Source organism: Myotis yumanensis, unplaced genomic scaffold (genome assembly GCF_028538775.1).
Source record: "Myotis yumanensis isolate MYYU_CA2020_CCGP unplaced genomic scaffold, mMyoYum1.0.hap1 SCAF_5, whole genome shotgun sequence".
NCBI lineage: Eukaryota > Metazoa > Chordata > Mammalia > Chiroptera > Vespertilionidae > Myotis > Myotis yumanensis.
In genome coordinates, this window is record NW_027223756.1 from 3319518 (window position 1) to 3463696 (window position 144179).

The 144179-nt window shown below is 47.6% G+C and overlaps 2 protein-coding genes and 1 non-coding gene across 4 annotated transcripts; 2 read left to right on the top strand and 1 right to left on the bottom strand.

Annotated features, from left to right (window-relative positions):
* Window positions 1–8486: 8486 nt before the first annotated feature.
* BRI3 (brain protein I3) lies at window positions 8487–15494 on the top strand. Its single transcript, XM_070414353.1, has 3 exons — window positions 8487–8794; window positions 9351–9453; window positions 15082–15494. Exons 1-3 carry the CDS (start codon window positions 8653–8655, stop codon window positions 15212–15214), a joined length of 378 nt encoding a protein of 125 aa, XP_070270454.1. The 5' UTR covers window positions 8487–8652; the 3' UTR covers window positions 15215–15494.
* Window positions 15495–17007: 1513 nt separating this feature from the next.
* On the bottom strand, window positions 17008–93079 carry BAIAP2L1 (BAR/IMD domain containing adaptor protein 2 like 1). 2 transcript variants are annotated; one of them, XM_070414352.1, is made up of 14 exons: window positions 92808–93079; window positions 65930–66005; window positions 58427–58513; window positions 39768–39829; window positions 39589–39660; window positions 37745–37882; window positions 36984–37136; window positions 34312–34479; window positions 32598–32724; window positions 30833–31034; window positions 30136–30213; window positions 29009–29195; window positions 18096–18133; window positions 17008–17351 (listed from the first exon to the last, which is right to left on the bottom strand). In XM_070414352.1, the coding sequence occupies exons 1-14, from the start codon at window positions 92856–92858 to the stop codon at window positions 17276–17278; spliced, it is 1515 nt and encodes a 504-aa protein (XP_070270453.1). In that variant the 5' UTR covers window positions 92859–93079; the 3' UTR covers window positions 17008–17275. The 2 variants fall into 2 exon arrangements, with proteins under 2 accessions (XP_070270453.1, XP_070270451.1); XM_070414350.1 differs by lacking the exon at window positions 92808–93079 and adding an exon at window positions 92167–92235.
* On the top strand, window positions 76376–76482 carry LOC139011983 (U6 spliceosomal RNA). Its single transcript, XR_011471772.1, has one exon. It is a non-coding gene; the product is annotated as a U6 spliceosomal RNA (small nuclear RNA).
* Window positions 93080–144179: the final 51100 nt, after the last annotated feature.

The following is a 144179-nucleotide window of genomic DNA, read 5'->3' on the forward strand; positions in this document are numbered from 1 at the left end:
AAAAGTCAAGTGAATAAATAACCTGATGAACAGAATAAACTGGTGAATATAATAGAATCAGGGGCATAGAAAGGGAGTGGACTGACTATTGTGGGGGGGGGGGGAGGGGTGTGGGGAGTGCGGGAAGAGACTGGACAAAAATCGTACACCTATGGATGAGGACAGTGGTGGGGGGTAAGGGCAGAAGGTGGGGTGGGAACCGGGTGGAGGGGAGTTATGGGGGGAAAAAAGAGGAACAACAATTGTAATAATCTGAACAATAAAGATTTAGTTAAAAAAAAAAAAAGAATTATTCTTCAGGTCCTGGCTGGGTAGCTCATTTATTTGGAATGTTGTCCCGATCAGCCAAGATTTCGGGTTTGATCCCACGTCTTTTCTCTCTCTCTCTCTCCCTCTCTCTCTCTCTCTCTCTCTCTCTCTCTATCCATTTCACATCTGTTCCACTTTTTAGCCTGCAGCAGCCAGCCTGAAGTATTGCTAGTCAGTGAACATAGGGAATGGCCTGGACAGAGTGGGCCTTGCTGGGCTCCTCCCAAAAGCCCTTGCTTTTCTGGACCTGGATACCTGTAGGCACAGCACCTGGTACACCCTTTCTCCTGGCAGAGGTATAGAACTGCATTTCCCTTTCTGTTAGGTCTACTTTGGAACTGCAGAAGGAACTTGTCCTAGGAAAGTAAGGAAAATGACCCATAAAAACGGACGAATGAATGATGGTCTCATTTGGGGAGGGCTTGGTTCCTGGAATTAAGGGGGCCATTCTTGCCTAGTCATGGACATAGGAAAAAGCCTTACTGCGGGACTTTGTCTTTGGTGCCTGCCACATTTTATCCTTACTCACTGGCCCTATGGTCCCTCTCATGGTTATGGTTGTTATCAGGAGTTGCCTTGGCAGTGGAATTAAACAGGCAATTTCCTGAACCTCTCCAGCTCCCAGAGTGAAATGTGGTAAGTGGCACTGTGAGCCTCTTCCTCGTGGCAGGACTCCAGGCTCAGAACCTGAGAATCTTCGTGGTAGGGAAGGATTGTGAGCCTGCATTCTGAACTGGCCCTGCCCAGTTCCTCCCCGGTCACCCCATCTGAGATGGCTCATCCCCCGTGGCTTTCTCCTCCACCACTCATTCATGTTGTTGGTCACAGCCGGTCTTCTGCTGGAGCATAAGGGGTCTTTTCCCAACCCAGTCCTCAGGCTCCCTCTCACCACCCAGGGGCAGCTCACTGAAGTTAGCCATGACCACAGTGCAAGCAGCAGGTAAGAGCCAACACACAGCCAAGGAGGGAGGGCAGGGTGGGCCTGGCCAGAGGAGAGGAGGACGACCTGAGAGGAGGAGAGGGACAGGGAGAAGAGAAGAGGGGCCCTTGTGGCAGAGATGGCTTCTCTTCTTCCTGAGGACCCTGGCCACTGCAGTCCTCCACGCCCCAGGCTTCATGAAGCACCACCTCACAGCCTTGGTTCCCTGCTTCCCTCTGCACCTGCAGGAGAGCTGAGTTCTGGGTGTTGATGCAAAATAAAATAATGGCCTAGAGAAGGAGACCAAGACTCCATGGGCCTGCAAGGGTCCTGTAAAAATCACCATCTGGGGGTGGTTCACACAAGTCCCTTACCCTAGGACCGTGATGGCGAACCTTTTGAGCTCAGCGTGTCAGCATTTTGAAAAACCCTAACTTAACTCTGGTGCCGTGTCACATATAGAAATTTTTTGATATTTGCAACCATAGTAAAACAAAGACTTATATTTTTGATATTTATTTTATATATTTAAATGCCATTTAACAAAAATCAACCAAAAAAATGAGTTTACGTGTCACCTCTGACACGTGTGTCATAGGTTCGCCATCACTGCCCTAGGAGGTGACCTCTCCATCTCAACTTGGCAGTGGTCATTTGCTTGCCCCAACCAAAGAAGATGCCCGGTTGTCACCAAATTCAGTACTCCGTGAATGGTAACAAGTTCAAGTTTACCTTGGTTTCTCTCTGTCATCATAAACACTGGTGACAGATTTCATAGGGAAATACCTCCTGTAAATCTGAGTAACTCCCCTTGACAGAGGGTAGAAAAGTTTCAGTTATGTTGTGTCCCCTGAGTGATACTCTAATCTCAAAAAGCCACCGAATGAAATCCCAAAGAGTATTAGTCATCTTCATGGGCATCTTCCCTATATGCTGGGCACTCGAGATTTTTCAAAACTAGGAATGGCCTTATGAAATGATCCAGACCTGTTGCTAGCCTGAGTGGGGGATGTACTTCACGGTCTATGGGCCAGAGCTCAGTTCTGGAGGTGGGAGACCTAGGTTTGACTCCTCACTTACTAGCTTCTTCCTTGAAGTCCCATTTAGAAATGGGATTCTGTCGTTCCTGGAAGGCAATGAAGTAAAATTGCCTCCACATAGGAGACATTGTTACAATTTTGAAAGGGTATGGAAATCCTGGTGTAAGAAAGTGGGCTCATAGAGGTGAAGCTCAAGTCACACAAGGAGTTTGTAGAACAACTCAGATGGGAACCAGGTCATTCCAACCACAACCCACTTCCTCCTCGTGTCTTCTTCAACATCCAAATTTGGCTGAAATCTTCTTGCATTCCTCCTGCCTCCAACCTCAAAGTCTCAGAAGAGCACCTGTACTGTTACTCTGAATATGACAGATAAAAGGTGCTAAACTAAATTTGTGTGTGGTTGCCACAAACGTGTTGATGATCATGTTTGAGCCTCTTACTAATCTGCATGTTAGTACATCTGCGAATACTGCAAGGCTTTTCAGGGCTTTTGAGTACAGCTGTTTGGAAACTTATTCAGCTAGAAACTTGCCTGTTCTAAATTTACTCTGTTCTTGTAAGAATTGCTAGAAAAAGTTGACTTACAGAGATGCTTTCTAGGTTTCATTGCACAAGTAAGTGTGGTCTATGGGGCAGAATTATAGTGAGGAATACCTCTTAGAGCAGGGGTGGGGAACGTCCAGCCCGTGGATTGTAGAGGCCTGTGAAATCATTTGGTCTGGCCCTGCAAAGGCATTAGGAGTGAGTTAATTAAATGTTTGACCAAATATAGTAGGCTAATTTTAAGTTGATAATTTTGTATGACCCGAGAATGATGTTCTAAATATCCAAATGGCCCTTGGCAGAAAAAAGGTTCCCCACCCATGTCTTAGAGAATGGAGGGTGTAGTATGAATTTTAAAAAAAATATTTTTATTGATTTTTTACAGAGAGGAAGGGAGAGGGATAGAGAGTTAGAAACATCGATGAGAAAGAAACATCAATCAGCTGCCTCCTGCACCACCCCCCACCAGGGATGTGCCCACAAACAAGGTACATGCCCTTGACCGGAATCGAACCTGGAACCCTTCAGTCCTCAGGCTGACACTCTATCCACTGAGCCAAACCAGTTAGGGCTGTAGTATGGATTTTAATACAGTAATATATATATCACTTGTGATAAGATTTACCACGTGACTTGGCATGAAGTTGTATGTCATGTAAAAATGTTTGCACTTAATTTACAAAATATTTAGAAATACTTGCTTAGTAGAATTGTAAGGCTTACCATAGGCTTACTATAAAACTTAAAACTCAGTGTTGCCAAAACCGGTTTGGCTCAGTGGATAGAGCGTCGGCCTGGGGACTGAAGGGTCCCGGGTTCGATTCCGGTCAAGGGCATGTACCTGGGTTGCGGGCACATCTCCAGTGGGAGATGTGCAGGAGGCAGCTGGTCGATGTTTCTCTCTCATCGATGTTTCTGACTCTCTATCTCTCTCCCTTCCTCTCTGTAAAAATCAATAAAAAAATATATTTAAAAAACTCAGTGTTTATCTAAGATAAACATTTAGCAAACATTCACCAAATATTTGTTGAGGGCCTTCTGTGAGCTGGGCACTTGTAATTGGTTATAGCCTTGGATTTTGAAATGAATTTGCTTCCCTTTTTTTGTTCGTTTCTTGCCACAGTCCCAACCATGTGAGATCCTAGCTTAAATGTGCAGGAAGCTCATGTGATGCGTTATCAGTACTTCCCGAAGCATGCCGGGAAGGTCTCACTTACTGTTTTGGTTTCCTCTGGCTCCACTGCCCTACCAGTTCCCCTGCTGAACATGGTTTTGCTCCCAGCAAAAACATGTACACACAGCAATTAAAACCATACGTACTCACTTTTATGGAAATGGCAATACTAAAATTTGTTTTAATGTAGGCATAGTATAAAAGTAGATTCAGAGCAGAATTTCAGCTAACTGAAAAATATGCATGGAGGAAGGTATGTTCCAAATCTTCTTCAATAGGAACAGATTTCTGTTAAAATTGGCAAACAGTGACTGGGGCTTTTCTTGTGCACTTTGTACGGAGGCAGTGCGCTGTGATTGTTAGGGTCCCGTGTGCTGATTCTGGGATCTGAAGAGCCATCTTTCCTGGCTCCGAGTCCTCCAAAAGGTTAGGAAGCCTCTCTGTGCCTCGGTTTCCTCATCAAGCATTGGGGGCCGTTGATGCCTCCTTACTTCATGGGATGGCCGGATGGGGAATTGAGATAGAAAGTATGTTGCAGGAAAGGTTGCTCCTAGTCTCCGCAGTGTCACTGACCTCAGTCAGCTCTTACACTACAGATCATGGCTCTCTAGCCTGGTCAAGCACCCATCCTCCACGGTGGCTTCACACCTTTCTCCTCTCTCCTCAAACCCCAACACTCCCTCTCTGTCCTAGGTTTCAGCTGCCGACCTGCTTCCTGTTTCATATAGAAAACAACCAATCAGATGAAAGCAGCCCTCCTTCCAGCTGCCCACCTGCACGAGTGCCCACGTGCTCTACCTTCTCCCCCAGTCCTGTGGGTGACTGCCCCCTGGGGCACTAGATTCCATCCCCTTATGCCACCTCCTTCCCTCTTCCAGATCAGATTGTTCCCACTAACTTATCAACATACTGTTACTTTCCCTCCCATTAAAACAAACTAGCAAACACACAAAAGTTCGTCCTCCTGGCCTCCTCATGGCTCTGCCCACCTCGACTCTGACACCCTGTAAAATCACAGGCCTCTGCATCTCCTTGTCCACCTCACATTGCCCATGACTCTGCTCATTTTACGCCCCCCCCTCCCAGCGCTTACCACTTTCCAACACTACCCCTCCCCCATTAGAGTGTGGACTCCACAAGGTACTCTAGCACCCGTTTTATTGCATCCTGGGCAAAGTATGTGCTCCAAAATATTTGTCAAGTGGGTGGACAGCTGTTAGCCACTGAGATAGTCTCAGACCTTTTATCATAGGATAATGCTTCACAGACACCTTCCTGCATGTGCCCTCCTTTGGTTAGGCATCACTTCAGGATTTGCATGCACCAAGTAACCGGGTGCCAATGTGAGCTGGCCTCCTTACCCCTCCCTGTGCAGTCTGCTGCTTCTGATCCACATCCAGACTCTAGCACCACTGTCACCTGAGCTGGAAACCTGAGCATCCTGTCTTCCACATCCACCCAGGAGGTCATCAAGTCTTAATAGGCTCTTAATCTCTTTCACACCTCTCTCCTCCTCTCCTCTCCACTGCTGCCCCTTCCTTCTTGACCCCCCTGCTCCTTTACACTTTACACTGCTGCCAAAGTCATTGTTCTAATATGCAGATCTGATGCTCCCTCTCGCTGTTTAAACGGTGCAGTTCCGCTATAAGCTCTTACAGGATGCCATCCCACCTCCAATATCTGGGCCCGCCTTCCCTCCCCCAGCCCCACCCTTGCCTCCTGGAGATCCTCCCTGGACTCCAGCCACACCAAGTGACTCAGTCATGGTAGGTAGTGGGCTGTGGCCCGCTCTTTGGGACTGCAGTTCACTCTGCCTGGAATGCTTGTCCCCCGGTCCTGCCAAATCACCGCTGGCCTTCCAGGTGGGGCTTCCTCCTCACTCTCAGGCACCCAGGGCTCCCGGGCACCGGTAACCCTCTCACTGCACTGCTGTTGTGAATTTATTGTCTGGCTCCTTACCAGGCTGTTCCTTTTTTGTGTTCCCGGTCAGTCCACCTTGCAGGTGGAACCTGGGATAACGTGCCACACTCAGTTTGTTGGATGAATGAAGGAGAGGGACCTGCTTTGAGTCTGGGCAGCCTTCGTCAAAATGATGTGGGGAAATCTCCAAGCCACACTAATGGGGTGCCCCCAGGATTTCCAAGTTGGGGCACTTCTGAGAGGAAGTCAATTTTTGGAAGAGAAGGGAGCCAGAAGCTACATATTTTGTGGAGTTTGATTAGCAAACATAGGCCTGTGAGGAAAGGACAATTAACCATGAAATTGAAGGGACAGCCGCCAACTTACATTTAGTCCAACAGGGAAGGACATCACTGAGCTAGCTGACGCTGCTCATTAGCAATTTGCAAGGCAGGGATGGACAGGGGCCCCATTGGGTGTCCACAGCTGTCCAGGTGTTAGGATGTCTGAATTGAGCCCACTTCTCCTCAATGGTTGATGAGACATGACATGGGGTTGCACCCCAGTTTTTGCCAGCAGGGGCTTTCACTTTCAGCTGTTTTAATCCTATGGTTCATTTCTTACAGCTGCTCTGAGGAGCCCAGGGCCATGCCACTCCAGGACAGGACCTTGCCTGACCCACTCAGCCAGTCTCCATTCTTGACCTGGCTCTCCCCCTAATGCTAGCCCAGGCCCTTACCTGGCCTGCCCCTCATTCCAACCCCACAGGATTGGCAGGATGATGGGAATGGGCTTTGAGAAGCTATACCTGTGATAAAGAAATATGATGATGTTGATCCTGAGAAGAATATACCTGCCGAAAAGGACTCCTCATGGTTAATTAGGCTCAAATTAATAACCAGAGTCTAGGGGCCATTGTTTATATAGGTCCCTCATGTACACTACTTTTCAGGGAAAACCTATAGACTAAGCTGTCAGGCTTTCTGCAGTGTCTTCTAGCTGAGCTGACTTATGAGAGCTCCCAGGATCAAAATTGGACCAGTGGGACTGAGACTTTCCCCATCCAATCAGGCTGCACAACTATATCCTCATTAGCATTTTCACTGAACCATTAGAACAACTCCATTCCAACTAATCAGGACAGTGGTCTTTAGACCAACCGGTGAGAATTTGGAGTCCTTATTTGCATGAAAGTGGGCCAATCAGGGATCAGCGGTGGATACCTCTTGCTATATAAGTCTGCTTTGAGACTGCACACTTTCAATTTACACCAAAGACATACTTGGGTGGCTGGAGTTACCGCAACAGTGGAGCTGTAACATCCCGTTAGGGTTGCTTACTGTTGAGTTGAATTGGCTATAACAAGCGACCTTCAGTTGACATTGGTGCGTTATGAGCAATTGAAGATCAGACAGGGAACTGCAGTTGTCCCTGACCTAAGTCAAAATTCAGGCCACATGAAAAAGTATGGGAGGTTCTGAGGAGCTACAAATGTGAGGGGCCTCAGGCTTGCAGAGCTTTCTTTTCTTTTTTTTGTTAATCCTTACCTGAGGATATTTCCCCCCCTTGATTTTTAAAGAGAGTGGAAGTGAGGGAGGGGAGGGGGGTGAGGTGAGGGGGGGGGGGAGAGAGAGAGAGAGAGAGAGAGAGATGGAGATGGATGAGAGAGGCACATGGATTGGTTGCCTCCTGCACTGACCAGGGCTGGGAATGGAACTGAGACCCTTCACTGTGGTGGTGGTGGGGGCAATCTAACCACTGAGCACACTGGTCAGGGCTGCAGATCTTTCTTTTTGAAGTGTTGTTACAAACCCATTAAGCATTAGGTTTGACAACAAAAATGCTTCACTGAGGGAGCCTGACAGAGTGATCTCAGTCAAGTGTAGGTCACTTCCTCTTTACTGAGCCTCAGTCTCTGGTCTGTAAATTAGGAATAAATGCCTCCTGAGTTACTGTGAAAGTTAGCAAAACCGAGGAACAATGATTGGACAGTGCCTGTCACACAGTAGGTGCTAGTATTTTTGTCCTCATGGGGGAGGTATTTGTAATCAGTGCTATAAATCACATGATTTGATTAGTCAAGAAAACCCCAGCTGAGGCCGGGTTCACACACACTCCCTGCTTTTTCCTGTAGGAGTTGACGCTTCTACTGACCCTGACTACATCCTGATGGGGATCCAGAGTCGCTCAGAATGTGGAGCCCTGGTGGTGACATCCAGGGGGTGGCCCGGGAACTCGCGCTGCCAGGCCCTCCTCTAGGCCATCCCAGCCCCGTGGTGGGTGGTCTTGGGCCCTAGGACTCCCCGCCGGCAAGGAGTCTCCGTGTCCTTGGAGATGGGTGACCGGCCCTAACGCTGGCCTGGGGGTCCAAGGGCCACGACTCTCAGTGGCGTCTGCGGCTGGGGGTGGGGGTGTATGTGTGCCCGCGCGCGCTCTCCTTGAGATGGGAGATCTGGGAGCCGCGGATGCCAGGCAGGAAGACCAGGCAGAAAGGCGCCGAGGGTTACCGCCAACAGGTGGCTAGCGGGGCGGCCCCTTTAAGACGCCGTTCAGCTCCGCCCCGCGCCGCACCCCCGCCGGGAGCCGTGCCACGTGACCCGAGTCTTGTGACTGGCGGGAGGGGGGGCGCGGAGGGGAAGCCCGCCCGCCGCCCGCCGGGAGCGGGACTCGCCGCTACGCCGTCCGGGTGTCCCCACGAGTCAGCGCCTGAGCCAGAGCGGGAGTCAGAGCGGGAGCCGAGCCGGGCGCGGTGGGCGCCGCCCGCCATGGACCACAAGCCGCTGCTGCAGGACCGGCCGCCCACCTACAACCTGGAGGCCGGCCAGGGCGACTTCGCGTGCGGCCCGCATGGCTACGGCGCCATCCCCGCCGCGCCCCCGCCGCCGCCCTACCCCTACCTCGTCACAGGTGGGCCCGGCGGGCGGGCCTGGGGTGCGGGGTCTGCGGGGCTGGGGAAGGGAGCTGGGGGAACGGGCTTCGGGGGCGGGGCCGGGGGCGGGCCAAGCGGGCGGGGCGCCCCGGGAGCAAACTTGAGACCGAGTCCTCCCGCGACCTTTAACCCCCAAACCAACTTTCCTCCGGGCGCTGCCAGGGACCGGCGCGCAGTTTCGGGAACGCGGGGCCCTCGTGCCAGGCAGCCCGTGAGGAAGGGTTCGGGGGGATCTCCCGCACCAGGAAGCTGCTGTGGGGCCCTGGCGTCTGGGCGCTGCCCGAGCGCCCTCAGCACACCTGGGGGGTTGCGCGCCCGAGGCCCGCCCTTCTCAGGAAGGAAGCATCACAACCCAGTTTCAAATTAACTTTATTAACGAGGCTCTGTCTGCACTTTAGCACCTAATAAAGCCCCTCGGAGGCACTTAGTGAAGGCAGCTGTTGTCTTGAGTTTGGAAAGGAGAGTGTTTGTGGCGGGGAGGAAGGGCAGGAGCAGCTCTCCCTGCCCTCTTCTGATGTGCCTTCCCGTCCACAGGGATTCCCACCCACCACCCCAGGGTCTACAACATCCACAGTCGAAATGTCACCCGCTACCCTGCCAATTCCATCGTTGTCGTTGGCGGCTGCCCAGTCTGCAGGTATGTCACAGGTCGGGGGCTGGCCCCCAGAAGCCTCGGGACACACATAGCCAGAACCTCAGAAAGGCAGGCTGGTTGAGGTGGGTCGGTCTGGATTTGGGACAAGCTGTGGTGGGCAAGCATGGGCTCAGTTATCCTGGGTGGAACTTGTTTTGTAGGGCAACTGGGGTGGGTTCTGTTTCTTGGAGAGTTGAGCCCTAAGTGAATGGGATGCAGCAATATTAACAGTTGGACTGTCAGTCTCACATCCCTGGTTCTCCTGACGGTGGTGGGAGACTTCCTTTTCAGGGAAGGGGCTGTTTGAAGAGTGTGGGCAGGGGGGCCCTGACTCAGATGGTCCATGTGTTCAGGAAGCTGGAGGTCCTAGAAGCCAGGAGAGCTACAGCTGTGAGCCGGTTCGTGGAAACCCATGGTTCTCCCAGCAGGAGCAATTTTTCGTATCCTTGAACTGGAGCCTCCACAAGTCTTCTAATGACAGTTTGTTTCTGTGGCCCCAGATGCTTGTTCTGTGTGGGTCCTCAGGATTCAAATTCAGATCAAGACTTGGTCCCTGCCCTTGGTGGATTCAAGTGCTTGGACAGTTTAGAAAACACGGACTTGGCACGGACCATTTTTCCTGTCTGGGAGGAGGAAGTTCAAATTTCTGAGATGGGATTGAGAAACCCTGGTTTACACTTACACTTAATTTCAAAAGTGCATCTAGAAGGCCCGGAGTGGAGTCAAAGGGAAGTTAATGAGTTCAGAGTCACAGGGGGCAGCTAGGGCTCAGGAAGAGGGAGGGCATGACAGAGATGGGGGCCAAAGACTGGCCGACCAGAGCCAACCATGTGCCTAAAAAGGAGGCTGTGGGCAGGGGAGAGCCCCTGGAGCTGTGTGCCAGGATACCCCATTTGCAAACCCCGAAAGGATGTCTCTTCTGACACAGCTGGTGAAAGTTAGGCCTGAGGGCCTGTCTCTCCGTGTGGCACCCTAGGGGGCGTCAGAGCTGTTGGGGTTTGTGGGGTGTCAGGCTGGCAAATTCAAGGAGGATCAGGAAGGCGCCTGCAGCAGAGGAATCTGGCTGGGATTTCAGTGTCTCCCTGCCATGTCTGCCACTTCCTAGGAGTGCCCAGCCTGCCAAAGGAGCTGGGTTCAGATCCTGGCCCTGGCAGCTACCCCCTGGGCCTATTTCCCCATCTGCAAAGTGGGGATATCTAATGGGATGGTCTGTGAGGCTCTTGTAGGCCCAAGTCCCTGAGTTCAGAGGAGTGGACACCAGCACCAAGGCCCCTGTGGCCAGTGGAGGCTGGGAGCCAAGGCTGAGTTGTCTCCAGGGCTGTGAAGCTTCCGGCCACTGGCTGGGCTGCTGCCAGGTGGGGAGCATTTCCCAATACCCACCTTTCCCTAGAGTGGGAGCTGTGTCATTTCGGAGGCCTGTGGCTTCTGCCCCGTGGCCCCCAGTCATTCGGAATCTGGGCTAAGGTTGGGCTGTGTTCTCTGCTCTCTTGGGAGAGTCTTCCATGGGGCTGAGGGCAGGGGCGCCTGCATTGGGAGCCAGGCTTCTTCCTTGGGATCACTGTCTTCCCGCCTCTGGGTGGTGGGTGGCAGGCAGCGAGGAGGAATGGGTGCTCTGAGAACAAGTTTGGGGGATCGAGTTGGGACCAAACACTGACTCCCCCCAAGGCATGTCCTCCTGTGGGCCCTCCCGTCTGTGGGGTGAGAAGAACAGATGCCAGCAGTAAGGGTTCTTCCCTGAACTTGGGTGTCCCTGCCCTTCCTGCTAGAGAGCGGGAGGCCCCTTAGTCCTCTGCCTTTGCAGTGGTGTGTGGTGTGGGCGTGGCTGGCCAGTGGACTGAGGCTGGGCAAGAGAGCTGGGCAGCACTGAGGAGGGAGAGGCCCAGGCACTTTGTGGGGAAGCGCCACTATGGTTTGGGGGGTGGGTGTAGGGGCCCTGGGGCGGGTCCTCTCTGGGGAGAGGAGAGGTTTCCTCTGGGCACAGTCCAGTGCAGCCACCGTGTGTCTGGAGTCATGGGCTTGGGAGACAGGCCACTTCTCAGTGACCGCACTGCTGCCTCCCTTTCCATCCAGCCCGCCAAGCTCCGTCCCTGTCCCTCCCTGGCAGCTTGGCAGGAATTCGCTGAAGTCACACGGCTGCGATTCCCTCTGAGTGAGGTCTGGTGTAAGAGGTCTGTCACTTGTCATTTTGTCATCGTCCAGCCTTCCCTTAAGCAGCCTGACTCCACCCTCCCTTTTTAGCCGACTGCATGAGTATTTCTTTTGACTTCAGCACATACTCCTCATTTCACCCCTGCTGTGGCCTCTGAACTAGTCTTCCCGTGGGGATACAGCTGCCCCTAGATGCAGGACGAGGCGGCAGCATGTGGTCTGGGATCTGGGCCTGGCTGAGTTCACTTTGGCTGTGGTGGGGGAGCCTGTTGAGAAGGCCCTGAGCAGCAGGGGTCAAAGCCTGGAATGGGACGCAAGCGGTAGGCACAAGCAGTCGGCGCAGGGCCTGGCTGGCACTGGGCCCCCCACTGACACTGGATAGGTATCATTGGGTATTTAGCTTTGAGGGTGCCCAGAGGGGTAGGAGGAAATCCAGGAACAAGTGGGGTCATGGAAGCCAAGACAGGCTCAAGGAATAGTGTCAGTCCAGGATGTGGCATGGGTGGTCAGCATGGGCACTACTGGTGACCCTGGGAGAGTTCTGGGAGGTAGAGGCAGGGCTTGAGTGTGTGACACGGCACGGGGTGACAAGGTGGAGTGTGGGCAGCTCATGAGAGGAGGGGGCCTGTGACAGAACCTTGAGGAGGTGACTGTGCCTGGACATCCTCGGGTTGGGGGTTGGGGATGGTGGAAGACTCCCAGACCCCTGTTCTGGCCTACACTTTGCTCAGAGGCCTGGTCATCAGGCTTGTGCACAACTGCCCTGGAGTGGCCGGTAGCTCTGCCCCTGAGAGGCAGATGTGCCTCCTACTGCTGAGCGTAGAGATGGGACCTGGTCTCTGAAGGGAGCTGACTGGGTGCTTTGGGGCATCTGCCCCCTACCCCCCAGGCTCCAGGCCTTGGATGACCTGGAGGAAGTCCTCCTGAGGCTGTCCTGTGAGGGCTGGTTGGGGGTTGCTCCCAGGGCTGGATGCTCTCTTGAGCTACCCTGTGCTATGCAGTCAGTGAGGGGGGATGAGGAGGAAGGGCTGCCGGAGTCGGGGCACTAACTGCCCAGGGCACAGAAGTGGGGAGGCCCTGGATGGTGGAGCTGGTTTGGTGCCAGAGCTCCGAGTGGTCCGAGGCCCGAAGGCCACCTCTGCTGCCCTGGAAGTGGCTTGATGAGCACCAGTAGTTGTAGGAACTGTTGGCCATGACTGTGGACAGAGCAGGTGTGTTCCCAGGCTGGAGCAGCCTATACATCCACCTACGTTAGGGAAACAGCTGGTGGCCCAGGGCCTTCCTGAAGCCCCCACTCCCTACTTTGGTAGCAGGGCCTCAGGTGCTCTTCAGCTGGATCTTACGCCACCTGTCCTGACGTTCTCTGAGAGGGCCCTGAACAGCCCCGGGGAGGGCTGAGGACTGACCTTTGTAGCACTGAGAATGCCAGAAGTGGTGCCTGCCACACATGTTCGGGCCTGCTGGTCGCTGTCCCTTAGACCTGGCCTTGCCTGTGCTCTAGTCCAGCTGGTCAGCACACACAGAAAGGGTGGTACCCATGAGTCTGGGAAACTGAGTGAAACGAAGGTAAATGGGTCTCTTTCCTGTGGGAATTCTCAGATCCTTTACTAAACTAATGCACGTTGTGACTCAAGGTGGGGAAAATGGGCAGTTTGACCAAACACGCCACCCCTCCCTCCCCCCTTCCTTTTCTGTAGAGCTTACAGGGGAACTAGTGTTTCAGGATGAGTGCATTTGGGAACTTCTAGAATGTATTGTGTCCCTTGTAGATGTTTTAGGCCCTTCCCTCCTGAGTGGGTGGGAGGGCATTGAGTGTGACTTTTTCTTTAAGCTGTTGAAAACCAGACTTCCTCTTAGTCTGGTATATTTTTTCATGACTCCTAATGGAGCAGGGAGCCTGCTCTGCTGGGCTGGTGGGGGCGGGGGTGCTGCTGCATGGTCCTCCTGCAGCTGTGATGGGTAGCAGCCGTCACATGGGCTCGTGACTTCCTGAGAAGGGGCTGCAGCAGTAGCAGCAGCTCTGGCATTTTGAGGAGGAAGCCCTCTGTTTTGGCACATTTCGCTTTGACACTTTACTCTTTTATTAAGCTGAACCTCTCTCCTCCTTCATGCAAAAGGTGGCAAAATAAGGAGCGGAATGTTGTGGGCATAGGGATCCTCAGCAATATTTGCTGACGATGGGGCTAGAAGTGGATAGACAGTGGCTTCAGAAAGACCAAGGAAGCTGGGATGGACATGCAGCGGCATGGGAGAATGGGTACAAAGGTATCAAAGCAGTGGGAGGAGGGTCAGGCCCTCCCCGCGCGCAGTTGCCCTCAGCTCACAGTAAGGTGGTCAGGGCTGCAGGCACCTTGGCCTCCAGGGAGCAGCTGGTCCCTGTTGGCTTTCTCTGGCTCCCAGGTCTGTCTGGTGGGAGTGAAACATTTCTCATTTGGGCTGAGCTGGCTGTTGTAGTTCTCATTTTAATTTCAACTGTGTTCAGAACTTTCCAGAAGTAGCCTAAGGACTAAAGGTGGAGCTGAACACACAGCTCTTGCTTCCCACTTTGGGGGCCTTTGAAAAGGACCCTTCAATCTGGGTGGTGAGTCCAGGTCTCTGACCTGTACTCACTGGCACCTGATCTCGGTGATGTCCCCAGGTGTCTTAGGTATTATAGATTGTGCACTAAAAGGTAAATGTGACTTTTTTCCCCCTGAAACTTTGAAATTTCTCAAGTGACCTTTCAGACATTGTGTGAACATGGCTGATTTCAGTCTTTCACTGAAAATCTGCTGCCTGTCCTCCCCCCCGAAAATAGAAAAATCAAACAAAATTCTGAACTCTGTCCCTATTTGTGGCATTTCCCTCTAGGGCAGCGGTTCTCAACCTGTGGGTTGAGACCCCTTTGGGGGTCAAAGGACCCTTTCACAGGGGTCGCCTAAGACCATCGGAAAACATATAATTACATATTTATTTTGTGATTAATCACTATGCTTTAATTATGTTCAATTTGTAACAATGAAAATGGGGGTCACCGCAACATGAGGAACTATATTAAAGGGTCATGGCATTAGGAAGGTTGAGGACCACTGCTCTAGGGAATAGAAAAACTTTTCAATACTGGGAAAAAGTACTCAAATGATTGGGTTTTCTTGGTCTTGTGTTTTCAGAGATGTAAGAAATTTTATAGAAACTAGCATTTGTTTCTTGTTCTTCTGTAAAAGGAAATATGGCAGATTACATGGCAACTGAATGTTGCCTTTATAAGTAAGCGATGATAGCTTTCAAGTAATTTCCCTTCTTCACATGGTCTGGGTAGTGGCTGACAGCAGCAGTTTGCCTTCCCTCCGAACATGGCAGACGTGTTGGCGGATCTCCAGGCTGATATGGCTGGTTGCTGAAGGCAGGCCTTTGCAGACCGTCACTAACACGCCAAAGGTCTGGTGGAACATCAGGCCGAGGGCCCTAACTCGAGCCCCCTTCCCCCCTTCTCTCTCTCCACAGAGTCGGGGTTCTGGAGGACTCCTTCACCTTCCTGGGCATCTTATTGGCCATCGTCTTTTTCCCCTTTGGGTTCATCTGCTGTTTTGCCTTGAGGAAGCGAAGATGTCCCAACTGTGGAGCAAACTTTACCTAAAGGGAACAGCACACCTGGCTTTCCTTCATCCAGCTGTCTTTTTCTAATGTATATGTCGTGTACAGTAGCTTTATTTGATTAAGCTTCAGGACTGTTTTGTAAGGGAGGTGGGATAGATTGGGCATGTGCGAGCTGGGTTCAGGGCACAGGTCACAGAGTGTGGGCACGCGGCAACACTGCTCCCAGGGTTAACGACAATTCAGAAAAGCACTTTTATTTTTTGCAGTCTTCAATTTGAGAAGGTGAGAAATTGTTTTAAATAAATGAGATTCATACCATTGTTTACCTGGTTCTGCTTATTCAGTGTTTGCTTTTGTTTGGAAAACTTCAAACATGAAATAGAGACTAGAATTATGTAGCCACCACCCAGCTTCAGCACTGTTCAATCCTGTTATTTTTCTTGATAGGCATTTACAGCTCAAGAAAATGTTCTTGTTTTCACGTTTTTATTTTATAATGAAACAGAATACCTTGACATTTCCAGAGCATGCCCCTCAGTGCCGAGGACAAGGCAAGCCCTCCCATCCTGTGTGAGGCAGGTGACACTGTTGTCCACTCTATGAAGGTGGATACGGGCCGGGTGAGTCCAGCAGGCCTGCAAATTGCACCTGGTAACCCCAGGCCTATGTATCGCTGAAACAAAGCCAGAGGACCCCAGAGTGGAGGGTGATGTCCCCACTCCTTCTCGCATCTCTAAAAATAATGGGCTTCTGTGGACCCTACTCTTACCTAAGTGGTGAGAGGAGAGTGGGCCACTTCACTGACTGGTTTCTTGGCTGGCGCGTCTTCTTTCAGGACAGGTGCTGCTTGACACCTGCACTTCGCCTGACTCAGTCCTGGGGAGCCCTCACGTTCCCGTGTCATTAGCTCCCCACTGGCTGACCGAGGAGGAGGAGGAGGAGGATAGGACTATGAACCTGAAGTGTCACGCACTCACACTGGTTTTACCTGCAGTTGACTTTGGCCAATTTCAAGCTTATAGAAAAATGATAATATTTATGGTAAGATCAAAGGAGCTGTATGAGCAACAAGCCCCCCTTCCCTGCCCACACAGTGAATGGCCTGGGTGTGACATTTAACCACGATTCTCCACTCCTCCAACACAGGGCCTAATCCCTGACAGCCAGCGACGAACTCCCTCCCGGAGCAGCCCAGATTCTTAGCGCATGACAGTGGGTCTCAGCTAGAGGGCAGCTCCTCCCAGCCCCCACTCCCAGAGGTCCTCCTGGCTCTGTGAGCACTGTTTGTGCGTCAGTACCTGATGGGAAAGTGTCAGAGGAAATTAGTGACAGAAGCGCTTTGGTCAACTAGCTTATTAGCAAGAGTCCCCTGGTTGGTGCATGTGGTCCCCTCTGGCCAGGCCCACATGCAGCCTGGCCTGGTGGGTTTTCATTGGTGCCTCAGAGCCCAAATCCAGAAGTTCTGGGGCATTCAAGTACTAAGTACCATGGCTGTGATGGGGACAGGCAAAACACCTCAGCACTCTACAGCTGGGCCTAATCATGGGAAGGTTGGGGTTTCTCCATCTTGGGTAGCTCTGCATTTGACTAAACAAAAATTTAAAAATTTTAAGTTAAAAGTTAAAATTTATATAATATTTTCATAATTTATATTGCTTAAGATTCTCCTTTGAGTAAACATTACAATGCTACGTAAGAGCAGGTATTTTATAAAATACAAATGTGGTCTCAGCTGCATGCAGGTACAGAAAGCCAGTCCTGAAAGCACAGACTATCCCTTATTCTGGCTATTTCAAAAATAATCATAGAATATTTAAAAAATGATACAGTAAGGATTAGAACCAAATTTACTGCTCTTTGAACAAAATAGGAAGAAAATACTTTCAGTGATTGAGTTGGTCACTCAACTAATTTATCTTCTTTAAGACAGAAATGTGCAAACCCAACTGTGAAATTGAGAAAATGCATTGATTTGCTAAAGTAGAATACGTTTAAAATCAGGCACCTCCGGTGAAGCATCATGACAGTACAGGATGCACCACACCTATGACTTCACATGTGAGAACATAAGAAGATCCAGGAGAAGTCTTTAGCCATCTTTTCATCGAATGATTGGTGCTGACCGATCGTTTGTCACTGTTGGTCGGAGTTTCACAGTAGCGAAGGGGTTTTCTCCACTGTGGGGGAAGGAAAAAAAGTGCAGAAATACCTCAAGATGGGAATTTTATTTTTTTGGTTAATGCTCACCTGATGATCCCCCCCAATTGATTTTTAGAGAGAGTGGGAGGGAGAGAAGTATCGATATGAGAGAGACACATTGATTAGTTGCCTCTGCACACACCCCCGAACAGGCCAGGATTGAGCCTGCAACCCAGGTATGTGCCCTTAACCAGAAATTGAACCCGAGACCCTTCAGTGTAGCAGCCGATGCTGTAAGTACTCGGCAACACCAGGCAGGGAACATGGTTTTAAATGAACTAAATACAAACGGTTGCTCTGCTCTGTAAAGTTATATGCTGGATGGAAATCCCGGGCAGCATTTTCTGATATGAAAAGTTTACTGTGGCAGCTCCCCAGTCCACCTCATCCAGAACTACCTGGAGTTACAGGAGAGCCCAGCGCTCTGCAGTCCTCTGGAAGGGGGTCGGGTGAGACAGCCACCTAAGACTAGGCCTGGATTACTGTGTTGCCAAGCACAGCAGGTCATCAGGAGACCACCCTTCTGCATCTGGGCAGATGCCTCCCAGGACTGTGATGAGAGCAAGGTGGCTGCATTCTCTTGACCCCACAGGCCTGAGGCTGTTTTCAGGATCGGGCCTCCTGGGCTGTGCACAGGGCAAGGCCCACTCGGGGACACTACAGGCCACTCGCCAACAGGGAAGGCAGCGTGCCGCTCAGGGCTTTTGGAGGAGTTCACGTACCTGAGGAAAGGAAGCTTGGCAGTCCCGTTTGTGTTATTCTGTGGGAAGATAGAGAAGTTTATGGAAGGCTCATGAAACGAGACATTTTAAACAAGACCTGAAGGTAAAGGCATCTAAAACACAAGTGACTGTTGAAAGCTACGAATATTTAAAGGTGCCCTGGAGTCTCAATTCATTTGGGACTGTCTAGCTATGTAAATTCACTTCAAAGACTAACAGGAAGAACAGAACATTTTAAAAGATAGTGAGGGACCTGCACCGTGTTGGGCCATCTCACACTCAGGGAGAATAGGCCTGCGGCTCCTTGCCCACAGCCTGTTTCAGGTGCAAAACTTGTGAGTGCAGGTGGCTTTTGGGGAGCCCAGTCCTGAATGAAGCCACGGGAAAACTGCGTGAAAATGAAACGGGTTTTGGTGCCCACAGACTGGTGCCCAGTGCTCCCCAGAGATCTTGCAGGAAGTTGCACAAAGGAAAGAGGAGAGAAGGACGTGTAAACACTGTCTTTGTCTTCAGGAACCACCAGAGCCTGCAGGTCCCAGGGACTTGGGGTCTCCCAGTGGGGCCAGGGGCCTCCTTTCTTTCTTTCCCTAAAGCTTACAGGCTAAGAATCCCCTTTGAACCTGCTCCGCCTGTTCTAGGAAAGCACTGCTCTGAGCGCCTGTTACTCAGATGCCGCCCAGGAGAGGGCAGTGTGCCACTGTCTGACGGGCTGGCAGACCAGACCTGACTGAAAGCTCCCAGGCTCCCCGTGGTCAGGGCACAGGCCTCTGAACACTGACTACAGCTCCTCGCAGGTCACGTCCGGCTGCCCGCCAGCTGGGGTTTGCCCAAGCCCACACCAGGGCTCCTTGGGAGGCCTCTACTGGGTTTTGGACCTACTGACTCTCAAGGCAGAGGGTTAGGGACACTGGGGTTCAGACCTGCACCTGCTGTCTCTGGGCCTCTGAGGACCCACATCTTGACCTTGAACCTCGGGACCAGCCAGCTCATCCTGATGGCGGCCCCAGCACCAGGAGGCAGAGTCCTGGCTCTCTTCTCACTGAAGCACATCCTAGCAGGGCTTACATGGGCTCTTCCCACAGGGCACGCAGGCCCCAGAGCAAGCACTCCTGGTGCCGTGCTCACATTCTGTGATTTAGAGATAAAAATACACCAGGACGCGTATCTCGAGAGTGCTCCAACACTGCCAAACAGGAAGCCCAGAACAGAGGTACAGGGTCCCACGTGAAAAGGTCCCTGGGGTCAGGAGGAAGGGCAGCCGAGTCCTCTTGGCCTGCGAAGTGCACTTCCTGCTTAACCAGAATCCCCAGGCTCGGCCTCCAGGTGACACACGAAACCACAGCCTCCTGCCTTTCCTCAGGGTGGGACAGTGTCGCTCTCCCTTGGGTATCACGTCTGAGGAGGGTTCTGCCCTGAACCGGAAACACCCCACCTGGGAGCAGCCCAAGGGTCCTCAAGGCAAACCCTCAGGGCTTGTTCAGAGGGCCTCCACCCCCGGGAGCTTCGGACGAGTTCAGCGCCTTGTGTCACCTGGTGCCACAACATCGGAGAGAAACAAAAGTGGAAGAAAAGTAGCACAGTCCATCCTGGGAAGAAAGGTGACAGCTTGTGCTAAGGAGGAGGGCACGATGACCTAAGACAACAGCTGGAAACCATCGAGCGCCGGGTCATGGTCTGGTTCTGGTGCTGCCTACACCTGCTGCTTTGTGAAGTCACTGTGCACTTGTCTTCATATGGTATTCCTCAATATCTGCCATAAAAATAGGACCGTTTCAAAGGTTTCCCCTTTAACATCTACCAAGTCTACACTGTCCCAGACCTGCCCCTCCCCCTTCCCCCCTGCAGTGGAAAGGCACCTCCAGGCTGGCCATGGCACTGCCCTCACTCCTCCAGTGAGGAGAGCTCGCGCTAGATCCCCAGGGTCTGCAGAACCTCCCCACCTCACCTGAGCACAACCCATCCCTCTTACTGGTTGACGCTGGAGCCCCAGAGGGATGTCTGTCCTGCCTGCTGCCCCAAAGCGCCCATCTGAGCGTGTCCCTCCACTGGCTCGCTGAGGCCGAGCAGTGGGGTTTGGGGTCTCCTGGCCTCTGCACCCCCCGCCCCGCCCCCGTGTCACCAGGCAAATGCGCCTTGTCCTGAGCAACACCGAGGTCTCTGCAGGCCTCTCCTGGTGCCCCTGCCCTGGACCTGAGCGGTCCTGCATGGCGCCTGCAAGCCTAGGTGCTGCCTCCTTGTCCCTGTCCCCTCAGGTCATGCACAGTGCAGACATGGCGTGAGCTCAGACCAGCTCTGTGGACCTAAACCGTTCGAGGTCCCACAGTCAATGGGCAGAACTGCTCCTGTGCAGAGCGTGTCCTCTGAGGTGGTGGTGTGCGTCCTGTCTCATGCTTCCCCTCGGACTTCCAAAGCAAGGCTCTGCGCACCGGTCCCTCGGGCTGGGCCGGCTCCTCTGGCCTTGTAGGCGCAGCCTGTTGCGTGTTCTGTGTCCCCTCTTGGCAACCAGCATGGTGCTGGTCCAGAGTGCACTCGACAGGAGATTACCAAGGCACGAAACCAGATGCCGACAGGTCAGGTATGTCATGAGGGGGTGGAGTGGCTGCCCAGGGGACACAAGGACAGGCAAGGCCTTGTGACTGCACAGCAAGACAACCCCCACCAGCTGACCATGGCCAAGCAGGAATCAGCAGAGTGGGGCACATCCTGATTTCCCAAACCCAAGTCCACCTGGAGTGGGCACTTGCTGACTCACATGGCATCCATTCCACCCAGATTTCTGCTGGAATGTCCCTCACAGGCCCACCTGCCTTGAAGGGGACCAGTTGGTCCAAGCTTACAAGTGATCCTGGTCAGCTCAGGCCACCAGCACAGCCCGTTTCCCAGATGGAAGGCAGAACTCCAGGCAAGGGATCTGTGGCCCCCCAGGCAGGGTGAGGCAGGCCCCACATGGTGGAAGGCAGGGCTGGTGGTGAGAGACGCCCTGAGGGCATCTTTGGAGCCTGCCCTCTCTGTCCTGCTCCCTGGCAACAGCCTCCCTTCATCTCTGAGGCCAGCGGGAGGTGAGCTGTCACCTGCCACACCTGACCCTGTGTTAAATGTTACAGCACATGCCAGTCCTTGGCTGTGGCCGCACTTACTTCCCAGTTCACAACCTCCAACCTAGTTCAACCCCTCTATTCCTTTTTTTTTTTTTAATATATTTTATTGATTTTTTACAGAGAGGAAGGGAGAGGGATAGAGAGTTAGAAACATCGATGGGAGAGAAACATCGATCAGTTGCCTCCTGCACATCTCCCACTGGGGATGTGCCCGCAACCCAGGTACATGCCCTTGACCGGAATCGAACCTGGGACCTTTCAGTCCCCAGGCCGACGCTCTATCCACTGAGCCAAACCGGCCTTGGCAACCCCTCTATTCCTAAACTGGGGACCCGGAAGCCTGGCCAGGGGAAAAGGCAACTACCTGGAGTCACAGGCTCTTTCTGAAACCAAGGTGCCCACTTCGTGGAGTGGAAGGTGGATGCAAACAAGGCGGCTGGCAGGGCCTGCACAGGCCCTTTTGGGTCAGCAAACATGCGCGGTGAAGAGAAGGCAGGCCTAGTTGTTCAACAGCCTTTTAGAGTCTCGTTATCTGATTATTTAAAACGGCTGCCACTACAGTAGGGAACACACACTTGCTTGAGCCCCACAGCCATGCCCTTGCCCCTCATCACAGGGCAGCCTCGCAGCTGTTCGTGGTGCAGGACCGTCCCACCCACGGTATCGGGTGTGCAGTGGACTCAGCCTACATGTCCTGGTGTTTAAACAAAACTCGACAGTAACTGACAGTAACGATGGCTGCCTCTACAGAAACTACGTAGAGCACTGTTTTGCCTGCTCCCATGGACCCAGCCTTTGGCTGACAGAGAACATACTTTCCCAATCAGCAGCAGGTGGATACGCATCTGGTTTAGGAAAGATAAACAACCAGTCCAGTTGGGCGCAAGAAGTTTTCATACAAAATTCCAGGACCATGTCCCCGCCACCCTCAAGGGCCCCGGGCAGGGGTCAACCATGGTACTTCTCGAGCACCATACTCTTAGGTTTTTAACTGGAACACGGTCTGTTCTGTGCGGTCTGTGCCTGACTGCCCAGCATGGTGGCCACGAGCCATATATGACCAGATTAAAAGTGAACAAATTTAAAGTAGGAAATCCCGTTCCTTAGCTGCACCACCCATTCTCCGGGGCTCGGCTGCCCCAGGCCCTATGGCTATTCTGGGCAGTGCAGTTCTGGAATGTTTGTCTGCTCTGTAAGTCTCCAGTTTAATGTACTGAAGAAGCACTTCTTGTCTTTTCTGCTCGGACACACGGAAGATTGGAGCCTGTGCCTCCTGCTGTTGCCAAGAGGCTGTTAAAGCCAGGTGTTCCCACCTCTCCCGAGGTCACAAGGTCACGGTGGAGCAGAACCGGTTCTCTGCCCGCCCCCAGCTGAGTTCCTGGCACTCCCGCCCCCTGGGGGAGGCGGTCTAACTGGCTGAAGGGTATGGCAGAGGCAACCTGAGGGTGTGTTGGAGACAGAGTTTCGTTTTTACTCTTCTGCAGTTTGCACAGGATCATCGAGTATCACTTCCGAGACGCTAGTGACGGACACATGAGCCAGTCCTTTAACTTCGCTGTGCACCTGTGACACGCCCTCTGCTTGCTTCTGGACCATTGCCCTCTCCAATGGTCTGACATTAGGAACAGTGACCGTCCTGGAATCACGGCCAGCAGTGCCTCAAGCCCTCCAGCTTTGGCTGACTTTCTCTAAAGTCGACTCCTCTTTTCTTGTGACTGCTATTAAATGGAGTTTCCAACACCCCCCAGATAAGAAAAATAATACAGCAGCTTGTCAGCACCTCATAAACAGTACATGGTACTTGTCTCACCAACAGTGTTCTGATGGGAGATACTGGTCAGAGTATCTGCTCTGGGACCTCAGAAAGCTGCTCTCACCTTTCTGGGCCTGAACAAGGCCCCACAATGCCTCCTGGGACGTTAGAAAGTGGGCCCACGCCCAGGAGGCACTGAGGGCAGGAGGGGTGTGGAGGCGCCATCCACAGGCCGGCACTGGGGCACCATTTGGGTCCCAGGCCAGCAGCTCGCCGGGGCCAGGGCAGTGCTAGGATCCCACTGTGTGTGGACGCTGGGGAGAAACAGCTACTCTATCTAAACATACTTACCTATGTCCATCTCACAGGAAACAGAATGAAACGTTAACAGTAGTTATCTGATTATAGATAACTAAAATTTTCTTTTCAATACTTAGTGTATGTTTCCCAAAATTTCTACCCAAACAGAAATTCTCTGGGTTATTTTTATAAGCAGAAAAAGTGTTACTTTTAAAAGTATTTTAAATACAGTATAATGATTAAACATTTTAATTTTTACAAACTTGGCCTTGGCTCTTCAGCCATAACCTGCAGCTGTGACTGGCAGGCAGGTGTAAAAAATATTCAAACATAGGTTTGCTGACTTAGAGTAGCAGGGGATGGATAAAGGTTAATGCAGGAGTTCATCTTTATCTGTCTCAAGAGTGGCATCATCCATCCGTTTATCTGTAGTAGACTTTTTTTACACAGAACTGCACCATAAAGCCATTTCTTTCTATGTTTAACAGTGTGACAAATCATAAACTATATAAATACCCCCATGAAAGATAACTTTCAATCTGTTGAGCAAATGTGGGAAGAGGGTCTCTAAAATTGTAGGTACTTAAAAAAACCACAGATAGCTTTGTTTTTCCTGAATACAGTCATGCTTGCAGGGCCCTGATTATTTTTTAATTATTCAGAACCTTGGTCCAAAACAATTTTTTTTCTAGTAGTTAAATGAGTACCTTAATTTCAGATAAGAACGTTTTTCCTTTATAATGTTAGCATGTTAAAGATCTGGAGCTCAAAATTACATGTTATTTTTTTTAAAAGCCTCCAAAATATGTAAACATGAGTAAATCAGACCTGCTCCCAGAGTTCCAACAGAACTGGTTTCTCTGTGTAGGCCACACGAGTTAGTCACTAGGCCTGTCAGTTCTCACCTGTCAATCCCCCTCCCATCTGCATGGAACCTCCTCTTCCCATGACCGCATGCCTCCGGCCCACCTCCGGCTCCAGCGCACACCCTCGGGTGGAGGGAGGACAGTGGCAGCCCATGCTCCCGGCTCAGCGCTCCACTCCTGGCCTGTCTATCCTACCGCTTCTCGGACCACCGCCCCAGACAGCACCCAGCCACCCAAGTTCCCAGAACGCACGCCTGCAGGCCTCGTGTGTTTGGTCAGAGCTCTTCCTTTGAATGTGGCTCAACCGCCTGCCCCCCAGCTGCTGCCTTTGATGCTTCCCAGGAGCGGAGTCCTGCCACCTCCTGTCACCTCTTCACCCTGCACCTCTATACACACAATAAACACCTGTTCACTGGGCTCAACTGCTGGGCTGGCCTCACTCCTATTCATCTCCCCAGAGCCCAGCCCAGGGCCTGGACCACCCTAAGCCATCAGTGATGCCCAGTGGATGAGCTCCAGGGCAAAGGTCTCCGCACGTGACCCAGAGCCCTCTCTTCAGGGCGCCTTCCTTCACAAACTGTTTTGATGTTTAGAAAGAAGTCTGGTTGGGCACAGTAGTCGGATGCTGTAGTAATTTTTGTTGCCTAAGTTGTAAATGTGACCTCACTGTTGGTATCGACTATACTGACTTGCGTGATAAACTCGCTTTTTATGGAAGGTTTCCGTAATCATTAAGAGTCCAACAACATTCACTGTTCTAACAGCTGTAAAGTCAGTGACAACTGAGGTCGCCATTGGAACTCACACAAGCAGGGCTTTTTCATGAGATATCTGGGGCTCTTAAATGTTCTTTTTAAATGAAACCAAAGACTACAGGCTGTGAAATGAAAGACTGAAAAGGCCTCTAGCCTGCAAGACAGAGTCGGCCTGCCCGAGGGATCAGGGAGTGCTGGCCTCACGGCACCAGGTCGGGGCAGTGCTTCCTCTTCGATTCACGGGAAAGTGCAAAGGACCGCTGCTAGTTCTTCCTCAAATGTGGGGTGGACCTCACCGCCACGCCATCGGGTGTGGGACTGTGGTGGGAGACTTCCAATTACTGATGGCGTGGAGATGGCGTGTGGAAGGGAGAGGCGGTTTCGGGAGACAGAAGGCTGGGAGCAGGCAGGGAGTGTGAACTGAGGACCCCTGCACGGGTCCAGGTGGGAAGGGCAGAGGCTTCCACGTGGAACTGACCCAGAGGAGGCTTGGTGAGCGCACAGCACCAGGTCGCCTCCGGAGCAGCCCCACCCGGTCCTCAGGAGGAAGCTGTGAGCCTCCAGCTCTGCAGCTCCAGGGTGGGCACTGTTCGCAGGCCTCAGCTTACTGGGCAGTCTCAGCCCTTCCAAGGCAGCATTCCTTATGGACAGTCTGTTCGGATGAGCCAACAAAAAGGTTTAAAAATAAAATTAGACCTCATTTGAAGTCCAAATGCTAAATAATGAATGTTATCATTGACTCTATTGGTATTTAAAAATGTGATCTTTCAATTTATCTAATTCAGTGTAGTAAGAACTACATCAATGCTTTCTTCATCCACATGGTAAAAATGCTGAGAAGTAAAACATGCTATCATTTTCTAAAATTGGCAACTGTCTGCATTGGCTAAAATGCCAGTGTTTTTATTTGTAATTCCAGCAATATGATTTTGGGGCAAGATTCTTTTTACCTTAAAAGGCATCATACGAGCCCTAACCGGTTTGGCTCAGTAGATAGAGCGTCGGCCTGTGGACTGAAAGGTCCCAGGTTCGATTCCGGTCAAGGGCATGTACCTTGGTTGCGGGCACATCCCCAGTAGGGGGTGTGCAGAAGGCAGCTGATCGATGTTTCTAACTGTCTATCCCTCTTCCTTCCTCTCTGTAAAAAAAAAAAAAAAAATCAATAAAATATATTTTTTAAAAAAAGGCATCATACGACCTTAAAGTAATGGAGTAGGTGATCATCAATGGCTGCTAATGGCACAAGAAGAGGGACAATGGGACACATGTGCCTCCGGACGGACTAGCCATGGCCAATGAAATGGTCTAGCAAAACAAAACAGGCTAACAAAACAACACAGGCTCTGATCAAGGCTGGAAATACAGGAGGAAGGGGAACGTGGACAAGGACACGATGAGCTACAGTTGGGAAAACCCAGGTTGGGACAGACACCTGCAGGATTACAACTTGCTTCTACCCATAAGTTACAGGAACAACAGACGGGAGATTTGTAGATAGACAAACACTTGTCATGAGACTCAGCGACCAACCGTGATTCAGATTCAAACAAATATATTGTCAAATTTTTCATGAGACAATCAGAAACTGGAAGTGAATTACTGTCAGTTTTTAAAGATATGATCATTGGTACTGTGGTCATATTTTTTAAAAAAGGACCTTTAAGATACTTATAGGTGAAATGATAGGGGGTTTGGCATTAGCTTCAAATTGATCTGGGAGTGAGTGGGGGAGAGCTGAATACAAGATAGGTAGATGGAGTGGCTACTGGAATTAGATTACTAGGTCACTGGGTTATTCTTTTCACTTTCATGTTGCTTGAATTTTCCTATAAGGAAGATGAAAATCAAACACAACCGGAAGGCGCTAGAGACCCACAGGTCACACTGGACCAACCTGGACCCTGAGTTTGGGACGTGCAGCTGTAAAAGTTTTTTTCTCTAAGCAAAAGGAACTTTTATATTTTTAGGAATGCCTTAAGGTCATTTCCAAATAGTTTGAATATTATTTTAAAACATACGAGGGCCTTTCATAAAATAGCATTTGATATCTTTGCCCTTTCAAGCAATAGCTCCCTCCATGCTGACAGAATGGAATAGCTCCATTTTCAACAGCCACTTTTTTTTTTTTTAAATATATTTTATTGATTTTTTTACAGAGAGGAAGGGAGAGAGATAGAGAGTTAGAAACACCGATGAGAGAAAAACATCGATCAGCTGCCTCCTGCACACCCCCCACTGGGGATGTGTCCGCAACCCAGGTACATGCCCTTGACCGGAATCGAACCTGGGACCCTTCAGTCCGCAGGCCGACGCTCTATCCACTGAGCCAAACCGGTTCTGGCAACAGCCACTTTTGAACAGTTTTTGGAATTAGCTATTTGGGGTAATTTGGAAAGAAAAAGCTGCAAACAATATACCGTGCAGTGAGCTTATCAAAGAAGGGAAGCTAGAAAAGATGTAGTTGAATGAGCTTTCAAAGCCTTGCATTTCCTGGACCAGAACAGGGCACTGCAGCCTGGGAAAAGGCAGGCATGTTCCAGACATCTGAAGGCTCACACAAAACACGGCCATTTTTAGGAGGAATCCCAGTTCAGAGAGCCCACCTGTGCACCATTCACAGGTGAACAAGACCACCAGTAGTGGTGGTCATGGGGACTGACTGAGACCCCCTCTCCCCCGCCCCCCGGCCATGAGAAGCAGGGAAATGGCTTCCACACGCATCACAGAAAGGACCACACACTGACTGGAAGAGAACTAAAAAGCACCCACTGTGTGCATTACCAGCAGCACCTTGCGGGTGTTCCTGGGAGGAAGGCTGGGTGCCAGGCCACCTGCAACCTTGGGCACGCCTTCCCCGGGCTCCTTCCGCTTCTCTGGACTTTAGCAGAGCAGCTGCATGTTGCTGGAGAAACAGCCACACTGACTGCTTTCAAGTTAAATCTTGACCCCAAATTGTCACTGAGCCTATGGCATTGGCCCTGCATGCCTACTGCTCTTCTAAAGCATGTTCCCGTTCTTACTCTTCAGAACAGATTTTCTTTTTCCAAACTTGCCCACTCCGACCCGAGATGATGGTACTTCACTGAGCGCACGTGGGCGCTCCCAGCTGCCCCCCCAGTTGCACCTTCCCAGCCACCTCCCGTTCTCCATCCCTCCTCCTCCTCCCCCTCTTCCTCCTCCTCCTCCTCTGCTATATAATTTACACTGAAAAAAGTGAGGGGAACAAGAAACCCTGGAATCGTCGCCTTCCTTCTCTGCTGCTCGAAGATGCCGAGCATGTGCCCTCCTCAGGGTTTTAAACTTTCTACTCCTGCCTGGGAAGCTCCTCCTCTTGACCCCTGTATGGTGGGCTCCTTGCAATTCAGGTGTTGGCTTAGATGTCACCCTCTCAGAAGTCCTCTGCTGTTGGTATTCACGTGCCACCCAGATCCCCCCTTCATGACCAAGGGACAGACTCCAGGCTGCAGGGATGCTGCTGGCACATGGTCCTCTGTTCATGACCTCCAGAGCCCACCCCGGCCTGTCACTCAGAAGACACCATTGCCAAAGGTATAACAGCTGTCTGCTGACTTTCTTACAAGTGGCTCAGCATTAAAGATAATGCATATACGATTTCTGCACAACACTTCCTGAAGACGTAGGGATTAGGTTGCCACTTTTAACCTTAAACCTTCCTTCAGAAAACAATGTGAAAATGGAAGAAAATGCAGAAAACAGTGATTAAGAGACCCAGGGACTGCAGCCATGACCAAAAGCAAGGAGAGACTAAAACCTGAGATAGTCTGGCAAACTAGGGACTTTGTGTATAAATGGTCACTTACAGGTACATAAAAATGAAGGGACTGGAGTTAGCAGGTTGGAAAGGCTATGTGACAGAGAAGGGAACCAAGAGGAGCGAGGAGAAGGTCCTGCCCCCACACCCCAGAGACTCGCCCCACACCCCAGAGACTGTCCCCCACACCCCAGAGACTCGCCCCACACCCCAGGCTGTCCCCCACACCCCAGAGACTCGCCCCACACCCCAGAGACTGTCCCCCACACCCCAGAGACTCACCCCCACACCTCAGAGACTGTCTCCCACACCCCAGAGACTGCCACTTAGGATTTGGGTACACAGGACATTATATACAGCTCTACTCACGAGAGACGTGGTTTCTGGTCCGGACGCCGGGGCTTTAAAGGTAGACGTGGGCTTGGGAACATCTGCTCTCTTGTCTGTGGCCGCTCGCATGGACAAGCACTCCAGGTAATCGGGAGGGGGGATGGGGACGGCAGCACAGCTCTTCTCCGACAAGTCCACGGTGCTCATGCTCCTCACGGGTGCTGGGCTAATGGCCCGAGTTAGAGAACAAGTTAGAGAAGGTCCTGCCACCAGATCCCAGCACTTAAAATAGCCACGATCAGAACGACAGCAGAATCGTCATAAAAAAGGACTGGGTAGGAGGAGGTCTCTCTCTCTCTCTCACACACACACACACACACACAATATCGTAGATATTATCGGGATTGGAGTGCAGATTCAGGGGTTACTGGGATAGAGGTGCCAAAGGAAGACCATCGGTGTAATAGGAACCATGGTAGTAGACACAGCACAGGAAGGAGAGAAGGAAAAAGGACTGAGGAACACCTATGTTTAAACAGGGGGTGGGGGAGTGGCCTGTGAGGAGAGGGAGGATGCCGGTGAGGTGCCAGGACAATAGAGGGCCAGGTCCGGAAACCAGCAGGGAGCGTTACAGAGGTGTCCCCCAGTGTTGCAGGCTGCTCAGGAAGGTCAAGAGGGAAAGGTGACCCTAGTTGGTTTGGCTCAGTGGATAAGGCATCCGCCCTCAGACTGAAGGGTCCTGGGTTCTATTCCAGCTAAGGGCGCATACCTCAGTTGCAGGCCCTTGATCCCTGGCTCCTGGTCAGGGCTTGTGTGGGAGGCAACCAATTGATGTTTCTCTTTGTCTCTCCCACTCCCTTTCACTCTCTACAAATCAATGGAAAAATACCCTTGGATGAGGATTAACAAAAAAAAGGAGGGAAAAGAGGGATGCAGCCAGTGTGGGTGGGACGTTGGGAGTGGCCCTAGAGGGCTGAGGGGTGGGCCTGGGCTGGGAAACTTCATGGCAGATAGTCAGTAAAGCCTGTGGACACAGAAACCACTAGGAAAGCGTGTGAGCAGCAGTCTCCTGCTCAGTCCCCACAAATCAGACAGAATTCTGACCCGCCTGGAAACAGCAGGTCGAGTTCCCTGTCACTGGGCCCTGTGAGCACAGCCGGTCCTACCTCGGCGAGGGCACACTCACTGCCTCCTGCGCGCTGTCTTCCAGCAGCCTCGTGTACGATGACGGGAACCAGCCCCTCCTGCTCGGGCGGAGGAGAGAAAGGCCTGGCTGTGGGTTGGCAGTGGACACGTGAACAATAAACACACTGAGGACCTCTCACCCCATCACACAATGTGTGCTTCACATACAGTGTTCCTTTTATTTGGATTCCCTTTAATGCCCCCTGCCCCTTCCTGGTTTTGTTTAATAGATGAGTAATCTACACAGAAAACCATTTATGTGCTAAGTCTCAAAGTACATCTGATATGCAGATTATCCTTGAGAAATCCAAAGTCACGTGTTTTGTTCTCAAAAAACAAGAGAATACTTAAAACCTATTTCAGAGGTGACGCATAGGATCTAATGCTCTATTCTTGTGTCAAACTGATCTATCCATGCACACATGCAGAAAACAGCCTGGGACACAACAGCTCCAGTTAACTAAACCAGCGGTCGCCAACCGAGGACCACTGGTGGTCTGTGAGGTCCAAAAGGTTGGCGACCGCTGAACTAAACCACAACTACAGCTAAACTAGGACCATGAGGCTCGCTAAAATGCTAGTATGTCCACAAGGACCATGTGCCGCTCACAGGAGAGACGGCAGTTCTCTGCAGCGCTGGGCTCTGGCTCCTGAGGGGACCACCCACCCGAGACTTACGCTTTGGAGGTGTCGTGCTCTCCGTAGAGCCAGCCGTCTCTCTCCTCAGCAACAAGCAGCGTGATGACATCTCCCTGCTCGAAGCCAAGCTGGTTGGTGCCAGCCGTGTGCGGGAAGATGGTTTTCACTTTCTGCCTTTTCATCATGTTCAGTCCCGTTGCAACAGACACCGATCGCTGTAAACTGGGATCCTCCGAAGAAGCTGAAGACAACACAGTGGTGATGGCTTTTCCAAGAACGACAATCGGGCCACTTCCAGCACAAAGCCCAGGCGGTTCTACTGCCACACCCTTACCGTTTCGGGAGGGACAGGGACTACAGGGGACTGCAAGGAGGCCCCTTCTGCAGACGGAGGGGATAAAGCAGGGCCTGCCGGGCTTCCCCGAACTCCTGCCTCAATTGGGGCGGCTCTCAGAGGCAGGCAAGCCGCCCACCACCAAACGATGCTTCCCTTCCCTGCTCTCAATACGAACCACAGGCCGAGAGAGGCCTCAACTCTAACCCAACTGCCCATGATCTGGGCCAAAGACTGGAAATGCTGCCGTGAGGACAAGCACCTTAACTGAGCCCTTCACAGCCTCTGAGGTTGGCCCGGGCAGAGCCAGGAACCAGCTGCAGGCAGCCTGGCTCCACAGCCCAAACCGCACTCCGTGGAGCAGCATGCTGTGCACTTCGTGTCTCAATTCAAATACCGCCTGTTATTTACACTCAAAACCAAAATTGGAAAGGAGATTTTTTTCTTTTTAGGTATTTTTTCCAGTCAGATTTTGCTAGCCCACTATTTAAAACAATGTAAGATCTCTCTCTGCTTTCCTCTTTAGTCTTACTAATTACTCTGTAAACTCTGCTAACTTCTCACCACGCGCTCTCTGATTACGTCAGCAGTGCTGAATCCATTAGCAATGTTATTTCCTTTTACCAAAAAGAATCAAAGAATCATTTGAATGCCTGGGATGCACACAGCATTATGTATTTTAACTACATGGTATATAACTTGCAGTCCTTCCTTCAAAGGCAAATGCTTGCAGACCATTATCTCCCCAGCTGCCATTCGGAAAATCTCATCTCTTCCCCAATAGCTGCATGTGCGCTAACCCGGGGTCTCTCTAGCACACGGCTCAGCGGCCACGACTTTCACCCTGCGAGTCACCCAGAGACAGGGGCTCGCCGCCGCAACAGTCTCCAGGGTCCTGGGTGCCAGACTACTTTAGGCAGAGCTGAGTCTAACCAAAGCCTCCTGAAATGTCCGCAAACAACTGGTCCCAATTTACTGCAATACAGTCAACAGAGCTAAGGACTTTCAGCAGCAGAACTACATACCCAGGAGGCCTGGGTGCTGCTTGATGATGAAAATCACCGATTATAACTCAAACTGAGCCTATTGGTAAGATCAACAACCACAATTTTGTTACGTGAACCTTTATAGTTTTATTGAAAAAAAATTATTACAATTACCACCAAATACAGGACACAGTGGGAGGCTCTCTGTACATCATATCCTATTTCAAAAACAACCTTTCAATAGCACATTTACTCCTGTAAACAGCAATCGGTATACAGAATTAGTATGTGTCAGAAAAGGTGTCACGTATAACACGTCTCCTGGTTTTTCCACAAACCCAGACCTGTGTTTGTTCTGAGGTGTAAGCTCCTCAGTGTTGGACATGTGCCATATACATGCTTAGTCACCGCTACCTCAAGATGCATTTATCCAAAATATTGATTTTAAAGTTTTAGACAGGAATTTTACAGAAAAATGCCTTACCCGAGTTCTGTGCAGCTGTCGCCGGGTTATTGAACATATCAATCAAAGGGCTGGTGACCACTCTGCCTGAAGGAGCCGGGGGCACCTTGGGTGGGTACTTAGAAAGGGTGTCGTAGTCTTTCCCAGCCTGTGAAAAAGTCTTCATTAGTTTACTATTAGTCTAACATAGCAATGGAAGTACAGTTTTCCAGGCTGCTCCACATTACATGCTCTAAGTCCCACAGTTCCCCAAGTTCCCTTAGTTGAAGGGCAATACCCCATCTTGAATTATTTAAATAATATATTTTTTCCATTTTTTGTCTTTAAAAAAACAAAACCATTATCTTTAAAAACAAAACAAAAACAAAGCAGGCACTCCCGATACTCTCGCCCCCTGGTGACCAGTAATCTGCTTTCCTTCTGTGGATTTCAGGCTCCCTCGTCAGTGCTACTCGGCCAGAGGATTCTACATCTGAAATAATTTTTCCACAGAACTTTGAGTGCTTTGCTTCATTAATTTTTTTTAAAAAAATGTTTTTATTGATTTTTTTTTGAAAGAGAGGAATGAAGAGAGAGACATTGAGAGAAACATCATGGACTAGCTGTCTCCTGCACACCCCCTACTGGGAATCGAGCCCGAAACCCAGGCATGTGCCCTGATCGGGAATCGAACCAGCTATCTCTTGGCTCATGGGTCTCAACCACTGAGCTACACCGGCTGGCTGTTCCATTAATTTCTAACATCTTGCTTTGTTAACAAGAAATCTGGTCTGCATAGGTTTCTTTACTTTGTAAATAATCTGTTTTTTCCCTCCCTAGAGGTTTTCCAAATTTTCTCTTTATCCCTAACATTCTGCAATCTTATCGAGGTTTTGGTCATTTCTGCGCGTCCGGGATCGGCCTGGCTGCCACATGAGAGACTAGGCGGGAGGCTGCTGCGGTCTCTCTGAGGGGCTGCAGTCAGAGCAGCGCAGGGCTGAGGGGCTGGACTGGGACATGCTCTGACGATGGAAACGTTAGGGTTGGCCTATGGACTGACAGTGGCATAAGCGAACAAGAGAGAGGAGCTGCCGCATTGTGTCTGAGCTACTGGAAGGACGACACTGCCGTTCACTGGTTCTGGACCAGGTGAATGTGAGATCCCCATTAGACATCGGTGGTGATGCTGGGCAGGCAGTGGAGTGTACCTCCCATGTCTCAGCTGGCCTAACATGTTTCTCCTCTTTCCCATTAAAAAAAAAGTCCTCGTTCTGTGTTTGCACTGTGTTTTGGAAGTGTTTCGGTTTAATTTTCCAAGCAGTTCCATTCTTCTAATGAGCCCATCAGTTGTTATTGTTTTGAGGGCAGAAAAAGAAATGGGAAAAAAATTATTTTAGAAAGATTTCAAACGGATGAGAGAATAGCACCATAAATCTCCATGCACCCAACACCTAGCTCCAGTAGTTATCACTTCCTGCACAGAAAGGTGGATTGTTTGGCCCTGGCCAGTGTGGGTCAGTGGGCTGGACATTGTCCCTTGCACTAAGGTCACCAGTTCGATTCCTGGTCAGGGCACATGCCTGGGTTTTGGGCTCAATCCCCATTAGGGGGAGTACAGAAGGCAATTGACAATGGTTCTCTCTCATCATTGATTTTTCTATCGCTCCCTCTCCCTTCCTCTCTCTAAAATCAATAAAAACATATCTTTTAAATATGCAAATACACAATTGAGATCTTGGAGGTAGTGGGTTCCTACCACACTGCTTCTCTGGACCATTGGCGAAGGCTGAGGCGTCCAGGACGTGGGGGTGGAGCTAGGGGTCTTTATTTCTTCTATCATGTTGATGACTTCCTCTGGCACTTTGGTGGCATCACCGCAGGTTTTCTGCCACCTGGGCAGTTTGGAATTCAGTAATTCTGCCGACTGTAAATCCAAAGGAAACACAATGGCAGATAAATGTGTATTGTCGGAAGAGCTGACAAAAATTACATCAAATGATTATCACTGACAATGCATTGCCGGCTTATCACCAGAAGTATGGGAGCTCTGAGTGAAATTCAGGGAGTAGTTTGAGCCTTTGTGAGTATCTGCTGTCTTATTTGCTGAGAGGGTTGTAGGCTTCTGTTCTAAAAGAATTTATCTTCTCCCTCCCTGTGAATAATTAAGACTAATATAAGGACTGTAAATGATTAAGAACAAGTTCTAAAGCTAAAAGGGAAGGGTTGAGCAATCCGTATTAATCACCAAGAAATGCCAACCACCGCTTTCTCTCCTATGGAAAACACCGCCAAGACGGGTGGGGGACCCAGTGGACTCAGCTTAGGGAAACCGGATTTACAAGTCAGAGGAGTCAGAACTGTGCACAGACGAGGGGCTACAGGCAAAGTGCGGTGGGCCCTGCAGTCAGCGCCAGCGCTGAGGGGCGCTCTGGCCCTTGGGCTGGCAGACCATGGGGCTGAACTGTGCAGCAGAGTCACAGATGGACAGAGAGAAGTCCCACAACCCCAGAGGCTCCCACAAGCCTGGCTTTGCTTCTTACAGCTGGAGGTTCCCTGAAGGTCTTTTCCAGGGCAGCAATCTGCTTGGAAAAGGGAAGCAGGGGGCCTTCCTTGGAACTGGTTTCATAGCAGACACACTATTTTTACTTAGAGTCTCTGCTCATCAGGTATGGGCTGGGGGTGTTGGTGGAAATCCTGAGAGGGCAAAGCCTGTCTCCCAAACCACCTCTGTGCTGTCACCCCGACACACTAACTGCATAGCCTGCTTCACCCAGGAGCCACTGACAGGACTGGGTGCCTTAGCTGGGGTATGAGACAGCACAGAGGGATGTTCAGAAAGTTGAAGAGATGCATATAGAAAAGCAGATTTGGTCTGTGTCCCTCTAAAAAGCTTAACTGGGCCTGGCTGGCATGGCTCACTGGTTGAGCTTTGACCTATGAACTAGGAGGTCACAGATTGATTCCCGGTCAGGGCACATACATGGGTTGTGGGCTTGATCCCCAGTAGGGGTTGTGCAGGAGGCAACTGATCAATGATTCTCTCTAATTGTTGATGTTTCTCTCTCTCTCTGAAATCATTAAAAATATATTTTAAAAATAATGATAAAAAGCCTAACTGGGACCCAAGGTTAAGTGTAAGAAAGATTGCTAACAACTAGAGCTCTCAGAAGTTGGCCAGGTTACCTCACGACACTGAGTGCCCCATCGCCCACAGGACGTCGCCAAAGAACTTCACGGTTGCTTCTGTCCTCTCCAGCCTACGACCCTGCCCCAGGGCACCCTCCCATGTGGAACTAGTAGATGCACTGGTGACAAAAGTGATCACCTAAGGGAGCAGTTCATGCTTGTAACAAGTTTAGAACTTCGCTATTTATTTTTCAAATAAATATTTATTTCAGAGAGGATGGAGAGAGAGAATCATTGATCGGCTGCCTTCTGCATGCCCCACACTGGGGATCGAGCCCGCAACCCGGGCATGTGCCCAGACCAGACCAGACCGGGAATCAAACCCTGATCTCCTGGTTCATACGTCGACGCTCAACCACTGAGCCGTGCCGGCTGGGCAGATCTTTGCTATTTAGATTTGGTGGCTAAATATTTCTTAAAGACTTTATAGAACACATAACATGATATACGCATACATACAAGGCCAAGTTTTGTTTTGTTTTTTTTCACCTGAAAAAAAGGGGAAGTTGCCTTATAACCATGCTCTTAGTGCCTCATATCATGCAGCACTCTCCAAATTACTTTATTATGAATAACAATGAATAACTGATGTCAATCAATGCTACTTTTGGATGCTTACATAAACCCAACACAATTCATAATTTAACAAAGAGGAAAGGCCATTGAGTGCATGTTTTGTAATGTTTTCTGGGGATATAAGCTCACAGCTGCTGTGAAGGAGGGCAGGAAAGCTGACGAGATTGCCAACACTTTAAAGAAGAATGAAAAGGAGCTCCGACCACGGGCCCTGATGCTGCAAATGGGGTCTGCGGCCTGGGTACAATTTCCAGGGACACATACACATGGACCCTCGAGGTGAGCATCTTAGACCATGTGGGGAGTGGACCTGGGCCCAGGCCTCATTCTGTGGCTCTGATGAAGGCACTGAGGCCGAAGATGCGGCCCTGGGAGTTGGACAGGCGAGAAAAGGAAAAACATACCATTTTTCAATTACTGAACACTACTTTATCAATGGTTTTAAATATGGACGGATAACTACACTAATGAAAATTATAAACATCTATATGTCTATAAATGTCTAAAAGTTAAATATTCAAATTGGCCAAAAACTGTTTGAAATCTCATTGGCAAAATAGGTCCGCTGCTCTGTGTTGGGGTTTGTGTGGAACTGCCTTTAAAAGCATCTCAAGGGCATTTAAAGACGACATAAAACCAATCCACGGGACACAGCGGCCGCCGCACCTGCAGGTGGTAGTGCTGCGTGCGGCTGGCGAAGCTGCAGTGCTTGTCCACCAGGAAGCAGAAGCGCCTCTTCTCCTCCAGGAGCGCCTCTCTGCAGCCCTCCGCGATGAACCTCTGGATCTCGCTCTGGCGAGAGGTGACGGTTTCTATGTACTAGGAAAGCAAGGAGCAGTTATGCAGTATGACAGGAGGAATCAAGCAGCTGCTCAGCCCAGCATTTATCTTCCGCCATCTTTATACTCGGTTTATTTGGATAAAGGAGTAACTACTAAACACAGATAAACGTTACACAAAATAACTAAGTTGTAACCTGGCCCGAGCAGATAGCATCACTTTTATCAAGATCCCAGACTCCTCTGTGAGAGAAGCTGCCAAAGGCCTTACATTCCAGGGGGCTGTTGGCACAAAGTATCGCTTTGTACTCCAGGGAGAAGAGCCTGTTGCTTTAGAATCAGAAAGTCTGAGTTCAAATCAAAGTGTCAACCATATGACTTGACTTAAGCCCCCTCCCCATCTGTAAAATGGGGGTAACAATGCTCACCCTCCCTGAGTGGGCAGGAAACGCTCATGTTGTTAAGAGGCCACTGACTAAGCATGCTTCACCCTGGAAAAGTCTGCAGCAGCTCACAATGCGAAGTCAGATGCTCACTTTTAACTTCAACAGCAGCTCAGCCATAAGTGGATGAAGGGCTAACTGCAGTAAACTCTTCCCGAAAACTATAAATCATCACCAACAAACAAAGTCATGCTGAAGAGCTTACCTCAATTTCTTTGTGTTCGTATTTGACTGCATTTCGTCCTCCTTGACTTTTCCTTCTGATCTTCTTCAATTCAGCTTGAGATTTCTCCAAAGAATCTAATTTATTCCGGTGTTCTGTTTGGTATCTTTTGAGAGTGGCCTGCAAGTTAAACGTTGCACTTATTTGACTATAGCAGCACCATACAAACCCGAAGGCAGCTATTTTGCCAGCATTTTCACGGGTGTGGCCGGTCTGCCTCTCACTTCACACCACCCTCCCTGGGCCGTGGTCCTGCACACCCTCACTTCACACCACCCTCCCTGGACCGTGGTCCTGCACACCCTCACTTCACACCACCCTCCCTGGGCCGTGGTCCTGCACACCCTCACTTCACACCACCCTCCCTGGACCGTGGTCCTGCACACCCTCACTTCACACCACCCTCCCTGGGCTGTGGTCCTGCACACCCTCACTTCACACCACCCTCCCTGGGCCGTGGTCCTGCACACCTTCACTTCACACCACCCTCCCTGGGCTGTGGTCCTGCACACCCTCACTTCACACCACCCTCCCTGGACTGTGGTCCTGCACACCCCCACTTCACACCACCCTCCCTGGGCTGTGGTCCTGCACACCCCCACTTCACACCACCCTCCCTGGGCCGTGGTCCTGCACACCCTCACTTCACACCACCCTCCCTGGGCCGTGGTCCTGCACACCCCCACTTCACACCACCCTCCCTGGGCCGTGGTCCTGCACACCCTCACTTCACACCACCCTCCCTGGGCTGTGGTCCTGCACACCCTCACTTCACACTTCCCCTCCCGTCAACTTTAAGGTTTGATGCTTTGTCCTAAAGTTCTGTTTATATGAGGGGCTCTTGACCAGAGGGCAGCTCTCAGGAGACAACATCTTTTCTTTCTCTTATTCCTTCTTTCCTCCAGGGTGTTTGGACACTGGGTGGTCAGTACTTTGGTGAGAATAAGTCAACAATATTAGATCCCAGGTTCCTGTTTTATGACTTATGATTTCAAGAAAAAGACTGAAGAAGTACAATCAACTCCGGTCATTTGGGAGCTGTGCAACAGTTTTTTATTGGAGCCTGACAGACCTAGGTTAAAATTCTGGGTTCCTCCCTCATTTCTTGTGCGACTTCAGCAACTACTTAATTTCTCTAAGGTCCACTTCTGCCCTCTAATCTGTACAGTGAGGATAATATGAGTTCGTTCCCACATTTCGGAATTTCTGTAGGGATGCAAAGTGCTTAGCATCACACCCCGCTCCGCAGCCTCAGCTGGTCCTGCGCCTTCCTCTGAGCACGGCTTATTGCCGCACGGGGTCTTGGTGAGAAGAAAGGGGACTCTGGGTGGCAGTCGGGGGAAATGGGAAGAGCCCTGTGTGCCGGGCAGGACCAGGAAGGAGGAAACTGCTGGAACCGACAACACCAGGTGGCGGTAAGAGGTCAACGCAGGAGCGGCCTCTGCCATCAGACCTGGCACCCAGACGGTGCTCTCCCACACCCCCCGTCCCACGGAGCCGGCTGTGAGGGCCACAGCTGCTCCAACACAGATGCAGCTGTCGCCAGCACGTGTGTGGGCTTGGGGGCAAGGCTTCCAGAAGCAGCAGGATTCCTCGCAGTATTTTTTCTATGCTTTTCAATAAGAATCCTGAGTGTTAGAAGAAACAAGCCCACTCAGCCTCAAGGGACCTGTCTGTCTGTGCATCGTGCACACCCTCAACACGAGCTCCCTCCATATCTGCTGCTGAGTCAGGCTCAGAGTCAAGTGAGTGCAGCCTCCTGGACAGCCAGGCCCCGTGCCCGCGCCTGCCTCCACCACGGAGGCAGAGCAACGCCGAATACTCACGGTCATGTATTTTACGTCAAGTTCTGTCTTCTTCTCCAGCTCATGTATAATCTCTTTGTGGAATGCTTTGAACTGTTAACAAAAGGAAATAAAAATATTCGTATCAGATTTGAGATGTTAAGCAAAATAAAATTTAAAAAGAAATACATGTTGTAAAAATAGAAAAAGAGTTCACATACATTTTCTCTAAAACTCTCATCAAGTTTCTGGTGGGTACTTGAAATCTCTATGAGAACGTGGCCTGAGAACAAAACCAGACAAGTTAGGGGGGGAAGCCATTGTGTGGTATTGTAAAGAGGCAAGTAAAAAAGTGCCTCACAGTCCATTGCTGCCCCCAGAACCCGTGGGCGTCCGTTCCAGACACTCAGACAGCTGACCGTGCCCCATGATGGGGTGGGCACAGGGGACGCAGCTGGTCACAAACTCACTCTAAAATACCCTTCCCTTAAAAGAATGCCAAGTCTGTCTTAAAACTCACCTGTTCTTTCTATATTTGTTCATTCCCTGCGCTCAACTTATCTGGTTTAATTTTAAATTCTCTTAAAAAGGATTCTCTTGGTCATTATAGTGACTAACTATAGGAACAAATGCTTTATTTTTATCTACTCCCTAGAGCAGTCTGAGTTTCTATCAGTCAGAAAAGATAAAAGCTTTTTTTGTTTCTCACATTAGTTCTCGTTTCATCTGGAAGATACGATGCTGTGGAACCCACGGCGGGCGGGACGGCGCTCTGCCTCGCATCTCCTGGGACGCTGTCCATTCTAAGGACCATCGCACGTGACAGACAGGATGTCCCAGGACAAGGGGGGCTTACTCCAAAGAGCAGCGGGACAAGCACCTGCTTGGAAAGCACATCTCCCGCCGTTCATGGCCGCTCACGGCTTCGTGCACATCTCTGCTCCTAACTCTGATGAAGATGAATGAGTGCTTCTCTCTGCCAACTTATCTACAGGAACCAAATAGTCTGGTAGCTAAGAGCTGGTAAAACCAAAAAACCACATGGACAAACCCCAGACTAGACCAAGAGATTAAATGTGCTGGCAGGTCACCCACAGTTCTCTGGGGGAAATGACAGGCTATGGATGAGGTAGTATGTGGAGAGAGAAAAGAACACCGACTGGACTAGGACTTCGGCCACACCTCCACACGATGACTCCACCAGGCCCTGTTCTCAAAACGTTGCAAGACATCGACTTTCAAAGGGCTAGCCCAGCCTTTCCTACATCTTCAGACTCAGAAATGAACATGTCCACTCGAATGTCCTGTTAGGCACCGCACATTCAACATGTCTAAAAGTGAACTCACCCGCTCTCTAACCCCAGATCGTGGCTGCCAGCCAGCCGGGCACACCTGTGTGATACCCAGTGCCAAAGACGCATTCCCTTGTGCATGGGGTGCCATCACTTGGGCCACTTCTAGGGTGAAACCATGGCCCCTACTCGTCCTGCTACCTTGGGTAACATGTGTGCCAGCCCTTCCCTGCCCAGGAGAGAAGGCACATGGGAGCAGCACGTGTTCCACCAGAGGAGGAAGAGGAGTCCCCCAGTCCAACCTGCCAGGTGGCCCTCTAAGGGTGCCCTCCCCCCCCCCCCCCCCCCCCCCCGCCCGCCACGCTCTTATCATTACTCTGGCCTCCCAGCTTATTCTCTTTGATCTTCTTCCTCACAGGTGCCAGGGGTCTTTCCAAATGCAAAGGTCACAGGTCCCTCCCCATGGCGTCCCAGATGAACCAACTCCTCAGCAGGAAGTCCGCCTGCACAGCTCTGCTTACAATGACAGTGGTCCGACCATGGGGGTGGGTGGGGGGCAGAGAACCTCCTGTAAGACAGGACTTGATGAGGTTACAGGTGCAGAGCCTGTAGTCCCTAAGGAGCCCCTAACAGAACAGCCTGCTGGAGAGTGAGGGCAGACTCATCCCCAGCGCCCACGGGTCCACCACGCCAAGTAATCAAAGTGCCCGCTCTACACCCCTCATTTACCCCATAATTAAGTTCTCCTGAAGCTCAACACGGAACAGAGTTCTTCACAAAGGAAGCCCTCACGTGACCAAGAATATAATTACATCCATGTCACTTTATATCATTTGGTCATTTCAGATAGTGCAACAACCCACGTAACTTTCACATCTATGTTAAACACATAAGTAACTCCTGGCGGCAGATAAAGAAAACAATGGCAAAAGCCCACCTCCGTTACTTGAAAATCAAACACTCTACTCTTGGCAAATCAGATCTACTTAAAAAAATAAAAAAAGTCTAAAAACAACTTTGCTTAAATCAGTCAGAGTGATTTAAGCTAGAATCAAGGCATTTGTATTTGTTCGTACTGTCAGGAACTTTATTTCTATAACCTTATTTATATAATGTAGATCTCTGAGAAGCGAGCTGCCAAAACAGAAGTCTGTGCCAGTGTGGGCACTGCTGCACTGCGCTCTGGCGGAGGCCCCGCTCCCTGCACCCCCCTTGCTCCCCGCACCCACCTCAGCACTCTCGGCCTCCTGCCCACAGTCCTCCCAGCAGGCAGCGGGTGGGAGGTGGGGGGCGGGGGAAGGAAGGCTCAAAAGGTTTAGTGAAAAGCCCATTCACTCTGTGGGCAGGAACCAAACACCTGCCCCTACCCTTGTTATTCCTGTCCCTTGCAGCTTGTGGAATTTAAATGCCAGCCTCATAGCAGCAGCCATGGAGTGCTCGGTCATAAAAAGGATCAGAAAACATCTTTATTGTGACCATGCAAGCTGCCAACAGTGTATTTTGAAACAGAACATGAAAACGGCCTTTATGTTTAATCTACAGAAGTTTATTCTTAGGTACTACGTGTTGCTTTATGTCTGAACGTGGTATCACACACGTTTGTTTACTCTTAGCCCTGTAATCTACTTTTTCATAAATTACATTTAAGAAAAATATTTTTTGAAAAAAGAGGGTGGAGTTGAGAAAGCACAGCCCAGATTCTAATGGAACAGAACTAAACACACACACCCAAACAGGAATTAACGTGTTGATCCCAGAAATCACAGCACAGCGTGTAACAAATCAACCATTTACTTTTTTTCCCTTTTATGTTTTGAGTCAACATTTTGGGAAGAAACTGATAGTAGGTACAGTCATGTGACTAAGTCGGAGTATATTATGTTCTTAAATGGCAATATTAAAGGAATTTAAGTTAATATAGCTATTTTAAAATCATGAACTTGACATAATTAAAAGTCAATGTCTACCACTCATTTTTCCCTAAAATTCATATAATGGCGAATTTTAGGTACTATGAACAAATATGTCCAACATTTTGGGGACAATATTGTCTAAAGGTATATATTTAGACAATAGGAAGTATGAACTTAAAATAAAGTTACATAAAAATTTTTAAAAAGTATTGGTATTGGCCCTGGCCGGGTACTCAGTTGGTTAGAGCGACATCCCAATACACCAAGGTTGCAGGTTCGATCCCCAGTCAGGGCACATATAAGAATCAACCAATGAATGCATAAATAAGTGGAACAACAAATCGAAGTCTCTCTCCCCTATAATAATAATAATAATAATAATAATAATAATAAAAGAGTATTGGTATAAACACATAGTTTTCATCTGAAATACAGACTAGTCATTGGACTATTAATATATCTTCAACTAGATAATTCTTCATCAAGTCACAGTAGAAATTTAGAGGAACGGAATGGGGACACTAATGGACCAGAATAGCACAGAACATGTGAATATAAAGCCATACATGTTATTTTCCGTTTATATTTGGCCACGGGTAATCAGAGCACATTTATTATTTTAAGAAAGCACAGAGCAATGACCGACTCACACACTACGGCCTCCATGTTACTTCAAGTGGAAGCAGACAATGAAACGACAGCGTAGAAGCCAGCCTGGCCTAAAGTTACACTGCATGGATTAACGTAGAATGACCAAAAATGTTACTGAAGAAAGGATCCACTTTTCCTGACTATTTTCCAAATCTCAAATGAGAGGAGAAAATACAATGGAAGTAAAAGTAAACTACACAAGTAGGTAGTGCAAGGATTAGTCACCCACCCAGGCTGAGAGGCCAATTATGTCATGAACCTGTGACCTCACTTGAAAGGCTTTGCCACCTAAGAATAGCTCCAGGGGCTATGTAAACCCAGTCCCTGGGTGCAATGGGCGGCGCTCTCCTCTGGTCGGTGCTGACACGTCCCAGTGAACAATGTGCATGGAGGGGTAATGCCAAGAGTAGGGGAGCATCACTGAACGTTCCTCCAAAAGTCGGGCCTCTGACTTACCCACTGCAGCACCACAGTCCTCACTGACCCCTTGCACAGAGACTATACTTATTCTGCCATTCATCACCGTGTATCCCATCTGATGAAGACAAATGGGACACACAGGGCCTACACAATAGGGTTACGTAGTGTCCTAAAGTTCCCTCATTGTCTGAGGTGAAAGTGCAGTGCCACTAACATCTGACTTTGATAAGAAAGGACACGTGCTAACACCTCCAGGGTACACCTGAAAGGATCAAATGCCTAATTACCAAGCTAGTTTCTTCTTGCCCTTAAAAAAGAGGATGCACTCTAACCGGTTTGGCTCAGTGGATAGAGCGTTGGCCTGAGGACTGAAGGGTCCCAGGTTTGATTCCCGTCAAGGGCATATACCTTGGTTGCGGGCACATCCCAGTGGGGAGTGTGCAGGAGGCAGCTGATCGATGTTTCTAACTCTCTATCCCTCTCCCTTCCTCTCTGTGAAAAATCAATAAAATATGTTAAAAAAAAAAAAAAAAAGAGGATGAGAAGAAATGAACGTAGGACAGAGAGTAGAAAGCAAAAAATGTAAGTAAATAGACAATATATGCCCTAGCCGGCTTGGCTCAGTGGATAGAGCATCAGCCTACAGACTGAAGGGTCCAAGGTTCGATTCCGGCCAAGGGCACATGCCTGGGTTGCGGGCTCCATCCCCAGTGTGGGGTGTGCAGGAGGCAGCCAATCAATGATTCTCTCTCATCATTGATGTTTCTATCTCTCTCCTTCTCCCCTCCTCTCTGAAATCAATAAAGAAATATATTTAAAAAAAAAATAGACAATATAGTCCAAATAAAAGACGATGATTGTTAGGATTTTAAAAAAAGCAACAACACCCAACTCTATCCTGCTTAGATGAGGCCTTAAATATAGGGGCCCAGAAAGGCTGAAAGAGAAAGAATAAGACAGTATGGCAGGCAAGTCACAGATTGGGGGAAAATAGAGTACACAACTGATAAAAGACTTGTATCTATGCCGAAACCGGTTTGGCTCAGTGGAAAGAGCGTTGGCCTGCGGACTGAAAGGTCCCAGGTTCGATTCCGGTCAAGGGCATGTACCTGGGTTGCAGGCACATCCCCAGTGGGAGATGTGCAGGAGGCAGCTGATCGATGTTTCTCTCCCATCGATGTTTCTAACTCTCTATCTCTCTCCCTTCCTCTCTGTAAAAAATCAATAAAATATATTAAAAAAAAAAAGACTTGTATCTAAAACACGTAAAGAACCCTTAAAACTCAACAATAAGGAAGCAAGCAACTCAGTTAAAAAAGAGCAAAAGATCTGAACAGATATCTCACCAAAACAAGACATACAGATGGCAAATAAACATTTGAAAAGATACTCTGCATCATACGCCAATGGGAACCGGAAATGAAAACAACAATGAAATGCCCCCACTCACCTACCAGAATGGCTAAAATCCAGAAAACAGGCAACACCAAATGCTGGTGAGGATGTGGAGTAATAGAACTTACGTTCATTGCTAGCAGGAATGCAAAACAGTGCAGCCACTAGACAAGGCAGACCTGCAGGTTCTTAGGAAGGTAAATAGTCTTACCATTATCTAAGTTACCTGAAATCTTATGTTCACAGAAAAACCTGTATATGAATGTTTATAGCATCTTTATTCATACTGCCAAAAACTGAAAGCAACCAAGATGAATGGATAACCAAACCATGGTACATCTGTACTATTGAATATTATTCAGGAGTGAAAAAGAAACTATTAAGTCACAAAAAGACATGGAGGAAGCTGAAGTGCACATTGCTTAGTGAAAGAAGCCAGTCTGAAAAGGCTACATCCTACATAATAAAAGCCTAATATGCTAAATGTCTGGTCAACCGGTTGGCTGTTCAACCAATCAAAGTGTAATATGCTAATGATATGCTAAGGCCACTCAACCGCTCGCTATGACATGCACTGACCACCAGGGAGCAGATGCTCCAACCAGTAGGTTAGCTTGCTGCTGGGGTCCAGCAGATTGGGACTGAGCGAGACAACGAGCCAGACACGCCCTGGAGCCCTCCTGCAGTCCTTCCCCTGCTGGCCAACCTCCTGCATCCCTCCCTAGCCCCCATCATGCACTGGTGGGGTCCCTCGGCCTGGACTGTGCCCTTTCGCAATCTGGGACCCCTTGGGGGAGGTCAGAGAGCCAGTTTTGGCCCGATCCTGCAGTTCAGGCTGAGGGACCCCACTGGTGCATGAATTCGTGCACTGGGCCTCTAGTATTACATATGACATTATTCTGGAAAAGGCAAAACTAGAGACAGTAAAAAGATCAGTAGTTGACAAGGGTGGGAGGGGGGAGTGAGGAGTAGACATTGTAATGGTAGATATATCATTAAACATTTGTCAAAATTCATAGAACACAGCCCTGGCTGGTGTGGCTCAGCTGGTTGAGCATCATCCCATGCACCAAAAGTTGTAGGCTTGATCCCAGGAGGGGGACATGCAGGAGGCAGCCGATCCATGTTCTGCTCTCACATCGATGTTTCTCTCTCTCTCAAAATCAATAAACTATTTAAAAAACAAACAAACAACAAAAAAATAAAAAAACCCCAACAACTCATAGAACACAAAGAGTAAACTCTAATGTAAATTATGGATTTTAGTTGCTGATGTATCAAGATTGGTTCTTATCTATAACAAATGTAACAGCAATGCAAGATGTTACAAACAGGGGAAACTGAGTGGGGAGAGAGCAGAGTGTGTGGAAACTCTGGGTAAGATCTGTTCAATTTTCTATAAATCTATGACTGCCCTAAAAAAATAAAGTCTATTAATTAACAACAATAACAAAAGAAACATCGCAGCAGCCATCTGCAACTGCAGTGAGCAGGAGCCAGCACCTGCTTGGGGGACAGCACATGCGTGTCTGAATGTTTCTGGAAGGTGCAATGGATAAGAACTCCATCTGATTCTTAGCGATCTTGTGCCCCTGTCTGGCCTACACAGGCCTTAAAAGTCCAGTCAATAAGTAAGTATATTGAACAAACGAATGAAGGGGTCATTGCAGTGAAAAGGGACGTAAAGAACAGTGACAGAGAGCAGGACAAGAGACTCCAGCAAAGGCCTGACCCATCCGAAGGTGGCGCCTGTCATACTGGATTTTATTTCATAACAAATATCGCACTTTTATTATTTCTATAATAAATACTATATTTGTTGCAGAAATTCCTATGGGAAAATTAGTTTTGTTGAACCTGAATGCCTGGCCGTCACCTTGCCATCCTTTTCTCCGCCACTGAAACAACTACTTTCAGATGAAGAGAGAGGCTTTGGTGAGGCAGCTCCTGGAGTGCGGGTGCCCAGCACCCCGCAAAGTGAGCCCCTCAGGCAGGACTGGCACCCACACCGAGCTGCATCCAACTCAGAGTTTTCAGGAGCAAATTCCTGGCAGCTTTCAGTTAACCAAGGTTTACTAACACAGAGGTCCGGTCTCAGAGGATCCTGAACCACAAACAAGATTTTTTTTTTAAACAAGGGACATTTTTGTTTACAAAATTTTCCTTTTGCCAAACAAGAAGCTACAATCCCAGACTATGTGGGCTCAGTGCTGGACACTTGGCAACCCAAGGTGAGAGGATTAAGTGTCCTAACACGGGAAAGGCGCCAAGAGCAAGGCACACACAAGACTCAGTGTTAGATTCCTTCCAGCTTCCTGGTTTCTGGTAGAAAGTGGGCCGGAATGGAGGGATGGTGCAGAGCGGATAAAGTTGGGACGAACCACTTATTGAGGAAGTTTAGCAATAAGAGAAAAGTGACACAAGGTAGCTAGAGATGGCAACACGAAGCACTCTTCCTTTTTCTTTTAAGAAAGGGATGACTTAAGGTGTGAGGGAAGAATGCATGGAAACCAATACGCCTTGTATGACGGACATGTGAGTTAATTCCTAACCTGCATGAAAGAAATGCTTTACAAATAAAATATCCTGGCTATTTTAAGCTCAAGTCTTTTCAGTGAGGCAGAGAGGTAAAGCAAGCAGAGGGTATCAGTGACCCAGTCCTCAGTGCGCAGGGTGATGCCGAGCAGAGGTGTTCTCTGAAAATGGTAACTAAATAACTAAACGTCATGTCAGGGTGCCATGCAGACTGATCAATCGACTCGGAGAGCAAATGGGATGTTTCTTACCGTTTCATTTTGATTAGCGATTAAACTAAGCCAGCCTGCCTGCTGCACACTAGGAACATCAAGTTAAACGAAGGACAGGATTTGGATGAAGAGCCACTGTTTCCCGAGTTGGATTTTAATGTGCTGCTCTTATTTAGCTAAAGGACAACGGCAGTTTCTTCAAGGCTATCAATTATATATCACACAGGGATAACTGATCAATTTCACATCCATATACAGATCACAAGTGATTGTTTTATTTACACCCAAATGTAAAATACAGCATTAAAAAGATTAAAAGTTTTCTACAAGCTATTATATCAGGTGAGGTAAGTTTGACATTAATTATTCATCTTCCTTTTTCATTGATTAGTAGATTAAGGCTAAAATGCAACCATTTTGATTACTAGTGAAAATGAAAGCAGAGTATTATCAATAATAAATGAAGCTCACAACTAGTTATTCCTTATGGTATCACTAATTAACTGTAGGCATTTCCATTCAAGTTAAAAAAAATGCCAAAATGTTTTAAAGTTTTTTTTTTTTTTTTTTATGTTAAAAAGGACCGGTTTTGCTCAGTGGTCAAAGTGTCAGCCTTCAGACCAAAGAGTCTTGGGTTCAATTCCCAGTCAAGGGCACATACCTGGGTTGCAGGTTTGATCCCCAGCCCCCCGTAGGGGTGTGTGCGGGAGGCAACCAAACGACGTGTCTCACATTGATTTTTTTCTCTCTCTCTCCCCCACCTCCTCCCTCCCTTCCACTCTAAAAATCAAGGGAAAAAATATCCTCTCGTGAGGATAAACAAACAAACCTGGACCCTGAATCACAAAGATGTGGACAATGCCGAGGTAAAAAAGGTGCTAAGAGACAGTTTTTAGTTCAGTATTACTGAGTAAAACCATCTTACATATTTTAAGTGAAGAATTTTTCAACAAGTTTAAAAACACAAAATAAAACAGACTACAGATCCCAACGTTCAGTCGGAAAGCCATTTTTCCTTTGACCTACAACCACACACCCCTCGGAGATTTTGGGTGGTCCTACTATGATTGAATTTAAGGAAGATTCCACAAAACTTAGTATCCGTTTTATTATCTCTTCCTCCACACTGACCACTGAACCACAGAAGGAGAGCAAACAATGACCCCGTGCCATCCCGGTTCAAACGTCCCCCTCCCCCTCCTCTACCTTAGGGGAAGGTGACAGACAGGGCACACCACTGCAGGACCCTCCAAGACAGCCATGGCTTCATGGCTTCAGTCCTTCCCTGTGCCAAGCGCTGTGCTAACAACCCCTACAGCGATGGCCTCACTGAGTCCTCCCAACCGAAGGGAGGACTGCCATTACCCTCATCACACAGGCGGCCACCGAGAGGCTCTTAGGTGGTTTCCCCAAGGCCACACAAGGACAGGGGGAGGGGCCGGAATCTGAACACGTCTGATCCTGGGCCTCACTTGTAAGTACTCTGCACCCTCCTCCCATGTGCGGAGAGAAATCTTGTCCAAGAGGAATTCGGTGTCTCTACTGTGTACCTGAGGGGGGAACAACGCCCGTCACCTGGGAGTTCCAGGAAAGGGATGTCTGCTTGCCATCGGCCGGAACACCTGAATGATTAGTGCTGTGGGAAATGGACCAGGCTACCTGTGTGTGTGTGCGCAGGGGCAGCCTCACAGAGGTATAAACGTACCGGCTGAGGGCTGGCCCAGTCACCAAGCCAGTTCAGTGTAGATGTTTGGGTCAGGCAGGAAGTAGAACCAAAGTGGTGGGACTGACTCCCCACAGTGCCAGCCCCATGAAGACCAGCCCCCCTGGCCCACCTGTCATGACCTCATGACACACAGAGAGAGGAACCAACTCCAAGACAAACAGTAGCCTAAGGCCAGATGAACCAGAAATTTGGAAACCCTAAGGGAACTAAGGAGGCATGAAAACATGATCATCCATGACCAATGGCAGGGAACACCACTGCCTGCCACACAGACAACTTGCACTGGAGAAGGGGCGCAGGGAAAAGGGCTGGGTGCGGGAGGCCGGGTGCCATTCATGCATCTGTAAGATGTCCTGTAAACCATCAGCTCCTCCCAGGGGCAGGTGAGAACCAAATGAGAACACAGAAGTGGAGCATCTGACAGCTGTGAGCCTCAGTAATTGTTAGTTTGGGGCTGAGGGAAGCCACAGGGCAGGAGGCTTAAGTATCACTGTTGCTGGGCAAACAAAACAGGGCCTGTCTTGTTCACAGGGATATAGAACTACACACTCACACAATGAACTCCGGACTCACATTCCCAGCTGCCCCGTCGACATTTCCACTTAGTCTGACAAACATCCCAAACCTAACACATTTGAACTTTTGAAATATAAGTCAAACCACAACACTCCTGAGTTCAAAACCTTCTGAGGCATCCCACCCCCACCTCAGGCAACATTCTTACCATGACCCACAAGGCCCTACCTGACCTGGCCCCATCCTCGAGCCCGCTCCATCTCAAGACCCCCACCCCTCCTACTCCTCCATTCTTAACTGCACCTCAACCAGACTGGCTTCCACACTGTGGCCCAAACTGAGGCTGCCTCAGGGCCTTTGCACTGCCAGCACCCATTGGAATGGTCTCCCCAGACATCGCTCCCTCCCCATTGTGTGCCCCTGAGCACTCTACCTAACCGGGTCACTCCCCCCTTTAGGAGCAGGGACTGGATGCACTGATTTATCCTCAGGGACTAGATCAATGCCTCTCAGGTAGAGATGCTCACTGGAATGCGCACAGTGTCATCTCAATGAGGAAAGAAAAACTACTATAATCCCTTGATCACTAATATTTGGTTTTATGTGCTTTTCAGTATACCATAGAATGCCTCCAGCCCCCTCCCCGCTTAATTTTTCAAAATAGCAAATCAGAAACAAACCCCGTATTGGTCCTGGCACCATAGTGCCACCCTCTTCACAGAGCTGGGACTCCACCGCAGCACCAACAGAGGAAAATGTAAAGAAGGGAAATGTAGGCAGTGATAAAACATGATGAGTAAATGAATGACATATGAAGTCAAAGAAATATGAATGGGATGCTAAACTTTAAAAAGCAGTGCACAAAAGTTTTTATATAGCCACAGATTTTAATTATGTAAAAAAGAGATATTTTAAAATAATATAGAAACTGTTTATTAGTTTTATTTTTAGTAAGGTAAGTTTTAAAAAATGAAGTACATTTTTATACTCATTATAAAATCAAAGTATAGTTCTAAACTTCTTAAAGGACTCATAAGCTACTTTAATAGATTTATATGTGTGCCCTGGCTGTTGTTACCTAATGGTTAGAGTGTTAGCCCATGCACCAAAGGGTCTTGAGTTCAATTCCTGGTCAAGGGCACGCACCTGGGTTGCAGGTTGATCCACAGCCCCATGGAAGGCAAACAACTGATGTGTCTCTCTCACATCGATATCTCTTTGTCTCTCCCTTCCCTCAAATTACTGGAAAAAATATCCTCGGGTGAAGACTAGGTAGAGAATACAAGTGAGATGAGATTAAAATATTCAATATCTATGCAGAGAACAGACCTCATTCAGTCACACATTTCTTTTGTTGCAACAATGGAAGCTGCTGCTGCTAGCTGAGGCCTGAGTCATGAGCACTTGCCTCACATGTACATCAGCTTCACAGCCTTCGAGTTACAGGAAGAGGCTCATTCTGGACAGAGTCCAGGTCTTAGTTGTAAAGAGCTTGCCACGTAATTTGCCTCTGTGGTCACCTTGTAATTTTTATTTTATCTGTGAACCCATGCTCCTAAAATATATTTTTAAATATATTTTTTTATTGATTTAAGAGAGGAAGGGAGAGGGAGAGGGAGAGAGAGAAACAATGATGAGAATCATTGATTGGCTGCCTCTTGTACACCCCACACTAGGGATCGAGCCTGTAACCTGGGCATGTGCCCTGACCGGGAATTAAACCTGCAACCTTGTTCTATCGGGACAATGCTCCATCCAACTGATAAACCTGGTCAGGGCTGGACCAAGTTTATTAATGCTGTAAATGACAGCCATGGTTTCAAGAGGGCCCAGAGAAACCTGGTTCACAGAGTCTGAATGGAAGAGCCCAACCCCCGGGTCTGACACACTCTTTTAGTTGCTCAACAAACATTTTAAGCTCATCCTAGAGCAGCGGTCACCAACCAGTAGTCCGAGGACCACTGATGGTCTGCGAGGTCCGAAAGGTTGGCGACCGCTGTCCTAGAGCATATCTAGCTCTCACATCCTTGCCTCACCAATTTTGCTGAGCAGGGCAAGGGCTGGCACATTCGTTATAAGTGCCACCTCCCCTCTAGAATGTCCCTACAACAGACGCTGCTAAAGGACCATACCCCCACCCCCGAGGACTGCTGCATTTCCAGTCATGCCAACAAAACCCACTTGCTGTGTTATGCACACTGTGCGGGGCCAACGACGGCTCTCACGGGGTTACGTAGTGGCTACGAGGCAGCACACGGGGACGTGCTGCAAAGCACAGAGCGAGCTGAACTGTCTGAAAGATTTCTGACCATGCCAGAACCGGTTTGGGTCAGTGGATAGAGCGTCAGCCTGTGGACTGAAGGGTCCCAGGTTCGATTCCGGTCAAGGGCATGTACCTGGGTTGTGGGCACGTCCCCAGTAGGAGGTGTGCAGGAGGCAGCTGATCGATGTTTCTCATCGATGTTTCTAACTCTCTATCTCACTCCTTTCCTCTCTGTAAAAAATCAATAAAATATTAAAAAAAAAAAAAGATTTCTGACCGACCTGGGTTCTACTTCAGGTTTTCCATTTCTCTGGTGAAAAGCTGAGGAGAATGAGGCCATGACTGGAGGTCAGTAACAGTGCCGCTGGGCTGCCTGCATATTCCAGGGGGCTGGGGAATGGGTGCCACAGCCTTTTGAGTCATTACCGTCTATTACATTAGTGTGAATTAACTAAGACACCCCACACTGGGAACTTCTCAGAAGCGGCAGTTATGCTTTTTGGTTGTTTCTTCTCTTTCCTTCTTTTTTATTTTTGGTGACAGGATACACATAATTTACCAATAGTGACATTCAGCATATTCACAATATTGTACAACCATCACCATCATCCAGTTCAAAGCCATTCCACTGCCTGAGAAGAAAAACCTGCACCCGCTAAGCCTTTCCCAACCTCTCCGCCCCGCAGCCCTGGCAGCCGCCACCTGCTTCCCATCTCGTAAGGGTCTGCTGGTTGGACATTTCACATGCATGGAATCATGCACACGTGACCGTTCAGCCTGCCTGCTTTTATTGAGCATGCTGGAGTGTGGATCTGTACGTCATTTTTGTATTACTGAATATATTCCCACGTGTGGCTATGCTATATGTTGTTTATCCACCAGCTGCTGGACGTGTGAGGTGTTTCCACCTCTGGCTGTTGTGAATAGTGCTGCCTAGATTCTGTGTGGGCACAGTGTCATATCTCTGGAATAGTATCTAAGAAATGGCATTGCTGGCCCTAACAGGTTTGGCTCAGTGGATAGAGCGTCAGCCTGCGGACTGAAGGTTCGATTCTGGTCAAGGGCACATGCCTGAGTTGCAACCAATCAATGATTCTCTCTCATCATTGATGTTTCTATTACTCTCTCCCTCTCCCTTCCTTTCTGAAATCAATAAAAAATAAGGTTAAAAAAAGAAAAGAAAAAGAAATGGCATTGCTGGGTCCTGTGGCAATTGTTTAAACTGAGGCACTGGCAGGCTCTTTTCTGAGGCAGCTGCTCCATTTTACGTGCCTGCCAGCAATGTGTGAGGACTCGACTTATCTCTGCCAACACTGTTATCATCTGCCTCTTTAATGACAGTCACTGTGTCGGATGTGAACTGGTATCTCATTGTGGTTGCGATTTGCATTTCCCTAGTGGCTGATGATGTTGAGCATCTTTTCATGGGCTTGTTGGCGTCCTTACTTTTTAATACTTTATAGGAAAGAGCACCAGAGGAAGTGCAGTCGTCCCCAAACTTCCAGAATGTCACTTTCAGAATGTAACCCAGCCATGGCTGTCCCTCTCCACTGTTACATCACCATGGGCTTGGGAACGTGCACCAGGCCAGGCCTCACTCATGTCATGATTCTATCCATACCCGTCTTCCGGGTCCTCCTTCCTCAGCCTGTCACAGGGGCCACCTCCCTTTGCAGTTTCCTGTGCATCAGACCTGAGTCACCCTTTCTTGCCTTCCTTGGTTTGTGTGTCAGAACTCAGTGGTTTTGTTTCCGACACATACTTCAAGGCCCAGCACAGTGCCACAGAGTAGGAACCGCCCATCTGTAAGAGGATGCGAGTGAGTGGCTCTCATGAACATTAACAGCGGCAGTGGGGAGGCGGCGCCCCCTGGGCCTGAGCTACCACCTTTCCTGCGGCCGGTATGGCTGCTAGGAACCCTGAGCGGCTGTTCCTGGCTATGGGCAGAGAGCATGAGAACAAGGGCCACTACATTCTCCCCATCCTGAGTTGATAGGACACACGATATCCTTCAAGAAGAAAAAGACCAATTTGAATCATTGTGAAAATTGGGTTTAAACAAGACAATTATCTCTGCACACACTTCAAAATTCAAAGCGTTACGAGAATGGACAGGTACAATCAAGTGTATTGAAACATGGGCAGCGATGTAGCAAGTTACACTCAGGAGGCACTAGATGTGAAACGGAGGCACCTTGATTCGACAGCTTAGCTTTTACATCTGTAGTTCCTTTTACTAAGTGTAGAACATCATTTCCACATTGAGTTACTTCAAAGCTGGGAGAAGGAATGCTTTTCGTAGAACTCCGATTATGTCGTAAGGAGACACAAAATACAGACTTACACAGCCTTTTACCTGCTGAGCCACACTGGGCAGGGTCAGCTTCACTGCCTCAAAATAAAGCCCGTCAGAAAAAGCACATCTTTGGACATATACACAATTAAGTTGACGCGCTAGGCACAGAGCTGGCAGACTGCCTGCGTCGAATTAACTGGCCATTAACCGGCTGGGTGACCTCAGCAGTTACTCCCTTTGAGCCCCTGTCTCCCCACCTGTAAAATGGAGACAATGGCAGGTGCTTCAGAGGGCTGTGTGATGAGGAGAGGAGTCAGTATCTGCAAGGCGCTCAGAACAGTGCCTGGCACTCAGCAGGTGCTATGTTCACCAAATAAAATAAATTCCCTATTTATTGTTTTCTGTTTTTGTGGGATGGATTTTAATCTCTTTAAAGTGAGTCAAACTTGCAATGAAAAGATAAGTGGTTTGGGTCAATAATAACTGCTCTGGCTCAACTTAGCTCTCTCATCAACTCGGGTATGAATTCCTTTATCTAAACCTTAGGATTATATTAATATTTTTGTGATTTCATAACACTTCTTTTAAAATATTTCAAATTTTCTCCTGCTCTTTTTTTTTTTTTAAGACCTAAGACCATCAAGTTGAATTCTGAGTATCAATGGGGCAAAACTGTAATAAATATATATTTTTTAAATTGCAAGACCTATAAACATTCTATTAATAACAAAAGAAAACCTATGATTTTTTAATGTTCCCTAGTGGACATTAATATTCTGAGGGGACAAAAAACTTCCGTTTTGTGCCCAATTTAAGAAACTGGCCCAAACAATTTAATAAGCAATTCAAATTCAAAATAATGTAATAGCTGACTAAATGGGAACAAAATAACAGTCTAAATTTATGTAATGGTGAGCTGTAAGGATCTCAAAGCAAACTCATCAACTCCCCAAAGAAAGTCTCCTGTTATTCCTTGAGAAATAAATGAGAACAAGTTTTATTTTTGTATGCTTTAAGGATGCTAAAACAGGTTCAAAGTTTCTTTTAAATATTTTGCCAAAACATTTCCCACTGACCATGTGTTTTTCCTTTCTACCTTTTCAATATTTTCTAAGTTTTTAAAAATAAGTGTTGTTTGATTTAGGGACAAAACTGGAAGTTTTGCATGCATTTCAGTTTCCTCTTTTTTTTTTTATTATTATTATTATTATTATTATTATTATTTTATTTTTTGTTAATCCTCACCCGAGGATATTTTTCCATTAACTTTTAGAGAGAGTGGAGGAGGAGAAATAGAGAGAAACATAGATGTGAGAAAGACACATCATTTGGTTGCCTCCCACACGAGTCCTGACCTGGGCCAGGGATCAAGCCTGTAACCGAGGTATGTGCCCCTTGACCAGAATCGAACACGGGACCCTTCAGTCCAAGGGCTGACGCTCTATCCACTGAGCCAAACAGGCTAGGGCTCAGTTTCCCCTTTTAAATGAGTCCAGTTCTTTGACTTATGTATGTGACCGCAGGCACACACCCTGACAACCTGAGTCACATGACTTACTACATACCAATTAAACACAGGGGATTAAAATATTTTACCTGCCAAATCCTGACTACAGACCTCTGGTTTCTGGCTTTTTGTTGTTTGCTCATTGCTCCCAACAAGGCAAGATGGTTAAGCTCTCAAACTTCTTACATGGTTGTGGTTGCTAGGATCACGCTGCTCATGCCTACTAAACCCAAGCGCTTAGATACTAAACCCACTGCTTTTCTTTGGAGAAAAGGATATCAATAAAATCTAGAAAAGTGAGAAAAATACGATCTAACTTAGGTCTTTCTCTTTTTCCTATGAATTTTCCACTACACTTCCATACAGGGAATTTAAACAGGTATAGGGAAGTATTTTAGTCTAAACTAACAATAAAATGAACTAAGCAAATAAAAAAATATTGGTCTCCAAAAGCAACTCTTACTAGGACAAAACTTTACCATGGAGTTGATATAAATGAATAGAAAATTAATAACCATATGAGATAACAAATATAAGCAGAAGGACAACTTGAAACAAAAATAACACACAACAAAAGTTACTTCCATTCCCTCTGAATAAAACACATATCCACATGAAACTCCACCAGTGCAACATACTTTCCTTACTGGAATGGAAGTTTTAAGCCTGTGTTCATAACAACACGGGTTGCTGTGGAAATAGCTGATTCAACATTATGAACTCACAGCTGAATAAAACAAGGTGTGGAACAGAAGTCTTATTTAAACAGTGGCCAGAACCATAAAACAAAATCGGCAAACTGAGCAATGGTGAGTCAGAGCATCCTGAGTTTTAATGTGAGGGTCATGCATGTTTCCCCGTATAGGATGTTTCTTTTTCATTTAGTCTGATATTTTGGAACCCTATAAACGTTGCAGGCATCCCTCCATGTCCCAGTGAATAGTTTATCACACTGACCCTGCTCAGGACAGAGTTACTCTAGTTCAGGCCTCGCCAGAACCTACAGAGCCAACAGAACCCAAGTCAGGGAGGGTTCTGAAAATTTTCTGTGTGTAATTGATTCTGTTAAATACAGTACTGACTTATCCATCATACAGCACCCCTTCAGGCTTAGGCTTCATCTCCAGGTTCTAAGACAATAAATGCTACAAGTACAAAACCCAATTTTTAAGTCAGAGAATGTTAACGAGCACCCAGACCCACTTCACAGCCAGCAGCCCAGCCTCCAGCCCCAGCCCTGTTACCACACCTCAGATTTGTTCCTCCACTTTTATGGTGTTTTCCAAGCAATGCTGAAAACCCTCGAGACACCTGACGTAGAAATGGGGTGAGTTACATGAACTTTAAAGTGTATGCTCTCTGCTTCCCTCTCCACTTTTAACGGGAAACAGACCCCCTTTTCTTTCATCAGGCGCACTTTACCAATCTTTGCCTCTGGCTTTCTCAACCTTCCAAATTAGAGCATTTTGAAGCCAAAAATTGACCCTTTATAAAACATATTTGACAAGTTTTAAAACTGATGGTTATGTGTGGGGCTCGTGACCAAAAAAAAAATAAAAAAAAAAATGGACCTTTCCCCCTTAGGAGATGGGCCAGGAGGAACTGGCTCTGTAAATAGAAACCCAGATAGATTCCCCTGGCAGCTGGCACCACTGAGGGTGTGGCTGCCCTCGCGTGTGCACAGGAGACCAATTCATACCAGCAAGACCGGAAAAATCACAACTGAGAGCAACTGTGGAAGCAGGGAGAGCCAAGAACAGAACGCAAAGGGCTGACTCTCTGCTAGGTGAGTCACAGGAAACCCTCCCGCCAGACCAGAACCCGCCCAGCTCCTTCAGTTGCGAATGTAGGTCAAAGCTCCCTGGGCTTTGGGCTTCAGGGGGAAGGGCTGAGCCCAAGCCTCAGGGGCAGAAGCCCAATTCCTAAGGAGCAGGGAGGCAGGGCACAGGCTTTGGCCTGCCCTCTAAGCCTCCACCTTCGACACACCACAGTGAACTTGATCATCCCAGAAGTGGCCACACTGGGGTGCTGGGCTAGCTCTCCTTTCTAGTCCCAATTTGCACCATTCACACGTTCTTATCTTCTTATCAGCACTTGCAGGATGAAGGGCCCCGAAACCGCTGCCCGGTTTACATATAATGACGATCAGCTCACCCAGCTCTGTCGACACAGGGGACCCGGTGGCAATCTCACCAATCTTGGCCACTCCATCGTAGTAGGCTTTCCCCGCCAGGATCATAGCTAGACAGGGAAGGTGACACACAAAATCATCACTTAGATGAGAAAAGGAGGAAGCAACACAGAGGTTTTCTTCCAAGCATCTTGCAGTCCCTTTGGCTCTGGGAAGGTAGGGCGTGTGCCCAATAGCTGTGCCGGGCAGAGGCCCCACCACTGACAGCACCACGGGACCTTGCCTATGACCAGCCCCAGGGAACGTGCCGCGAAGGCACTGGAAGTCTAGAGAAGGCCCTGCCTGCTCCTGATGCCAGTTCTAGGATGGATGTATTCCTAACATAAACGCTATGTGCATATATACATGACCCATGGACATAGACAGGCCTGGGCGGGAAGGAGGGCTGGAGGTCACTGGGGGGATAAAGGGGAAATCTGTAATACTTTCAACAATAAAGATAAATTTTAAAAAGTTGCAGCTTTTACTATCTATGTATACAAGTTCAGAAAATATAATGTTCTACCATACAGTTATTTCATAAGACTGAGGATGACCTTAAAGTAGGATCATAAGGAAGAATAATAATAAGTCACATTTGTGTAGACTTTCCAAGTCATTGCTTGAGTTGTTCTAGCTGCGCCCAGTACATGAAGGGGAGTGGACTGAGACATTCTGGGTCCTTCCCAAGGTCAATGGCAAGGCAGAGGGTGTGCACACAATGCCAGCTAAGGCACTTCACTTCCTCAGCTCTGAATTACAGTGTTTTTTGATTCTTTGGCCTCAGAACTGAGAAAGGGATAACAGCACCTAAAAACAAGTTTGTAGCCAGCAAACTGTCAAGGTAATATACACAATATTTTAGCACAAAGATTTTAAATGGCAAGGTACTGATAAGCCGAAATGCAAATTTGTGGGAGAATGGTATACAGGATTATACAATACTTAAACAAAATTTTTGGTCTGAACCCACACATGGAAATAAAATTTTTCATTATCTGTTCACTTATGTTTAAAACTATTTAACCTTCTTATTCTAGTAAAATATCCTTGATTTTAGGATAAAGTTGAATTAACTTTCAAAATTATATAATTTATCCAGAATAAGGAATAAAAAATTTTCCTAATTTTGCTTCCCTCTGTGAATACATGAAGAGATTTTCTACCACTTATTGTTTTAAGGAGTGAAGAATATTAGTTCTATTTTATGTATTTAAACTTTGGGGGTTACCATTGGTTAATTACATTATTTAAATTGCAGGTCTACAAATTCTTAATATGACATCTGTATACTCTATTGTGTGCTCACCACCTGAGGTGGCTAGCCTCCTAGTCACCATGTGTTTTTGAACCCCTCTGCCCTCTTCGGCCTCCCCTATCCTATTTCCCCTCTGGTAACCACCACTCTGTTGTATCTATGAGTTTGTTTGTTGTTTTTTGATTTATATCCCACATATGAGTAACATCATATGGTTCTTCCCCTTTTCCATCTGACTTATTTCACTTAGGAAAATATTCTCAAGATCCATCCATGTTTTTGCAAGTATTTTTGCAAACGGCAATATTTCATATTTTTTATGGGTAAGTAGTATTCCACTGTATACATGCCCCATATCTTTTTTATTCAATCATCTTCAAAAGATACTTAGGTTGATTCCATGTCTTGACTATTATGAATAATGCTACAATAAATATAGGGGTACACACATCTTTACAAATAAGTGTTCTCAAATTTTGGGGAGTAGATACCCAGAAGAGGGATTGCTGGGTCATATGGTAGCTCCATTCTTAATTTTCTGAGGAACCTCTATACTATTTTCCATAGTAGCTGCACCAATTTACATTCCACCAGCAGTATACAAGGGTTCCCTTTTTTCCATGTCCTCTCCAACACTTGTTTCTTATTTTATTGATAATCGCCATTCTAAAAGATGAGAGATGGTATCTGATCATATTTTGATTTGCATTTCTCTTATAACTAGTACTGTTGAGTGTCTCTTCCTGTATCTATTGTCTTCCTTGGAAAAGTGTCTATTTAGACACTCTTTAGACACTCTGCCCACTTTTACATTGAATTATTTTTTATTGTTGTTGAGTTGCAGGAGTTCTTTATATATTTTGGATATTGTTTGAAAAGATCTGCCTTCTAGTTTTGTTGACTGTTTCTTTTGCTGTGCAGAAGCTTTTTAGTTTGATGCAGTTTTACTCATTAATATTTTTTTTACTTCCCTTGTCTTGGAGTCAAGTTCACAAAATAACCCTCTGAGACCAAGTTCCATAAATTTAGTGCCTATGTTTTCTTCTATGTATTTTATTCTCAGGTCTTTTAAATTATTTTGTTAAAAAATTTTAATATAGTGTCAAATAACAGCATAATTTCATTCTTTTGCATGTGGCTTTCCAGTTTTCCTAACACCACTTATTGAAGAGACTTTCCTTTTTTCCATGGTATGTTTTTGGCTCCTTTGTTGAAAAGTAGTTGCTTATATATACATGGGTTTATTTCTGGGCTCTCAAGTCTGTCCCATTGGTCTGTGGGTCTGTTTTTCTGCCAATACCAGAGTGTTTTGATCATTTTAGCTTTGTAGTATAGTTTGAAGTTAGGGAGGTTGGATACCTCCAGCTTTGTTCTTTTTTCTCAGTATTGCTTTGGCTATTCGAGGTCTTTTGTGGCTCCAGACAAATCTGAGGTTTTTAAAAAATATATTTTTATTGATTTCAGAAAGGGAGGAGAGAAAGATAGAAACATCAATGATGAGAGAGAATCATTGATCGGCTGCCTCCTGCACAACCCCTACTGGGGATCAAGCCTGCAAGCCGGTCATGTACCCTTGACCGGAATTGAACCCGGGACCCTTCAGTCCACAGTCCGACGTTCTATCCAATGAGCCAAATCCGGCTAGGGTAATCTGAGTATTTTTTGTTCTATTTCTGCAAAAAATGTCATTAGGATTTTGATGGGGATTGCATTAAATCTGTATATTGGACTAGGTAATACGGCCACTTTAACAATGTTAATCCTTCTAACCAATGAACATGGATCATCTTTCCACTTCTTTGTGTCTTCTTCAATTTCTTTTAACAATGTATTGTACAGGTCCTTCCCCTTCTCTGTTAAGTTTATTCCTAGGTATTTTATCCTTATGTTGCAGTTGTAAATGGGACTGTCTTCTTTATTTCTCTTCCTCATATTCTGTGGCGAGTATTAGGAATACAACAGATTTTGTATATTGATTTTGAGCTTGCAACTTGAGCAGACTATTCTCTTCTCCCTCTCTCCTCCGTCTGATACATCTATTATCCTTAGGTTGCTCTGTCCAGTGAGTGAGATAGTTCTCCTAGAGATTTTTCCTTTTCTTAAACTCTTAGTCCTCTCTTCTTTCTCCTGGATCACTTTTAGGTTTTTATCTTTGAGTTTGCTAATTCTTTCTTCCATCTGGACTGCTCTATTTCCAATGCTAATATATTATTCACTTCATTTATTCAGCTCCAGAATTTGTGTGGTTCTTTTTTATAATTTCAACCTCTTTGGTCAAGTACTCCTTTTGTTCATTAACTTTATTCTTGAGTTCAGTAAACTACCTTTCTGAGTTTTCTTGTATATCCTTGAGTTTCTTCATAACTACAATCTTTTTTGTTGTTGTTGTTAATCCTCACCCAAGGAAATTTTTTCATTGATTTTTAGAGAGAGTAGAAGGGAGGGGGAGAGACAGAGAGAAGCATCAGTGTGAGAGAGATACATCGATTGGTTGCCTCCTGCACATGCCCTGATCAGGGCCAGGGATTGAGCCTGCAACCAAGGTACGTGCCTTTGACTGTAATTAAACTTGGTTTACCCTTCAGTCCACAGGCCGATGCTCTATTCATGAATCCAAACCAGTTAGACCCATAACTGCAATCTTGAATTCTCTGTTATTTACATCACTGTCTTCCATTACTTTGATATGATTTCACTTTTCATTTTCTTTCTATGCTTCCGTGTACGTTGGTTGTTCATGGTGCTTGATGGACTATTTCTTGCCCATCAAGCAGTATGCAAGGGTTCATACTGCTTCATGAAGGGGAGTGGACTGTTTCTTTGGGGTAATGCTCTCTTGTTAGATACTGTTTTGCTCTCAACAATTCAGCCAGTTGATAGGTAGGGTGCTTTCTTTTGTTTTCCAGTAGGTGGTGCTACATTGCAAGTTTATGTTTTCTCTTGCACTGTTTGCACCTCTGGGATCATGGGTGTCCTCTCTGTGACCAGCTCATCTTGGTTATGAAGCACCTCCACTGTGATAGGGGAATGGCTTTGTGAGCTCTCAGGCTACCTCCTTTTTCTGCTGGGTTTTTGGCATTGCTGGGCTTTACCAGGGTGTGTTGGGGAGAGGAGGCAAGTCTGTGATCTAGCAGTTCTGCTCCACCGGTCCAGTTAGGGCTGTTGGCCCCCCACTTCCCAGACACCTCTACCTGGTTCTGCTATGATGGGGAACAAGGAAAGGAGATGCCTTTTCAGGGAGATAAACTGCTTCTGTCCTTCTTAAACTGCAGCTCAGCTCCTCCCCTCGCTACCACACTAGCCTAAGCAGCGGTGGGTGTTGAACTTTGTCCGAGGCTACAGTCCCTGTCCTTCCTCCTGTCATGCCTCCAGTATACCCACCTGGAGATGTCCCAATATGTGGCTCTTTCAGGTGTGTCTGTGTGCTGAACAGGGGAATCTTTGTGGAGTTATAGTTGTCTGACTTGTAAATTGAAGGGGAGAAACAATGGAGTCTTCTTATTCTGCCATCATACTGACATCACTCTCATATTAGTGCTATTTTAGTGGTTAATCAACTACTTCATCAATCTAATTTACATACTTCTACCAGATGATTTTTCCTTAAAATATGATTTCATTAGGTTACAGTTTCACTCAAAAAACCTTATGGGCCTCCCACTGCTCAAGAGTTAAGCCCACAGTCCAGAGTTCATCATAGATTTTTAAGTAGTGGCCTTCAAAAAAATCACACCTCCCAGAATTTCCAGCCTGTGTAGTCTTCTACACACTGACGGGTGGGTTGCTTTGGCCAATGGGGGGGGCGGGGGGACCAGCTAGTGTAACTCCCACAGGGGCCTGCACTCTTGCAGGAGGGAGTGAGCCACAGCCTAGTCCAGGTGACTGTAGCTGCAGGAGTCAGACTGAGGGGCCCAGAGAACTGCACTGCCTTTATAGGACCATGAGAAATAATAAACTATTGTTGTCTTACCCATGCCAGTGTGGACCCCAGGTCTGGCTTGGATACTGTCTTTTCTGCCTGAAGTGCTCTATGCAGCCATCTGCCTACTAAAACCTAATATCTATCTGCTAGCTCAGCTCCTACAAGGCCTCCTGCCTGCCCATCCTGTGCTTGTCGTTAGCTATGCGTGTTATCTTGAGTTATAACTGAACTGCTGACTGCACATCTGGACTCTTTAATATAGTAAAAATCCTTCCTAAGGACTTTACAAATTTATCTAAATATCTCAAAGCCCAGCAAAGCCTAGATGGCCTGCATCAATTCTGGAAACACCTTCGGAGTGTGGAATAGTCCCCAGAAGGTGTTAAAGTGATGAGCCCTTTGGGGAGAAGCCTTTTTAGCAGGAGGCTAAGTGGCAGGTTATTCACTGAGTCACCTTGTAAAACTACCTGAGGCAGCAAATGCTAGAAGGAAAATCACTGCAGGTCCTGGTGATTCCCTTCCCAGGGGCATCTCCAGCAATGACTTTGCAGCCTTGTGACTAAGCAGTCACCAAGGGAGAGTCAGCTGTGCAAGGTCCTGCTCTTTGAAGGAGGGAGGGGGCACCTGCAGAAGTCACTGGAGTCACTGATACTGCTGAAGGGTGAGGGAACAAGTCCTAGGCCTGTTGCACTTCCTGACGCTGGAAACATCCGGCAAACGCCACAGAGATGCAGAAGTAAATAAGCAGCCTACTTCTCCAGCAACTACCACAACGGGGCACCCATCATCAAGAGTCTAGTCAGCACCCGCCCCTTACCTGGGGCATGCTCATGTGGAAAGTGTGTGAGGCCACAGGTTTATTTTCAAAATACCAGCAGGAAGCACCCAAAGGTGGGGCATGGTGAAAGAGAAAAATAAGAGCTAGATCTGAAGTCTTTTTCAAACCTAACCATTAGAAACTGAGTGCTCTACTTATGCTCCCTGGGGGTCTTAATGAACCATGCTAGAGGGTGAAACCGGGGTCTGAGTATTTTGGGGGTGATGATTGCTACCAAGAGGAAACTGTTCTGACCAGGTTAGAATTTGGTGTTTGTTAGCACCTCCAGTTTTTAAGGTGATCACTGACAACACTCACCTTTTAGCAGGAAAACACACGTGGAGATGCATGCCAGTTTCCTCCAATGAAATCTTTTCAAACTAGCAGACAAACTGGTTCTCAGAGAGAGTGCTCACATTCATTTTGAAGAAAGCACTCATTATAAATTGAGAATCTAAGTTCAATCTTTAATTTAGATGTTTTTCCATTTAGGCTAAACGTTTAACTTCTCACATAGTCATCAAAAGGGATATACTCAAAGGCAAGAAATTCTTCTACATAAGTAAAAGGAGAATAATTTCTTTGCTGCGGGATACTAACATCAATATTTTAAGTATACATTTTAAATGTTATTAGTTCATAAATAATTTGGTTGAAAAAGTAGAAAACATGTTTTTGGCATTGATAAAGACTGAACCATGTCAAAAAGTATGATTAAATCATTAAAATACATAGCAGCTCTGGCCAGTGTGACTAAGTGGTTAGTGCATGGCCAGAGCACCGAGGGTTGTGGGTTTGATTCCTGGTCAAAGGCGAATACCAGGGTTGTAGGTTGGATCCCCGGCCTCAGTTGGGGCTCGTGCAGGAGGCAACCAATCTCTGTGTCTCTCTCACATTGAAATTTCTCTCTCTCTCTCCACGCCCCCTCCCTCCCTTCCACTCTCTCTCTGTTTAAAAAAAAAAGAAAAGAAGAGAAAAGAAAAGAAATCAATGGAAAAAATGTCTTTGGTGAAGATTAACAAAAAAAAAGAAAATACTTGTACATAACTCATAGTAGCTTATTATTTAATGTACTCATTTCAAACATACTAATATCCTATTATTGCCAAGTTTTGTAGATTAAATTATTTGTAAATAATTTCTACCAATTTAAAGATATTTTAAAAATTTAATATCAAGCATCTAAAAATAATTAAGTAAAATATTTACTGAATGGCTTTTAAAAATATATATATTTTTTTATTTATTTCAGAGAGGAAGGGAGAGGGAGAGAGAAACATCAATGATGAGAGAGAATCATTGATTGGTTGCCACCTGCATGCCCCACACTGGGGATCGAGCCCACAACCTGGGCATGTTCCCTGACTGGGAATCGAACCGTGACCTCCTGGTTCATAGGTCTGTGCTCAACCACGGAGCCACGCTGGCCGGGCCTGAATGGCTTTTATATGTGCTCTATATTTATAAATTTAGAAAACAGACAGACTTACCATTAACAGCTTTTTCATAATTTTTTCCTAGGTTTATTAAATTTCGTAGCCGCGGATTGAACTGTTCCATAACATTCTGGAAAACAAACAGAACAAACAAATTAATAAAGTAAGTGGCCAGCACCAGTCATCTTTAGATGCTGTTACTACACAGAGCCTGGGACACCTATGTGAACCGGTCGGGAATGCTGACTTGAAGACAGTGAAGGGCACAGATGACCGGGGTGCTCACCCTGGTAAGGGGTCTGTAACCAGGCCAGTTCTCCAGTTGTCCAAGGGCTGCCTTGGACCTACTTGTAAATGGAGCAAGTAGTAGACAGGCTGCCTCTACAAAGCAAACCCTGCAGAGGCTGTGAGCCCTGAAGCTGATGCCGCCTGGTTTTAAGTAGGTCAATGGTTGTCATTCTCGTGATGGGAATTTAATTATATGGGTAATGTGTTGGCTATCAATTGGACAGAAATGTCCAAAAGGCTGTGTTTTTACTCTGCCTAATTACAGGGGAGGGAGTGGGGTGAGCGTTGCTGATAGCTCTGGGACACTTTCTTCCTAGGTGGTCACTGCCCCTCACTCCCAGTAATCAGGGCATTTATTAAGTGCTTCTGGAGTAAGTCCTGTGCACTAGGTCTTGTGCACAGCTGTGGACGGGAGACATGGTTCCCTCTCATGGATTTCACGATGCTGTATCTCTGCAGATGCCACACTTTTCTTTTCTTTTTTTAAAATATATTTTATTGATTTTTTACAGAAAGGAAGGGAGAGGGATAGAGAGTCAGAAACATTGATGAGAGAGAAACATCGACCAGCTGCCTCCTGCACACCCCCCACTGGGGACGTGCCTGCAACCAAGGTACATGCCCTTGACCGGAATCGAACCTGGGACCTTTCAGTCCACAGGCCGAGGCTCTATCCACTGAGCCAAACTGGTTACGGCCAGATGCCACACTTTTCAAAACTTGGAGACAAATGCTATGTCAGGTGTAAGGCAATTATTTAGATGTTAGTCTAAATGTAAAATACCCTAAATCTGAAGCTCAGATAAGAAATCATATGTAGGGGACTCCGACTAGGCTCAGAACATACAGTGGCTGAATACATTTGTTCCACCTGCAAACACTGAGCTTCACCATATGAATCCCTCCAGACACATGACTCAAGTCTCTTCAGCCCCTCTCCCGAAATGTTAACACTTGGAGAGGACCAGGCAATATAACAAATGAAAAACTAAGCAACGGCCAAAGGGGCAGATACTTGACACATGCTATTTCAGATATAAAGGTTCTCCATTATGGGTTAGAAGAGAGAGAACACAACTTTTATTTATTTTTATTTTTAATGTTTATTGATTTTTAGAGAGAAAGGAAGGGAGAGGGAGAGATAGAAACATTAATGAAAGAGAGACATTGATCGGCTGCCTCCTGTACACCTCCCTCTGGGGACTGAGCCACAACCTGGGCATGTGCCGTGACCGGGAATTGAACCGGGGACTTCTTGGTTCATGGGGTGACATTCAACCACTGAGCCACACCGGCTGGACCATAACTTTTATTAAATATTTAAAAATTTTATTTATTGATTTGAGAGAGAGATCGATTTGTTACTCCACTTATTTATGCTTTCATTGGTTGCTTCTTGTATGTGCCCTGACTGGAGATCAAACCCACAACCTTGGCGTACTGGAACACTCTAACCAACTGAGCTACCTGGCCAGGGCTAGGAGAACACAACTTTTATTTTATCAAACAGTGATAAAGGCTGATGAAAACCACACCTGCCTCACCTATCCCCACCCCTGACTCACCTATCCCCGCTCCTGCCTGGCCTTACTTACTCCCAAGAGCTATTATTCTTGTATTTACTGTCGTAGTTTTGAGTAATAGTCTTGATTTCTCAATTTTGGGCCATAACAATAGGCTCTCTGCTAGAGTTGATAAAGACATGGCTCTCCTTTCCCCAACCCTTCCTACATAGTTTAATGGCAATTTCCTGTTAAATCAATAGTCAGGGTTTTTTGTTACTTTGTAAATATTGGTCACTACAAATCAAAAAATGTACCAAGGATTACAGTTCCTTTCCTGGTGTATGGACTTTTTGTTTCTTGTGGGATTAACAATTGTCTCACCCCCTCCCCCATGCTTAATTTTCAATGTAGCTACCTTAAATTTTTCCACATGCTCTGTAGGATCTAGCAGAAGCCTATCAATAGTATTTTTCAAATGCACAAAGTTGTCAGCTAATCTTCCATTCACCCACTCCCCCACCCCCACCCAGAACTTCCTCCAAGGACTCTCCGTCCTCTTGCCCAGTCTGGCCTGAGTGTCCCTGCTACGCTGTTGCCCTTGCATGTCCCTTCCTGGTCCTTCATGTTAGACCTCTCACGACCTGGATCACACATCTTCCTCTTTCTTCATTTATTCCTACTTACTGAAGATCATTCTCCAAGAATGACCTAAGAACGGATGTGTGAAAGGTAAATTTGAGTACCTATGTGTCTGAGACTATCTTTATCTTGACATTTGATATTTTGCTAGAGTATTACACATCAAAAGTGACTTTCCCTTAGAACTTGTAAGATAATGTTCCACTATCTTTAATATCCAGTTTTGCTATAGAGAAGTTGGCTATCATTTCTTCTTCCTTTCTATATAACATTTTTTGGGGGAGGAGAGGCGCTTATTTCTGGAAGCCTTTGGTTCATCCCTCCCTCCCTGTGTCCTGAAACTACATGGTTTTTCTCAGTATTTTTTTCATTTATTTAACTGAGCACTCAAAAGGCCCTATCTAATCTACATAGGAAATTATGTCCTTCAGGTCTGAAAAACATCCTGGAGTTATACTCTAAGAATTTTTCCTTTTTTATCTGATTTTCCACTTTTTGTTCTGACAGATATCCTCAACTTTACATTCCTTTCAATTCTCCTACTAGATTTTAAATGTTTTTGATATATTTTTAATTTGGGCTCTGTCAAGTTTTTTTTTTATTATTCCTCTTTATGTATTTATTTTTTTATAATTCCTATTTTTTTATTATCCTTTTTAAAAGTATCCTATTCTTGTTTTATGGAGGCAATATTGTCTCTTATTTCAATAAACTGTAGTTTTGGGTATTTCCTTTCAGTTCCCCATGTTATTTCCTGTTTATTTCTTCTCATTGCTTGGCATCCATCTGTCTTTGGTGTTGGAGGGTTTCAACTGTCTGGGGACCCCTGATCAGTTCTTCGGGAGTAAATCCTAACGTGCCGGCTGGAAGCTTGTGAGTGTGGGGATGCATGCAGGGTGGCTGTGGACCAGCAGGCTTCCTGTGGGGTGACTGACAGGTCGGCTGTAGACAAACTGGCCACGCAGCAGTAGCCAGAGGCCACAGGGTCATTCCAGAGATGTTTCTAATTCCCTGTCCTTGGGTGGGGGAAGGGCCATCACCAGGAGGTCTGCTTTCCCAGTAAGTTAGGGGGGTGGGAATCCCACAGTTTACTGAGCTGATTTTTACTGAATTCCTCTGTTTTTAGCTCTGAGTTTTACTCCCCCACCTCGGTGGGTATTTCCAAGTCACTATATTTTGAGATTAAATCTCCAGTCTGGCAGGCAGAGGACACTACTGGTTGGAGTGGGGAAGGGAACCTGGTAGTTTAACCATCTTATAGAATGCCTGTTACTTCCCGTGTCCCCTCCCTTCTGTGGGGTCTGCTCCTCAGCCTTGGGGTGCTCCAGTGAATGGCTCAGCTCTTATCAACACTCCCTCTGCAGGCTGTTGAGGTTCTCATAAAGCAGTTACTACTCCTCTGCCCATTTCTATCACCCCAAATTTCTTCATGCTTTTTGTCAACTGATATTTCCTTTTCCAGGTCTCTACACTATGGATTTTTAAAAAAATAATATATTTTTATTGATTTCAGAGAGGAAGGGAGAGAGAGAGAGAGATAGAAACATCAATGATCGGCTGCCTCCTGCATGCCCCTTATTGGGGATCGAGCCCGCAACCTGGGCATGTGCCCTGACCAGGAATTGAACCGTGCCCTCCTGCTTCATAGGTCGGTGCTCAACCAGCTGGGCTACACTATGGATTTACAGTTTTTTAAAAAAAGTTCTTTTGCCCTCATTTTAACATATCTTCATTAAAAAAAAAAAGTAGAAAAACACAGGCAGTCTATCCATCGCGCTTCACTGGAAGTCCACTTGTCCTGCTTTATTTAAGCCAGCTGGCTGTTGAAGCCTCTTTCACGACCAGCAGCCACGAGGGCCCCAGCCAGCGCTGACTCCCTCACCAGTCTGTCTGCAAGTTGGGAAAACTACCTGAGCACGGGACCTGTAGCACAACCGCTACTTCCGTCTCTTTCCTCAATTCCCTTGGTTTGTTTTTAAGCTTTTTATTTTGAAAAAGCTTAGGATTCACAAGAAGTTGTAAAAATTGTACAAGGAATTCTTATGTATGCTTCCCCCCAAGACAACTTATATAACCATAGCGCCTTATCTAGCACATTATCAAAACTAGGAAACTGACATGGGCACAACATGATAAACTGAACTGTAGACATTATGTGGCTTGACCAGTTCTTATATCACTCATTTTTTTTTTGAAGAGGTGAACTGATTCTATGAAATTGTATCACATGTACAGATTTGTATAAATCATCCCCTCAATGATAATACAGACCTGTTCTATCAACACAAAGATCTCGCTCATGCTCCCCACTTCAGAGCCACACCCTTCCCCAGTCCTAACCCCTGGCAACCACTGATCTCAATCACTACAGTTTTGTCATTGTGAAAATGTTATATAAATGGAACCATGTGACCTTTTGAGACTGGCTTTCTCACTTGGCACAAAGCCCTTAAGTACCATCCAAGTTTACTGCCTCTTTTTTTTTTTGGCCAATAGTATTCCACAGTATGGAAGTATCACAGTTTGCTCATCCTTATACCCACTGATCATATGGGTTGGTTTCCAGTTTTGGGCAATTTCAAATAAACCTGATACAGACCATCACATACAGGGTTTTGTGTGAATGTGAATGTCCCTATCTCTTAAGATAAACACTTGGGAGTTCAACTGCTGTGTCTTATGGTAGGTGTACGTTTAACTTTGTAAGAAATTGCTAAACTATTTTCAAGAGTGGCCATACCACTTTACATTACCATCAGCAATGCATAAAATTTCAATAATTTAAAAATCAAATAACTTCATTAGAAAATGGTTACTTTCTAATGAAAAGATAAAATGATTTTTCAAAGATCTCACTTAAAATTCTTATAATAATCTTATGAGGCTGAGTGTGGAGGGTAAGAATATAAGGAAACTGAAACAGAGCCAAGCCGGTCCTCTGGCAAACAAGAAGTCACAAAAAGAAGCCCGGACCTTTGTTCTTTCTCAAGACTATCCTTAGTTCCTCGTATCCAAAGAAAGGGAAAATATAACTTGATTTCTTTATATAATTCGTAAAATGTGTACATATAACTCCTATCTTAAAATGTCAAAAACAATGAGTTAACGAGAACTTCCAAAGTTAGCATTCAAGCATAAATCACTATCCAAATGATGCTACTGGAAAAAAAAAAGTTTAAGACTTGAGAGTACAATCAACTTCACAGAAAACACAAGAGTTTTTAAGCTGGAAAGTTCAGCATATACTTCAATTATTTTTCTTTAGGCTCAGCTACAGAAATCTCCCCCCTGTAAATTTTGGCCTCTTTGAACAGTGGAAAATCCATTTCTGCACTGGCTCTTGGCCATTAATTTAGCTATTTTAACTGAAGTACATGTATTTTTAAACCCAAAATCAAAAAAGCAGTGCTTCCTTTGTGTCCCACAAGCTATAAAGTTTTACAGGAGCAGTGGGTGTCCTTGTGAATTGGATGGTCCCATATATTGGGGAGAGGACAGCAGTTGGGTCAAAGGTCATGCTGTGTCAAGGCTTATTAAGACCTGAATTTTTACAAAGCTTAAAATTTATGAAGTATCACTAGTTGTAACAAACATATCCATTTTAATTTAAACTAAGAATAAAAGGTTTAAGATACCAAGTATAAAAAAGATAAATTATAAAAGGTATTAACAGGCTGAGAACCACTATTTTATTGTAGTCAATAACAAAAGCTTAGTACATATTCCACCAGTTACTGGCTGGCAAGGAGAATAATTTGCCAAACTAGTTCCAACCAGAATGAGTTTAATTTTCATTCAGAGAAGAATATGGGTAGCCTCGTCTGAAATGAAACGACCGGCACTATCGCTGTTCACCTGGCCGGACCCCCTGTGAAGAGGGCTGGTTCTTTGGGTAGCTACGCCATAGAGATCACCGAGGATAGGCCACTGGGAACCCCCAGGCACGTTTCACCGGCTTTCTAGCTGGTCCATTTATCGCATGCATTTCCTCTACTCCTCAGGAGTTACAGATCATGAGTTCAAAATGAATTATACAATCTTATGATGGTTTTAACTTCTGCATCATTTAGATTTTTCTTTAAGTTTTGAAAAAAGATTCCCTTTGCCAACCTAGAACTACAGACATGAAGCATAAATTAATACAATTATGACTCAGCGGTTCTTATCCTGTGGGTCTCGACCCCTTTAGCAGTCGAATGACCCTTTCACAGGGGTCGCCTAAGACCATCCTGCATATCAGATATTTACATTACGATTCATAACACTAGCAACATTACAGTTATGAAGTAGCAACGAAAATAATTTTATGATTGGGTCACAACATGAAGAATTGTATTTAAAGGGCCAGAAGGTTGAGAACCACTGAGCTAGATGTTTAAACTGAGCTGACTTTAAATTTTTTAAGAATTGGTTTCTCTTTCTGTTTCTTTGTCCAGTCCTCCCCACAACCAAGGACAAATTACTTGATATTTGAGGGCTTTATTTTTCTCAGTTGAAAAATGTGGGTACTATCCACCCTGGACTAAGCTTTAAAAGTGATTTAAGAATTTCCAAGTAAATGGTTTTAGAACTTGATTCAGGTAGTGTATGAACGCTTGAAATTTTCCAGACTATTTTGTTCTATACAGTCTCATACAAATTGGCATAGCAATATTGCAAATGCTTAAACTAATTCAGTGTCATGTGACAAGAACATCTGTTAATAAGGATTAAATATTTGAGAATACTTCTAGACAGACGTCATTCATAGAAAATCTCACTTCCTCCTTCCTCGTGTTCTTGGAAGCTGCTGTTCTGGATCAACATTGTCAATACTTGATTATGTCCCTGCCTTTAGGGACAATATTAGTGAGTAAATGTAGTAAAAAGGCAGCTGTTTGTGGCTAACAGATGGCTAGAAGAGTCATGTTTTTCAAACTCATCTTGAATGGGGGCACAAGCCAACTACAGGAAAATTAGACAACTGATATGCTTTTTGTTTGAAGTATTAAACTAGGGCAGAAAAACTCAGATTCAAATATATAAACACACAAAAAATGTTCCCCGTCACTTAAATGTGAACAAAGTTCCCTTTTAGTCTGTATTGTATATTTATGCTACTAGCTATTAGTGTGCACTATAAACCAATTTAAAACAAGGTTTATAAATCAATTTGATATAATTTGTAACATGCCATCCCCATAGCAATGAGCCTGAAAAAAACTTCAGCCTGTCCTGGCCAGTGTGTCGCAGTTGGTTGAACATCATCCCATGCACCAAGAGGTCGCTGGTTTGATTCCCCATCAGGGCACAAGCCCGGGTTGCAGGCTCAGTCCCCAGTAGACGGTGTGCAGGAGGCAGCTGATCTATGTTTCTCTCTCCACATTGTGGTTTCTTTCTCTCCCTACTGCCCCGTCCCTCTCTTTCCTTACCTCTCCTTAGCCTTTCCTCTGTCCCTCTCTTTCCTTACCTCTCCTTAGCCTTTCCTCTGTCCCTCTCTTTCCTTACCTCTCCTTAGCCTTTCCTCTCTCTCTAAAACATATTTAAAAAACAACTTGGGCCTGGAGTCCTTGGGCAAATCACCACCCCGCTGAGCCTCAGTCTCCTCCTCCATAAAATGGAAAGAACAATCATTTCCACTTCATGAGGTGTATGAAGTCAATGAGTAATAACTAATACTTAACAGAGTACTTACTCTGTGCTCTTCCAACTACTCTTAGTGCACACCAAATCAGTGCGGCAATTAACATTGAAGACAGAAGCTTTCAAACATCAGTCAACTCTTCAAATGGAGAAACATTCCTATTTCCACAGGTGTCTCCAGGTATCTCACTTCCACCCTGTAACTTGCAATAAATGATACTAGCTCTCCGGCTCAAAGTGTCATGTTAGGAGGAGAGAGACCATGAATACAAAAACCTCAAGAAAGTGTGCAGCACAAAGGAAATCAAAAGTGTTATTACATTCTGCTTTATCCAGTTGAGAACATTTTATTTCTTTTCCATCTGAGAACCCTTCTGACATTGTTGGAGTGCTGCCGTTTCATCAGGCTCTATGTCTACTATTTCCCATGGATTGTCTCATTAGATCCTAACAACATGATTATTATTACGCCCATTTTACAGATGAGACAACGCATCTTTGAGATGGTACATTAAACACCTTACTGAGGTCCCACAGGCAGCAAGAAGCGGTCAGGCCCGGCAACCTCCCTACTGACCTTTGCACTCACTCCTCTGACCTTGAAACAAGTTCCTTGAAGCAGTTGTGCAATAAAAGTGAGATGAAAATGCTTTTATGATATAGAACCCGTTTAGTGTGAGGAATTACAAAAATCTCTACAATATTTTGTTTTTAGAAGTTTTCTTATAATCTTACTTCTGATTTTTTATGGATATAATGAATCTAATAGCATCCCAATATGGTGGACCAATTCTGCCCAGGCAAACAAATATTTCTGACCTCCTTTTCTTTCCTTTAAAAAAAAAGAGAGAGAGAGAAAAGAAAAAGAAGATTCTACAACAACCTCACAAGAATTAATAATGAATAACACTGTCATATTGATTTCCTTTGCTGAAAAGGGATTAAAAGTAAAACATTACAGAACTACATTACAAAACCACAGGATGCCTAATCACCTCATCCAAGTCTCATATCTCGTTTTTTCTTCCCCAGAGGAAACTGTTAATTAAGACTGCTGTTAGCTTCCTAACTTACTAAAAAGTATTTTATGCTTTTATATACACATTTAGTTATGGTTAATAATTGTTTTGTGCATTTAATAAATGGTATCATATAACACAGTTCACTTTCACACCTTACTTTTTTAATTTAACATTATGCCTCTGAGACCTGTCCACCTTGGTACATATTGACTGAATTTATTCTTATTTAACTTCTCTATGGTATCGCAGAAACACCAGAAGAAAAAGAAGAAACCCCTAGAGCAGCGGTTCTCAACCTGTGGGTCGCGACCCCTTTGGGGGTCAAATTACCCATTCACAGGGGTCGCCTAAGACCATCAGAAAACACATATATAATTACATATTGTTTTTGTGATTAATCACTATGCTTTAATTATGTTCAATTTGTAACAATGAAATTGGGGGTCACCACAACATGAGGAACTGTATTAAAGGGTCACGGCATTAGGAAGGTTGAGAACCACTGCCCTAGAGATTTCACAGTGAACGGTTTAGCAGAAGCTTTTGCAGACTTCAACAAGCTCCTTAAAAAGTTTCAAACATGGACCTAGCCGGTGTGGGTCAGTGGTTGAGCACTGATCTATGAACTAGGAGGTCACAGTTTGATTCCCAGTCAGGGCACATGCCTGAGTTGTAGGCTCAATCCTTGGTAGGGGACGCATGGGAGGCAGCCAATCAATGATTCTCTTTCATCATTGATGTTTCTCTCTCTCTCTTGCTCCCTTCCTCTCTGAAATCAATAAAAAATATATATTTTAAAAAAAAAGGTTCAAACATGGATCCCAACTCGAAAAGGTTTTTAGTAATAGGAATGTACATGGTGGATTTTCTGCTTATAAGCAAATGTGATGAAAAATGAAACAAATTAAACCACATGGACATACAGATTGTCCCCCCCAAAAAATGTGTATACACTTAACAGCCGATAGCTCAATTGATGTTTCCTTCTTTTTAGATTTAACTCATAGAAATCAATAATTATTCAAAGTGTATATACATTTTTGGGGACATCCTGTACTTCTGAAAAGAGTGATACCTCCTCAAGAAGAGCCTCAGGCAGGTCTTCCAGGTGTTCCAGAGGAGGACATGGTTATCATGGGAGGTCACAGCTCCATGCCAGTTATTGCCCCTGAAGCCCTCCCACTGGGAAGAGATGTGGAGGTGGGGCACAGTAATAATGGCGATCCTGACCCCGTGTGTGTCTGTCTTGGTTTTTAACAAAAAGGTTAAAACAAAATTTAAACAGAAATAAGGTTTATAGAATAAAGACAAAGAAAAAAATGTTTCTGTACAGCTGTACAATGTGTTTGTGTTTTAAGCTAAGTGTTATAAGAGTAAAAATATTAAAGACATTTAAAAGTTTATAAGGTAAAAAAGTTACATGAGTGCTCGCTTCGGCAGCATATATACTAAAATTGGAACGATACAGAGAAGATTAGCATGGCCCTTGCGCAAGGATGACACGCAAATTCGTGAAGCGTTCCATATTTTTTATATGTAATACTCTTTGTAATACTTTAAGAAATAAAAATTATTAAAATATATAAAAAAAAGCTTTCCTTTCTCAATATACCAAATATAGATTTTGTAAATGTAATTATAAAATAAAGTGTTACTACCAAAAAAAAAAAAAAAAAAAAGTTACATGAAGCTAATGTTCATTTATTATTGAAGGAAAAACCCTATTTTTAATAAATTTAGTGTAGCCTAAGTGCACAGTGTTATAAAGCCTACGATCATGTGCAGTACTGTCCTAGCCTTCACACTCACTCACTCACCACTCACCCAGAGCAATGCCCAGTCCTGCAGGAGTCCTGCAGGCTCCATTCCTGGCAAGTGCCCTATACTGGTGTATCTTTTTATCTTTTATACTGTGTTTTTACTATATCTGTTCTATGGTTAGATAGGCAAATACTTGCCATTGTGTTACAAATGCCTATGGTATTCAGTACAGTAACATGCTGCACAGGTTTGTAGCCTAGGAGCAGTGCGCTATACCTTACAGCCTAGGTGTGTAGTAGGCTGTACCATCCATGCCTGTGTGACTGATGTTCACACAAGGACTAAACTGCCTTGTGATGCCTTTCTCACAATGTTCTTGTCACTAAGCAACGTATGGCTGTGTAAGTTACTCTCAGCTCTCATGTCTATCACAGATTAATGTTACTAGTGACTTGTCATGGTAACAACAGGGTGGAAGAGGCACCAAAAGCCTGGATATTACCTGCAATCAAGCAGGTTGGGCTGTGCCCACCCCTTCTCCAGGCCCATCACTGTGTTCCAGGCACAACGGCTTCCGGGCTGTTGTCAGACCAGGCCAACCCCATTCCCACAGGGAGTTTTTACTCCCTCTCCTTCTGCCAGAAGGCTCTTCTGGATCCCCACCCACCTGGGTCTCAGCTCTCAAAGACCTCCCTCCATCCTCCTCCCTCGGATGGTAGCAGCTCCAGCCTCCCTCTCTCCAGTAGTTCCTTGCTTCTCTTTTTTTTTCAAAAGGCTACTCACATGATGTTGCTGTCTACTCTGTCTCTTTAGTAGGAACCATATGTAAACCAAGGCCAAGGACCACTGCACCTCCAGCACCAAGAACAGTGCCTGGACCATCTGACCCCAAAGTGCCCCATCAGCAGCAGGACTGAGAAATGGAATGTACGAGTTCACAGATGAACCGGCCGCAAGATGTACCTTCCACTCATCTGAACACACTGCTGCAGACACAATGACCCAGCAGGCCAATCAGCCTAGAAAATCGGGGATGAGGTAATGAGGCCACTGCTTTCTACTTCTTTAGCTCAAAGTAATAGCTCCAACCAAGGGTCACAAAAGCTGCAAGGTTCTGCCTTCTACCTATGAAGGCATAATGGCCTTAAAAAAATCAAAAAATGCTAGGGCTTTCTTTGTGAATTTTGCTTCCTAACTCTACATTTTTCCAAGTTGACATTTAAATTATTTAGGTATTGGTCAATAATATGGCCCTTAAAAAAATACCTTGCTGGAAATAACTCAAATGTCCATCAACTGGTGAAAAGGTGAACAGATGTGGTACATCCATAAAGGGAATATTATTGAGCCAGGAAAAATACAGTACTGACACACTACAACACAGATGAACTCCATTATGCTAAGTGAAAGAAGCCAGTCGCAAAAGAGCATGTGTGGCTGCATTTTTACGAAATGTCTAGAAAGGCCAAATCTATAGAGACCAAAAATGTATTAGTGATTGCCTAGGGGTGAGAATGAGAAATGGAAGCTAATATGCACAAAGGACCTTTTTGGGATAAAGGAAATGTTATAAAACTGGATTGTGGTGATGATTACGCAATTCTGCAAATTTACTAAAAATGACTGACTTGTACATTTAAAACCAATGAATTTTACAGTTTATAAATTACACCTCAATAGAGCTATTTTTTTTATTCTAAAAAGGAACTCCCCCCCCCCCCCCCCCCCACACACACACAGCAATAACAAAGAGCCTTGGCTCTGTTGAATGTTCCAGGCTGCTGAGGATTAAGGTTCTACATCAGGGTTGGGGACTGTCCGGCCCACAGCCGTATAAGGCCCCTGAAATCATTTAGTTTGGCCCTACCAAGGCATTAGGGGTGAGTTAATGAATGTCTAACCAAATACAGAAGACGAATGTTTAAGCTGATAATTTTGTATGGCCCTTGAATGACATTATACCCTGGTAAATATCCAAATGGCCCTCGGCAGAAAAAAGGTTCCCCATCCCTGCTGTACATCCTTACTGCTATGGAAGGCCATGGAGCTGTGTGCCTGCTCATTCCTAGGTTGCCTCTACCTAGCCTGCCCCAAGAAGAGCCAGACACATTGAGATGCAGGTCAGCCAATCTCCTTTGTGAACACTGACTGTTCCAGGACCTGCCTGAAAAGTGCTACTGTCCTGCAAAGCATTTATGCCCACGTAGCTGTTTGCAGCAACGTCCCCTCCTCCCATGAAAATCAATTGGACCCATTAGTAGAAAAAGATAACCCAGCTATTTTGAGACAAATCTCTGCTGGATTAGCAGTTGTCTTTCCAGCTATGATTGGGGAAGGAGCTTGGCAAATATGTCTCCAGGCAATAAATAAAAAATTGGGTAATTACTGTGTCCTTCTAAGGCAGTTTCATAGGAAATCTTCAGCCCCCAGAGATAACGCTCCATGAAACTTCCACTGCGGCTTAAACACTGTTCTGCCTTCATTTTTCCTTTCCTTTCTTTATCCATAACCCAGGCTTGGGTTTATAAAAAAATGATTTCTGCCAAAGTGGTCCTTCAGAGTGCAGAGGGCATGCTAGAGAGGAAGCCCTGAGCCCCACGGGGTTACCTGGCTCCATCCCTCCCATGTGACCCGAGCATGAGAAGCCACTGGGCTAGTGGTCAGCAAGCACAGGGCCACCTCTTTGGGCTTCTCCTCTCCTAGAATATTCTCAGAGAATTCTGAAAACACTGACTGGATCCTGAGTTTCTTAAGAACCAAGTGATGAGAACCAGTGTGATTGTCTGGAAAGGTATGTGTTGCCACCTGCTAAGATACATTACTAAAAGTACGTCTCCATGACCTTTTATTTCATTGTTTAAAGAAAAAGATTTCTGCGACAAACTCCGCTTTCCCTATCCCCTACTCATTGAGGCAGCAAGAACTATTCTGAAGCAAAAGCATAATTAAGCAAAACAAAAAGGTACCAACACACTGGTGGGGAACAGTAAGGGTGTGTGTCTTATAATGGTTCAAACCTTTTGGATGAAATTATCAAGTGAATCTAGAAAAATTAAGTCCCAGAGCTGTCCCACCCAGTAAATTAGTGTAAGAATACAGGTTTTCATTTTTTTTAATGTGGAGGGAGAACCAAATTATGGGCAATCTGAATTCATGACCATCTGATAAAGTAACCTGAAGAAAAAATAATGGTCTGAACCTAGTTTAACACTAGAATGTTTCATTCGAGACAAAAGTTTTATAGTTGTCTGAGGGTGGGATCATTTGAAACCACTTTTCCTTGTAGTTTAAATGCAGACAATCACACTGGGGCCAGGGGCCAGCATGTTCTCTAACTCTATGTAGTTATATCTTGGAAGTGCCAAGAAAGCTTTTGGGGCTGAAAGCAGGTGCTCCTAGCCTTAGCAATTAGGAGGTTATCAGATACTGTACCAACGTCCAGGCCACACTGGCTTTCATTGGCCAGGGGATATGGGGACCCGTCTCAGAATTCAAGCAATTTTTGGACCTTGAACTTCAGAGAGAGGGAGTAGTAAGATCGAAGTAAAAACCACTTCTTGAAATTCCAACTATGATCATACAAGTATCCATTTTTGCTTGGTGTGTAGAGGTACATGTTCTTATTTGAAAGAATGGAAGCATAGTCCTTCCTATAGCTAGCTACAGACCAGGACAACTGCTATATAACTTTCAATCACAATCACAATCTCTTTTCTGGTATTTTCCTGTGTGAATGTGCGTGTTTGTGTGTGTGAGAGAGGGGGAGAAGGGGGAAAGGGGAGAGATGAATGGATGAGATTACAGCAAGTACTAGATATTATGTGCACTTACGTTTCACTCCACTAACTCTGTAAAACCCTTCTCACATTTGGGCCTTTGAAACAACATACACTGGTTCAATCTTTACTGTAGTATACCTACAGCGAGCCCAAGCCCAGCCCTATGCTAGATGGAGAGAACACAAAGATAAATGAGGAAAGAGTTCCAGCCCTTGAAAAATGCAGTCTAATAGGGACACAGGCAGAAAAAAGCCCAAGGCGATCCAGATTGATGTAGCGAAAATAAGACATGCAAACACCTTTACTATTACTTGAATATAATTTAGAAATATATAACTTTATCACAGACAAATGTCTTATGCTAAGGACACAGTAACTGTTTAGTTCCTGGGTTTTAAATAGCTGTCAAAGGATTCACACGCTGAAGGCCATGGAGCACACCAGACTGTCTGGCTAAGTGTCCCTGCCTGCCCGGCTGCTTTGAAAAGGTGTGCCCTGGAACAGAGCAATGAACGTATGGGACAGAATGTCTCATGTGCTCCACTGTTTGTTTAGAACGCCCCAAAGTACTTGCTAGGTAAGAGGAACTTTACTAGATCAAAGTAAATTGCTGATTTCACATAGCAAGTGACATTCTTTTTTCTTCTTTTTTAGTTCACTAGTTCTTTCAAATAATAGTATCTGGAGTAATCCAGAAATTCTAGAACACTTCATTCAACCAGACCCCAGGAGATGGGTCATTCTGCTTTGTATTAAAATCACAGCCCATACAGTTTGTTAAAAACAGCAAAAATAATTTTAAAATAATTCAAGTTCATTACTTATATGTCTCAAATATCAGTCAGGGGAATCAAAATTTCCAACATTCTTTTCTGTTGTTGTCTCTCATCTACTTCTCTCATACATCCAACTTTCCAAATTGCCTAAGACACTCCTCATGAACTTAACCCACACGTATATTATAATTTCCCTTCTTTCTTCCTATACTTCCATTACAAGATGAAATAAAGTCGAAAGAACTCTAGGAGAGAGGGTGGGGAAGAATGATGCTGGGCAGGCCACAGTGGAGGGGAAAGGCCGGAGACACTAAAATTTGGCACTGTTGTCCTATCGTAAGCTATAAATGGTAGATAAGGACAGACTGTCTTTCTCCCAGCGTGGGTCCCAGTGGTGACCCCCCACCGCTTGGCTCAGCTGTGACACAAAAGAGAACAGATGCAGAAAGAATGAGTGTAGGTGGTAAGCTAGGCACATATATAACAGGTTGCCAAAACATGGAAGCTATTATTTTGAGTGCTATCCCTAGTCCCACCAGCAATGGAGTAGGTGAGGATTTTAGTTACAACTGTGTGATACATACAGCCCTTCAGTATTTACTCAACAAGTATTTCTGAGTTCTTACTATGCAACAGCACAATGAAGATTAAATACACACACACACACACACACACACACACGCGCGCACGCGCACACACACACACACACACACCCCTTAAGGAGTGGAGAGCTCACTGACAGAGAAAAATGTGTGCCAATAACTGTTCAACACTGTTCTTTAATATCTACTCAGCTCCACCTCTGTGTCAGTCACCCTGGGGATAAGATACCAGGGATAAGCAGTAAACAGATGAAAATCAATGCTCTTGTGGTGGTTACAGCGTTGCAAACACAGGCCCCTACGCTGAAGGCTAGCACACTGTTCTAAGTGCTTTCATGTTTTATCATGTTCAATCGTCACAACCACCACATGAAGTGGGTACTGTTATCATCTTACTTACAGGTGAGAAAACTGAAGCACATTGGGTCACGTGGAGGAAGAATATGGCATTACCAAGTACATAAAAAAATGTGGGCTAACACCAAGGCCGGACTGGTTAGCTGAAGACATTGTCTTCTCAAAGGGCACAACTGGACTGTCAGGAACAACGTTTACAGTGGGTTTCACACCTTGAAATATTCAGTAATGTCAGATGTAGCTGGTGTCTGGCACCTAAGCTGCTCCAAGTGTACAATGAAGCCCATGTTGTGATAAAATATGCCAATGAGTCTATTAGCGCCATTAAAGTTTTATAACAAAAAATCATAACACTTAAATAAGGAATTATCATTGTGATTTTCCTGATTTTCTCTTGTCACTTGAGTTTTTGTGGCCAGAAATGAACTGGTCTGTTAGCTTAGGTCTTGGATATCTGCACCTGACAGGCACATGAAGGAGACCAAGGTTGTCTCCTGTACTCCTCTCCCTCCCCCTACAAGCAGGGGCCTCCCTTCTCATAACCCAGAACAGGGGAAGGCCAAAGAGCAGCACTTACGGTGCCTGGCTGTCGACTCATCATCTGAAATCTGCTCTGACCCCCAAACCCAATCCATCTCATGTTTACTCTAGGCCACGTGTTCTAATCACCTGAACTTTTACCCCTTCTTACTTTTGACAGGCTGTTACTACTTCTTTTGCACCTTTCAAGGATGCAGCTGCTTGTAACGTCAGGAACAAGACCTTTAAAAGATAACTGTAAGAACTGGAATTTGGATGGTCTCAGTTTAGAATTCTTTTTCTGCTCCATTCAGTCTCAGGTGAGTAAATGTTAAAAATGTACTCCCCACAAGTAATAATTAAGGGAAAACAGGATTTTAAACTAGGTTTATCTTTGAAATGTTAATTTGCCAAACAGAGAAAGAAAAGGGCACTGCCGGGAGCCGGTCCATCCTTGCTGTTTCAAGGGACCTGGCATATATGGCATACTGTTCTTAATATGTTTGCTCACCTTCTTGGCGCTATGTGTTTTAACCAAGGTCACCTCTCCGAGAAAGGTTGTTTCCCCAGGTGGGGATCTTTCCCTGAGGTTAGGGAGGGGATACAACCCCTTAATTAAGTGCCAGGCGGGTAGTTAAGCTACATAATCTTTACTCCCTGGAATGGAGATAAGAAACGCTCTAACGTTTGTAATAGAAATTGACAGGATTAAAATCGGCTGGTATAGGTACGGATGTAACAAGACAATAAACATCAGATCCTCATCAGTTCCTCATCAGATCCACATCAGAACCTCATCAGCTCCTCATCAGCTCCTCGTCAGATCCTCGTCAGAACCTAGCCAGAGAACATGGCAAAAGGTCCTGGACAGAACCTGGCTACAGAACTTCACTGGAGAACCTAGACAGAACATGGCAAAAGAACCTGGATAGAACCTGGCTAAAGAACCTGGTGACTGAACCTGGCTGGAGAACCTAGCGAGAGAACATGGCACCAGAACTTGGTTGGAGATCCTGACCAGAACTTCGCTGGAGGTCCTAACCAGAACTTCGCTGGAGATCCTGGAGGGAGAACCTCGCTATGCTGATCAACTGAAAGCTGACCCCGTGCCATTCCTTCTTCGCCAACTCCGTCCACACCTTTGGGGATCCCTGGACCCGTTGGGGTTGGACCCCAACAGGGCACATTTTAGTTTAGTGTTTAAAACCTTTTGCCTACTAAAATGGAATATATATCTATATCAACTGCTTTTTTTAAAACACGTAAACATTATAAAAGTCATCCACTCACAAAAGAAAACGTAAACATTCCAAAAGGTAGACTATAAGTGAGAAGTCTCCTTCAACCCTACCCAAGAGTAAACCACCACGATGTTTTGATATTTTTTGTGAAGGAATTGCTACTGTTTAGGGACTTTTAAACCTCCAAAGTACCATATAAATAAAGTGGCAAACCTGAGGGCATCTTCCCCTGCCTGCTGTTCTCTCTAAAGCACAGGTAGCCCTAGAACAGAAGGCCAGAGTGAACCCTTGGTTAGGTCTCGTGGGGTGCTCATTTACTTTGTTCCCTGGGTTGGCAAACACATTCTGGAATACTTTTCATTTAGTTTTGAATAAGAGAGAAACCAGCAACACTTTATCTTATTTTATACAAGTCTCAGCTTTATCCACAAAGGTTTGAGGCAGCTGTTACAATCAAAACACAGTCCCTAAAAACATGATAAACTAGAAAGACACTCAAGGTCTGGGAAAACATAAATAGAAGTGTAGAACCAAGGCTGAAGAAAATAACAAAAGTATACAGGCCTGAAAGGTCACAGAGCTGTAATTACTCTGTACACATCCACAAGTTACAAAGTTTACAGAGGAAATGATATCCAATAGCGGTAGACAGGAACACCAAGAGGATGTTCTCCTGGCCAATGTCCACAAGCCACTATATGTATTATAATATGCATGTTTTATTACCTGTTAAAAAAAAGTCCTCTATGGGTTACAGGAAAGAAAGTGATTTGAAAAGTTCTACTCCATTGGCTTAGAAAAGGTTCATTGAACTCAATCAGATTACAGCATAATTTGGGGTATGTTTTATGTAGGAATTTTTGCAACGTGTAGCAAATATGCTTTAAAATGCACCTACCCTCTGACTCACATTCCCTGCTGGGAATTTACTTTAGGAAACACCACCCATCTGTGCAAAGCTTTACCTGCAACAATGCTCACTGCAGTGTCTTAAGAGGAAGTACTGGCAATGATTTTATGTCAAACAATAAAGGACTAGATCAATAAATTATGATGAAGCCCTAACTGGTTTGGCTCAGTGGATAGAGCATCGGCCTGCAGACTGAAATGTTCCAGGTTCGATTCTGATCAAGGGCATGTACCTTGGTTGCAGGCACATCCCCAGTGGGAGTTGTGCAGGAGGCAGCTGATCCATGTTTCTCTCTCATCGATGTTTCTAACTCTATCCCTCTCCCTTCCTCTCTGTAAAAAAACAATAAAATATATTTAAAAAAAATAAAGTAAATTATGATGAAGAATGAAGTTCTGTGGTCACCAAAACGAGGCATAGAATACTGACTAACATGGAAAGATGTACTGAAAAATATTGGGAAGAGGGACAACAAGTTAATACGGTCATCTCTGAGTTGTGGGTTTCCAGGTGACTTTTACTTGCAGTATAAATATTCATAGAAATTTTGGAAATTTTCTGGCAGCAGCTCTGGCCAGGTAGTTTACTTGGTTTGTGTCCTGATACACCAAGGCTGTGGGTTCAATCCCCGACCAGGGCACAAGAAGCAACCAATGAATGCATAAATAAGTGGAACAACAAATCGATGTTTCTCTCACTTGCAAATCAAGAAATTAAAAAAAAAATCTTTTTAAGGAATTTTCTGGCCGCAGAGAAAAATATAGTTTAAAAAAACAGATTAAAACCGAAACACATACCTAAAAATATTAATGACTGTTGGAAATACTAAGAAGTGTAATTTGGCAGACTTGTTCTCAAGCACGTACAACCTAAGTGGGGATAAGAGCCAATTAAAAATAACATTTCCGCCCTGGCTGGTGTTGTTCAGTGGTTAGAGTGTCAGCTCATGAACTGAAGGGTCTCGGGTTCGATTTCCCGTCAAGGGCATGTACCTAGGTTGCAGGTTCAATCCTAGCCCCAGTCTGGGTGCATGTGGGAGGTAGCCAATCAATGTGTCTCTCTCACATTGATGTTTCTCTCTCTCTCTCTCTCCCCTCCCTCCCTTCCACTCTCTCTAAAAAAAAAAAATCAATGGGAAAAAAATATCCTCTGGTGACAATTAACATACACAAAAAATAACATCTCCTTCAGAAAGTACTAGCCTTAAAACCTCTTAATTCAACTGCAACTCACTGAAATTCTTTTAAAAAACCATACATTTGCAAGAAGTCATATTAAAAAAAGGGAAAGGTACTTTCATTAATATTCAATTAACAATAAAATTCAATTAACCAGCCCTGGCCAGTTTGGCTCGGTGGATAGAGCATCAGCCTATCGACTGAAGGGTCCTGGGTTCGATTCCAGTCAAGGGCACATGCCTGGGCTCAATACCCAGTAGGGGGCGTGCAGGAGGCAGCTGATTAATGATTCTCTTTCATCATTAATGTTTCTATCTCTCTCCCTCTCCCTTCGTCTCTGAAATCAATAAAAATATATATATATATATATTTTTTTTTTCAAAGGACAGCTTTTTTTTTTTTTTTTTAATATATTTTATTGATTTTTTACAGAGAGGAAGGGAGAGAGATAGAGAGTTAGAAACATCGATGAGAGAGAAACATCGATCAGCTGCCTCCTGCACATCTCCTACCGGGGATGTGCTTGCAACCCAGGCATATGCCCTTGACCGGAATCGAACCCCGGACCTTCCAGTCCACAGGCCGACGCTCTATCCGCTGAGCCAAACCAGCCTTGGCAAAAATATATTTTTAAAAATTCAATTAACCATAACTCCATATGCTCCCAGCATTCCAGTTTGTTTACATCTATGCCCCCAACATCTCTTACACAAACCTTTTGATGTGTTCAGTTTTGACAGTTTTAGAATCTAAGAAAATTCAATGTATGTTTTATCCTACTGAATACAGCTGTAAGGTCTCTCACAGGCCCATGTTCCCAGGTCCTGGCTCTGTCTCTGGACATTAAGTAATCCCTGTGGAGACCAGGCTCCTGCCAAGGTTGCAGATGTCCAACTAGTAAGCCTGGGACAAATGGTTTTGTTTGTTTTGCTTTTAATTAAAAGTGTTTACTTGCTTCCACCCATCAGAGACACCAAAATAAAAAGGAAGGAAAACACCAACCTTTGGTGAGGAGGTAAAGCAATAGGAATTCTGATACACTGCTGGTGGGAATGTAAATGGATGCAATCGCTTTGGAAAACTGCCTGGCAGTTTGCACCAAAACTAAATATTCAAATACCTTATAACCCAGCAAATCCGATCCTATGGATATACCTAAGAGAAAGAACACCTATGCCCATCAGACATGCACTAGAATGTCCACAGCAGCACTATTCATAATAGCCTGGAGTAGTGTGAAAACTATCCCAAGGCCTCTCAAGAGAAGTGTGATATATTGACACAGTGGACTACTATACAGCAAATGAGCTAACTACAATTCTTCCAATACTATGGGTGAATCTGACAAACACGTAGTGAAAGAAGGCAGACAAAATAGGCAGAACTAATTTTAGTGCAGTGAGAAGTCAAGAGAGTTATCTTGGAGGGGGTGTAGCACCTGGAAGAGGGTATATGAAGGACTTTGAGGGGCTGGTCATGGTCTGCTTCTTGATCTGGGTGCTGGTTATACAGCCGTGTTCCGTTTGTGACAATTTAGTGACTATACACACCTAAGCACACCTTTCTGTGTGTGTCTGTTTTAAAATCCTCACCCGAGGACATTTTCATTGATTTTTAGAGAATGGGGAAGGGAGAGAGAGAGAAACATCAATGTGAGAGAGACACATCAATTGGTTACCTCCCGCACACACCCCGACCAGGGCCAGGAATCAAACCTGGGTCCTTTCGGTGCAGGGGACAACACTCCTACAGACTGAGCCACACCCACCCAGGGCTCCGTGTGTCTATTATAGCTCAATAAAAAAGTTTTAGAAATAAAAACATATTTTAAAATGACAACAAAGGTTAAATTAGTGTTTCCACTGCTTTTAGAACCATTTTTACTTTGGAACTGCAGAAGAAACAGCTGTGTGGAAGGTGGGGGGAAACAAAAATCCAATTTGTTGCAATTCCATGCACATTAGGATTCCCTTGCAAGTCTGCCTGTGGCTGATTACAGTGGAAATGCAAGGCAAGAATTCATGCCCAATACTGGCATAATGTCACAAACTCAAAAGCAACCTGAAACTTGTGAATGGTGTCACCTGTCCAAGTAGTCCCAGTCTCCCAGGCTTCACAATAAAGGCCGCTGCTCTGTCTGCAGAGCACTCGTGTTATCCTAGTTCTAAAACCTCTTTCCAATCAAGAAAAAATGTTATGACTAAAAAAGACATCGACTGTTTGGCTTTGTATTTCCATTTTCCCCAAACAAAAAGCTACAATACTGGGCTGTTCAGTTTGATATCACTACCTGGCAACCCTTCTGCCACTATCTGGCACACCAGTCTTACTATCCCCCTCCTTTTAGTCACCATGGAGCCAAGAGCAAGTTGTCCGGGCTTCTGCACACCCCATTTTTATCTTCAGCATACCTGAAGAAAGTGTGATGGGAACAGATGAAGATATTAAGCACTGTGTAAAGCTACAGCAAGGAACATAAAAGGCAATTTAGAGATTCAAAAGCTAGACCTGTACAGCACAGTCTGCACTGGACACCATCCAGGCAGGGATTTTCACTTCCTCTCCCTCTCCCCAAATAAATCCAAGTGGAGAAAATAAAACCATCAAACAAGCAAACAAAATCTAGTATACATGCCTAGACTGCTTGCTTTACCCAGTGAAACAAAAGTACTTTTTCTCATAAAAAAAACAAGCCAATGACAATGAATTACCAGAATGACAGTAAATGTTACTGACATCTTAGATCACCAAATTATAAAAGATATTTGTTTTGTGCATTTGTTAGTCACTAAAACTAAATTACTATACAAAAATGGAAGGGACTGAGGCTGGAATGTGGACACTGGTCACACATAGACTTCGGGACTCAGTTTCTTTCTTATATTAAAAGAAATATTTTTAATTGATTTTAGAGGAAGGGAAGGAGGGAGTGAGGGAGAGAGAGAAACATCGATGTGAGAGAGAACTATTGATCAGTTGCCTGCCGAAAGCACACTGATGGGGATCAAATCTGAAACGTGGGTATGTGCCCTGATGGAGAATTGAACCCACCACCTTTTGGTGCACTGGATGACACTCCAACCAGGGCATGGGACTCAGTTTCTTAATGGTAAACAAATAAAATTTATAGCCACCCTAACGGCTGATGTTTATTTAGAATGAAACAAACACTCTATAAAAAGTGTCAAGGCAGGGTGGGAGCCTAGCATAAGATAGGTGCTTACTAAATGTCCATTTATTCAACACATATGCACACCTACTATGTGCCAGGACCTGTTGTACTATGTACAACAGAACAAAGCTCCTTTCCTTTGGGAGCTCACATTCTAGTTGGCATGGGAAGACAGACAAATAAATAAATACGTAGACCCTATGGCAGTAAGAGATATGGTGGAAAGGCAGTTAGGCAGGGTTGCAAGATGGATGGCGTTTTCTGCAATTTTAAAGAGCTGTTTGAGCAGGCCACTCTGAGAAGGTGATATTTTTAAAAAAAAGACTTCTGTGTCCCCTCTCCCCTCCTTTCTTTTTTTAAGTATCATTTCCCCTTCACTGCTGCTTTAGCAAGATTAATCCCTAATGATGTCACACCCATCCCTCCTCATCTTCCTGACTTTAACTGTTCTAACTTCTAGGAAGGTTGTGGTTACTCTTAATTAAGGTTTGCTTTTTTTAAACTTTACTTCTTCCTCTTACCACTCAGGCATATACTCATCAGAAAACCATGCAAAGTTACTAGCAAGCTACAAATTATGGGCATACTATAGACTGAAGTGTGGGGAAGGGGAGGGACCTTTAATTTAATTCTTAATTAGCAACAGCAACATTACTTGACATCTTGGGGCTTATTATCATGCCATTTGTTTGTGAAGTGGTAAAACACACAACCTTCGGGGATTTAGCATGGATCTCCAGCAATCATTTGTCTAAGTGTATGTTTAGAAAACTCTGCAATGTGTAAATATTTAAAGATATTTGACACTGCATACTTTATAATCCCCATTTTCTGTAAGAGTTTATTCCTCTATTTCAAAGTTGGAGAAATTTGAGTGTTAAAGAAAACACCTAAAACCCATACAAGCAAGTCATAAAATCTCATTTGCAGGTGGCTTTTGTAAATGCACCTGCTTAGGTTATGGTTGGTTCTATTAGTAAAACACTGTAGATTGCTAGGTAACATAAAAGGAAGTCCCTTTTTTAAAAGAACTAGCTAGCTCATCACACTGCCAGATTTTTTTTACCATATTAGGCTTAAATTGTTCTCAGCTTTGGTAGTGGAGAAGCGGCCCTGGGAGCAAGAACCCAAGAGCAGGAGGTAAAAGAATTTCAGGCTTTCAATTGAAAGTAAAATTTTACTGTGCATTTCTATCACAGCCAAGGCATGAGATAGCAGCATTCACTTCAAAGATTACACATAAACTTGTTGTCTAGAGCTATAAATTCGTATTCCACCATCTCAACGTAAAAAAAAAGCCATGATCCTAAGACATGAACAAGGAAATGGTGATTAAAATAAATCAACAGACATCTGTGAGCTTTCAGTATGTTTGAAAACACCTGGGAAGGAAAAGCCACGAGGCCTGTCCTGGTCTCTGATCTTCAGTGCTATAATCTTTCAAAATATGAAAATTACTCACCCTGCCTTACATCTGCAAATACATATAATCAAAACTATGAAATCCGCACTTCTCCCCTCCTGCTCCAGTTCCTTGGCAACTGCACAGGCCAAAGTGGTTGGCACTGCCGGCGCCGTAATGCACTGGAGTATACAGCCCCTCCACCCAGTCATCACTGAAAGTGAAAGTTGGGAGTGCGTGGAGGAAAAAGCAAAGCCATGTTCCTTCCCATGAGAGCACCTGAGTGCCTGTCTCCAGTTATCTCCACTGGGACCGGGAAGACACGCGCCTGACTCTCAGAGGCAGGGGGAGGGGCATATGTGGGCTCACTTAAAATTTTTTTATTGATTTTTTACAGAGAGGAAGGGAGAGGGATAGAGAGTCAGAAACACCGATCAGCTAGCTGCCTCCTGCACTCTCCCCACTGGGATGTGCCCAGCAACCAATGTACATGCCCTTGACTGGAATCGAACCCGGGACCCTTCAGTCCGCAGGCCGACGCTCTATCCACTGAGCCAAACCGGTTAGGGCTGGGCTCACTTTTTAAAGCTTTCGTGGCCCTGTGGAAACTTAGAGTCTGCCTCCAATCTGCAATGTCTGCATTCCTCAATTACATACAGTTTTTCCAAACTTAACTGACAGTCATCAGCGTAGCTGCCACTCCCCGAGTCTAAGAGGAAGAATGTTTCCTTCACACCCTCGGGAAAGACCCCACACGTCCGGTCCGGACCCACCATCGTCAGGAATATTCAAACATTAACCCCCGGACAAACGTTAAACTTTAACACTCACATTTCTGGAATTTCGAAATGCCCTCTATTAAAGCAAACACACGAGTAAGGAACAGATTTTGGTCACAGTGACTTCCTGAGCCCCCAAATGCTGTGTCTGGCTACAAGTTGTAATTCACATGTTTGTATTCAGACGAAGGAAATACAATTTTTTTTTAACTTCCAAAGATCCATTAAGAATATATTTTCACGCTCTTTTGAAATTATTATCCAACAACAGTCAATCCACTCTTATTTCAGGAATTCACGCAGACCTTGCAAATCTAGAAGCCACATTTTAGGGGTAAAAAAAATTTTAAAAAGTCTATAAAAATGACCATACTGTGGGCCCTGAAGATGACTGCAAGGGAAATTTGGAAAACTAAAAGTCTCGGGGAGCTAGCCCCGCGGGCCTCAGCCGACTTAAAACAAACGTTGTTTTGTATCCTATTAGGAACAGATGATTAGACGCGGATCTCATTTCCACCGGAATCCACCCATAAGCGCTTCAAGTTCTCAACCTTCCTCACCGCGACCCCGTCATACAACAGTTCCTCCTGTGGTGGGGACCCCCAGCCATAAAATCATTTTCGTGGCTCCTTCATCACTGTCACGTTGCTACTGTTAGGAATCGTCATGTCAATATCTGATATGCAGGAAGTGCTTTCAGGGGTCGCGACCCACAGGTTGAGAACCGCTGGAAACTTACTCCGCTGGCCACGAATCCCAAGTCTGTGTGTTTCTGGAAAAATTCTCCCACCATAAACGCCAGTTTTAAGAGCATGACCCCCAAAGCGTTCCTTAAGGTCCGGTCAATTCCATGGACACCCGGCTGCTCCGGACCCGGGACTCACCACACCGCCGGCGGGTCAGAGCCCCGCGGAGCGAGAGGCAGCGGGGAGCGGGGAGGGGGGGAGGGAGCGGGGGGGGGGGCGGAGGCGAGCGGAGGGTCGCGGGGAGCGGCGCGCGGGGCAGTCCAGGGCCCCCCTCGCTCCCCCCCCCCCCCCCCCCCCGCTCACCTGGTGCGGCCACGGCACCTGGCGCCGCTCCGCCCGCTCCGCGCAGCCGCCCTCCGAGGAGCCGGTGGGAGCAGGACGTGGCTCCCGAAACGGCACAGACCTGCCCGCCTCCTCCAACTCCCCCCACAAACGTCGGGGTGCAAACTAGGAGCTCCTCGGGCGTCCCCAGCGCCCGGAGCGAGGGGCGGGGAGGGACGGCGATTCCCTCCTCACCCCAAGGTGAAAAAGCCCAAATCTGCCCGGCCCGGCCACGCGTTCCCTCAGCCTCGAACCCCGAACCACGGCGGGCCCCGGCTCCCCGCCCCTGGGCCCCCTTCCCGGGCCCGCGTACCCGGTAGGTGCTCTCGGTGAGCCGGTTCACCTCCTCCGGCCCCTTCGACATGGCTGCAGCCGCCGGGCGGGCGGGCGGGCGCGGCCGGGCCTCGTGGCCGCCCGACCCTGGGCGGTGGGAGCTCGGGGGCGCGGCTGAGGGGCCCTCGAGAGTCGGCCGCCGCCACAGCCGTGGGCCCGCGAGAGCCGGCGCGCGTCTCCAGCCGCCCAAGTGTCAAAACTCGCCGCGCCGCGGGAAGACCGTGAGGAGCTAAGGAGACGCGGCCGACGCCAGCTGAACGAGCGGGCCCGGCCGGGCGGCCCCACCTGAGGCGGTGGGGGCGGGGCCGAGGGGCGGGGCGAGGCTGTCCTACCTGAGGCGGTGGGGTGGGCGGGCCGAGCCTTGGGGGAGGTACACAGCGGCCTGGGTGGGCGGGGCGGCCGGAGGGAGCGTGGCAGGTGGGCGGGGCCTGGCGTCCGGGGTGGGCGGGCCGAGCTTTGTGGGAGGTGCATAGCGGACCTGGTGGGCGTGGCCTAGCGGCAGGAGTGGGCGGGGAGGAGGTGAGTTGGGCCGAGTGGGCGGGGTGTCCCCACCTGTGTTGCACCCGCGGGGACAGCCAAGCTGTGCCCTGAGCTTCCGGCAGGGAACTCCTGGTGACTCAGAGACCCCCGCAGGGCGTCGATAGCTCAGGTTTCTGTTCTGCTTGGGCAGGACCTGCATCGAACGCGTTCAGGCCTCCTAGAGCCGTCTCTTGTCCCACTCTGAGCTGGTCTCATAGGCCCCAAGACCCACTCTCTCCCCACGCCCAGCCCTGCCTTTTGTGGACCGCCGGAAGAGGGGCCCACGTCCCCCAGTTGCATTTGATTTCCCCTCTTGACTCCTTCCTACGCACCCCTCTCGCCGCTGACCCCAAAGATCTGAGGGATACCGCCTCCCCTTTACCCCCCCCCCCCCCCACACACACACACACTGGCTTTTATAGATGAAGAAAGGAAGCCTGCCACTTGCACTTTGGGAAGCTCCACATATATAAAAAATTAATAAATGCCAAGATCTGGTGACAGGAATGGCAGTACCTGTTTAAACTTTACATTAAGAATGGCCTTTAGCCCTAACCGGTTTGCCTCAGTGGATAGAGCGCCGGCCTGCGGACTCAAGGGTCCCAGGTTCGATTCCGGTCAAGGGCATATACCTTGGTTGCGGGCACATCCCCAGTAGGGAGTGTGCAGGAGGCAGCTGATCGATGTTTCTAACTCTCTATCCCTCTCTCTTCCTCTCTGTAAAAAAAAAAAAAAAATCAATAAAATATATTTTTAAAAAAAGAATGGCCTTTAATTCAATGCAACTTCACCATGCTATTCACAAGACCGTTACTAGATCTAGAAATCGACGTTGAGCTGAGGTGTGGAGGCAGCTCTTCCTTTCAGCACTCAGAGTCTGAGCAGGTGCAGTGGCGCCTGCGCTTCCTGTTCTGTCCCCACAACTAGCGCCAGCACCAGCCTAGATTCTGAGGACCCAGAACAGGCTTCTCCCACCTGGAACCACCACTCGGCATCTGAGACGTTCACCCAACAAGCTCGGCAGGAGGTTATATTTTGATTTTTAAAAACTCCTGACTGGCTGGGCCAAGGTGGCTCAGTGGCTGAGTGTTGACCTGTGAACCAGGGGGTCACGGTTTGATTCCCCGTCCAGGCACATGCTTGGGTTGCAGGCTCAATCCCCAGTCTCTCACTGATGTTTCTATCTCTCTCCCTTTCCCTTCCTCTCTGAAATCAATAAAAATATATATATTTAAAAACCCAACAAACTTCTGTCTGGGTGCAATTGCATCTTTTATGGGCTGTTAGGATATGAGGCTCCTGTGATAAAGTTCACTGGGAAATGCACACAGAGAAAGCCATATGTGGCCCAAGTGAACTCCAAGCGTATGAGATGCTGCTGGACTTAGAACAGAAACCAACACTTGGACTCTGGGACAATGTTATCGGCTTTGCAAGCTGTAAAACGTGGTATGCTTAGCAACCAAAAGCTTATGTGTTCCTACATGTTGCGGGGGAATCACACATCAGTTCTAAGTCTCAGGCAGTGGAAGCAGCTGCCTCTCTTGTGAACAAGTTTCTAGCATCGGGCTCATAAGATTAGCCCGATGGGTTTCCTTATATTGGGCCTTATCATTACCGCGGTTACATATGAGGCTTCTCCAGAATGTCTGTCGGTTTTTATTTACACTTGAAAATCACTGCCTCGACTTTGAAGGTCACCTGTGCCCTCTGATGAGTGGGGTCATTTGAGCTCAGCTGCAAGGCAGTCAACCAAAGAACTGGAAAGAGAGCAGAGGCGTAACCTTTAACACCCTACAGCTCGGCAGTGTGATTTAGAGCTGGAAGAGACAGGTTAACAATCCACTACAGAACCAGCAAGCAGCTCTGATGGCCCAGTTTGATTGCCAAAGTTGGAATATGATCGAAGGACCAAGTTCATAATCATATGCAAATCTTCAATCAGATATTTGGCTATTGCAACTCTCCTTTATAGAAACAATTTCCCGGGTAGGACCATTCTGCTCCTTTAGAAGTCTTTGAGAATCGTCACTTCTTGGTTGGTACTGACATTAAGAGTAGTGCCATTTAACCCCAAGCTCAGTGCTTGGCATATTGTTACCAGGAATCCCCGGTTGGGCTCGGCCTGCCTGTTGCTGTGTCCAATAATGGAGGCAGAGTTGAATCATATTAGGCATTTATTGAGAAGGCTAGCCAACCAAGAAGACAGGGCACTTACGAGCATCAAATCCTACCTCCCAGCAAAATTCAGGGGACAGAATTATAAAGGGGAAGGGGCTGGGGTGAGGAATGCAGCTACATGCAGGCCTGGGGGTCGCAGACCTCAGCTATTGTAATTAGTCATCAGGCGATGAGATGAGGTTGATGAGATGATGTTTTGACTCCTGGTGGGTCCTGACCATGCTTATTGGTTCTGCTTGCTAGATTCACAGCTGAGTCACCTCCTCAATCGCTTCATACAGGCCTTTAAAGGAAACTTTTAGAAAAACTTAACTCCCTATCCTATATAATAAAGAGCTAATATGCTAATTAGACCGAACAGCAGAACGACCATCTGGACGACTTTCTGGACGAAGCCAGGGCTGCGAGAGCCAAGCCCCTTGCATGAATTACGTGCATCGGGCCTCTTGTTCTCATATAAGAAATCTAACCCCCTATTCACATAAGTATATGTGTTCTAAGATTTAAAATAATATGATTACTTTTCAGATTAATTCAGGTGCTCTATCTATTAGATTATAAGTACCCCCCTATCAATATGGGTGCCTGGCAGGTGTTTGTTGAACAAAAGAACAAGTGAGCATTGAAGATCTATCTGCTCTGCCAGGGGCTCTGCTGGGGTCGCAGGAGTGCAGAGTGCACTGGGCTTGCCCCAGGCCTTTGATACGTGCGCAGGTGGTAGAATTTCAGGAGCACGATCATGAAAGCTGTAACAGAGGTACAACCCTAAGTGCTGTGGTGTCAAAGGGTGGGTGTGGTCTCAAAAGGCCGTTTGAGGTAGATGCTTCAAGTGTGTTTGTGAGTTTCACGTAAACTTGAAAATCCACAGTGGTAGTTGTCCCAAGACTTCATGATGCTCGGAGTGAATGGAAGTGAACCAATAGGAAGGAAGGAATGACTCAAGAGAAGGTGAGCAGGTGGCTTTAATGGTTCTCATCATCTAGAGTCTCGCTCGATGTGGTGACATCACAGAACTCTTTCAGGCCAGGCCGGACTAGGGAAAAAAAAAACAAAGAAACAGACATGCAAACAAAAAACCGTCCTCTGTGTGTGGAGAAGGCCATGTAGCCACTCTCCAACTGCCCAGAGCAGAGGACTGAAGAAGAGCTGGCCTGGCCTCCCTGGAGACCAGTACCATACCCCACAAGGGGCAGGCCACCAACATTGCTTTCCTCTTTTAGCGCCTGCTTGAGTTTAAATAATTGAAAATCCTCTTTATGTTAACAAAAGTTGTAAGATGCAATTGCCTGTGATAACATCAATGAAATTTTGAAAGCCATGCTGCAAACACGCTCTGGTTTTGAGGTTGATGTCTTTTTCTGAACCAACTGTGGGGCCTGCAGAGGGGCTCGCTGCCTTGATGGACGCTCTGGGATGTCCGTGTGAAAGCTACTATTCTGTGACAAAAGAGGTCCCTGCTGATAACAGCAGTTTGGGGCCAATTCCCCTATAAAATACCAAGAGAAAGAGTGTGAGAGGGGTACGATTTCTATATGTAGCTAAATTATCAGTCAATAGTACGTGTTTTTAGTCTGAAAAAGCAAATGTGAATTGAAAACTCATTTACTTTCCTGTAACTTTCTTTCAATCCAGGAAGCATTAACTTCTCTAGCATGCCCAGTTCATTTCTGCTGCATAGTTTTTCACTTAACTGTTGCCTCTGCCTAGAACGTGCTCCCCTTGCCCCCATAGCATTTTTCCATAATTTGGATTTCAGCCTAGTGCAACCTCAGTGAGGCCTTCCTTAACCACCCAGATTCAATAAAAATCCTTGGCAGAAGTCTTCTGATCCATGAATATGAATGTCCTTCCATTTTTTTAGGCCTCCTTACATTTTTAAAACCATGTTTTGTAGTTTTTAGAGTATAAGTTTTACATGTCTTTTGTTCAATTTATTCCTAAGGGTTTTTTTTCCCCCATGCTATTGTAAATGGAACTGTTTTCTTATTTTCATTTTCAGATTGTTCATGATGAGTGTATAGAAATAGAACTGATTTGTGTATATTGATCTTATAACCTGCCACCTTGCTAAACTTGTTAATTAGTTCTAATAGTTATCAGACTGAGGAAATTCCCTTCAATTCTTAGTTTATTGAGTGTTATCACGAAAGGGTGTTGGATTTTGTCAAATGCCTTTTCTGTGTCTATTGAGATGATCTTGTGGTTTTTGTCCCTTAGTCTGTTGATTGGGTGTATTACAATGATTGATTTTTGTAGGTTGAATCAACCTTGCATTTCTGGATTAAATTCCTCTTAGTCACGGTGTCTAATCCTTTACATTATTGCTGGATTCAGTTTGCTAATATTTTGTTGATGACACTGTGTCTATATTCATAAGGGATATTACTTTGTTGTTCTCTTGTGATGTCTTTGGTTTTGATATTGGGGTAATACTGGCCCAATAGAAGGGGTTGGGAAGTGTCCCCTCATCCTCTATTTTTGAAAAGAGTTTGTGAAGAATTGGTATTTACTTTTCTTTAAAATGTTCGGTAGAATTCACCATTGAAGCCCATCTAAGCTTGAACTTTGCTTTATGGAATATGCTAAAATTGCTAATCTGCTCTTTCGTTATAGGTCTTTCAGTTTCTTTCTGAGAATGTTACTTCCTTATGGTTTCTATTCCTTTATCTCTTTAATTATTTACAGTATTTGTGTATGGTCTCTACCAGATATCTCCGTGTGGTTTCTGTTTGTTTTATTTTGTTTGGTTGTTTATTGTGTCATTCAGCCCCCGTTGTGCCTGCTGATTCTTTACTATGGTGGATCACATCCTTTCATTATTTTTATTTTGTATTATGAAGTCATCTTTAGTGGCGACTTGCCGGAAGCCAGTCCATCCTTGCTGCTTGACACAGTCGCTGCAGGAAAGAAACATCTGCACAACATATGTTTCAAGGGACCTGGCATATATAGCATATTGTTCTTAATATGTTTGCTCTCCTTAGCGCCATGTGTTTTAACCAAGGTCACCTCTCCGAGAAAGGTTGTTTCCCCAGGTGGGGATTTTTCCCTGAGGTTAGGGAGGGGATACAACCCCTTAACTAAGTGCCAGGCGGGTAGTTAATCACTTTAACTACAAACAATTACGCTTAAGCTACATAATCTTTACTCCCTGGAATGGAGATAAGAAACGCCCTAACCTTTGCAATAGAAATTGACAGGATTAAAATCAACTGGTATAAATACAGATGTAACAAGACAATAAACATCAGTTCCTAATCAGATCCTAACCAGAACTTGGCTGGAGATCCTGGCTAGAGGTCCTGGCTAGGCTGCTGATCAACTGAAGGCTGTCTCCGTGTCATTCCTTCTTTGCCAACTCCGTCCACACCTCTGGGGACCACTGGACCCGCTGGGGTTGGGCCCCAGCAGCGACTCATTATGTCTGTAAGAACCCTGTGGGCCTGGCTTGTGAAGTATTCCTCCGGAAAAGTTTTGCATTCATTCCTGGTAGGCATTCCACGGAGGAGTGTAAAACTGAGATCGAGCCCTGGGTTCATTTCTCTTAGGATATTATTATTTTCTTCTACTAAAGGTCTCAGTGAAGTCAAACTCCTCCGTCCTCCCCCTCACGCCTCTCTTACTGGCACGCAGGCTTCTGAGGACCCCACCTGCACGAATAGGTCTTCGTGTCTGCCCCCCATCTCGCACAGGGCTCCAGTCCCCACACAGGTGAAACATGCGACGTTTGCAATGCCTGACCGACCACTGGGGCCCATTTCCAGCTCCAATCCTCCCATCCGCACCCACAAGGCCCGCGTCTGCTTCAGGGCTTGGTTTCCTGCCCTTTGTGTTTTTGAGACAGGAGATGTTTCCTTTTTTCCTGCAAACTCAGCTATGCGTTAAAATAGTTTTGTCGCATTTCATCCATAACGTTAACCATGTGTAATTGGGGGATTCTGGGTCTTCCGTCTCCCAGACGCCTGAAAGGGCCTTTGTAGTTTGCCCTGGAGACTGCTCCTGGCGCGATAAGGGCCGGGCCAGGAGGCCAGGCTCCCGTTCCTGCCAGCCTGTCTCGGTATGTAGGACCGGACGAGGTATTTTTTCACGTCCTGGTCTCAGTTTTCTCACCTCTGAAGGAGGGTGGTTGATCTTCCAGTTACTTTTCGTTCTGAAATTGTCTGAAAAAGAATTTCTTTTGACGTCTATTCCCAGCACTGATTCGGAGCTCTCTCTTATCTCTGGGCGCTGCCGGCCTCTGCGAAGCGAGGCTGTTTGCCAGAGGCCGAGATAACCTGCACATTCTTTCCTTTTCCAAAGGCAGGAAGGGAGAGACACTGGGCTGCTGCCCTGAAAACTCCTCAGAGATATGGCTTCCAGGGTCGATTTGTGGAAGTGGATCTGGCTAATGTCCACTGGCCTTGTCTTGATTGTTCCATGGGAAAGCAGCAGCAGAGAAAGTTCCAGACTTCTCCTAAGCCAGCGGTTCTCAACCTGTGGGTCACGACCCCTTTGGCGGTCGAACGACCCTCTGACAGAGGTCACCTAAGACCATCCTGCATATCAGATATTTACATGACGATTCCTAACAGTAGCAACATTACAGTTATGAAGTAGCAACGAAAATAATTTTATGGTTGGGTCACAACACGAGGAACTGTATTTAAAGGGCCAGAAGGTTGAGAACCACTGTAAGCAGACTTGTTTTCTGTATTTAGCAAATTCCAAACATCGACCACCTCTGCAAATTTCCTCTTCACTAGACTGAAATCCTTTCACGGAATACCCAGTGTTTTTCCTTGATACACAAGTGCAGTAAGTTCTGGAACACGCCTGGAGTGTTTTTACAGAAATCTATCGAGCCAGATAAACAATTCTCATTTTCTTCCCTGTTGCCACTGTCACCGCTGCGAAGGCAGAAACTGGATTGTCAAGCAGTTCCCCCAAAGTGAACAGCAGGGGGTGCTCAGGGATGGAATAGAATGGAATTTTTTCCATTAGGATTTGACTTTCAACACTTTCTCTTTCAGGGAGAGCCAAGGCCTGCCTGCCCCTGAACTTTGTTTGTCTGACCCTGCCCCACCGCCCACCTTATCACACGCCCGCGTTTGTGTCCACGCACCTGCCAGGTGCCACCTCACCACGTGGGTCCCTGCAACGTTGCCCTCTGGCATTTCCAGTGCATTTTTTTCCAGAACAGTTCAGACCTGCTGTAACTTTTCCCTGTGTCTATAACTGGGCCTCCTCTCTGACTGACTCGGAATTTCCACGGATCTATGGGAGCAATGCACGATGAGAGGATGCGACTGTTTTGCTAAAAGGGGAAGCATTAGCCCCGGGGATCTTGAAATTCAGCATAAAACGAACTTTTTTTCATTAGGCAAATGCATGCAATTATAAATAATTAACCAAAAAACCTTGAGCAGTAATTTGTTTCTTTAAAAATGTCCCCAATATATTGACATTGACCAAGAAGCACAAGAAGGCTTAGGAATCAATGGAAACTCTGCTGAGTACAGAAGGCAGCCTTCGCCACTTAAGCCGGTTATAATGGCCATTAGTATGCCATCAGCAGGTATAGAAAACTTTTAGCGTGCACTTAGCTATGAAGTCAGGCGCTACTCCGGGCCCCTGACCGGGGGAAGTGCTTCACTACTTTAAAAGTCTTCCACCGCGTGCACTCGCCAATGAACAGCACGCACGCGTGCATTCTTTGTTGTATTGAGAGACATCTAAAGTCTGTAGTTGCTGTGGCCTTGGGAAGGCGACCGGCAGAATAGGACTCAGATACTCAATCCCCGATCCTTGTAGAGGCGCGGGAGGGCACACATCTTGATTTTGCTGGTTTCCCTGGCAGAGGAGTGGCGGCATAGACGCAGTTCCGGCCACAGAGGGCAAGTAAACAAAGATCTGCTGAGAGGGTAAAAAGTGAACAGTTGGGGTTCAGGCAGCCCCCTCCCCCATCACTTCCTAGAAAGCAGAGGTGATGTCTGTGCAAGAAGTAGCCACCGTCTTGCAAGCTCGAAGCAGCGAAGGAGGCTGGAATCAACACGTTGAGGTTAGCAAGTGGAGAGGGAGAGAATGGACAGCACTGAATTTTGTGTTCTTTTAAAAAATATATATGTTTTTATTAAAGATCTCAGAGAAGAAGGGAGAGAGATATCAATGATGAGAATCATTGATTGGTTGCTTTCTGCACACCCCACAGAGGGGATGGAGCCCACAACCCAGGCATGTGTCCCTGACAGGGAATCAAACCGTGACCTCCTGGTTCATAGGTCAATGCTCAACCACCGAGCCACGCTGGCTGGGCTGGGTTTTCTGTTCTTTGCAACCGAAAGCCTTCCCAAGTGACATCTTTTGTTATTAAAATTGGGAGGATTTTGAAGTCCACACACAAAAATGGAATGAATCTCCAAATGAAAAATCCAAACAGCGAGAAAAGAGCTTTTTGAAATTTTAATACGTTTACATTTCTTTATTTGGGGAGTGGCCATACTTTGGAGATAAAATAAAAAGACCCATGGATTGCAGAATAAGGATAGGATGATAGAGACAAAGGGGGGGATATTATTAAAATTGGGACTCTCTAGGGGAAATCCCCTATTATCTGTGAGTTTACATCCTTGGGCTACTTTGTAAAAGTACTTTCATCGAAGAACAAAATTTTACACCCACTTTTCCAAGAAAAAGATTTCTGAATCACTTTCAACTGGTAAAGACTAATCACCCGCTTTGCTTTTGAGTCAGTTATTGTTCCCACAAAACAACAGCAGCAGCAACGACCGTATCCCCAGAGGCGCCGAATGGGAAAGCATTCTGCATTGTTAATAGCTAAAATGTTGATCCATCTCCGGGCCTGTAATTGAGTTCATAATTCCTGGAGGATTTCTCCCAGTGCAATGGCTTTCTTCTAAACACAACAGGAGAGGAGATTTTACAACGCAGTCATTCAGAGCTCCTTAGCTTGTGAAACGTTCGGCTCTTCGATACCAAGCAGACAAGATATCTTTGTGTCTGCATTTCCTCTCGTTCTGATTGAGCTAGATGCTGGGTTGTTGAGTAGACTCTTGAATGCAGGCTCATGGGTTCTTCCTCTGAGTAGAATCAGCATCTGGGAGAAAGAAGTATGTGGGGCCCAGCTGGCATGGCTCAGTGGTTGAGCATCAACCTATGGACCAGGATAAACATGTCAAACTCGCGGCCCACCAACTGCAAGTATGACATGCTTGGACCAGGAGATCATGGTTCAATTCCTGGTCAGGGCACATGCCTGGGTTGTGGGCTTGATCTCCAGTGTGGGGCATGCAGGAGGCAGCCAATCAATGATTCTCTCTCTCTCTTTTTTTCAACGATTCTCTCTTATCATTGATGTTTCTATCTCTCCCTTCCTCTCTGAAATCAACAGAAATATTCTATATAATAAAAGCCTAATATGCTAAGTGTCCGACCATTCGTTCGAGCGTTCGACCGCACTGACCAACAGGGGGCAGATGCTCCAACTGGTAGGTTAGCTTTGCTGCTGGGGCCCAGCCAATTGGGACTGGGCAAGATGGGCTGGACACGCCCTGGAGCCCTCCTGCAGTCCCTCCCCAGCCCTGATTGTGCACCGGTGGGTCCCCTGGCATGGCCTGTGCCCTCTCGCAATCCAGGACCCCTCGGGGGATGTCGGAGAGCCAGTTTTGGAGAGCTAGGCCTCTAGTATATCTATAATAATAAAAGCATAATATGCTAATTAGACCAGACAGACAAACAACCCTCTGGACGTCATTCTGGATGTCCTTCCGGACGAAGTGTGGTGGCAGGGGCCAAGGCAGAGGCGGTAGGGGTGATCAGGCTGGCAGGCGAGCAGTTAGGGGTGATCAGTCAGGCAGGCAAATAGTTAGGGGCAATCAGGCAGGCAGGCAGAGATGGTTAGGGGCCATCAGGCAGGCAGGCGAGTGGTTAGGGGCCATCAGGCAGGCAGACAGAGTAGTTAGGGGCGATCAGGCAGTCAGTCAGGCAGGCAGGCCGGCCAGCGGTTAGGAGCCAGTGGTCCCGGATTGCAAGAGGGATGTCCGGCTGCCCGTTTAGGCCTGATCCTGCAGACATCCCCCAAGGGGTCCCAGATTGCGAGAGGGTGCAGGCCAGGCTGAGGGACCCCTTCTCCCCCATGCATGAATTTCATGCACTGGGCCTCTAGTATATATTTAAAAGTAATTGGAGCTTGGAATGCCATCATAAGCCTGGCAGTGATATCAGAGTAGCCCCACACTCTGGGGTCTGTCCCCACTGTGACTTGCTGACAGGGGTCTCCTCTGCCATTGACATGAGAGACGACAGGGTGCCTGCCATGGTGGGGAGGACCTAGGTCTCGTGAATTTAGTTTCTATCTCAGTGATGACAATCCCTGGGTGACTTGGAGCAAGTCACGTCCTGTCCCTGGGCCTCCCTGTCCTGATCAATAGGAATGGGGGTGGACAAGACTCCAGATGACCCTGAGGGTAGTGAGGGGCCTGCTCTCCCTTGTGGCACGTGTCTAGAGATGCCGCTACCCAGCCAGGCTCCCCCTTGGAATACACCGAGTCAGGAGCAGCTGCGCAGCCCGCCGGTCACCCTGCCCCTGGAGCTGCTGGCAGGAGGAGGCCTGGGCAGCTGGGCTACCTTAGTGGAGGCTGAGGGGGGACCATGGGTCCCCATTCTGAGGCTGCAGCCTGCTCCCCGCTCTCTCCTTTCGTGTCTGCCTTTGATTGCCAGATCATTCCACTGTCAACAGAGATTGCAGCTCATGCCAAGATTGGTTGGCCTGCTCCTTCACCCCACCTTCAGGCTCCAGCCTGGTCGGTAAAGTCACGTGGGCTTTTCACACGCCTCACAGGTTGTGCCACTACCGTGTAGATGCATTTCAAGTTATTATTATCACCATCATCATCACTATTTTCTGCAGAGTTAACGCTTTTTGTATTTTTTTTCCTGACTCACCTGGATCTAGCCATTTCTGAAGCCATTCTTTTCCCCCTAAGGCAGCGTTTCTCAACCTGTGGGTCGCGACCCCTGAAAATACATCCTGCATATCAGATATTTACATTACGATTCATAACAGTAGCAAAATTACAGTTATGAAGTAGCAACAAAAATAATGTTATGGTTGGGGGTCACCACAACATGATGAACTGTATGAAAGGGTCTCGGCATTAGGAAGGTTGAGAACCACTGCGTAAGGTATTTATTTATTTCTCATTTCTCCACCCTCCTCCCTTCTGGCAAACCATGAGCCTGTTCTCTATAACACGTCCTGATTCATTATTTTTCTGGTGACCCACCCGATCTGAGTCACTGCCCTGTAGCAGTTGTGATGGTAGAGAGGGGACAGTCACAGAGGGACCAGGTGACAGGTCGGAAGACACGGTTCCTGGGCCACCAAGGGCTCCAGGCCACCAATGGGAGAAGACTGCTTCGGAGGAAGCCAGGGACATGCTGTTGGGACTTGGGCCCACACTTAAGAGATCTTAGTTTCCAGCTAGATTTTTTCCAACCTGGCTTTGCCTTCTCTGCTCTCTGCCTTATGCAATCATTGCTCTGGGCCCGATTTTGCTGCCGTTTTCTCACTTGAGAAATGGTAATGAGATGCCGTGAGATTTCCACACCTGGCATCAACGGAGGCCGCTGCCGGGGTTCCACTCCAGCTTAGCCCTCCAGCGACGGGGTCCCTCCCGGGAGGCAGGTTCTCCCCTGTTTGGGTGGGTCAAGGCATGACTCACCTTGACCAGCAGCTTGAGTCACACAGATCAGCTAGCCCCACGGAGGTGATATTGCCAGTAAACATGACCAGTCACGGGTATGGAGGCCGCTCTGTTTGCCTTGGAGGTAAACGCCCCCCTCCCCACCCCTCCAGCCTCTGCCAGGAGGGACAAGGACACCAGCCTGTGGGTGTTAACTCTGTGCGATGACAGGCCGATGACAGGCGTCTGTGACGGGGCCTGAGAATCTCAGGGACTTTGCTCCAGTCATTGAGGAGGGGGGTCGGGGGTCCTTGGCTGCCGCAGGGAAAGGACGCCAGGTGGCGGCTGTCCCTGATGGCTGGTTGGCTACCTGAGGCTGGGTGCTGTCTCCCCCAGGTCCCTGTTTTTCAAAGCCCAGCCAGAGAGGCCCCTAACACTCTGCCCCTGTCCATATGTGTCTCAGCAAAAAGATGGTGGGCTCTGGGGGGAGGGGAAGGACGCAGGGTCAGCCCCTTGCTCCCTGCCTCATCATGGCAGGGAACTCACACCAATCTTCTCCCCCAGGAAGTGAAGTACCCGCAGGACTGGAGTTGGTTTTTTTTTGTTTTTTTAAAAATATTTTTATTGATCTCAGAGAGGAAGGGAGAGGGAGAGAGATAGAAACATCAATGATGAGAGAGAATCACTGATAGGCTGCCTCCTGCATACCCCCCACCGGGGACTGAGCCCGGAACCCAGGCATGTGCCCCTGACCGAAATCGAACCCGGGACCCTTCAGTCCGCAGGCTGATGCTCTATCCACTGAGCCAAACCAGTCAAGGCTGGAGTTTCTTCAGGGTCATGCCCTTCTTGGTTATGCGTGGTATGCACAGGACCCCAGGCTCTGCCCCAGGCCAGCTGGCGGGCGTGGTCCCTCAGGGCTCTTGGGAGGGGGTGGGAGTGGGGGGGGGTGGGTGGGGGGGTGGGGATGAGGCATAGGATCTGTCACCTGCCCTGTGAGCCCTACCATGGCCCGAGGCAGATGGAAAGATCTGAATCTTTGTTTACCATTATCTTTTTTGCCCTAATTTGGATTTTTCCAAAAGTTTGCCTTTTTATTAATATTTTTATTGATTTCGGAGCTGAAGGGAGGGGAGAGAGAGATGGAAACATCAATGATGAGAGAGAATCCTTGATCAGCTGCCTCCTGCACTCCCCCTACTGGGGATGGAGCCTGCAACCCAGGGAATTGAACTTCCACCTCCTGGTTCATAGGTTGATGCTTAGCCACTGAGCCACACTGGTCAGGCATCTTAAGATATCTTTAAAAAAATTTTTTTAAAATTGATTTCAGAGAGGATGGGAGAGGGAGAGAGAAAAAAACATCAATAATGAGAGAGAATTATTGATCAGCTACCTCCTGCACACCTTCTACTGGGGATTGAGCCCACACTGGGGCATGTGCCCTGATGGGGAATCAAACTGTGACCCCCTGGTTCATAGGTCAACGCTCAACCACTGGGCCACACCAGCCGGGCTTAAGCTCTCTTGATGACTGAGTCATTTGGTGCTCCCTTCAGTTTGTGCTGAGTCAGCTGCCTCCCTCACCTCACTTGTCCAGTCTTGTTCCCAGTTGCTGTCAGGGAATCAGAGAGGTATAGCTGGACAGAGCAGGCGACCCCCCGGCAGCTCGGCCCTGGAGCTCCATCCTGCCCTGCAGGGGAGACGGAAAGTCCTGTCTTGCTCCCTGGTTTGGATAGACTTGGACAGCTGTCATCGGGACTCAGGAGGGCGGGGCCTGTGCCGGGCCCCCTGGCTGCCCTCTGTGCCCACTAGATGGCGCACTGGCTGCACAGGAGAATGTGGCACACCTCCCCTTGGAGGTTCCAGCTTTTGAGAGTCACTTGCCAGCCTGGAGAGCACCTGTTCATTCGATCCCCACAGGCAGCCCAGTTCCCAGATGGGGAGACTGAGGCACGGAGAGCTGAAGTGACTCACCTATTGTCGTTCAGTCCTTAGTTAGTATTGGCTGTGGATTCTGGCATTGTACCTGACATACCTCAAATCCCTATCTTCCTGGATCAGCTCTGGATCTATTTTATAATTTTTTTTAATCCTTACCCAAGGATATGTTCTTATTGATTTTTTAGAGAGAGAAGAAGGGAGAAGAGGGAGAAACATGGATGTGAGAGAGAAACATCAATCGGTTGCCTCCTGCACATACCCAACTGGCGATCAAATCTGCAACCTGGCTGGAAATCGAACCGGAAACCTTGTGGTGTATGGGACGATGCCCCAACCAACTGAGCCACCCGGTCAGGGCTTCATCTAGTTCATAGGCACCTTTGACAACCTGGTGAAAGTTCTAGGACTTCTCCTTGGGAAAAGTTTGAAAATAATTTCCTGAGCTTCAAGAATAGCACAGAAACGGATTAAGAACCTCCTCTCTACGTGTTTGCAGTGTGTTTGGTTTGGGGGCTGGAGGCATGTCTGATGGGTTCAAGGAGCAGCGGAGGGGAGATGTGATGAGCCGAGCGCAGGTAAGGTCAGAGAAGTCACAGGGCCTTGTTGTGGGAGCCTTGTCACCAGGTAAAGACCTGCCCGTGTTCTCTGCGTGAAAGAGGGAGCCCGCTTAGGGATTTCCACCCAGGTCATCATATGATTTATGTTTTCAAAGGATCAGTCTGCCATCTGAGCTGAGACTAGACAGTGAGTGGGGTGGGGGACAGGGTGGACGTGGGGGGCTAGTAAGAGGCTACAGCATGGTTCCAGTGACAGCTATTGGTGGTTTACGAGGGGTGGTGACAGCAGGGGCGGTGAGCAGTGGTCAGATGGTCAGATCTGGGATATAGTTTGAAGATGGAACAATGAAGTTTCCTGATAGATCAGGTTGGTGATGGGAGGGGTCAAGGCTTCTGGCCTCATAAAACAGAGAAATGGCATTGTCATCAGCTGAGGAGGGGAGGTTGCAGATGGAGCAGGTGTTTAGGGGAAGAGCAGGTGTTTTGGCTGTTGAGTTTATATGGCTTAGAGCCCTGACCAGATGTCTCAGTTGGTTGGAGCATCGTCCTGTACCCCAAAAGGTAGTAGGTTTCATTCCTGGTCAGGGCACATACGTAGGTTGCAGGTTCAATCCCCAGTCAGGGAGTGTATGGAAGGTGACCAGTCAATGTTTCTTTCTCTCTCCCCCTTTCTTCCCCCCCTCTCTCCCTCTCCCTCCCCTCCTCTCTAAAAATCAATAAAAAAAAAACAACACATATCTTCAGGTGAGGATTTAAAAAGAAAAAGGAAAAGAGACATTTTTTAAAAAGTGGACTAGAGCCCCAGAGGAGATGTGTGTGAGGCATTGAATGAATACGCCTGGAGTCGGGTGACTGTAAAGTTGGGAGTCATTGATGGAAGGATGGTGCCAACAGTTAAATGTCTTAAAACACTTCGGTTGGTTATAAAGAGAAACTCAAGAGAGTTTCATGCAGCATCGCGCACTGGGCTTCAGATGAGTCGTATGGACAACGACGCGGCTCAGGCAAGTGAGTCTGTTCTCTCCGCTTTGGGGATGTCAAGGACGCGGTCCCTTACATCATGCAATGCTCCCTCTGTCGTAAGAAATCTCATCTCTTGCTAAGTCCTGGGAACAGCTCTGCTCTCCCAGGAAGTGATATGCTTCCCTTTTTCCCAAAATGAGCATCACTAAAAGACTGGGTCTCTTTTCCCTTCAGCTGCCGGGGAGCTCCGAGCCAAATTCAAAACTCAGCGGTAACACATTAACCACTTGGGTCTGTAGAGCCTGCATATTTGCGTGTTCACTTTACCTTTAATACCCAGTTTTGGTTTTTAATTTTTACTTTCTCACATGTGCTCTTTCCAGAGTCATTTCAAATCTATATTGAATGAGGAAGAGTATAAAATAGAGAAGGAAATAAACATAATTGAATAAAGTTGCTTTTTAATAACAACAGAACTCATTGTTTTAAAGTAAAAAAGATATTGGAAGTTTGTCTCCAAAGTAATTTTCCATACGCAGAGTCTTATCTTCCCACTGACTTTCATTATATTGAAAATGTGTCCCTCAAGGACAAAGAATTCTACTCCCAAAAATGTTATAACAATCCCACTTTCAAATTGCAGCAAATACTAGTATGTAAAGTCACACATTTTAAAGAACGAAGCTATCATAAGATACTGAGAATAATATGCAAAATGAGTCACAAAGTGCAAATGCAGAAAAGCACAGTTCTTACGTCTGGTGCAACGACTGCGAGGTGGCAGGAAGAGGAACGTGACTTTTCTTACCGGACACGCTGCTCTGTGAGGCTCGGAGGCACAGCCTTCCTGGGACCCACGGACGCCGCGTGTCCCAGACCTCAGCTGGCCTCTCGGACCTTCACTCGGCCACTCACTTAAAGCTCCTGCTTCATTCGTCTGTCAACCTTGGTTCTTCAAGTCAGTTCTGTAGCCAATTAGCTGTGGCGTAAGGCCAATTTGCTCCGAGCCTCAGTTTCCTCATCTGTAACCTGAGGAAGGCCGGAGCCCAGGCGGTTCCCAGCCCTGCCGGCCCATCAGAAGCACCTGGGCAGCTTCCCGAAGTCAGACGCTGCTGCACCAAAGAGCCCATACTTTCAGTTCCAGGTAAATTAAGTTCTAGAACAGGCAAACCCTCTTCTCTGATGGGAACAATCAGAACAGTGGTTGCCAGGGGAACAGGAGGGGGTGTCGCCTGGGAAGGAGCAGGAAGGAACTTTCTGGGGTGACAGTGCTGTTGTCTTGATGGGAATATGGGTTGCACCGGTGTGTGCATTTGTCAAAAGCGATTGGATGGCACATTTAAGATGTGTGCATTTCACTGTATGCATATTGACCTCAACAGAAAAGAAGGGCTGTAACCAAACAGTGGACTCTAGTTAATAATATCTGTGCTAGAGTGTGTAGGGGTGAGTTGCGCTGATGTTACAACTCATTTTGAAATGCATCTCCCCCCAAAAAATACACAGCTTGTTGGATGGGTAGAGGGAGGGTTGGGTAGACATGTGACAAAGTGAGCATAATAAAATGTTAATTGGGAAATTCAGGTGGTGGGTACATGGGAATGTACTATAAAATTCTTTCACATTTTTATTGAGGTTGGAAAGTTTTTTAAAAAAAATATATTTTATTGATTTTTTACAGAGAGGAAGGGAGAGGGATAGAGAGTTAGAAACATCGATCAGCTGCCTCCTGCACACCCCCTATTGGGGTAGGGGGATGTGCCTGCAACCAAGGTACATGCCCTTGACCGGAATGGAACCTGGGACCCTTGAGTCCGCAGGCCGACGCTCTATCCACTGAGCCAAACCGGTTAGGGCAGAGGTTGGAAAGTTTTTAGAATGAAATGTTGGAGGGAAATTCGGAAGCTGGTACCGTATGCCCATATTTATTACATCGGGGTCTTTCCCGAATGAAAAATTCTACCACGTGGAGGGAGATACGTTTCTTTCTCAAGGGTAACAGGTGTTAAGCCATTCATGGACAGAGATACTGGGGAGAAATGACGCATCGGGCGAGTGTTGTTTTTTACTCCTGACGATGAATTGATTGGGCTGCAATACTCCCACAGGTAGCGATAATGGGAAAGGCCTGGGCTTTGGGCGCCTGGGCTTCGTTGTCATGGCGTTTGCTGCTAGGGCCGCCCGGCCCCTTACTAGTAGTGGCAGCACCTGGTGCAAGTTTGGGGCTGGCCGCTGCAGAACTTCCACTTGCCTCAGCCACCAGGGGGCGCTGTCACCCTAGCAGTTGGCCTGAAACTCCCACACTGTTCAAACCCCACAGCTTGAAACGGTGTTTTCCTCTGGGGGCATTACAGGGCTATTCCCATCATGCCTTGCTTGTCTTCTTAATTCGGCCACCCCCAAAGCATCAAACCTCCAAGTCATGGACCCTCTTTCCTCTCTAATCTGACAAACCCCCCCCCCCCCCCCCATCCTTCTCACCTTCTCAGTCTGGACTGACGGCACCACTAGATCAGTGGCCAGCAAGCCCCCTCCAGGCGTGGCCCCTTCTGGGCAGGTTCAGCTCCCTCTTACCTGACTCATCTCCTCGCCCCGTGCCCTCTCCCGTGGGGCCTTTCTTCTCTTACCTCCCCCGCACCCCCAACCTGCAGAATCTGAGCTGGGGCGGCATCCTCCATGCTGCTTCTAGGACATTTCCCGTGTGTTCTCACTCAAAAGTCAGCCACTCACCTGTTGTCCCTCTGGGTGGCTGCCGTCTGTCGGTCTGCTGGTCACTCACTGAAGATTTCCGCTCCTGACCAACCGTCTCCTCCATCCTCCTGCCATATTTCAATGACCCATGTGGGTGGCCATCCCGCCCCCTGGCCTATCGCTACCTTGACGTCCTCACCTCCAGGGATCTTCCCCACACTCCCACCCAGCCACCCTTCCCGTGGTCACACCCGGAACCCTGCCATGTTCTAGCAGAGAGACCCAAGCAACCCCCACCCCCACCTCATGCCACCCCACCGGCTTGCTGGCCTCCCCAGAGGGCCCACCATCTCCTGGCTGGTCCTCCCTTCCTTACTCATGGTCCCTTATTTAGCCAACTCCCTCGCCTCTCTCTCCTACCATCGCCCCCCGATGAGCAAACCCCAGCACGGATGACACACACTGGCTGGTTCTCTTCCCACACGCAGGCCGCCCAGCATCCCGGGGAAATCGCACCATCAGCCGGGCTCCCTTCACTCTACTAGTAAATTCACCATCAGGGACGTCAAAGGAGTGGGCGCCCCATGCTGCCCGCAAGCAAGCCCCCCACTTTCCGTAGGCTCGCTCTCCCACTCTCTGCAACAATGACTTCATGCTCCCCTCTCTCCTCCAGCCCCCGAGGGCCTCCTTCTGCTTCTCAGAAGCCCGAATCTCCACCTGCATCCAGACATGAGAAGCCGGCAGCGTGAGCTCTCTGGTCTGTGCGTCTCTCTCCATCCCCACATCCTAAGAGGAGAATCCGGCTTCTCTCTGAGGCCCGCTGCCCCTCCCCTAGCCCTGGGTCCCACCCTTCTTGCTCACTAGAGCTTGTCACTCTCCGTGTACCCCTGTATTCTTGTCAACGGGAAGCTTTCACCAGAGGGCAGAGAACTAGCTTTTTGGTTGGGGACCGAAATGTCACTCAGTTTTCTGTAAAAAGGAATTTTTCTAGTTGCCACCTGACTAGGGATGAGCATGGGTGGTTGGGTGGGGGTGGGGCTGAGACTTTTTTAAAAAGAAACTCAGAGTAACTTCTGTTTACCTAGGGGCTGAGAGGATGGAGGTTGCCAAAGGCAACAAAGAGTTATTCTTTTTTTTTTTTTTAACCTGGAAATAAAAAATCACCACGGCAGATGAACCAGATGAATCATCGCTGGCGCTGACCTCCAGGTGAGGGCATTGTGAGGCCGTGGGGCGGCGTCCTGGGGGCAGTGTCTGCGCCTGGCGGGGACTGGGCTTGCTCGGTGTGAAAGCTTCATTTTCTTTTCTCAGATTTCTTTCTTGCACGTTTCCGGCCTTGCTCACCTCCCATGTCTTCCCGGGCGTCACTCACATTCTCACTTCGGATTCTTCACTCTTAGCATCCCCTTTCCTTCTTAAAAACTGTATTTCTCTCTGCGCCCAGGAAGACCAGGTGGCCAGCGCCCAGGGCGGCTCCGGGCCCAGGTGGGTTTGCTCAGCTGGAGGCAGAGTCCGCAGAGCAGGACCGTGCTGGCGACTCTACGGAGAACAGACCTCAGGCGGGGAGGCGAGGTCGGCGCGCTGCTGCCAGCAGCTGGGCCGGAGGTGATGGGTGAGGGAGAGAAGAGGCGTTCTCCTGTTGGGCACAGACAATGTCACGGCTCACCAACCTCGGACCAGGCCACCCCGTGACCACGATGGATCAAGGCAGCCACGAGACCCCATAGGGAGAGCATGCCTGCACACGGACAAAACCGGGACGCCGTTCCAACCACACAATGAACCCAACTTCCTCCATCCTGGCTAGCGTGACTCCTCTTTTTAAAAAATGCAATCACAGCTCTGGCTCCGTCCTGTCCATCCTCTAGAGAAGAATTGTTCAGATGCCCCATCATCGCTTTTCCCCTGATTCCCGATGGCATCCAACCCGGAGCGAAGCCGTGCTCCCCTGAGCCCTCCCCAAATCACACAGCAGACGCCCCAGGCCTGTAACAGGTCCCACCTGAGATGCCTCGGTTTCCCCCTTGTGTGTGGTCTCTCTCTCCTGGTTGGTCATTGTCAGCTGTGCTCCTGGTGGTCTCTGGTTGAAGGGCAGGTGGCTTCGTGGTTCGGGGCTGTGCAGGCCACCGCCGCACTCGGAAGGGCCCTGCACTAGGATGCGTGCTGTGCTGCCGCCACAGTGAAATTCTTAGTAATTTTTGCACGAGGGGCTCCATCCGTTCACGCTCCATGGGGCCTGCAAATTCCGTAGCCAGTTCTGAAGAGCCCCGGCAGTGGCCAATGGCAGAGTGGAAGAGTGGGTGCAAGAGTCTCAATTTGGTGAACATATACTTCCTATCACATGTTAGCAAGTAGACACGGGATGTTTCTTTTAAAAATATTTTTTTATTGACCTCAGAGAGGAAGAGAGAGGCACAGAGAGATAGAAACAGTAATGATGAGAGAGAATCATGGTTGGCTGCCTCCTGCACGCCCCCTGCTGGGGATCAGGTATGGGGCGCGGCTACAGTGTTGGGACAGGTTCAAACCTTGGACTGAGGAGAGGGCACAGTCCTCTCATTGCCACATGCAAGTCCCAGCTTGGAGGGCAGAGCCTTCCCAGCACAATTAGCCAACAGCTGTCGTTGTAAGCTTGAACCTATAGTCCGAACACGTGGCCCCACGTGCCTGGGTGATAAAGTTCAGGTGCATGTAGTTGAGTGGGAGTGAAACCCACGAGAATGCTGTAAACATCTTGATCACGCCCCTACTTTGCCTGGTGGCATCTGCTGTAAAATAGAGACATGGCTTGTGGGTGAGGGCGCTGTCCATCAGAGGGGCAGCGTCCCACCGAGACCCAGCTCTCATTCTCTTGTCTGTCTTTTCTAAGCCTTTCACTGCCCCCCACTCGGGGTCACTGAACCAGGCTGAGCTGGCATGAGTATGCCATGGCCGTGCCGGCTCCCCCCAATCAGGGATTGAGCCCACAACCTGGGCACTTGCCCTGTTCAGGAATGGAACCGTGACCTCCTGGTTCATAGGTCAACGCTCAACCACTGAGCCACACCAGCCGGGCAAGGACGTAACATTTTTTAAAAGAGGGAGACTCGATATTGTACAACGGTTTTGTAAGACATTACCAACGAGGGAGGGGGAGAGTTGAGCAGAGGGTGTATGGTATCTCTCCATAAAATTTCTTATAACTGCACGTGAATCTACAATGATCTCAAAATTAAAATTTTAATTAAAACATGTGGTGACCCACAAAATCTCGATGTGAGTGGAATGATTGGCAGCTCCGGGAAGGTGTTACCCACCCGTATTCCTCAGCTCCTAGATGTGCCCGGAGCTTGGGGGCTGCTGGCACAGGTGGTCACGGCCCAGTGAAGGGACTGTGCCTGGCGTCTGAGGGACAGCGGCAGCAGCTGTGGCACCTGCGTGCCCTTCCTAGAGCTCCCCAGGTGGGGGCTGGGCGGGCGGGGAGGCCGCTCATCTCTCAGGGCCCTGCCGAGGGACGGGTTGAACTTGACCGAGGAAAGGGCCTTGGGCACTCGGCTCCTCTAGCAGTTTCAGGGTCACCTCAGCAGGAGGACAGGCCCGGGTGCTTTGGGCTCGGAGGCCGTGAGCAGCAGTGGAGGCCAGAATGACTTCTGTGGGTCCCCACTTCCAGGCTTGATTAGCGAGGCTGGTTCCCGGGGGACGGAGCGGGGGAGCGGCTCGTCTTGATATTTGCAGATTTATTCACGGAACTTCCCGAACATCTGGATGGGAATATAGGACTTGGCCCCCGGAGGAAATAGTTAAATGAATCGCTAAAGCACAAAATGTTCCTGTAAAATCGCTTCCATATTTTATTAGATGCAGGCGAGCATGAATTATTAGTGTGAGGCCAACAGGAGGGTTTGCAGATTTCCTGCCTTTCCCTGCCTTTTCCACAAACAGCTCTTCTGCGCCTGGACCATCGTGGGAAGGCTGTAAGGAGTGCTGGCTTGTGAAGGGGCCACTTCATAACCCGCTCACCCCTCTGTCCACCCATCAGCCATGGGGCTCCCCCTGTACGCCCGCCGCGCAATGCAACCCAAATGGAAGCTGCGGGCATCATTCTCGTTGACATACCTTCCAGAGACACCGTCCGATGTACGAAGTCCTTGTCTGATGAGCTGATTTTGGGGCTCACTGTCATGAGAGGGACTCCTGTTTGGGGGAGGGGGCTTCCTTTCCCGTATCTAGGGGGCGGGGGGACGGGCACTGGCTCCAGGGAGGAAGGCACATTTTCATATCCCTCTCCACGTTGGACATGCTACTTAACATTAAATTCCTCTCCCTTACAGTCTCATTTGTGTCAGTCAGGGTGTGACATTCCTTGGGGGGAAATTGGACACAGTCATGCAAAACCGGCCTTGAAGTTGAGTGGATGTCATTGGTTTGTCTATTCGTGGCTCTGCCACTGATCCCAGCTGGCCACCTGAAGGGGTCTGGTTTCTGCTCAGAAAGCTTTTCCTCAAGAACTCTCCCTCGGGGCAGCTCCCATACCTCCCCACCGCCCGGGGTGTCAGTTTGCAGTGCCCCCGACAGCCCTAGAAGCTGTGGGTCACCCTCTGCTCAGCCAGCCCTCACCGGGCCATGTGGTCGGTGGCCGTTGTCCCATCCCCAGCTCAGACCAAGCGGCAGAGACAAGCGACTCCTCTCTCATGTCCTCTCTGCAGTGGCCTCGGGAGAATCCTCAAAGCCTCCCGCTCACTGAGGTCTCCAGCGACCCTCGAAGCCCTACCGCTATGCTCAGCGACGAATGGTGTTTATTCTCTCCTCCCAGCCCCGTGTTGGGTGGGCTTGAGTAAGGGAGTCCCCTTTGCCCCCAATCTATGGGCAGAGAAACAGCTCAGCAAGTCCAATCGCAAGTCCAAGGTTACCCACCGAGTTGTGGAGATTGGATTTGAACTTGCTACACTGCCTGTCCACCAGGGCTCCCCAGGCAGGAGCTGTGTGTTGACCCCTTTCAAAGGCAAAAAAATGTGTTGTCAAAAGTATATTGGAAACCGGAGCGAAGAGGCGCCTGGGCGGGAAAGGGTGCCCTGGACCGCGTCTGTTGTTGGGGGGTAAGTTGTGAGGGGGATGACCTGGGGATGTCGGAGGACTCAGTTTATGCTCAAGCCAGGCAGACAGGCAGACACATCGGCTCGCCTCTTCCTTCCGCAGCGGTCGGGCGCCTGGCCTGCTTAGAGATGCAGGAGGCAGGGCTGGTTGGAAACAGGAATGCAATCTAATTACTCTGCAAAGCCAGAGGGGCCGTCTAGTGCTTATTAACTGAGCGCTCATCAGAGGCCCCTTGGGAACCAACTTTCAAATTCCTACCGAAAAACATTCTCTAGAGCGTCCATTGTGGTGCATGGAGTAGAATAAATGTGGCTGCGGCTTCATTTGAATAATTGAGGATCTCGTGCGTTTCTGGGTCAGGGTTGGACACGTGCGGTCTCAGCCTGGTGTTCTGGGAACGCCCAGGTCTCAGCACCCGAAGATCCAGGCGGGAGGTGGGCCTCGCCCCCTTGGGCTGTGTGGCTCCAGGCAGGGCTCGGCTGCATTGAGCTGCAACTCTTTCCTCTGTGACAGTGGACGGGACTCGCCTCCACTCCATGGATCATCCGAGGGCGTCGTAAGGCTCGCGTTGAATGAGATGATCTATGTTCTCCCCTTGATGGTGAGACCACTGAGCAAACACCGGCTGCCGTCATCACAGGCGGAAGGTGTCCGAGAGGACAGACGGAATGTGTCCGTAAGCCCCGCTTGGGCTTGTCCATCAGTCAGGGTCTCCGGAGAACACGCCCAATCACACTGACTTGCTGTGAGGAACTGGCTCATGGAATGACGGAGGCTGAGAAGTCCTGCGGTGGGCCATCTGCACGCGGAGGCCCCGCCAGGCTGGCGGTGCAGGAGATGAGAAGAGAGGAGACACTCCAGCAGAAGCAGCGAGGCAAGAAACAAGGGGAGAATTCCTCCTCCCTCCACCTTTCGCTCGATTCAGGCCTCGATGGCCTGGAGCGGTGGTTGGCAAACTGCGGCTCCGAGCCACATGCGGCTCTTTGGCCCCTTGAGTGTGGCTCTTCCACAAAATACCACACGCGGGCGCACGTACAGTGCGATTGAAACTTGGTGGCCCATGCGCAGAAGTCGGTTTTCGGCCTGGGCGAGTCTGTTTTGAAGAAGTACGGTTGATATTTGGCTCTGTTGACTAATGAGTTTGCCGACCACTGGCCTGGAGGAAGCCCACCCACATGGGAGAGGACCGTCTGCGTTACCCAGTCTACGGATTCGAATGCTGATCTCACCTGGCAACACCCTCACAGACAAACCAGAAACCATGTTTCGGCTGGCACGCACCGCCGGTCACGAGACCACCTGAAATGAGCCCTCACCGCTTGGGACGGTCCTTCTGCTCACCCCTGACGTTGGAGACCGGGTCTTTAGTAGCTCAGCTCGCTTCCTGGGGGAGGGGAAAAAACTTTGAGAGCCACTGGGGCCCAGGTCAGGGCAGAATTCTTTATGCAGCGGGGTGGCCTGGGGTCCCTGGGGGGCTCCCTTCTCGCCTTTGCGCTCTGTGTCCCTGAGTTGGGTCCAGGGTGCAGGTGGCCTCTCCACGCTCTGTCTGTGTCCAGGAGGCAGGCTGGCGCCTATCAATAAGAAGCACCAGGATTCGGGGGGCCATGGCCTCCCCGGGGAAGGGAGCATGTTTTCCTTTCTCTCTCCTGGCTTGGCAGAAGGGCTGTCCCCAGGCAGGGTGTGGGTAACCTGGACGCAGAGGGCAGATGCGCTCAGGATGGCAGATATTGAACCAGGGCCTAACCTGAGGAAAAGTTGGATTCGAGAGGTTCTGGGACAACTTCCCAGGGAGTCCCCAAGGCCAGCCCAGGGCACAGGAGGAGGAGCTCAGGCCCGAGGAGGAGAGCGCCTCCTGCAGGCAGGTGTGAATAATGCACTGCTGTGGCTGCTTACAGAACCATCAGGAGGGGAGCGTGCTTGTGCATTCTCTTTGATTTCTCCTCTGCCCCTGTGGGGTGTCTGCCTGGTGTGCCCACCTGCCGGGGAAGCCGAGCCTCCAGGCTGCCTGTGGTTTGGCTCAGGGTTGAGCACATTGCTCTAGAGCAGCGGTTCTCAACCTTCCTAATGCCGCGACCCTTTAATACAGTTCCTCATGTTGTGGTGACCCCCCCAACCATAAAATTATTTTCGTTGCTACTTCATAACTGTAATTTTGCTACTGTTATGAATCGTAATGTAAATATCTGACATGCAGGATGTATTTTCATTGTTACAAATTGAACATAATTAAAGCATAGTGATTAATCACAAAAAACAATATGTAATTATATGTGTTTTCCGATGGCCTTAGGTGACCCCTGTGAAAGGGTCATTCGACCCCCAAAGGGGTCTCGAACCAGAGGTTGAGAACCGCTGCTCTAGAGGCAGGGAAAGGTGCAGACTTCTGCTTGGCCCCCAGGGCGCCCCAGCCAGCCAGGGACCGCTGGGATCTCTGCTGGGAGCCCCTTGCCATGGGAGAGCCATTCATTAGAGCAGTGGTTCTCAACCTTGGCTGCACATTAGAATCACCTGGGAATCTTTTTAAAATCCTGATTTCTGAGCCTCATCCTCCGGAAATTCTGTTTCTTTGTTACTAATGTTGTGACCCCACCCCATCACAAAGAAACAGAATTCCTGGAGGATGCGGCCCAGAAATCAGGATTTTAAAAAGATTCCCAGGTGATTCTCATGTGCAGCCAAAGTTGAGAACCACTGCATTAGGGTGAAGAACAGACAGTGTGCATTAGGAAAAGAGAAACCGCCTGGGTATTTGAGACGCAGTGGGTTTGGTGGTTACCCAGGTGATGCGAGAGTGGGGAAGCCCAAGTGTGAAGTGAAGCGGCTCCGTGATGAGCTGCAGCCCTTGGATTGGCCAGACCGAGGGAGGAAGTGGTTTTCCTGGAGCCCGGGATCTGCAGCCATTTGGGGGAAGGCGGGGTCATGGCCAGGGCCTTGGATCCTGGAGGGGTAGGGGGGCTGCGACCGACCCTGGAGGGAGGCACAGTGTGATGGGCACCAGAGCCATGAAGGAGGCGGAGCATGTTGGTGACGCCACCCAGAAAGAGGTGGGGACAGACCCTGGCTTCCCCCTTCATCCTGCCCCCCCCAGTTTTAAAAGAATTTATTATAAAATACACATAAAATTTACCACCTTAAACATTTTTGTTGTTGTTCATCCTCACTTGAGGATATTTTTTCCATTGAGTGGAAGGGAGGGAAGGAGAGAGAGAGAGAGAGAAAGAGAGAGAGAGGGAGAGAAAGAGAGGGAGAAACATCAATGTGAGATACATTGATTGATTGCCTCCTTCATGCACCCGATTGGGAGCCAGGATTGAGCGTTCAACCCAGGTACATGCCCTTAACCGAGAATCAAACCCACAACCCTCAGTGCGTGTGCCAAAGCTCTAACCACTGAGCGCACCGGCCAGGGCACCACCTTAAACATCTTAAGTGTACAGTTCAGTAGTGTTAAGTATATGCACATTGTTGTGCAACCATCACCACCATCCACCTCCGGAACCTGTCCATCTTGCACAACTGAAACTCTGCCCAGTACATGAGCGCCTCAGTCTGTCCGAACAGCACAGAGCAGTGAGGGGCCCCATCTCCACGCCACAGTGGATGCCTGGGGTTTTCTCCTCCAGCATCCTGTCCTCATCCTTCTGAAGCCTGAGTTTCCTGAGGGATCTCTCCCGTTTCTTGAGGGTTGGGTAGCACTGACACCTCTCAGCCCCAAGCTCATCATGCAATCCAGTCTCTTGGTCACAGTGACTGGCCGGAGACTTGAGCTGAGTCCTGGGACCAGAGCGACCATCTCCCACTGGATTGGCAGGGCCGTGAAGGCACCATGTGGACCAGGCCTGCCTGAGAACAAAGCCAACAGAGGGGAAAGCACAGCCATGGGCCACAGCAGCAGAGTGAGTGCTGACAACATTGTTTCTAAGCCTGGATGCAGCTATGCCTGAAGCCACATCTCACCCATGGGTGCTAAGAAGTTCCCTCTCTCTCTCTCTCTCTCTCTCTCTATATATATATATATATATATACTAGAGGCCCAGTGCATGAAATCCATGCACTTGGGGGGGTGTCCCTCAGCTCAGCCTGCGCCCTCTTGCAGTCTGGGAGCCGCGGGGGATGTCTGACTGACGGCTTAGGCTCACTTCCCAGGAGCAGGCCTAAGCTGTCAGTCGGACATCCCTCTTGCAATCTGGGGTTCCTTACTCCTTACCACCTGCCTGCTTGCTGCTCCTTAGCGCTGCTGTGGAGGTGGGAGAGGCTCTTGCCACCACTGCTGTACTTGCCAGCTGTGAGCCCGGCTTCTGGCTGAGCGGTGCTCCCTCTGTGGGAGCACACTGACCACCAGGGGGCAGCTCCTGCATTGAGTGTCTGTCCCCTGATGGTCAGTGTGCATCATAGTGACCAGTTGTCCTGCTGTTTGGTCGATTTGCATATTAGCCTTTTATTATATAAAAGCTTAATATGCAAATTGTCCCTGCAGGAGTTTGACTGAGAGACCGATCACTTGCTATGACATGCGCTGACCACTAGGGTGTGGCACAGAATGAAGGAAGGCCCTGGCCAGTAGCCAGAAGGCCCCAATTGGCCTTGATCGCCAGCCAGTCCTAGGGACCCTACCTGTGCATGAATTTCGTGCACTGCACCTCATTCATATATATATATATATATATATATATACACACACACATATATATATATATATATATATATATATATTTGATTTCAGAGAGGAAGGGAGAGGGAGAGAGAGAAACATCAATGATGAGATAGAATCATCGACCGGCTGTCTCCTGCATGCCCCCTACTGGGGATTGAGCCCACAACCCCAACATGTGCTCTGCGTGGAAATTGAACTTCGACTTCCTGGTTTATAGGTCAACGCTCAACCACTGAGCCACACCAGCCGGGTGGAAGTTCCCTCTTGTTGAAAGGCCCAGTTGTGTTGGGATTTCAGCCACTTACCACTGTGAGTCCTGACTAATGCACGTGCCATGGGCCCAGGTCCCGGCCTTCGTGTGCCTTCTGGACTTGATGTTCCTTGGCTATCGGCTCCATAGGACGAGTGGTCCCTCTGTAGCATGTGGTTTGCACAGAGATAAGCAGATCAGAAATTGGTGGGACACCATCTGCGGGTTTTAGAGCCAGGAGGGTATATTTTTTTCCATCCCAGGCTTTTGATGACTTGCCCGCAGCCCCTAAGTGATAGGTGGTGGGGCTGGGACTGGCCAGATTGTTGGGCCCTTTGGTGGCTCTGCCAGAATTTGGGCCTCTGGTGAAGGCTGCACTCGCGAGCGCTCGCGTGTGCATGTGCGTGCGCGTGTGTGTGTGTGTGTGTGTGTGTGTGTGTGTCTTCTCATTAGGCCAGGATGGCAGCCTTTTGTTTGTGCAACGGCCACCCAGCGGAAAGAGCTCTCCTGGTGACAGTGGGCATGGAGGCTCAGGTGATGGTGCTGGCCCCACCCTGGCCCAGGCTGGCCTCTCTGCTCCCCAGGTCCAGGAGGGCCGCTACAGGGCACACAGCACTTTCTGCCTCAAGGACAAAGCCGGACGAAGCTGGAGTGGAGCGGAGCAGCCCAGGGCCTCGTCAGCCCTGGCCACTCCCCCCCCTCCCCCGCCCCCCACTTTCGGCACTGTGCACATTCAAAAGCTGTTTGGGAAGCAGCAGCACATCTGAGTCTCTTGAATGCACGTCCCAGACGGCACAGATGTGCATCAGTGAAAGGATTTCTCTGAACCAAAGTGCTTCTGTGGGCCTCGTGATCCCCTCTCCCTGGGCGCTCACTCCTGGGCCAAGAGCCTCCGATGAATCATGCATCAGTTCCTGTGGCTGCTGCTCGCAGAGGTGGCCGCCCTGGCTGAGAGAGAGAGGGTAGGCGTGTGAGTGTGGGAGGCAGAGGGTCGGGGACTCCAGCGGGGAGTGGAGACAGGGAGCGGGAGGAAGCCGACCCTGGAATGGGGAGAAGGATGTGGGCTCCTGGGGGAAGCTGGCCTGCCCGGAGCCCTGCCTCAGTTCACGTGGCCACGGGCCTCTGGCTACCGCCCCTCCTGCACACGTGGTCCCTACGTGACAGACCATCCTGATCGCAGGATTTGGCACCCGAAACAGTCCCATATGGAGCCCGGCGGACACGGGGGTGTGCTGGGGAGGGAGCGGACAGATAGGAAACAAAGCTCAGGGTGTGTGGGGGGGAATCTTCGCAGGTGAGGAGACCACAGACACCCGGACTAATGAGAGACACGGGGCATATGGCAGCTCCCAGACCCGGAGGATCGCACAAAGCTCGTTAAAACGTGTGAAGACGGAAATGAAGCCCTGCGAGCGCCAGTCCCTAAAAACGTGTCAGTCAGACAGCTGGACAACGGAGGGAAGACATCCGATGTTTCTGTCGTTTGCAAAAATACATTATTTTGATTTTGAGGGGGAGGCACAGAAATTCGTGATTCAACTTTTAAAGCAATTTTCAAAATTTTTTCTTTTAAGCTTAAAAATGTCCCTGGAAAGGAACATGAAGAAGACATGTGTGATCTAAAAATGAAAGCCTCTCCCGTCAATGAAATGAAGGAAACACTTGGATATTCCCGGCAGTGGTGGTCCCCGTGGGCGGGGCCGAGGGGGCGGGGATGCCCTTCATTGTGGGGCAGAGGTTAGATCCACTGGCCACTACACCGAAGGTTCATGTGCTGGAAACTTCCAGCTTCTTCTTTTTTTATTTTTATTGATTTCAGAGAGGAAGGGAGAGGGTGAGGGAGATAGAAACATCAATGATGAGAAAAAAAATAATTGCTTGATCATTGCTTGGCTGCCTCCTGCACACCCCACACTGGGGATCGAGCCCACAACCCAGGCATGTGCCCTGACAAGGAATCAAACCATGACCTCCGGGATCATAGGTCGGTGCTCAACCACCGAGCCACGCTGGCCGGGCTTTCCAGCTTCTTTCTCTGGTTCCTGTCAACTGGCCTCCTGGGCAGTGCCCCCACAGAGCCCGTGAGCCGGAAGGCACTCTCTACCCCTGCGCCTACAGGAGGCGTGAGATTCCAGGGAAACTTGCAGGATCGGATCTAACAAGGGGGTTTGTGAGCTCAGACAAGCTGAGGGTTTCCCTTTGGGAAAAAGAATCCACAAAGACAATGTAAACTTGGGTATGAAAATGAGCGTTTGTTTGGAATGAGAAAGGAAATCACCACACAGCACTGGAGCCCTGGGAATTCAGGTCCCGTTCTTCCTCCCTCTTCAGGCAGCCTACCAGACATGTTTGCCGACCCCAGCCTGGCTTCTCTCCCCTCCTAGCATGCTCTCTGGCTCCCAGCATCTCCCAGCTCTCGCAGGAGCCCAAGCAAAGGAGGCTTCCTTAGCTTTAGCAAGAATCTGCCCAGGGGATGAGGCTGCCCAGAGAAGTCCCACCTCCCCCGGCCTGCGATTTGCCTCTGGCTAGACCCAGGGCCTGAGTGAAGGAGAGGCTGGATTTGGAAAGACCAGCACTCCTGGGCGTAGGGATTTGGGGCAGTTGCCTGGAGGCAGCTTGATGGGGGTTTGCAATGTGAGTGGATGAAATCTGGCCAATTGCGTCAGAGGTAGATCACATAGATAGGAGGGAGCTGGCAAGCCAGGGCCTGGTGGCAGTTGTGGGCAGAACCATCCAGCTGGGGCCAGGCTGGTGGCGTCTTGGCTAAGACAAACCCCACTCGGTTTGTTTTGATTCTGGGCGAACTGGTACATCACAGTCATTTTTCAGGAGGCCTACCCGCTGAACAAGGAAGTGTAGTTGGCCTGCAAGAATGTCTGTCCACATAAAAAAAAAAAAAGAAAAGTCCAGCTGGTGTGGCTCAGTGGTTGAGCATTGACCCATGAACCAGGAGGTCACGGTTTGGTTCGATTTCCTGTCAGAGCACATGCCTGGGTTGCGGGCTCAATCCCCAGTAGGAGGCGTGTAGGAGGCAGCCAATCAATGATTCTCTGCTGTCATTGACATTTCTATCCCTCTCCCTTCTCACTCTGAAATCAATAAACACACACACATATATAAGGTTGTCCACCCGGAGTGAGCCGCCGGTGGTCATGTGGCCCATCTGAAGGACAGAGGGTCCTGGCCTGTTGACCGGCACGCCCAGTGGCTGTATCTCGCAGGGCAGATAACTCAGTTGGCATTGTGGTTTTTATCTGTCTCTTTTTTTTGAACTTGGTCCCTGCCAGTTCATCCCCGAGAGAGATGGAGCCACTTCCCTGTGCCCACAGAATCAATGTCTGGTGCGGGGCCAGCGCGGTAGATATCACCCTAATGAATGAAAACTAGATTTCTGAGCGAGCCGGGGGCGGGCTGGGCCCAGACAGCGATGAGTCCCCAGGAAAACGCTCGCTCTGCACGGCCGTCTTCTCCCCATGTTTCTCCACGTGGTGCCCTCTGTGTCCCCATTTCCCCCAGCAAGACACAGGCCCTACCGGATTAGGGCCCGCACGGGTGACCTCTTAGCTGATTATATCTGCGAGGACCCCATTCCCAAGCACGATCACATTCTGAGGTGGGGGAATTAGGGCTTTAACATGTGACATACGGGTGCACAATTCAACCCACATCACTTGGATATGCTGTCCACCCTCACCCCCCCATATTCTTTCCCTTGGTTCTTTTTCTGCAGAACTCAGTCCTCCAGGAAGATGTAGACAAGGCGGGTGACCTTGGCTGGCCCTGCCCCAAGCCTTCCTCATCCTCCCTCCACTCCCCACCTGTGGACCTTCCTTCCCCTCCACTTCTGTGACCCTGCCCTTCCCCACCACTCCACGCCCCACAGAGCCCCGCCCCATTATGTGGGCCCCGCCCCTCCCTCGCTTGCTCCCCTTGGAGTCCTGGGTCTGGGATCTCTGTTCTCAGCTGCCCCGAGGCACCTCAGGTCTCTCTCTAATTTGGGTCACCATCTTCCTTCTCCTTCTGCTCTTGTGTGTTTCCAGAATTAATGAGACTAAAATTACTTTTCAGAACTTTTGTGGGATTCTGGGACGTCCTCTTACAGTGGTTCTCAACCTTCCTAATGCCGAGACCCTTTAATACAGTTCCTCATGTTGTGGTGACCCCCCAATTTCATTGTTACAAATTGAACATAATTAAAGCATAGTGATTAATCACAAAAACAATACGTAATTATATATGTGTTTTCTGATGGTCTTAGGCTACCCCTGTGAAAGGGTTGTTCAACCCCCAAAGGGGTCGCAGCCCACAGGTTGAGAACCGCCATAATTTACGAAGCTTACCCACCGCCACCATCTGGTTTGATCCTTAGTCAAAACAAAAAGCAGCCATAACCGGTTTGGCTCAGTGGATAGAGCGTCGGCCTGCGGACTCAGGGGTCCCAGGTTCGATTCCGGTCAAGGGCATGTACTGTGGTTGCGGGCACATCCCCAGTGAGGAGTGTGCAGGAGGCAGCTGGTCGATGTTTCTCTCTCATCGATGTTTCTAACTTCTCTCTATCCCTCTCCCTTCCTTTCTGTAAAAAATCAATAAAAAATATATTTAAAAAAACAAAAAAACAAAAAAAAACAACAAAAAAACAAAAAGCAAAACTAACCCCGCACTGGCATGTTTTCTATCCCCATTTTAAAGACTGAGAAACTGAGGCCCAGTGAGGGAGGCAAGCTGAAATCAGGTCTGTCTCTTTAAAAATTTTTATTTTTATTGATTTCAGAGAGGAAAGGAGAAGGAGTGAGAAACATCAATGATGAGAAAGAATCATTGATCTGCTGCCTCCTGCACGCCTCACACTGGGGAATCAAGCCTGAAGCCTAGACATGTGCCCTGACTGGGAATTGAACTGTGACCTCCTAGTTCATAGGTCGGCATTTAACCACTGAGCCACATCGGCCAGGCCAGGTCTGTCTCTTTGGAACAAGGAGAAGAGAAGCAGAAGAGGGGAGGCGACCTGAGGCTGGACAGAGGGTTGGCATCCTGCACCAGAACCGCAGGAAGATGGGGGACACAGCTGCCGGGTCCATCTAGTCCAAGCTCAGCACCTCCACTTGGCCCAGAACAGCTGCCTGGGCCCACCAGCCTCCCCTCTGCTCACAGGAGCCTCCGGGACCCCAGGGCCCCGGCTGAACTGGCCGAGAAGGAACCTTCTACACTGAGGTTTCCGTTACTGGAAAAGGCAAGTTCAATAACGCGATCAACACCGCCAGCTGACCAGACCCAGAGAGCGGCTGTCTCAAGGAAACCATAACGGCAATGACGGATGCCTTGCTCCTATCGGGCTGGCGTGCTTTATGTGCGAGCGCGCTTATGACAACAGAAGGTATATAAAAGCGCTCAGTGACTGCTTCTTGGAAGGAATAAAATAACTTGGAGGGACTCGTATGCCAAGGAGTCGGAAGATGAATGCCCGCCTGTAAGCGTGGCCTTGCTTCATATTTCACAGCGCTGCGGTTCGCGGCCGGGCAGGGAGAACGCAGACCGGGGTTGTGTGTGTGGAGAACGCTCAGTGATGCATCCGGAGCGTCCACCTCATCCTGTGACCCACATTCATCCTTGAGTGAAGATGACGAGCATCACAGTTTTCACCGTTCAACTATCCTTCTGGGGGATGGCAGTTTTAGGACTAATCCTATATAATAAAAGCCTAAGCGACCGCTATGACGGAATGACTGGAATGACGGGTTGACAGCTGCTTTAACACGCACTGACCACCAGGGGGCAGACGCTCAACACAGGAGCTGCCCCCTGGTGGTCAGTGAACTCCCACAGCCAACCTCCCATGGCCCCTCCCTCCCCGCTGGCCAACCTCCTGCAGTCCCTCTCCACCCCCAAACAGCCGGCCCTGATAGGCCCCACTTGGGACTGGGTGAGATGCCCTGATCGGCCCCAATCGCCGGCCAGGCAGAGGGACCCCACCCGTGCACGAATTCGTGCACCGGGCCTCTAGTCTACACTAATAAAAGAGAAACATGGTAATTAGCGTACGACCGCTACCCTTCCCATTGGCTAATCAGCATATCCTTATGCAAATTAACTGTCAGCCAAGATGGCGGCCGGCAGCCATGCACTGAAGCGAGCAGGGAGGCTTGCTTGCTTCAGTGACTGCGAACTCCAACGTTCCCGGCCTAACTTGCCGGCCTCTCAGCTGCAACTCTAAGCAACTATGTACTATGTTGCAAATAAAAAGCTAAGCAAAACCCCAGAAACCAGCCGGACTGAAAGCCAGCCAGACCATCACAACATTGTATCGATGTTTTCAGCAGTGAGGCCTCAGAGCTAAAGCTGGCCCAGAATAAAAAAAAGAAAAAAGAAAAAAAGGAGCGGTTGGGAGCTTCAGTTACTTGCCAGCCGGAAAACAGCCCTCAGCCCCTCACCCAGACTGGCCAAGCACCCCAGTGGGGACCCCCACCCTGATCCAGGACACACTTCAGGGCAAACCAGCCGGCCCCCACCCATGCACCAGGCCTCTATTCTATATAGTAAAAGGGTAATATGCCTCCCGGCACCGGGATTAGCGGAGCAGCGAGGCTCCCAGCACCGGGATCAGCATGACAGGGGGCAGCGCCCAAAACCCTGATCACCCTGCAGCTCTGTGTGTGACAGGGGGCTGGGCCACAACCTCCCTATTCGCCCTGCTCTGTTCATTACAGGGGAAGGCGCCCCAACCCCCTGATCAGCCCTGCTTTGTGCCTGATAGGGGGGAGCTCCCCAATCCCCTGATTGCCCTGTGGCTCTGTGTTTGACAGGGTGCAGTGCGCCAACCCCCTGATCGGCCCTGCTCTGTGTGTGACAGGGTAGAGCCATAACCTCTCCATCAGCCCTGCCCTGAGTGTGACAGTGGCGGCTCCCCAACCCCCTGATCGGCCCTGCTCTGTGGGTGATAGAGGGTGGCACCCCAACCCCCCTCCACGGGCCTTGCTCTGTGTGTGACAGGGTAGAGCCATAACCTCCCCATTGGCCCTGCCCTGAGTGTGACAGGGTGCAGTGCCCCAACCCCCTGATCCGCCCTGCTCTGTGTGTGACTGGGGGCGGTGCCCCTACTCCCCTATCGGCCCTACTCTGTGAGTGACGGGGGGAGCTCCCCAACCCCCTGATCGACCCTGTTCTGTGTGTGACAGGGTACGGAGCCCCAACCCCCCTGATGGGCCCTGCTCTGTGAGTGACAGGGGGCAGCGCCCCAACCCCCTGATTGGCCCTGCTCTGTGCGTGACAGGGGACAGTGCCCCAACCCCCCAATCAGCCCTACCCTGAGCGTGACTGAGGGTGGCATCGCAACCTCCCGATCCGCCCTGCTCTGTGCATGACGGGGCGGCGCCCCAACTCCCCAATCGGCCCTGCTCTGAGCCTGACCAGGGGCTGCACCTAGGGATTGGACATGCCCTCTGCCACCCGGGAGTAGGCCTAAGCCAGCAGGTCATTATCTCCCGAGGGGTCCCAGACTGGGAGAGGGCACAGGCCGGGCTGGGGGACCCCCCTCCCTCCCCACCGAGTGCACAAATTTTTGTGCACCGGGCCTCTAGTCCTATATAATAAAAGCCGAATATGCAAATTGTCCAACTGGGAGTTCAACCACTCGCTATGACGTGTGCTGACCACCAGGGGGTGGTGCCGAACATGGCGGGTGTCGGCAGCGCTGGCAGTGGGCGGCAGTGGAGGTGCCGCTGGCCCCGATGGACCCCAACGAGAGTGGGACCACAGCGGGATGGTGGAGCAGGTGAGCAGGTAGCGCCAGGCCAAGGCGGGGTGCCAGGCGGGGCTGCGGGGCTGTGAGGCTGGGGGGCACAAGCTGGGGCCCGATTCCCGCAGGCCACCCTGGGGGACCCACCCCTGCACGAATTCGTGCACGGGGCCTCTAGTTAAATATAAAATTGAATAATTGTCAGCCACCACTGAATACAGGGGAGATCCATGTTCAGTCTCTATAGTATGTGGTATGTGTTGGGCTCCCTGCAGGTGGGATCCTTAGCTCTGTGTTACAGATGGGGAAACTGAGGCTCTGACAGGCACAGGGACCAGTCCAAGGCCTCAGAATAAACAAGAAAACAGAAATGGGATTGAACGCAAGGACTGGCTAACTTCTAAGTCTGTTCCTTGTGGAAACATCCTCATGTCACTGTTTAAAAATGAACTTGTTCTCTTCAAATTGGACTTTAAAAACATGTGATAGCAAAAGTCCCTTTAAGAAGACTTGGAAATACAAGCTTCCGTGACAAAAATAGAATCACATTTCAGAAAGCCACTCATTAGGACATACTAGGACATATTCGTTAAAATTGTTTGCTCACATTAGTTTTCTCTGTATCTGCTCATTTTAATTAAAAAAAATCTGCCCAAAAGGCCTGAAATTATTCATTTAACTTATTATGGTAACAGCTCAGTGTTTAATATATTTTAACACCTTTCTAAAGCAATGTCTCACTCTGGTGTCTTCCCCTCTCTTTTCTGCCTAAAATTAGAAGTTGGGTTAAGAGACCTGAAAATGCAGGGTCATGTGGAGGTGGGGTCCTCCTCAAATATTTTATTCCAGTTCCTTGAGTTGATCCCCCCCCCAATTTTTAAAATTGATTTCAGAGAGGAAGGGAGAGGGAGAGAGAGAGAGATAGAAACATCAGTGATGAAAGAGACACATCGATTGGTTGCCTCCTGCGTGCACCCTGACAAGGGCCAGGGATCAAGCCAGCAACCGAAGTACATACCCTTGACCGGAATCGAACCTGGGACCCTTCAGGCCATAGGCTGACACTCTATCCACTGAGCCAAACCGGCTAGGGTGATCCCCCCCCCCCCCAATTTTATTGAGGTACAGGTGAAGTATGCTAAATTGTACATTTTAAAACTGTACAATTTGATCATTTATCTATATCTATATCAATAACCATCATACACTCAAGGAAAAAAATTTCCATCACCCCTCCCCCCCCCACACACACACACACAGAGCTTCCTTATGCCTCTCTCCCATCTCTAGGCAACCACCGATGGGTCTTTTAATTAGCTGGCATTTTCTAGGATTTTATATAAATGAACGCATGCTGTATGCATCCTGCTCTTCCCGGCTTCTTTCACTCCCTGTAATGATCCGAGACTCTCACCCAGTGTTTTTTCCCATCGATCCCTTCTCGCCAGTCCCCGCATCATTTCTTTGCCCACCCACCCACCGATGGACATCTGCATGGTCTCCAGTTTGGGGCTATTGTGAATCAAGCTGCTATGGGCACAGGTGTGCGTCTTTGTGTGGACACAGATTCCACTTCTCCGAGAAGTGGACAGGATGGGTCATATGGTGGGCGAATGCTTAACTTCTCAGAAAACCGTCGGACTATTCTCCAAGGTGGGCGCGCCAGGTTTGGTCGAGACAGGTGAGGAAGCAGGCCTGGTGGGCGGAGTCCGAGGGAACCTGGCCCTGGGAGCCCAGTGGCTTCTGTAGTAAGAGGGTGCTGAGCCTGCGTCACTCACGCCTCTGCCTCGGTGGGAGGTGCCCGTGGGGGGTGCCTTCTGGGAGCTTCGGCTTCACTTTCTCTTCGGGGGGAGGTGGCCTCTCCAATTGGTCACTACTAGTTACACGTCGCTATTTGATTTCAATTTAATGTTTAACTTAAAAATGAAATAAGATCACCCTAACTGGTTTGGTTCAGCAGAGGGGTGGGGGGGCAGGTTCATTCCGGTCAAGGGCATGTACCTTGGTTGCGGGCACATCCCCAGTAGGGGGCGTGCAGGAGGCAGCTGATAATGTTTCTAACTCTCTATCCCTCTCCCTTCCTCTCTGTAAAAAATCAATAAAATATATTACAAAAAATAAAAAAAATAAAAAATAAAAAGTCAAGTTGGATCTCTAGCTACTGGTCTAGTGGGTTCCCCTAATGAATTAAGCAAGAAAGAATAAAGTAACTGAGCAATATGATCTCACTTTTGTAAAAGCAAATGACAAATTCATATTATTTATTTATTTATTTATTTATTTTTAAAAAATATTTTATTGATTTTTTTACAGAGAGGAAGGGAGAGGGACACAGAGCTAGAAACATCGATGAGAGAGAAACATCCATCAGCTGCCTCCTGCACACTGCCCACTGGGGATGTGCCCGCAACCAAGGTACATGTCCCTGACCGGAATTGAACCCGGGACCCCTGAGTCCGCAGGCCGACGCTCTATCCACTGAACCAAACCAGCCAGGGCTATTTTTCATTTTTATTTTTATTTTTTTGAGGTTGACCAGAGATGCCTTTTAGTCCACAGGGAGTTATCCTGTTATTCTTTCAGAGTTTGAGAAGGCTTATCAGGAGCTAGGCACACATACACATAACCTTATTCCCTGTCTCTTCCCCCCAGTTTTCTCTGGGGAATATTTCTGAATATTAGATACATGGGAAAAAATGACATATTCTCCTTTTCTCTCTCCTCATGTAGGGATTTCACAATTGAACTCCAGGGCCTTGTAGAATTCTTTCTCTCTGAGTGATCAACAAGAGGCAAATGTGAGTGCTTTAACCTCAACAAGTGGTCTTAGTTGAATCTCCCAGAAAAAAGAAGGTGATTGAAAACCTCTACTTTAGGCCCTAAAAAAAAAGAGCAGAGACGAGTGCAGATTGGTTTGGCTCAGTGGGTACGGCATTGGCCTGGACATTGAAGGGCCTGAGGTTTTACAAAGGGTTTTTACAAAACCCTAGGCATAATATTGCTGCAAATATAGGAAAATGAATATGTATATGTAGTGACAAGGATAAATAAAAACTCAAATGGTAGATTTTTATCTTATATATTTTTCACAATAAAGTAACATTGGAAAAAAGAAAAAACAGATTAACATTATATATATGTGTGTGTGTGTATATATACACTCATAATGCTCAAAAAATACATATTAGAACAATTAACAGCCAACCAATTTTTGTCTGTTTCATTTTGCCTATTGAAAATGCTAATGCAGAAAGTGTCTGTTTGGAGAACTGTGTTGTACAAAATGGTGTCAGTAACTCCAGTTCTTTGCTCACACCAGGCAGACCTTATACTTGGTCCAAACTGCCCCCACGCATTCCTGGGATGCCTGGTTTAGTGCAGTGTCACCGGAAACTCGTGTAAAACTCAGGCTGACGTTGTGGCCATTCATGCAATTTGGCCTGAAGTGGTGTCCTAACCCAATTATCACTCAGTCGGCAATGCAAAACTTCTCCACTCTACATTTCCTACTACACTTACTGCTGATGGACACGCTGTTAGGTACAAAGGCAGGATTTATGCAGTTCACCCTCCCCCAGTCTTTGTCCACATTCCTCTGATTGAATGGATTGCTTTGTGCACAGATTCTTTTGAACTCTGCTTCCCCAGGGGTCCACCAGTCCCATAGGTGAGCTGCCTCAATCCTCTCACTCCTCCCCTCCATTCAATTTAAAGTCATAAGCTACCATAATGCCAACTGTTCTTCCAACAGTATGTACCAACTCAGACAATTGTAAACAGAAATATAAAACCAATATTAACATTGCATGGCCATGACATGATTGCAAATGAGCTTTTAATTATTTTTTAACTACAGGCCCTGTGCACAGATTTGTGCAACAGGGGGGCGAGGGGGGGTGTTTCCCTCGGCCTGGCCTACGGGGATAGGGCCGAAACTGGCTCTCCAACATCCCCTGAGGGGTCTTGGATGACGCATCCCAGAATCAGGCTCCCTCCTCTCTGGTTCCGGGTGCCATCACCTGAGAACCACAGCTGCCAAATCACCGCAGAGCAGCAGCTCCTGCGTTGAGCAACTGTCCCCTGGTGGTCAGTGCGCGTCATAGCTACCAGTTGGAACATTTGCTCCCAGGTGGCCATTGTGTGTCACAGCTATCTGTCGGACGGTCGGATGGTCAGACGGTCGCTTAGGCTTTTATATAGAGAGATACTATTATTCACTTGAAAATTACAAAATTATTATTTTTCTTTTTCCCCCCCATAGAATTTTCAGACTCCAGGAGGTCTGAGTCCCCAAACAGAGAGGGAGGTTGAGGGTTTTCAGCACTTTTTTGATGAGAGCAGCTAGGATGGGAAATAACGACAATTGAGCCTGAGAGCTCAACTCTAACGTAAAGCCGATTGGCCTTGCAATTAGGGGCAACTATTAGTTCCTCCTTTATTCCTTCTCATTTTTCCCCTTGGACCATTCCCCCATTACACACAACTGTTTCTAAACGTTTGGCGAGAATTCGGCTTTAAATCAGCAATTCCACTTCTAGAAATCTAACTTAAAGAGATATTTGGTTCAGAGCACAAAGAAGTAAGTACAAGAATGTTTGAAACAGCAGTATGATATTTAAGTATCCTACATGCTCATTATTAGGGACTAATTGAATAAATTATCCAAGCAAGGCAATACTTTGCTCAATGAATGTTAGCTATTCATACACATTCTACTAACAGCTATTGAAAAAAATGAACAGCCGAGGAGAAAAAAAAATAAATGTGTATGAACAGACAATTAAAATAAAACTACAATTGGCCAATGAGCATTTAAAAAATATCCCAACTATATTCATAATAAATTAAATGCAAATTGGAACAAGATAGCACTTTTAATTTATTTGATTGGCAACAACTGAAAAGATTGGTAACCAATGCTTGTGGAATTTTGGGAAACAAACATTCTCAACACTTTTGTTGGAACGTTATTTGACGCAACCTTTCTGGATGACAATTTGGTAATTTCTATCAACATATAAAACACATATACCCTTGCCCTAACCGGTTTGGCTCAGTGGATAGAGCGCCGATCTGCGGACTGAAAGGTCCCAGGTTCGATTCTGGTCAAGGGCATGTACCTTGGTTGTGGGCACATCCCCAGTAGAGGGTGTGCAGGAGGCAGCGGATCGATGTTTCTCTCCCATCGATGATTCTCTCTACCCCTCTCCCTTCCTCTCTGTAAAAAATCAATAAAAACAAAACAAAAAACAAACAAAAACACATATACCCTTTAACCCAGGCCCCAGTGCTTAAGAATTTCTCTGTGGCTATGCTGGCAAGATTTGTTAAGATAAGCACAAAGATGCTCTTACAGCATTATTGGTAACAGAAAAATAAAAACCACACAACAAACAAATATACAAAATCCTACGAGCAACCAGAATATCCATCATGGGGAACTTGTTAAATAAACTGCAGCACATTCTAACAAATGACTTTTTATGCAGGGGTTTAAAAGAGAAAGATATATTTATCTTGTAGTTAGGGAATGGTCCCCAAGATATGTTAAGTGGGGAAAAAAGCAAAGTGAATAACTGTGTATAGTGTGATCTTTTTTTGCTGAAAACAAAGAGATAGAAAGAAATGCGTATAGATAGTAATTTCGCATGTTTTGCAGCATTCACAAAAAGCCCTATTGATTTAGGTAGTTAGCCTTGGGAAGAGCTAGGACAGGGAGGGTGACTTTCAATTTTCACTTTTTATTTTGTAACTTCTTGTAGTATGAATTTTCTAGTCTCATAGCTATGTTTCTTTTAATTTTACAAACTGTTCATTGTAGGATATCAGGGATGGGAGAATGTGATAACTCCTTGGTTGGCTTCTTTGCGCTTTTCTATAAAAGAAGAGTAAATGTCATGCTATTTTAAGAATATTTTTATGAGCCAATAACATGGATAATGTAGATCTATATTCACAGACACACAAAACTGTAAAGACATATTTCTTAATTTAAGAAAGCCAATTGCAATACAACAGGCATAGTATGATCTCACTTCCATATAAAATGATGTACACACGTGTACCTGTGACGGCTGACCCTTCAGAGAGATCTGGAAAGGTGTTACCGAAGTGTGATGTGGTTACACAGGCTGCTTTGGAACCATTCTGAATTGCTTGAATTTTCTCAAAATGAGGATGATTCATCTTTGGATGTCGAAGATAAAGCGAAATTTTTACCAAGACTTTAACATCTACTTGAGAGCTTGGCAAACTAGAAGCTGGTAGGGGGATGGGGAAAGGAAAAGAAAGTGACTTATCTGAAATGACGTACACCGAGAGGCTCCCTACGAAAGCCGTCCAGAAACGCTGGTGGTGACGGGCAGTGGGAGGTTATACTGGAACCCGGCAGGGGACAGAGTGTTCCAGGGAAGGGGCGGGCTGAGCGGCCAGCTTCAGCACGAAACAAAAGCGGGCCCACAGGCACCAACCTGCCATATGATGAAAAGAAGAAAATGAGAGAAAAAGACCTTTTTAAGATGCATATCCACTCCAAAAATCCCCATTAATAAGATAGGAACCCTTATTGCTTGGAACATTTTTACCGTAAATGATGGTTTCAGATTTCTATACTAAAGCAGACTTAATCTTTGGATAAAGCAAACAATATGTCATTTTGATAAGTACATATGAATACAGGTAAATATAAGAAAAACTCTAGAAGAGCGAACACGGAAGCACTGAGGAGGGGGCATTGGATCCAGATGGAGGAGGTGGTCAAACGGGCCTTTAACCTGTTCTATAATGTTTTAATCTATAATAATAAAAGCGTAATATGCTAATTAGACCGGACATCCTTCCGGACGACCTTCCGAATGAAGCCAGATGAAGCCCGGGTTCCAGGTGTCAGAGGGAAGCCGGTGCTGGCAGCCAGGGGAAGGAAAGCCTACTCTTGCATGAATTTCGGGACTGTAGTTGGTTAATAAAAGGAAAGTAGTCACATATTTTTATTGCGTTAAAATATAGATAAAACTTGCCATTATACCCATTTTAGGTGTACAATTCAGTGGCATTGGAACAGTCACAATATTGTATAGCCAGCACCACTATCCATTTCCAGAACTTTGTTGTTGTTGTAGTCCGTCCTCATCCGAGGATATTCTTCCATTGATTTTTAGAGAGAGTGTGAGAGGGAGAGGCAGAGAGAGAAATATCGATGTGAGAGACACATCGGTTGGTTGCCTCCTGCACATGTCCCTACCAGGGACCGAGCCTGCAACTGAGGTGCATGCCCTTGACCTGAATCGAACCGGGGTCCCTTCAGTCCACAGGCCGATGCTCTATCCACTGAGGGAAACTGGCCAGGCCATTTCCAGAACTTTTCATCATCCCAAATGGAAATAACTCTCCCTTCCTCCAATCCCTATAACCTCTATTCTGTTTTCAGTCTCTATGAATTTGCCTATTGTAGGTACCTCACATAAGAGAATCATGCAGTATTTGTCCTCTTGTGACTGGCTTATTTCAGTTAGGGACAATGTCCTTGAGTTTCACCCATGTTGTGGCATCTATATAATAAAAGCCCAGCGAACGTTATGGCGGAACAACCAGAACGACCGGTTGCCATGATGCACACTGACCACCACGGGCCGATGCTCAATGCAGGAGCTTCCCCCTAGTGGTCAGTGCGCTCCGACAGTGGGAGCACTGCTCAGCCAGAAGCCAGGCTCAAGGCTGGCAAGCACAGTGGTGGTGGTGGGAGCCCCTCCCACCTCCGTGGCAGCGCTAAGGAGCAGCTGGCCGAGCCCAGCGGTAAGGAGTGAGCAGGCAGGTGGTTAGGAGCGAGAGGTGCCCTCCCGCACGAATTTCATGCATTGGGCTTCTAGTATGTCATAATGTCCTTCCTTTTAAAGGCTGAAGAGAATTCCATTGTGCAGGTAGACCATGTTTTACTTATTCTTTCATCTGCTGATGGACACGGGTAATTTCCACCTTTTGACTATGATGAATAGTGCTGATATGAAGATTGGTAGATAAGTATGTTTGCATCCTTGCTTTCAATGCTTTTGGGCAAATACCTAGGAGTAGAATTGCTGGATCACATGGTAATTGCACGCCTAACTTTTTGAGAACCTGCCAAACTATTCTCCACAGCAGCTGTACCATTTTATGTTCCCACCAACAATGCATGAGGGTTCTAATCTCTCCACATCATCACCAACACTTGTTTTCTGTTTTTTTAAATAATAGGCAATGGGTGCAAAATGGCAGCTCCTTGTGGTTTCAATTTGCATTTTCACATATAATTTTTTCATGTATAAATTTTTAATTAAAATTATTTTAAAGCCCAGCTGGTTTTGCTCCGTGGATAGAGCATCAACCTGCAGACTGAAGGGTCCTAGGTTCGATTGTGTTTCAAGGGCATATGCCCAAGGTTTCAGGTTCCATCCTCAGTTAGGGGCGTGCAGGAGGCAGCCGGTCAATGATTCTCTCTCATCATTGATGTTTCTATCTCCCTCTCCCTCTCCCTTCCTCTCTGAAATCAATAAAAAATATATTACAAAAATTACTTTAAAAAAGACAGTAAGGGGTAAGGATTTGTTTTCTTCATTCACAAACAAGGATACCTGCTTCTCTGCGAAGTTCTCTGAGGACAGAGGCCATGGCTGTCTTGTTCACTGTTACATCCTCAGCCTGAGCAAATCGCCTGGCACCCAGCAGGCACTCGATAAATCAATATTCATTGGATGAATAAATAACTGTGTGAGGCTCTCAGTTTACATGGGATTAATGTATGATGTGAAGGTAGTAAGTCTATGAAGAAGACATGAAAAACACACACACATATATTATTCAGCCATAAAAAAGAAGGAAATCCTACCATTTGCAACAACATGGACAGACCTTGTGGGCATTATGCTAAGTGAAATAATTCAGACAGAGAAAGACAAATACTGTATAGTCTCACTTATATGTGGAAACTAAAAACATCTAGCCCTGGCTGGTGATCTCAGTGGTTAGAGCATCGGCCCACACACCGAAGAGTTTAATGTCTATGTGTACCAAAACATCACATTGTACACCTTAAACTTACACGATGTTATATGTTAATTATATCTCAATAAATCTGGAAAAAAAATAAGGCATCCCCCAGAAAAAAAGAAAAGCAAAATACACATACATACTAATTTCTATAAAAGATACCATCATTTTGGAAGTCTTGAGTAAACAAGATGAAGAAGATGGGGACCATTCAACGTGTTCCCCGGTCCCTTCTTCCACAAATTTAAAGGGCAGCAAACAATTCCTCTCCCCACTCCGCAAGCTGAGAATTTGTCTGAAAGTCACTGAACCATTGACCTGGACAAGCGCCGATGCCCTTGGGGGTGAGGAAGGGAGAAGAGAGATAGCTGGTGCTGAGAGAGGGGCACCAAGGTGGGAGCTACCTGCATTTCCTTCTTGAATTGTGCATGGAACTGTCCGTGAGTCAGCTGGAGAGCACAGGAGGCGTCAATTGGAGAGCACAGGAGGCGGCTGAGCCTTGAAGCTTCTGCTGGCATTCCCCAGGGAGCCCCTCCACACAGTGATCCCCCAACAAGACTGCCCCTGGCAGGAACGGGGGAGGATGTCCAGGAGAAAGGGACTGAGGCTCCCCTCTCCTGGGTTGAGAGTGCCCAGGGGAGGCCCCAGAAAGCAATGATGTGTCCAAAGGAAGAAAGCTGGCATCTGGACTCCTGACTCACTGGGAAATCTGTTACTGAAGTAGCAGCGAGAAGCAGAAAGAGAACAAACAACGCTTCATGGGCAGTCTTGCTGAGAACATTCTTTCCCCCTCCTCCTCATCCTTACTTGGGAGGAGCCAGAGCCAAGTGAAGCAGAAGAGAATGACATTACCACCCCCTCCACTAAAAGCTGTTGTAGCCACGAGCCCACCTTCACCAGAATGAGAAGAGCTATGAATATGAAATTAAATATTTAAATGGGGCAGATGGGCAAGCCTAAGTCATCATACTTGGAATGAGACTGTAGTAGCTACTGAGAGTGACTGCACAGTTATGGGACTAGCATAGGATATTTCTAAGGGAATCTGCTGTGCAGGGAGCAAGATGATTTGCTAGAGACAGTGGGGATGGTTAATGGAGAAAAAAAAATGAAATTGTTTCATATACTATATATATATCTCACAAGTTAAGACATATAAAACTGGTTATATACTTATCATCTACACTAATAAAAGAGAAACATGGTAATTGGCGTATGACCACTACCCTTCCCATTGGCTAATCAGCATATCCTTATGCAAATTAACTGTCAGCCAAAATGGCGGCCGGCAGCCAGGCAGCTGGAAGCGAACATGAGGCTTGCTTGCTCCAGTGACTGCAGACTCCAACGTTCCCTGCCTGACTTGCTGGTCTCTGAGCTGCAACTCTAAGCAACTATGTACTATGTTGCAAATAAGAAGCTAAACAAAACCCCAGAAACCGGCTTTCAGTCAGCCAGGTTCAGCCAGCCAGACCGCAACATTGTATCAAATACAGAAGGAAAAACAAAGGCCAGAAACCGGCTTTCAGCAGCCGAGGCCTCAGAGCTAAAGCTGGCCCAGAATAAAAAAAAAAAGAAAAAAAGGAGCAGTTGGGAGCTTTAGTCACCCGCCAGCCGGAAAATGGCCCTCAGCCCCTCACCCAGACTGGCCAGGCACCCCAGTGGGGACCCCCACCCTGATCCAGGACATCCTTCAGGGCAAACCAGCCGGCCCCCACCCATGCACCAGGCCTCTATTCTATATAGTAAAAGGGTAATATGCCTACCGGCACCAGGATCAGCGGAGCCGTGAGGCCTCCTGGCACCGGGATCAGCGTGACAGGGGGCAGCGCCCAAACCCCCTGATCGCCCTGCGGCTCTGTGTGTGACAGGGGGGAGCTCCCCAACCCCCTGATCACCCTGCGGCTCTGTGTGTGACAGGGGGGAGCTCCCCAACCCCCTGATCGACCCTGCTCTGTGTGTGACAGGGTGCGGCGCCCCAACCCCCCTCCACGGGCCTTGCTCTGTGTGTGACAGGGTAGAGCCATAACCTCCCCATTGGCCCTGCCCTGAGTGTGACAGGGTGCAGCGCCCCAACCCCTTGATCCGCCCTGCTCTCTGTGTGACAAGGGGCAGTGCCCCAACTCCCCTATCGGCCCTACTCTGTGAGTGACAGGGGGGAGCTCCTCAACCCCCTGATTGGCCCTGCTCTGTGCGTGACAGGGGGGAGCTCCCCAACCCCCTGATCGACCCTGCTCTGTGTGTGACAGGGTACGGAGCCCCAACCCCCCTGATGGGCCCTGCTCTGTGAGTGACAGGGGCCAGCGCCCCAACCCCTTGATCGGCCCTGCTCTGTGCGTGACAGGGGGTGGCGCTGCAACCTCCCCATCGACCCTGCCTTGAGTGTGACAGAGGGCGGTGCCCCAACCCCCCAATCGGCCCTACCCTGAGTGTGACTGAGGGTGGCATCGCAACCTCCCGATCCGCCCTGCTCTGTGCATGACGGGGCAGTGCCTCAACTCCCCAATCGGCCCTGCTCTGAGCCTGACCAGGGGCTGCACGTAGGGATTGGGCCTGCCCTCTCCCCGGGAGCAGGCCTAAGCCAGCAGGTCGTTATCTCCCGAGGGGTCCCAGACTGGGAGAGGGCACAGGCCGGGCTGGGGGACCCCCCTCCCCTCCCGAGTGCACAAATTTTTGTGCACCAGGCCTCTAGTCTATATTATAAAAGGCCTGTCTTAATTGGCCATACACCCTAACGCCGTAACGACCAATGATCGGACTCACCAGGTGCACTGATGGGTCCCGCGGCAGCAGTGGGAGGGAGTTTGGGGTCCCGCGGTGCGGTCGGGGGTCTGGGTTTCGTGCAATTTCGTGAGCTGTAATTTATAAGTATTTACTACTTTATTGTTTGTCTTTCTTACAAACTGTCAGCACCATGGACCAGAGACCATGTCTATGTTGTTCACTATTATATCCCTTAAAAGGACAGCATATGTGCTCAAGCAGGATTTGTTGAAAGAATATTTCTTATCTTTTAAAGATACAAACTAAGATATCTACAGAATAAACAAGGTGATGTCTAGGGTTCACTTTAAAATAACTCGGGAAGGCAGGGTTGAAAGAGTGGGTGGGAATATAAGTAGAACAGATTGATATTCTTGAAGCTGGATGTAGGGCACACAGGGTTCATTATAATCTTCTCTCTATTTTTTTTTAACTTTTAAAGATTCTGACAAGATCATCATTAACTTTCTTAATTTAAAATTTTTTCTCAATGTAATATGAAAACATTCAAATATACATAAAAGTTAAAAGTGAACCCCCGTATAACCACCATGAAGATGTGACGACGCTCACATTTTGCTGTGTTTGCTTTATATCTATCCATCTACACATTTATCCCTCTTACTTTTTGTGCATTTCAAAGTAACTTGCAGACATCAGTACATTTCACCCCTTACCACTACAGCATGCATATCATGAGAGTTCACAATTTTTCCCATTTCTTTCAGGTAAAATTTACTTACCACGAAATGATATATTTGCTGCATAGAAAAACATTTATTTGTATAATCTATAAAAATATAAATATAGTCCTAGCCAGTCTGGCTGAGCGGATAGAGTGTCGACCTACGGACCGAAGGATTCTGGGTTTGATTCTGGTCAAGGGCACGTACATGGGTTGCAGACTCCATCCTCAGCCCTGGTCAGAGCCGGAGTGGGAGGCAACCAATCAATGTGTCTCTCTCATATCGATGTTTCCCTCTCTCTCTCTCCGACTCTTCCCCTCCCTTCCACTCTCTCTAAAAATCAACGGAAAAATATCCTCGAGTGAGGATTACAACAACAATAAAAACACATTTCTATTTAGAAATTTATAGTGTTATGTTTCTGTCCCCCCCAAATTCATATGTTGCAGCTCTAACTCCCAAGATGATGGCATTTGGAGATGGGGTCTTCGAGAGGCAAGTATAGTTAGATTAGGACATGAAGACGGGGCCCTCATGATGGGGTTAGTGGCCTTCTAAGAAGAGGACAAGATTCTCTCTCTCTCTCTCTCTCTCTCTCTCTCTCTTCAACCCCTGGGGAAAGGTCATGTGAGGATATAGGGAGAAATCTGCAGCCCAAGAAGAGAGTCTTCACCAGGAACTGAACTGGCCAACACCTTGATCTTAAACTTTCCAGCTTCCAGAACTGTGAGAAAGTAAGTTTCTGTTGTTGAAACCAATATTTTGTTATGGCAGCCTGAGCAGACTAAGACATTGTGTTATTAAGAAGTCACCAAGGGGGCTTGATTACATACTTTCTTAAAGATCACTCTGGCTGAGTGTGGAGAACGAAATGAAAGAGGGCAAGAATAGATTCAGGAAGACTGGACAGGAGGCTATTACAATAGACTGGGTCAGAGATGATCTTAGCTTATCTAGAATCAGCAGAAGCCAAAAGAACTGCATGGGTACAAGAAACATTTGGAGGTAGAACAGATATGACCTGTTGATGAGAAAAAGATAGAAATAAGGCATAATGATCAGCTTTCTCACATGAGCAATTGCCGGCTGGTGGTACCACCATTTACTGAGTCAGGGATCACAGAAGGAGAAGCAGGCTTTGGGGGGCGGGGGGGTTGGGGGGAGCACAGAGGGGTGAGTGCAGTTTTAGACATTCAACTTGAGATGCCTGTGAGAGTCAACAGACAATTGGATATATACATCTGGAGCTTTGAGGACAGACTGGGCTGGAAATTAACCTGTGGGAGTCATTGGCATAAAAATGGTCATTAAAGCCAGGGGAATAGTTGAGATTGTGTAGGGAGAAGTGTGTGAAGATGATCTATGACAGAACTCTGAGAGACATCAAGATTAACCAAAAAACGTATGCACATATATGCATAACCATAGACACAGACAATAGTGTGGCGAAGGCCTGGGGTGGGTGGTGCAGGCTACAAGAGTCTCGGAGGGAGGGGGGCGGAATCTGTAATATTTTCAATAATAAAGATAAATTTTAAAAAATATTTAAGAGGTGAGAAGAGGAGCAGCAGTCAGGTAAAGAGACAGAGAGAAGTTGTAAGAGTGGTGCAGATTCACCGAAGCCTAGAGAAGCAGGGAGTTAAATAAACTGAGTGTTTCATGGCATTTGGTGAGGACAATGTAATGAGGATGATTTCAGCTGCTCGACCAGAACATCTGAAACCTGTTGGCCATAAACTCCCCGTCCACCAGACCTCTGGTTTTCAGTGTGCGGTCCCCAGAATAGCAGTAGAAGCATCCGCTGGGAACTTGTTTGAAACGCAAATTTTGGGGGCCCCACCTCACAGTACTGAATTAGAAACTTTAGGGTGGGGTCCAGAAACCTGTTTTTTATCCAGCTTCCTGGGTGATTCTGAAGCGCACAAAAGTTTGATAATCACAGCCCCAGACAGGGCTTAGCACCTGATAAGGACCTGACCCCCCTTCTAATAAACACATTTTCATTGGGATCTGTTAGTACATTTCACCTACTTGCTTGAGTCTAAGAGGCAGGACTTTGCCAAAACCCCCACATTTATTGTAACACAGATCCCGTCCCGATTTTAATGATCCTACCTTACAACCAACCAACCGCCTACCCCTTCTCCCTCTACTGGGTATATCTTTTTTCATTTTTGTAACCTTGCTCATTCATAACATCTAACTACTACCTCATGGGTTCTCTTTGTGCATTTTGTTTGTTTCCCTGATCCTACTACCAACTGAACAAGTCTCTATATCTCAGTTTATTTATTTTTTAACTAGAGGGCCGGTGCACAAATTCATGCACCAGCGGGGTCCCTCAGCCTGGGCTGCGGGCATCAGGCTGAAACCGGCTCTCTGACATTCCCCCAAGGGGTCCCAGGTTGTGAGAGGGCGGTTCTCAGGTGACACCCCCTGGAATGGGGCTCCCTCCTCTCTGGTTCCAGGTACATTGTCCGAACACCGCAGCTGCTAAGTCCCCGCAGCTCAGCAGCTCCTACATTGAGTGTCTAGCCCTGGTGGTCAGTGCACGTCATAGCTACCAGTTGGCTGGTCGCTTAGGCTTTTATATACATAGATATTTTCATTGATTTCTTTGTGGTGCCCTAACCGGTTT

Bases quoted from the DNA above. Each gene is read 5' to 3' on its own strand.
- BRI3 (XM_070414353.1), top strand. From the start codon at position 8,653: ATGGACCACAAGCCGCTGCTGCAGGACCGGCCGCCCACCTACAACCTG. The intron at 8,795-9,350 runs GTGGGCCCGGCG...TCCCGTCCACAG, and splicing joins CTACCCCTACCTCGTCACAG to GGATTCCCACCCACCACCCC. The intron at 9,454-15,081 runs GTATGTCACAGG...CTCTCTCCACAG, and splicing joins GGCGGCTGCCCAGTCTGCAG to AGTCGGGGTTCTGGAGGACT.
- BAIAP2L1 (XM_070414350.1), bottom strand. From the start codon at position 92,220: ATGGTGGGAGAATTTTTCCAGAAACACACAGACTTGGGATTCGTGGCC. The intron at 66,006-92,166 runs GTAAGTTTCCAG...TTTGTTTTCCAG, and splicing joins TGGGATTCGTGGCCAGCGGA to AATGTTATGGAACAGTTCAA. The intron at 58,514-65,929 runs GTAAGTCTGTCT...TTCCCTGTCTAG, and splicing joins TTATGAAAAAGCTGTTAATG to CTATGATCCTGGCGGGGAAA.